The sequence below is a fragment of the Salmo salar genome, chromosome 16, assembly GCF_965601325.2.
Source record: "Salmo salar chromosome 16, fSalSal1, whole genome shotgun sequence".
NCBI lineage: Eukaryota > Metazoa > Chordata > Actinopteri > Salmoniformes > Salmonidae > Salmo > Salmo salar.
The window spans coordinates 58,724,686-58,868,864 of NC_138306.1; the positions used below are offsets into that span (position 1 = coordinate 58,724,686).

The window sequence follows — 144,179 nt, forward strand, 5'->3', positions numbered from 1 at the left end:
AAAGGTGGGCATAAAGTTATTGTTTTCAAATATATATTATTGTCACTTGGCAGCTACACTTAAACACTAAATAGACACTTTTTAACTATACATGTCACAATTCCAGATGTAAACATGCACAAAGGCTATTGGCAAGGGGAAAGGGGCTACAGTGGATGGCGAAAGACAGATTGCTGTCCCGGCTCCATGTGTCAGTGGGACCGGAGGGAGGACCGACGTGCTGACTTCGGCCCCTGGCTGAAAACCTGTGAAGACACCGGGGGGGGGGGGGGGGGGTAGAGAGCCTGAGAGATGGAGGCACTCAGAGGGAACAAAAGGTACGTCCTCCCTTATTTTCTCATGTAAACACGGTCACAAAGACAGCTGCTGCACAGAGAATAAGGTTTTATCTTAACGCAGCCCTGCCTTCCCTCACTGTTCCGAAACTCAGAGAGGGGGGGGGGGAAGGAGCGGCAAACGTTAAACCCGAAGAAGAGAGGATAGGGCAGAGAGCTCAGCTGCCAGGGCTGCGCCCTAGGTTGGCCGACTCTTCTTACATCCTTTAGGAGGGTTAGAAGTGCAGATCCCTGCTGCAGCTGCAGCGTAGGACTGCTTACCTACAGGTTTGGCCTGGTTCACGGTTCAGCTGGTTCAGGGGCTACAATGGAGCCAAGTCTGCCAGACAGGCAGAAGTTGAAGGCTTTACCTTCTTCCTTGTGCATGTCACACTTCGGAGGCGGCAGTGGGCTCGAACAACTCCTTGGGTGCCACTGGGGCATCCAGGAGTTGTCACCGGGGCATTGAGGATGTCCACCTTTTCTTTGTCCTTGTTATTAAGCTGGATAAGTTCAGCCAAAGCACCCTTTCTCCCACCATCGTTAGGCTCATGGTACGACTACAGCCTTGGGCGGCACTACGGGAGGAACGGAGGTTTAGGTGTGTAATCACACAGATCTCCTGCCAAGCATCTGGGTCAAGAGTCCAAGTCCTGTTGCTCCTCCTCCAGTAGCTCAGCCTGATAAGCCAACAATTTTTGTATTTATTTTGTTTAACCTTTATTTAACCAGGAAGGACTCATTGAGATTTGAAATCTCTTTTTCAAGAGCGTCCTGGCCATGATAAGCAGCACAGAGTCATTACACAATTACAGACAGACAACATGAAAAACTACAAGTAATCTAGTTAAAACCATAGAATTCACAAGAGTATAACAAAATCATAAAACAGCAAATTAAAAACATTGACAGGTCAGGGAATCAGCCTCAAAATCCTCCATCAGTGATTTAAAAGCACCAATCGGGACCAAGTTCTTCCAGTTTAAAGTATTTTGTAAGGCGTTTCCAGGCGATGGTGCAGAGTACATAAAAGCCCTTTTACCAAATTCAGTTCGGACATTTGGAAGTTAGCCGGATAAAGTCCTGAGAACGAAGAGATGACCCACCACATTTCTGAACAATAAAAATGCCAAAATAAAAAGGTAGTAAACCGAAAATGGCTTTGTAAATAAAAGTATACCAGTGACTGAGCCTACGAGTGACTACAGAAGGCCAGCCAACCCTGGTATACAAAGTGCAGTGGTGCGTAAGTGTTTTGCAGTTTAAAATAAACCTCAATGCTCCATGGTAAAGGATGTCAATTGATCTCAAACACTGAGCGGAAGCATTCATATATAAAATATCCCCATAGTCTAGTCAAGGCATAAATGTAGCTGATACTAGCCTCCTCCTGGCTTCAAAAGAAAAACAGGCCTTATTCCTAAAATAAAATCCCAACTTCAGCTTCAATTCTTTTGTAAGTTGTTGAATATGCAATTTAAAAGAGAGGCCGTCATCAATTAACATTCCAAGATATTTATATGCGGTTACAGTGTCAATCTCCTTGCCCTGACAGGTAGTAATAGGTGAAAGGTTCAGATGTCTATTTCTTGCTTTAGAAAACACCATTAGTTTAGTTTTGTCGGTATTGAGGATAAGCTTCAATTGACACAAGGTATGTTGAACAGTATTAAAAGCAGTTTGCAAGTTCTGGAAAGCTTTTGTGAGAGACGAGGCACAACAATAAATAACAGTATCATCAGCATGAAAGTGAAGTTGAGCATTTTGCACATTTTTGTCTAAATTATATATATAAATAGTGAATAAGAGGGGACCAAGTACAGAACCCTGGGGCACACCATTAAAGACAGACAATTTAACAGACATGAGCCAATCAGATTGAGTGCACTGAGTTCTATCAGACAGATAGTTAACAAACCATGCAACTGCATGCTCTGAAAGACCTACACTCGACAATCTCTGCCTCAGTATAACATGATCAACTGTATCAAAAGCCTTAGAGAGATCAATACAAAGTGTGACACAGTGGTGTTTTTTTGTCAAGGGCTTCAGTGATATCATTTAAAACCTTCATGGCTGCTGTAATTGTGCTATGCCTGTTCCTGAAGCCCGATTGGTACATTGATAAAACAGAGTTAATATATAAAAACTCTTTTAGCTATTCACTAACAAGGGTTTCAAGTATTTTCACCAGGGGTGACTGGCCTGTAATTATTAAAAGATTAAGAACAAACAATAAAGAGGTCACATTGAGAGCGCTGATTGAACGGACATGGATGGCTTTGGACGTTTTCTGAAAAAATGGATGCAGTAAAGCACTCCGTGTCGTGTCGTTAGTTAGTAACATGGCGCGAGGTGTTGAGGTGGTTAGCCAATGGCAGCTCCACTACGTGAGGGTTTCCAATACCCGGATTACTCCATATTGTTCATGTCCAGACTTGGGAGGCCACTAGTAAGAATCCTGCTAGTGAGAGGTTTCTACACTAAGCAATTTCTACACAAAGCAAACAGTTTTCGGTCATATACTCAAGCTCTCGACAGGTTCTGAAGACTTACGCTTAGCAGTGATATCCTTCATGGTCACACCTGTTGTCACAATCTTCTTCATCAGATGATAAAGAAAAATCATTGTCGGACCAAAACGCAGCTGTGCGCTCATCTTCTTTTATTAAATTGGCAAAGAAGGAAAAACCAAAATAAACACATACACAAAACACAATGACGATTAACAGGCCGGTAAGGCAATAAAAGCTATACCTAGCACAATCTCCCACAAACTACCAACACATACCTATATATAGGACTCTCAATCAGAGGCAACTAGAAGCACCTGCCTCCAATTGAGAGTCCAACACCCAATGACCTAAACAAAGAAATACTACTAATGAACATAGAAATACAAAACATATAACATAGCCCAAAGCCTGGAAATAATAAATCAAACACCCTTCTAAACAACCAACCACCCCGAACCACATAAAACAAATACCCCCCTGCCACGTCCTGACCAAACTACAATACAAATAACCCCTATTACTGGTCAGGACGTGACACCTGTGAGCAGTTAAGCAGGAAAACAGGGATCCATTTGTACTGAGGATGTCACGGTTGTCGTCGGTGAAGGAGGACCAAAACGCAGCAGGTAAGTACAGGCTCATCTTGACGTTTATTTATTTTCAAAATGAATACCAAAATAACAAACACTAGAACGAACAACAACAACAACAACAACAACAACAACAACAACAACAACAACAACAAACAGCCTGGCAAAGCATAAGGCTCAACACAGAACAATCACCCACAAATCCCAAACACAAACACACCCTAATATATGGGACTCTCAATCAAAGGCAGATAGACAACACCTGCCTTCAACTGAGAGTCCCAACCCCAATTAACCAAACATAGAAACAGACATACTAGACTAAACATAGAATACCTGAAAACCAAACAGTGCCCAAAAACCCCGGAATACTTAAACCAAATGCCCCTTCAACAAAACACACCACCCCGAACCACATAAAACGAATACCCTCTGCCACGTCCTGACCAAACTACTATACTAATTAATCTTTATACTGGCCAGGACGTGACAGAGGAGATCTTATTAAGTAATGCTCTTGCTAAGGAAGAGAAGCATGAATGACCAGAGAGTGGGAGAGTGGCTCCTTATAAGAAGATGAGGGGCTCACCTTATTTCGCCACTCTACCTGTCTGTCTCCAACAGACGCTTTGATTGGTTACTCTGAGAGTATTGGTGATTCTGGCGAATCCCCATATGTGATACATCAAAACGAGTATTTGAAAGAGAACCATAGTCCTTCATATTAGAATTTGGGCTACCTGATTTGACATTTCCTTTGTGTGTTCTTTAGTGCAAATTCAATGGCAAATAGACAAATTCATTTGTTTCTGATACCCCCAGGTGTCCTAAAATATAAAATCCAATAGCTTGATTCTCCATGTTATTTCTAGCTTAAAGATATTCTCCGGTACTTTTGTATATTTTTTAGCCAGTAGTTCTGAAAGTAGCGCTCACGAGCCAAAAGCGGTCATCGAAAATTGCCTACTTGTCACGTGTGACTAGGGTGGGCATTCTATGTACTTTTTTCTATGTTTTGTATTTCTTTGTTTTGGCCTGGTATGGCTCTCAATCAGGGACAGCTGTACATCGTTGTCGCTGATTGGGAGCCATACTTAGGTTAGCCTGTTTTTCCTTTGGGGTTTTTGGTGGTTAATTTCTGTTTTGTATTGCTTACCTTAAACTGTTTGGCTGTCGGTTTCTGTGTTCTCGGTAAAATAAATACATGATGAGCACTAACCACGCTGCGCCTTGGTCTACTCCATTTGACAGCCGTTACACTACTAGGTAACATACCTGCAGACATGTGCGCCACGTCATTGCTCTCTCATTCGCTCTTAATAGCTGTCACTCAAATAATGAGGGGCTGAAGCTCATTGGCTGAAACTCGAATTGCTAGGGGGCTGGCCCACGTGTGGGTAATTGTAGAGAAAACAGTGCCACACAGCTTCCAAAAAACATTCTCTTTCAAACTAGGGATTTCGTGACTAATTGAAGTAAGACATTTACACATTGACACATCCAGCACAAAGTGGGAGGTTTTAAAAAAATACTTACTAGTCGCCAAAGTACCAGAGCATGTCTTTAAAACAATTACATGTGTTAGGGTAGTAGATACACAAAAAGAAAACGCATAGAGAAATCTGTGAATAAAAATGCAATGAGCTATTATTTTTTTTTACCCTAAATGGTCCTGAGGAAGAAGGGCCATGCCTTGCTGGTACCCTGGCACATAGACGTTGGAGAAATGCTGAAAGAATCCACATTTCCTTACCTTAAAAGCAGTTTAAGCAGACAGAAGCTAGTTTTCGACCTAAACTCAAACACTAATAAACAATACATTAAAAAAAAAGTTATTGTCTATATAAAAGAATGTCCTTTTGGCTATAAAAATGCTTTCTTATAACATGTAGAAATGGATAGAAATATTTTAAAGAATTTGATATTTTGAAGAGATTTTTGACACATAAAACACACCTGGAACCAACTCAGTGGCTATGTGGTTAAAATGTCCGCCCAGGCTGGAAGATTGGGAGTTCGATTGTGGGACCTCTGCTTGACATTCTGCATTAGAAGATGGATCTGGGGGGAGGGAGATAGAAACAGGAGATAGGCTCATGCCCTATGGGCCGTTCTCATCAAGCTGCCTCTCACTACAGAATCAGGAGGTAGACTCCTGTCCTATGGGCCGTTCTCATCAAGCTGCCTCTCACTACAGAAACAGGAGATAGACTCCTGCCCTATGGGCCGTTCTCATCACGCTGCCTCTCGCTACAGAAACAGGAGATAGACTCCTGCCCTATGGGCCGTTCTCATCAAGCTGCCTCTCACTACAGAAACAGGAGGTAGACTCCTGCCCTATGGGCCGTTCTCATCACGCTGCCTCTCTGATAAGAGAATTATCTAATAAAGGTAAATGAATCAATAAACCATGATGAATTATTAGTCATACAGCAGGTTTAATGAATAATCAATGTAATGATCAATGTAGGGATCGATTAGTCTGATTAGTTCCGGAAAGTCCAGGAACCACTGGAGAGGGAAATAAATATGTGTATGCCATTAGGAGGGACACCAGGAGACAGATGGTCAAGGGAGTGAAAGCTTCAGAGAGTTCCTAACCTTGAAGGAAAAGAACAGGCTGAGCTCTGGATAGTGATAAACAGTGTGAGAAGTTTATGGGGGATGCAGGTCACCAACAGTTTGTGTGTAAATGCATGTGCTTAAGTAAGCAAGAACTATATAATGACTGTTTTGTTATCCTGACCTCAGAACGTTCTCATGAATAAAGCTACAGAAACCTTTTGCAGAAAGCTGAGTCCTTGCCTAATTATTATAACCCATTGTCTTACAAACCTTGGGCATTAGTCAAGGCGAATTGATTATTGATTATTATCATCAAGATATAAAATTCCTTTAACACTCTCACTACAGAAACAGGAGCTAGACTCCTGCCCTATGGGCCGTTCTCATCACGCTGCCTCTCACTACAGAAACAGGAGGTAGACTCCTGCCCTATGGGCCGTTCTCATCACGCTGCCTCTCACTACAGAAACAGGAGCTAGACTCCTGCCCTATGGGCCGTTCTCATCAAGCTGCCTCTCACTACAGAAACAGGAGATAGACTCCTGTCCTATGGGCCGTTCTCATCACGCTGCCTCTCACTACAGAAACAGGAGGTAGACTCCTGCCCTATGGGCCGTTCTCATCAAGCTGCCTCTCACTACAGAAACAGGAGATAGACTCCTGCCCTATAGGCCGTTCTCATCAAGCTGCCTCTCACTACAGAAACAGGAGGTAGACTCCTGCCCTATGGGCCGTTCTCATCAAGCTCAAAGCATCTTTGAATAGTCCTCTTCGCGTTCCCCTCAACAACAAAACAACAGATGGGATGATAAGATATGTTTTAATCTTCTGTGTTGAATATAAAGTGTAATATTGAATTTTTTCAAGACTTGAGACGTTCATGCTGCCTTCTATTATCAGCATGTTAATTACCATACCATACATACCATACATACCATACATACCATACATACCACACATACCATACATACCATTCATACCATTCATACCATACATACCATACATACCATTCATACCATACATACCATACATACCATACATACCATACATACCATTCATACCATACATACCATACATACCATACATACCATACATACCATTCATACCATACATACCATACATACCATACATACCATTCATACCATACATAGCATACATACCATACATACCATTCATACCATACATACCATACATACCATACATACCATTCATACCATACATACCATACATACCATACATACCATACATACCATTCATACCATACATAGCATACATACCATACATACCATTCATACCATACATACCATACATACCATACATACCATTCATACCATACATAACATACATACCATACATACCATACATACCATTCATACCATACATACCATACATACCATACATACCATACATACCATTCATACCATACACACCATACATACCATTCATACCATACATACCATCGTGCCTTATTTACCAGGACAGTCAACTCAACACAACACTCTATAACACTACTATAGACATGGTGGGGGGGGGGACTCATACAACACTCTATAACACTACTATAGACATGGTTTTGGGGGGGACTCATACAACACTCTATAACACTACTATAGTCATGGTGGTGGGGGGGGGACTCATACAACACTCTATAACGCTACTATAGACATGGTGGGGGGGGGGACTCATACAACACTCTATAACACTACTATAGACATGGTAGAGGACTCATACAACACTCTATAACACTACTATAGACATGGTGGGGGGGGACTCATACAACACTCTATAACACTACTATAGACATGGTGGAGGACTCATACAACACTCTATAACACTACTATAGACATGGTGGGGGGGACTCATACAACACTCTATAACACTACGATAGACATGGTGGGGGGGGGACTCATACAACACTCTATAACACTACTATAGACATGGTGGGGGGGGGGGACTCATACAACACTCTATAACACTACTATAGACATGGTGGGGGGGGGACTCATACAACACTCTATAACACTACTATAGACATGGTGGGGGGGGGGACTCATACAACACTCTATAACACTACTATAGACATGGTGGGGGGGGACACATACAACACTCTATAACACTACTATAGACATGGTGGTGTGTTATAGAGTGTTGTATGAGTCCCCCCCCACCATGTCTATAGTAGTGTTATAGAGTGTTGTATGAGTCCCCCCCCCCACCATGTCTATAGTAGTGTTGTATAGAGTGTTGTATGAGTCCCCCCCCACCATGTCTATAGTAGTGTTATAGAGTGTTGTATGAGTCCCCCCCCACCATGTCTATAGTAGTGTTATAGAGTGTTGTATGAGTCCCCCCCACCATGTCTATAGTAGTGTTATAGAGTGTTGTATGAGTCCCCCCACCACCATGTCTATAGTAGTGTTATAGAGTGTTGTATGAGTCCCCCCCCACACCATGTCTATAGTAGTGTTATAGAGTGTTGTATGAGTCCCCCCCCCACCATGTCTATAGTAGTGTTATAGTGTGTTGTATGAGTCCCCCCCCACCATGTCTATAGTAGTGTTATAGAGTGTTGTATGAGTCCCCCCCCACCATGTCATTAGTAGTGTTATAGAGTGTTGTATGAGTCCCCCCCATCATGTCTATAGTAGTGTTATAGAGTGTTGTATGAGTCCCCCCCCCACCATGTCTATAGTAGTGTTATTGAGTGTTGTATGAGTCCCCCCCCACCATGTCTATAGTAGTGTTATAGAGTGTTGTATGAGTCCCCCCCCCCCACCATGTCTATAGTAGTGTTATAGAGTGTTGTATGAGTCCCCCACCACCATGTCTATAGTAGTGTTATAGAGTGTTGTATGAGTCCTCCACCATGTCTATAGTAGTGTTATAGAGTGTTGTATGAGTCCCCCCCACCATGTCTATAGTAGTGTTATAGAGTGTTGTATGAGTCCCCCCCACCATGTCTATAGTAGTGTTATAGAGTGTTGTATGAGTCCCCCCCACCATGTCTATAGTAGTGTTATAGAGTGTTGTATGAGTCCCCCCCCACCATGTCTATAGTAGTGTTATAGAGTGTTGTATGAGTCCCCCCCCCACCATGTCTATAGTAGTGTTATAGTGTTGTATGAGTCCCCCCCCACCATGTCTATAGTAGTGAAATAGAGTGTTGTATGAGTCCCCCCCCCACCATGTCTATAGTAGTGTTATAGAGTGTTGTATGAGTCCCCCCCACCATGTCTATAGTAGTGTTATAGAGTGTTGTATGAGTCCCCCCCCACCATGTCTATAGTAGTGTTATAGAGTGTTGTATGAGTCCCCCCCCCACCATGTCTATAGTAGTGTTATAGAGTGTTGTATGAGCCCCCCCCCACCATGTCTATAGTAGTGTTATAGAGTGTTGTATGAGTCCCCCCCACCATGTCTATAGTAGTGTTATAGAGTGTTGTATGAGTCCCCCCCCACCATGTCTATAGTAGTGTTATAGAGTGTTGTATGAGTCCCCCCCACCATGTCTATAGTAGTGTTATACAACACTCTATAACACTACTATAGACATGGTGGTGTGTTATAGAGTGTTGTATGAGTCCCCCCCCACCATGTCTATAGTAGTGTTATAGAGTGTTGTATGAGTCCCCCCCCCCACCATGTCTATAGTAGTGTTGTATAGAGTGTTGTATGAGTCCCCCCCCACCATGTCTATAGTAGTGTTATAGAGTGTTGTATGAGTCCCCCCCCACCATGTCTATAGTAGTGTTATAGAGTGTTGTATGAGTCCCCCCCACCATGTCTATAGTAGTGTTATAGAGTGTTGTATGAGTCCCCCCACCACCATGTCTATAGTAGTGTTATAGAGTGTTGTATGAGTCCCCCCCCACACCATGTCTATAGTAGTGTTATAGAGTGTTGTATGAGTCCCCCCCCCCACCATGTCTATAGTAGTGTTATAGTGTGTTGTATGAGTCCCCCCCCACCATGTCTATAGTAGTGTTATAGAGTGTTGTATGAGTCCCCCCCACCATGTCATTAGTAGTGTTATAGAGTGTTGTATGAGTCCCCCCCATCATGTCTATAGTAGTGTTATAGAGTGTTGTATGAGTCCCCCCCCCACCATGTCTATAGTAGTGTTATTGAGTGTTGTATGAGTCCCCCCCCACCATGTCTATAGTAGTGTTATAGAGTGTTGTATGAGTCCCCCCCCCCACCATGTCTATAGTAGTGTTATAGAGTGTTGTATGAGTCCCCCACCACCATGTCTATAGTAGTGTTATAGAGTGTTGTATGAGTCCCCCACCATGTCTATAGTAGTGTTATAGAGTGTTGTATGAGTCCCCCCCCCACCATGTCTATAGTAGTGTTATAGTGTTGTATGAGTCCCCCCCCACCATGTCTATAGTAGTGTTATAGAGTGTTGTATGAGTCCCCCCCCCACCATGTCTATAGTAGTGTTATAGAGTGTTGTATGAGTCCCCCCCACCATGTCTATAGTAGTGTTATAGAGTGTTGTATGAGTCCCCCCCACCATGTCTATAGTAGTGTTATACAACACTCTATAACACTACTATAGACATGGTGGGGGGGGGACTCATACAACACTCTATAACACTACTATAGACATGGTGGTGGGGGGGACTCATACAACAGTCTATAACACTACTATAGACATGGTGGGGGGACTCATACAACACTCTATAACACTACTATAGACATGGTGGGGGGGGGGACTCATACAACACTCTATAACACTACTATAGACATGGTGGAGGACTCATACAACACTCTATAACACTACTATAGACATGGTGGGGGGGGACTCATACATCACTCTATAACACTACTATAGACATGGTGGGGGGGGGGCTCATACAACACTCTATAACACTACTAATGACATGGTGGGGGGGGACTCATACAACACTCTATAACACTACTATAGACATGGTGAGGGGGACTCATACAACACTCTATAACACTACTATAGACTTGGTGGGGGGGGACTCATACAACACTCTATAACACTACTATAGACATGGTGGAGGACTCATACAACACTCTATAACACTACTATAGACATGGTGGGGGGGGACTAATACAACACTCTATAACACTACTATAGACATGGTGGGGGGGGACTCATACAACACTCTATAACACTACTATAGACATGGTGGGGGACTCATACAACACCCTATAACACTACTATAGACATGGTGGGGGACTCATACAACACTCTATAACACTACTATAGACATGGTGGGGGGGACTCATACAACACTCTATAACACTACTATAGACATGGTGGTGGGGGGGGACTCATACAACACTCTATAACACTACTATAGACATGGTGGGGGGGGACTCATACAACACTATAACACTACTATAGACATCGTGGGGGGGGGACTCATACAACACTCTATAACACTACTATAGACATGGTGGGGGGGGACTCATACTACACTCTATAACACTACTATAGACATGGTGGGGGACTCATACAACACTCTATAACACTACTATAGACATGGTGGGGGGGGGACTCATACAACACTCTATAACACTACTATAGACATGGTGGGGGGGACTCATACAACACTCTATAACACTACTATAGACATGGTGGGGGGGGGACTCATACAACACTCTATAACACTACTATAGACATGGTGGGGGGGGACTCATACAACACTCTATAACACTACTATAGACATGGTGGGGGGGGGGACTCATACAACACTCTATAACACTACTATAGACATGGTGGGGGGGGACTCATACAACACTCTATAACACTACTATAGACATGGTGGGGGACTCATACAACACTCTATAACACTACTATAGACATGGTGGGGGGGGGGACTCATACAACACTCTATAACACTACTATAGACATGGTGGGGGGGGACTCATACAACACTCTATAACACTACTATAGACATGGTGGGGGGGGGACTCATACAACACTCTATAACACTACTATAGACATGGTGGGGGGGGACTCATACAACACTCTATAACACTACTATAGACATGGTGGGGGGGACTCATACAACACTCTATAACACTACTATAGACATGGTGGGGGGGGACTCATACAACACTCTATAACACTACTATAGACATGGTGGGGGGGGACTCATACAACACTCTATAACACTACTATAGACATGGTGGGGGGGGACTCATACAACACTCTATAACACTACTATAGACATGGTGGGGGGGGGACTCATACAACACTCTATAACACTACTATAGACATGGTGGGGGGGACTCATACAACACTCTATAACACTACTATAGACATGGTGGGGGGGACTCATACAACACTCTATAACACTACTATAGACATTGTGTGGGGGGGGACTCATACAACACTCTATAACACTACTATAGACATGGTGGGGGGGGACTCATACAACACTCTATAACACTACTATAGACATGGTGGGGGGGACTCATACAACACTCTATAACACTACTATAGACATGGTGGTGGGAGGGGGACTCATACAACACTCTATAACACTACTATAGACATGGTGGGGGGGGACTCATACAACACTCTATAACACTACTATAGACATGGTGGTGGGGGGGACTCATACAACACTCTATAACACTACTATAGACATGGTGGGGGGGGGACTCATACAACACTCTATAACACTACTATAGACATGGTGGGGGGGGGACTCATACAACACTCTATAACACTACTATAGACATGGTGGGGAGGGACTCATACAACACTCTATAACACTACTATAGACATGGTGGGGGGGGACTCATACAACACTCTATAACACTACTATAGACATGGTGGGGGGGACTCATACAACACTCTATAACACTACTATAGACATGGTGGGGGGGACTCATACAACACTCTATAACACTACTATAGACATGGTGGGGGGGGACTCATACAACACTCTATAACACTACTATAGACATGGTGGGGGGGGGGGGACTCATACAACACTCTATAACACTACTATAGACATGGTGGGGGGGACTCATACAACACTCTATAACACTACTATAGACATGGTGGGGGGGGACTCATACAACACTCTATAACACTACTATAGACATGGTGGGGGGGGACTCATACAACACTCTATAACACTACTATAGACATGGTGGGGGGGACTCATACAACACTCTATAACACTACTATAGACATGGTGGGGGGGGGACTCATACAACACTCTATAACACTACTATAGACATGGTGGGGGGGACTCATACAACACTCTATAACACTACTATAGACATGGTGGGGGGGGGCTCATACAACACTCTATAACACTACTATTCTATAACACTACTATAGACATGGTGGGGGGACTCATACAACACTCTATAACACTACTATAGACATGGTGGGGGGGGGGGACTCATACAACACTCTATAACACTACTATAGACATGGTGGGGGGGGACTCATACAACACTCTATAACACTACTATAGACATGGTGGGGGGGGACTCATACAACACTCTATAACACTACTATAGACATGGTGGGGGGGACTCATACAACACTCTATAACACTACTATAGACATGGTGGGGGGGACTCATACAACACTCTATAACACTACTATAGACATGGTGGGGGGGACTCATACAACACTCTATAACACTACTATAGACATGGTGGGGGGGACTCATACAACACTCTATAACACTACTATAGACATGGTGGGGGGGGGACTCATACAACACTCTATAACACTACTATAGACATGGTGGGGGGGGACTCATACAACACTCTATAACACTACTATAGACATGGTGGGGGGGACTCATACAACACTCTATAACACTACTATAGACATGGTGGGGGGGGGCTCATACAACACTCTATAACACTACTATAGACATGGTGGGGGGGGACTCATACAACACTCTATAACACTACTATAGACATGGTGGGGGGGACTCATACAACACTCTATAACACTACTATAGACATGGTGGGGGGGGACTCATACAACACTCTATAACACTACTATAGACATGGTGGAGGGACTCATACAACACTCTATAACACTACTATAGACATGGTGGGGGGGGACTCATACAACACTCTATAACACTACTATAGACATGGTGGGGGGGGGACTCATACAACACTCTATAACACTACTATAGACATGGTGGGGGACTCATACAACACCCTATAACACTACTATAGACATGGTGGGGGACTCATACAACACTCTATAACACTACTATAGACATGGTGGGGGGGGACTCATACAACACTCTATAACACTACTATAGACATGGTGGTGGGGGGGGACTCATACAACACTCTATAACACTACTATAGACATGGTGGGGGGGGACTCATACAACACTCTATAACACTACTATAGACATCGTGGGGGGGGGGACTCATACAACACTCTATAACACTACTATAGACATGGTGGGGGGGGACTCATACAACACTCTATAACACTACTATAGACATGGTGGGGGGACTCATACAACACTCTATAACACTACTATAGACATGGTGGGGGGGGGGGACTCATACAACACTCTATAACACTACTATAGACATGGTGGGGGGGGACTCATACAACACTCTATAACACTACTATAGACATGGTGGTGGGGGGGACTCATACAACACTCTATAACACTACTATAGACATGGTGGGGGGGGGACTCATACAACACTCTATAACACTACTATAGACATGGTGGGGGGGGGACTCATACAACACTCTATAACACTACTATAGACATGGTGGAGGACTCATACAACACTCTATAACACTACTATAGACATGGTGGGGGGGGACTCATACAACACTCTATAACACTACTATAGACATGGTGGGGGGGGACTCATACAACACTCTATAACACTACTATAGACATGGTGGGGGGGACTCATACAACACTCTATAACACTACTATAGACATGGTGGGGGGGGACTCATACAACACTCTATAACACTACTATAGACATGGTGGGGGGGGGGACTCATACAACACTCTATAACACTACTATAGACATGGTGGGGGGGACTCATACAACACTCTATAACACTACTATAGACATGGTGGGGGGGGACTCATACAACACTCTATAACACTACTATAGACATGGTGGGGGGGGACTCATACAACACTCTATAACACTACTATAGACATGGTGGGGGGGACTCATACAACACTCTATAACACTACTATAGACATGGTGGGGGGGGGACTCATACAACACTCTATAACACTACTATAGACATGGTGGGGGGGACTCATACAACACTCTATAACACTACTATAGACATGGTGGGGGGGGCTCATACAACACTCTATAACACTACTATTCTATAACACTACTATAGACATGGTGGGGGGACTCATACAACACTCTATAACACTACTATAGACATGGTGGGGGGGGGGGACTCATACAACACTCTATAACACTACTATAGACATGGTGGGGGGGGACTCATACAACACTCTATAACACTACTATAGACATGGTGGGGGGGGACTCATACAACACTCTATAACACTACTATAGACATGGTGGGGGGGGACTCATACAACACTCTATAACACTACTATAGACATGGTGGGGGGGGACTCATACAACACTCTATAACACTACTATAGACATGGTGGGGGGGACTCATACAACACTCTATAACACTACTATAGACATGGTGGGGGGGGACTCATACAACACTCTATAACACTACTATAGACATGGTGGTGGGGGGGACTCATACAACACTCTATAACACTACTATAGACATGGTGGGGGGGGACTCATACAACACTCTATAACACTACTATAGACATGGTGGGGGGGACTCATACAACACTCTATAACACTACTATAGACATGGTGGGGGGGGGACTCATACAACACTCTATAACACTACTATAGACATGGTGGGGGGGGACTCATACAACACTCTATAACACTACTATAGACATGGTGGGGGGGACTCATACAACACTCTATAACACTACTATAGACATGGTGGGGGGGGACTCATACAACACTCTATAACACTACTATAGACATGGTGGAGGACTCATACAACACTCTATAACACTACTATAGACATGGTGGGGGGGGACTCATACAACACTCTATAACACTACTATAGACATGGTGGGGGGGGGACTCATACAACACTCTATAACACTACTATAGACATGGTGGGGGGGACTCATACAACACTCTATAACACTACTATAGACATGGTGGGGGGACTCATACAACACTCTATAACACTACTATAGACATGGTGGGGGGGACTCATACAACACTCTATAACACTACTATAGACATGGTGGTGGGGGGGGACTCATACAACACTCTATAACACTACTATAGACATGGTGGGGGGGGACTCATACAACACTATAACACTACTATAGACATCGTGGGGGGGGGACTCATACAACACTCTATAACACTACTATAGACATGGTGGGGGGGGACTCATACAACACTCTATAACACTACTATAGACATGGTGGGGGGACTCATACAACACTCTATAACACTACTATAGACATGGTGGGGGGGGGGACTCATACAACACTCTATAACACTACTATAGACATGGTGGTGGGGGGACTCATACAACACTCTATAACACTACTATAGACATGGTGGGGGGGGACTCATACAACACTCTATAACACTACTATAGACATGGTGGGGGGGGGACTCATACAACACTCTATAACACTACTATAGACATGGTGGGGGGGACTCATACAACACTCTATAACACTACTATAGACATGGTGGGGGGGGGACTCATACAACACTCTATAACACTACTATAGACATGGTGGGGGGGGACTCATACAACACTCTATAACACTACTATAGACATGGTGGGGGGACTCATACAACACTCTATAACACTACTATAGACATGGTGGGGGGGGGACTCATACAACACTCTATAACACTACTATAGACATGGTGGGGGGGGACTCATACAACACTCTATAACACTACTATAGACATGGTGGGGGGGGACTCATACAACACTCTATAACACTACTATAGACATGGTGGGGGGGGGACTCATACAACACTCTATAACACTACTATAGACATGGTGGGGGGGGACTCATACAACACTCTATAACACTACTATAGACATGGTGGGGGGGACTCATACAACACTCTATAACACTACTATAGACATGGTGGGGGGGGACTCATACAACACTCTATAACACTACTATAGACATGGTGGGGGGGACTCATACAACACTCTATAACACTACTATAGACATGGTGGGGGGGACTCATACAACACTCTATAACACTACTATAGACATGGTGGGGGGGGACTCATACAACACTCTATAACACTACTATAGACATGGTGGGGGGGACTCATTCAACACTCTATAACACTACTATAGACATGGTGGGGGGGACTCATACAACACTCTATAACACTACTATAGACATGGTGGGGGGGACTCATACAACACTCTATAACACTACTATAGACATGGTGTGGGGGGGGACTCATACAACACTCTATAACACTACTATAGACATGGTGGGGGGGGACTCATACAACACTCTATAACACTACTATAGACATGGTGGGGGGGACTCATACAACACTCTATAACACTACTATAGACATGGTGGGGGGGGGACTCATACAACACTCTATAACACTACTATAGACATGGTGGGGGGGGACTCATACAACACTCTATAACACTACTATAGACATGGTGGTGGGGGGGACTCATACAACACTCTATAACACTACTATAGACATGGTGGGGGGGGGGACTCATACAACACTCTATAACACTACTATAGACATGGTGGGGGGGGGACTCATACAACACTCTATAACACTACTATAGACATGGTGGGGGGACTCATACAACACTCTATAACACTACTATAGACATGGTGGGGGGGGACTCATACAACACTCTATAACACTACTATAGACATGGTGGGGGGGGGACTCATACAACACTCTATAACACTACTATAGACATGGTGGGGGGGACTCATACAACACTCTATAACACTACTATAGACATGGTGGGGGGGACTCATACAACACTCTATAACACTACTATAGACATGGTGGGGGGGGGGACTCATACAACACTCTATAACACTACTATAGACATGGTGGGGGGGGACTCATACAACACTCTATAACACTACTATAGACATGGTGGGGGGGGACTCATACAACACTCTATAACACTACTATAGACATGGTGGGGGGGGACTCATACAACACTCTATAACACTACTATAGACATGGTGGGGGGGGACTCATACAACACTCTATAACACTACTATAGACATGGTGGGGGGGGGACTCATACAACACTCTATAACACTACTATAGACATGGTGGGGGGGACTCATACAACACTCTATAACACTACTATAGACATGGTGGGGGGGGGACTCATACAACACTCTATAACACTACTATAGACATGGTGGGGGGGACTCATACAACACTCTATAACACTACTATAGACATGGTGGGGGGGGGGACTCATACAACACTCTATAACACTACTATAGACATGGTGGGGGGGGACTCATACAACACTCTATAACACTACTATAGACATGGTGGGGGGGGACTCATACAACACTCTATAACACTACTATAGACATGGTGGGGGGGACTCATACAACACTCTATAACACTACTATAGACATGGTGGGGGGGGACTCATACAACACTCTATAACACTACTATAGACATGGTGGGGGGGGACTCATACAACACTCTATAACACTACTATAGACATGGTGGGGGGGACTCATACAACACTCTATAACACTACTATAGACATGGTGGGGGGGGGACTCATACAACACTCTATAACACTACTATAGACATGGTGGGGGGGGACTCATACAACACTCTATAACACTACTATAGACATGGTGGGGGGGGACTCATACAACACTCTATAACACTACTATAGACATGGTGGGGGGGACTCATACAACACTCTATAACACTACTATAGACATGGTGGGGGGGGGACTCATACAACACTCTATAACACTACTATAGACATGGTGGGGGGGGACTCATACAACACTCTATAACACTACTATAGACATGGTGGGGGGGGACTCATACAACACTCTATAACACTACTATAGACATGGTGGGGGGGGACTCATACAACACTCTATAACACTACTATAGACATGGTGGGGGGGACTCATACAACACTCTATAACACTACTATAGACATGGTGGGGGGGGACTCATACAACACTCTATAACACTACTATAGACATGGTGGGGGGGGACTCATACAACACTCTATAACACTACTATAGACATGGTGGGGGGGGACTCATACAACACTCTATAACACTACTATAGACATGGTGGGGGGGGGACTCATACAACACTCTATAACACTACTATAGACATGGTGGGGGGGGGACTCATACAACACTCTATAACACTACTATAGACATGGTGGGGGGGGACTCATACAACACTCTATAACACTACTATAGACATGGTGGGGGGGGGACTCATACAACACTCTATAACACTACTATAGACATGGTGGGGGGGGGACTCATACAACACTCTATAACACTACTATAGACATGGTGGGGGGGGACTCATACAACACTCTATAACACTACTATAGACATGGTGGGGGGGACTCATACAACACTCTATAACACTACTATAGACATGGTGGGGGGGACTCATACAACACTCTATAACACTACTATAGACATGGTGGGGGGGGGACTCATACAACACTCTATAACACTACTATAGACATGGTGGGGGGGACTCATACAACACTCTATAACACTACTATAGACATGGTGGGGGGGGACTCATACAACACTCTATAACACTACTATAGACATGGTGGGGGGGGACTCATACAACACTCTATAACACTACTATAGACATGGTGGGGGGGACTCATACAACACTCTATAACACTACTATAGACATGGTGGGGGGGGACTCATACAACACTCTATAACACTACTATAGACATGGTGGGGGGGACTCATACAACACTCTATAACACTACTATAGACATGGTGGGGGGGGACTCATACAACACTCTATAACACTACTATAGACATGGTGGGGGGGGACTCATACAACACTCTATAACACTACTATAGACATGGTGGGGGGGGGACTCATACAACACTCTATAACACTACTATAGACATGGTGGGGGGGGACTCATACAACACTCTATAACACTACTATAGACATGGTGGGGGGGGACTCATACAACACTCTATAACACTACTATAGACATGGTGGGGGGGGACTCATACAACACTCTATAACACTACTATAGACATGGTGGGGGGGGACTCATACAACACTCTATAACACTACTATAGACATGGTGGGGGGGGACTCATACAACACTCTATAACACTACTATAGACATGGTGGGGGGGACTCATACAACACTCTATAACACTACTATAGACATGGTGGGGGGGGACTCATACAACACTCTATAACACTACTATAGACATGGTGGGGGGGACTCATACAACACTCTATAACACTACTATAGACATGGTGGGGGGGGGACTCATACAACACTCTATAACACTACTATAGACATGGTGGGGGGGGGACTCATACAACACTCTATAACACTACTATAGACATGGTGGGGGGGGACTCATACAACACTCTATAACACTACTATAGACATGGTGGGGGGGACTCATACAACACTCTATAACACTACTATAGACATGGTGGGGGGGGACTCATACAACACTCTATAACACTACTATAGACATGGTGGGGGGGACTCATACAACACTCTATAACACTACTATAGACATGGTGGGGGGGGGACTCATACAACACTCTATAACACTACTATAGACATGGTGGGGGGGGACTCATACAACACTCTATAACACTACTATAGACATGGTGGGGGGGACTCATACAACACTCTATAACACTACTATAGACATGGTGGGGGGGGACTCATACAACACTCTATAACACTACTATAGACATGGTGGGGGGGGACTCATACAACACTCTATAACACTACTATAGACATGGTGGGGGGGACTCATACAACACTCTATAACACTACTATAGACATGGTGGGGGGGGACTCATACAACACTCTATAACACTACTATAGACATGGTGGGGGGGACTCATACAACACTCTATAACACTACTATAGACATGGTGGGGGGGGGACTCATACAACACTCTATAACACTACTATAGACATGGTGGGGGGGGACTCATACAACACTCTATAACACTACTATAGACATGGTGGGGGGGGACTCATACAACACTCTATAACACTACTATAGACATGGTGGGGGGGGACTCATACAACACTCTATAACACTACTATAGACATGGTGGGGGGGGACTCATACAACACTCTATAACACTACTATAGACATGGTGGGGGGGACTCATACAACACTCTATAACACTACTATAGACATGGTGGGGGGGGACTCATACAACACTCTATAACACTACTATAGACATGGTGGGGGGGGACTCATACAACACTCTATAACACTACTATAGACATGGTGGGGGGGGACTCATACAACACTCTATAACACTACTATAGACATGGTGGGGGGGGACTCATACAACACTCTATAACACTACTATAGACATGGTGGGGGGGGGACTCATACAACACTCTATAACACTACTATAGACATGGTGGGGGGGGACTCATACAACACTCTATAACACTACTATAGACATGGTGGGGGGGGACTCATACAACACTCTATAACACTACTATAGACATGGTGGGGGGGGGACTCATACAACACTCTATAACACTACTATAGACATGGTGGGGGGGGACTCATACAACACTCTATAACACTACTATAGACATGGTGGGGGGGACTCATACAACACTCTATAACACTACTATAGACATGGTGGGGGGGGACTCATACAACACTCTATAACACTACTATAGACATGGTGGGGGGGGACTCATACAACACTCTATAACACTACTATAGACATGGTGGGGGGGGACTCATACAACACTCTATAACACTACTATAGACATGGTGGGGGGGACTCATACAACACTCTATAACACTACTATAGACATGGTGGGGGGGGACTCATACAACACTCTATAACACTACTATAGACATGGTGGGGGGGGACTCATACAACACTCTATAACACTACTATAGACATGGTGGGGGGGGACTCATACAACACTCTATAACACTACTATAGACATGGTGGGGGGGGGACTCATACAACACTCTATAACACTACTATAGACATGGTGGGGGGGACTCATACAACACTCTATAACACTACTATAGACATGGTGGGGGGGGACTCATACAACACTCTATAACACTACTATAGACATGGTGGGGGGGGACTCATACAACACTCTATAACACTACTATAGACATGGTGGGGGGGGACTCATACAACACTCTATAACACTACTATAGACATGGTGGGGGGGGACTCATACAACACTCTATAACACTACTATAGACATGGTGGGGGGGGACTCATACAACACTCTATAACACTACTATAGACATGGTGGGGGGGGACTCATACAACACTCTATAACACTACTATAGACATGGTGGGGGGGACTCATACAACACTCTATAACACTACTATAGACATGGTGGGGGGGGGACTCATACAACACTCTATAACACTACTATAGACATGGTGGGGGGGGGACTCATACAACACTCTATAACACTACTATAGACATGGTGGGGGGGGACTCATACAACACTCTATAACACTACTATAGACATGGTGGGGGGGACTCATACAACACTCTATAACACTACTATAGACATGGTGGGGGGGGGACTCATACAACACTCTATAACACTACTATAGACATGGTGGGGGGGGACTCATACAACACTCTATAACACTACTATAGACATGGTGGGGGGGACTCATACAACACTCTATAACACTACTATAGACATGGTGGGGGGGGGGACTCATACAACACTCTATAACACTACTATAGACATGGTGGGGGGGACTCATACAACACTCTATAACACTACTATAGACATGGTGGGGGGGGACTCATACAACACTCTATAACACTACTATAGACATGGTGGGGGGGGACTCATACAACACTCTATAACACTACTATAGACATGGTGGGGGGGGACTCATACAACACTCTATAACACTACTATAGACATGGTGGGGGGGGGACTCATACAACACTCTATAACACTACTATAGACATGGTGGGGGGGGGACTCATACAACACTCTATAACACTACTATAGACATGGTGGGGGGGGACTCATACAACACTCTATAACACTACTATAGACATGGTGGGGGGGGGACTCATACAACACTCTATAACACTACTATAGACATGGTGGGGGGGGGACTCATACAACACTCTATAACACTACTATAGACATGGTGGGGGGGGACTCATACAACACTCTATAACACTACTATAGACATGGTGGGGGGGACTCATACAACACTCTATAACACTACTATAGACATGGTGGGGGGGACTCATACAACACTCTATAACACTACTATAGACATGGTGGGGGGGGGGACTCATACAACACTCTATAACACTACTATAGACATGGTGGGGGGGACTCATACAACACTCTATAACACTACTATAGACATGGTGGGGGGGGGACTCATACAACACTCTATAACACTACTATAGACATGGTGGGGGGGGGACTCATACAACACTCTATAACACTACTATAGACATGGTGGGGGGGACTCATACAACACTCTATAACACTACTATAGACATGGTGGGGGGGGACTCATACAACACTCTATAACACTACTATAGACATGGTGGGGGGGACTCATACAACACTCTATAACACTACTATAGACATGGTGGGGGGGGACTCATACAACACTCTATAACACTACTATAGACATGGTGGGGGGGGACTCATACAACACTCTGTAACACTACTATAGACATGGTGGGGGGGGGACTCATACAACACTCTATAACACTACTATAGACATGGTGGGGGGGGACTCATACAACACTCTATAACACTACTATAGACATGGTGGGGGGGACTCATACAACACTCTATAACACAACTATAGACATGGTGGGGGGGACTCATACAACACTCTATAACACTACTATAGACATGGTGGGGGGGGACTCATACAACACTCTATAACACTACTATAGACATGGTGGGGGGGGACTCATACAACACTCTATAACACTACTATAGACATGGTGGGGGGGACTCATACAACACTCTATAACACTACTATAGACATGGTGGGGGGGGACTCATACAACACTCTATAACACTACTATAGACATGGTGGGGGGGGACTCATACAACACTCTATAACACTACTATAGACATGGTGGGGGGGGACTCATACAACACTCTATAACACTACTATAGACATGGTGGGGGGGGACTCATACAACACTCTATAACACTACTATAGACATGGTGGGGGGGGGACTCATACAACACTCTATAACACTACTATAGACATGGTGGGGGGGGGACTCATACAACACTCTATAACACTACTATAGACATGGTGGGGGGGACTCATACAACACTCTATAACACTACTATAGACATGGTGGGGGGGACTCATACAACACTCTATAACACTACTATAGACATGGTGGGGGGGGACTCATACAACACTCTATAACACTACTATAGACATGGTGGGGGGGACTCATACAACACTCTATAACACTACTATAGACATGGTGGGGGGGGGACTCATACAACACTCTATAACACTACTATAGACATGGTGGGGGGGGACTCATACAACACTCTATAACACTACTATAGACATGGTGGGGGGGGACTCATACAACACTCTATAACACTACTATAGACATGGTGGGGGGGGGACTCATACAACACTCTATAACACTACTATAGACATGGTGGGGGGGGACTCATACAACACTCTATAACACTACTATAGACATGGTGGGGGGGGGACTCATACAACACTCTATAACACTACTATAGACATGGTGGGGGGGACTCATACAACACTCTATAACACTACTATAGACATGGTGGGGGGGGGGGCTCATACAACACTCTATAACACTACTATAGACATGGTGGGGGGGACTCATACAACACTCTATAACACTACTATAGACATGGTGGGGGGGGGACTCATACAACACTCTATAACACTACTATAGACATGGTGGGGGGGACTCATACAACACTCTATAACACTACTATAGACATGGTGGGGGGGACTCATACAACACTCTATAACACTACTATAGACATGGTGGGGGGGGGGACTCATACAACACTCTATAACACTACTATAGACATGGTGGGGGGGGACTCATACAACACTCTATAACACTACTATAGACATGGTGGGGGGGGACTCATACAACACTCTATAACACTACTATAGACATGGTGGGGGGGGGACTCATACAACACTCTATAACACTACTATAGACATGGTGGGGGGGGACTCATACAACACTCTATAACACTACTATAGACATGGTGGGGGGGGGACTCATACAACACTCTATAACACTACTATAGACATGGTGGGGGGGGACTCATACAACACTCTATAACACTACTATAGACATGGTGGGGGGGGACTCATACAACACTCTATAACACTACTATAGACATGGTGGGGGGGGACTCATACAACACTCTATAACACTACTATAGACATGGTGGGGGGGGGACTCATACAACACTCTATAACACTACTATAGACATGGTGGGGGGGGACTCATACAACACTCTATAACACTACTATAGACATGGTGGGGGGGGACTCATACAACACTCTATAACACTACTATAGACATGGTGGGGGGGGACTCATACAACACTCTATAACACTACTATAGACATGGTGGGGGGGGACTCATACAACACTCTATAACACTACTATAGACATGGTGGGGGGGGACTCATACAACACTCTATAACACTACTATAGACATGGTGGGGGGGGACTCATACAACACTCTATAACACTACTATAGACATGGTGGGGGGGGACTCATACAACACTCTATAACACTACTATAGACATGGTGGGGGGGGACTCATACAACACTCTATAACACTACTATAGACATGGTGGGGGGGGACTCATACAACACTCTATAACACTACTATAGACATGGTGGGGGGGGACTCATACAACACTCTATAACACTACTATAGACATGGTGGGGGGGGACTCATACAACACTCTATAACACTACTATAGACATGGTGGGGGGGGGACTCATACAACACTCTATAACACTACTATAGACATGGTGGGGGGGGACTCATACAACACTCTATAACACTACTATAGACATGGTGGGGGGGGACTCATACAACACTCTATAACACTACTATAGACATGGTGGGGGGGGACTCATACAACACTCTATAACACTACTATAGACATGGTGGGGGGGGACTCATACAACACTCTATAACACTACTATAGACATGGTGGGGGGGGACTCATACAACACTCTATAACACTACTATAGACATGGTGGGGGGGGACTCATACAACACTCTATAACACTACTATAGACATGGTGGGGGGGGGACTCATACAACACTCTATAACACTACTATAGACATGGTGGGGGGGGACTCATACAACACTCTATAACACTACTATAGACATGGTGGGGGGGGACTCATACAACACTCTATAACACTACTATAGACATGGTGGGGGGGGACTCATACAACACTCTATAACACTACTATAGACATGGTGGGGGGGGGACTCATACAACACTCTATAACACTACTATAGACATGGTGGGGGGGACTCATACAACACTCTATAACACTACTATAGACATGGTGGGGGGGGACTCATACAACACTCTATAACACTACTATAGACATGGTGGGGGGGGACTCATACAACACTCTATAACACTACTATAGACATGGTGGGGGGGGACTCATACAACACTCTATAACACTACTATAGACATGGTGGGGGGGGACTCATACAACACTCTATAACACTACTATAGACATGGTGGGGGGGGACTCATACAACACTCTATAACACTACTATAGACATGGTGGGGGGGGACTCATACAACACTCTATAACACTACTATAGACATGGTGGGGGGGGACTCATACAACACTCTATAACACTACTATAGACATGGTGGGGGGGGGACTCATACAACACTCTATAACACTACTATAGACATGGTGGGGGGGACTCATACAACACTCTATAACACTACTATAGACATGGTGGGGGGGGACTCATACAACACTCTATAACACTACTATAGACATGGTGGGGGGGGACTCATACAACACTCTATAACACTACTATAGACATGGTGGGGGGGGACTCATACAACACTCTATAACACTACTATAGACATGGTGGGGGGGGACTCATACAACACTCTATAACACTACTATAGACATGGTGGGGGGGGACTCATACAACACTCTATAACACTACTATAGACATGGTGGGGGGGGGACTCATACAACACTCTATAACACTACTATAGACATGGTGGGGGGGACTCATACAACACTCTATAACACTACTATAGACATGGTGGGGGGGGGGGGACTCATACAACACTCTATAACACTACTATAGACATGGTGGGGGGGACTCATACAACACTCTATAACACTACTATAGACATGGTGGGGGGGGACTCATACAACACTCTATAACACTACTATAGACATGGTGGGGGGGACTCATACAACACTCTATAACACTACTATAGACATGGTGGGGGGGGACTCATACAACACTCTATAACACTACTATAGACATGGTGGGGGGGGACTCATACAACACTCTATAACACTACTATAGACATGGTGGGGGGGACTCATACAACACTCTATAACACTACTATAGACATGGTGGGGGGGGACTCATACAACACTCTATAACACTACTATAGACATGGTGGGGGGGGACTCATACAACACTCTATAACACTACTATAGACATGGTGGGGGGGGACTCATACAACACTCTATAACACTACTATAGACATGGTGGGGGGGGACTCATACAACACTCTATAACACTACTATAGACATGGTGGGGGGGGACTCATACAACACTCTATAACACTACTATAGACATGGTGGGGGGGGACTCATACAACACTCTATAACACTACTATAGACATGGTGGGGGGGGACTCATACAACACTCTATAACACTACTATAGACATGGTGGGGGGGGACTCATACAACACTCTATAACACTACTATAGACATGGTGGGGGGGGACTCATACAACACTCTATAACACTACTATAGACATGGTGGGGGGGGACTCATACAACACTCTATAACACTACTATAGACATGGTGGGGGGGGACTCATACAACACTCTATAACACTACTATAGACATGGTGGGGGGGGACTCATACAACACTCTATAACACTACTATAGACATGGTGGGGGGGGACTCATACAACACTCTATAACACTACTATAGACATGGTGGGGGGGACTCATACAACACTCTATAACACTACTATAGACATGGTGGGGGGGGACTCATACAACACTCTATAACACTACTATAGACATGGTGGGGGGGGACTCATACAACACTCTATAACACTACTATAGACATGGTGGGGGGGGACTCATACAACACTCTATAACACTACTATAGACATGGTGGGGGGGGGGACTCATACAACACTCTATAACACTACTATAGACATGGTGGGGGGGGGACTCATACAACACTCTATAACACTACTATAGACATGGTGGGGGGGGACTCATACAACACTCTATAACACTACTATAGACATGGTGGGGGGGGACTCATACAACACTCTATAACACTACTATAGACATGGTGGGGGGGGGACTCATACAACACTCTATAACACTACTATAGACATGGTGGGGGGGGACTCATACAACACTCTATAACACTACTATAGACATGGTGGGGGGGGGACTCATACAACACTCTATAACACTACTATAGACATGGTGGGGGGGGGACTCATACAACACTCTATAACACTACTATAGACATGGTGGGGGGGGACTCATACAACACTCTATAACACTACTATAGACATGGTGGGGGGGACTCATACAACACTCTATAACACTACTATAGACATGGTGGGGGGGACTCATACAACACTCTATAACACTACTATAGACATGGTGGGGGGGGGACTCATACAACACTCTATAACACTACTATAGACATGGTGGGGGGGACTCATACAACACTCTATAACACTACTATAGACATGGTGGGGGGGGGACTCATACAACACTCTATAACACTACTATAGACATGGTGGGGGGGGACTCATACAACACTCTATAACACTACTATAGACATGGTGGGGGGGGGACTCATACAACACTCTATAACACTACTATAGACATGGTGGGGGGGGACTCATACAACACTCTATAACACTACTATAGACATGGTGGGGGGGGACTCATACAACACTCTATAACACTACTATAGACATGGTGGGGGGGGACTCATACAACACTCTATAACACTACTATAGACATGGTGGGGGGGGACTCATACAACACTCTATAACACTACTATAGACATGGTGGGGGGGGGACTCATACAACACTCTATAACACTACTATAGACATGGTGGGGGGGGACTCATACAACACTCTATAACACTACTATAGACATGGTGGGGGGGGGACTCATACAACACTCTATAACACTACTATAGACATGGTGGGGGGGGACTCATACAACACTCTATAACACTACTATAGACATGGTGGGGGGGACTCATACAACACTCTATAACACTACTATAGACATGGTGGGGGGGGGACTCATACAACACTCTATAACACTACTATAGACATGGTGGGGGGGGGACTCATACAACACTCTATAACACTACTATAGACATGGTGGGGGGGGGACTCATACAACACTCTATAACACTACTATAGACATGGTGGGGGGGACTCATACAACACTCTATAACACTACTATAGACATGGTGGGGGGGGACTCATACAACACTCTATAACACTACTATAGACATGGTGGGGGGGGGACTCATACAACACTCTATAACACTACTATAGACATGGTGGGGGGGGACTCATACAACACTCTATAACACTACTATAGACATGGTGGGGGGGGGACTCATACAACACTCTATAACACTACTATAGACATGGTGGGGGGGGGACTCATACAACACTCTATAACACTACTATAGACATGGTGGGGGGGGACTCATACAACACTCTATAACACTACTATAGACATGGTGGGGGGGGACTCATACAACACTCTATAACACTACTATAGACATGGTGGGGGGGGACTCATACAACACTCTATAACACTACTATAGACATGGTGGGGGGGGACTCATACAACACTCTATAACACTACTATAGACATGGTGGGGGGGGGACTCATACAACACTCTATAACACTACTATAGACATGGTGGGGGGGACTCATACAACACTCTATAACACTACTATAGACATGGTGGGGGGGACTCATACAACACTCTATAACACTACTATAGACATGGTGGGGGGGGGACTCATACAACACTCTATAACACTACTATAGACATGGTGGGGGGGGACTCATACAACACTCTATAACACTACTATAGACATGGTGGGGGGGGACTCATACAACACTCTATAACACTACTATAGACATGGTGGGGGGGGACTCATACAACACTCTATAACACTACTATAGACATGGTGGGGGGGGGACTCATACAACACTCTATAACACTACTATAGACATGGTGGGGGGGGACTCATACAACACTCTATAACACTACTATAGACATGGTGGGGGGGGGACTCATACAACACTCTATAACACTACTATAGACATGGTGGGGGGGGGCTCATACAACACTCTATAACACTACTATAGACATGGTGGGGGGGACTCATACAACACTCTATAACACTACTATAGACATGGTGGGGGGGGGACTCATACAACACTCTATAACACTACTATAGACATGGTGGGGGGGGACTCATACAACACTCTATAACACTACTATAGACATGGTGGGGGGGGACTCATACAACACTCTATAACACTACTATAGACATGGTGGGGGGGGACTCATACAACACTCTATAACACTACTATAGACATGGTGGGGGGGGGACTCATACAACACTCTATAACACTACTATAGACATGGTGGGGGGGACTCATACAACACTCTATAACACTACTATAGACATGGTGGGGGGGGGACTCATACAACACTCTATAACACTACTATAGACATGGTGGGGGGGGACTCATACAACACTCTATAACACTACTATAGACATGGTGGGGGGGGGACTCATACAACACTCTATAACACTACTATAGACATGGTGGGGGGGGACTCATACAACACTCTATAACACTACTATAGACATGGTGGGGGGGGACTCATACAACACTCTATAACACTACTATAGACATGGTGGGGGGGGACTCATACAACACTCTATAACACTACTATAGACATGGTGGGGGGGGACTCATACAACACTCTATAACACTACTATAGACATGGTGGGGGGGGACTCATACAACACTCTATAACACTACTATAGACATGGTGGGGGGGGGACTCATACAACACTCTATAACACTACTATAGACATGGTGGGGGGGGACTCATACAACACTCTATAACACTACTATAGACATGGTGGGGGGGGACTCATACAACACTCTATAACACTACTATAGACATGGTGGGGGGGGACTCATACAACACTCTATAACACTACTATAGACATGGTGGGGGGGGGACTCATACAACACTCTATAACACTACTATAGACATGGTGGGGGGGGACTCATACAACACTCTATAACACTACTATAGACATGGTGGGGGGGGACTCATACAACACTCTATAACACTACTATAGACATGGTGGGGGGGGACTCATACAACACTCTATAACACTACTATAGACATGGTGGGGGGGGACTCATACAACACTCTATAACACTACTATAGACATGGTGGGGGGGGACTCATACAACACTCTATAACACTACTATAGACATGGTGGGGGGGGGACTCATACAACACTCTATAACACTACTATAGACATGGTGGGGGGGGGACTCATACAACACTCTATAACACTACTATAGACATGGTGGGGGGGGACTCATACAACACTCTATAACACTACTATAGACATGGTGGGGGGGGGACTCATACAACACTCTATAACACTACTATAGACATGGTGGGGGGGGACTCATACAACACTCTATAACACTACTATAGACATGGTGGGGGGGGACTCATACAACACTCTATAACACTACTATAGACATGGTGGGGGGGGACTCATACAACACTCTATAACACTACTATAGACATGGTGGGGGGGGACTCATACAACACTCTATAACACTACTATAGACATGGTGGGGGGGGGACTCATACAACACTCTATAACACTACTATAGACATGGTGGGGGGGGACTCATACAACACTCTATAACACTACTATAGACATGGTGGGGGGGGGACTCATACAACACTCTATAACACTACTATAGACATGGTGGGGGGGGGACTCATACAACACTCTATAACACTACTATAGACATGGTGGGGGGGACTCATACAACACTCTATAACACTACTATAGACATGGTGGGGGGGGGACTCATACAACACTCTATAACACTACTATAGACATGGTGGGGGGGGGACTCATACAACACTCTATAACACTACTATAGACATGGTGGGGGGGGGACTCATACAACACTCTATAACACTACTATAGACATGGTGGGGGGGGGACTCATACAACACTCTATAACACTACTATAGACATGGTGGGGGGGGACTCATACAACACTCTATAACACTACTATAGACATGGTGGGGGGGGACTCATACAACACTCTATAACACTACTATAGACATGGTGGGGGGGGACTCATACAACACTCTATAACACTACTATAGACATGGTGGGGGGGGGACTCATACAACACTCTATAACACTACTATAGACATGGTGGGGGGGGGGACTCATACAACACTCTATAACACTACTATAGACATGGTGGGGGGGGGACTCATACAACACTCTATAACACTACTATAGACATGGTGGGGGGGGACTCATACAACACTCTATAACACTACTATAGACATGGTGGGGGGGGGACTCATACAACACTCTATAACACTACTATAGACATGGTGGGGGGGACTCATACAACACTCTATAACACTACTATAGACATGGTGGGGGGGGACTCATACAACACTCTATAACACTACTATAGACATGGTGGGGGGGGGGACTCATACAACACTCTATAACACTACTATAGACATGGTGGGGGGGGGACTCATACAACACTCTATAACACTACTATAGACATGGTGGGGGGGGACTCATACAACACTCTATAACACTACTATAGACATGGTGGGGGGGGGACTCATACAACACTCTATAACACTACTATAGACATGGTGGGGGGGGGACTCATACAACACTCTATAACACTACTATAGACATGGTGGGGGGGGGGGGACTCATACAACACTCTATAACACTACTATAGACATGGTGGGGGGGGGGACTCATACAACACTCTATAACACTACTATAGACATGGTGGGGGGGGACTCATACAACACTCTATAACACTACTATAGACATGGTGGGGGGGGGACTCATACAACACTCTATAACACTACTATAGACATGGTGGGGGGGGACTCATACAACACTCTATAACACTACTATAGACATGGTGGGGGGGGGGACTCATACAACACTCTATAACACTACTATAGACATGGTGGGGGGGGGACTCATACAACACTCTATAACACTACTATAGACATGGTGGGGGGGGACTCATACAACACTCTATAACACTACTATAGACATGGTGGGGGGGGGACTCATACAACACTCTATAACACTACTATAGACATGGTGGGGGGGACTCATACAACACTCTATAACACTACTATAGACATGGTGGGGGGGGGACTCATACAACACTCTATAACACTACTATAGACATGGTGGGGGGGACTCATACAACACTCTATAACACTACTATAGACATGGTGGGGGGGGGACTCATACAACACTCTATAACACTACTATAGACATGGTGGGGGGGGGACTCATACAACACTCTATAACACTACTATAGACATGGTGGGGGGGGACTCATACAACACTCTATAACACTACTATAGACATGGTGGGGGGGGACTCATACAACACTCTGTAACACTACTATAGACATGGTGGGGGGGGGACTCATACAACACTCTATAACACTACTATAGACATGGTGGGGGGGGGACTCATACAACACTCTATAACACTACTATAGACATGGTGGGGGGGACTCATACAACACTCTATAACACTACTATAGACATGGTGGGGGGGGACTCATACAACACTCTATAACACTACTATAGACATGGTGGGGGGGACTCATACAACACTCTATAACACTACTATAGACATGGTGGGGGGGGACTCATACAACACTCTATAACACTACTATAGACATGGTGGGGGGGACTCATACAACACTCTATAACACTACTATAGACATGGTGGGGGGGGGGACTCATACAACACTCTATAACACTACTATAGACATGGTGGGGGGGGACTCATACAACACTCTATAACACTACTATAGACATGGTGGGGGGGACTCATACAACACTCTATAACACTACTATAGACATGGTGGGGGGGACTCATACAACACTCTATAACACTACTATAGACATGGTGGGGGGGGACTCATACAACACTCTATAACACTACTATAGACATGGTGGGGGGGACTCATACAACACTCTATAACACTACTATAGACATGGTGGGGGGGGACTCATACAACACTCTATAACACTACTATAGACATGGTGGGGGGGGGACTCATACAACACTCTATAACACTACTATAGACATGGTGGGGGGGGGGACTCATACAACACTCTATAACACTACTATAGACATGGTGGGGGGGGACTCATACAACACTCTATAACACTACTATAGACATGGTGGGGGGGGGACTCATACAACACTCTATAACACTACTATAGACATGGTGGGGGGGGGACTCATACAACACTCTATAACACTACTATAGACATGGTGGGGGGGGGACTCATACAACACTCTATAACACTACTATAGACATGGTGGGGGGGGACTCATACAACACTCTATAACACTACTATAGACATGGTGGGGGGGGACTCATACAACACTCTATAACACTACTATAGACATGGTGGGGGGGGACTCATACAACACTCTATAACACTACTATAGACATGGTGGGGGGGGGACTCATACAACACTCTATAACACTACTATAGACATGGTGGGGGGGGGGACTCATACAACACTCTATAACACTACTATAGACATGGTGGGGGGGGACTCATACAACACTCTATAACACTACTATAGACATGGTGGGGGGGACTCATACAACACTCTATAACACTACTATAGACATGGTGGGGGGGGACTCATACAACACTCTATAACACTACTATAGACATGGTGGGGGGGGACTCATACAACACTCTATAACACTACTATAGACATGGTGGGGGGGGACTCATACAACACTCTATAACACTACTATAGACATGGTGGGGGGGGACTCATACAACACTCTATAACACTACTATAGACATGGTGGGGGGGACTCATACAACACTCTATAACACTACTATAGACATGGTGGGGGGGGGGGACTCATACAACACTCTATAACACTACTATAGACATGGTGGGGGGGGGGACTCATACAACACTCTATAACACTACTATAGACATGGTGGGGGGGGGACTCATACAACACTCTATAACACTACTATAGACATGGTGGGGGGGACTCATACAACACTCTATAACACTACTATAGACATGGTGGGGGGGGACTCATACAACACTCTATAACACTACTATAGACATGGTGGGGGGGACTCATACAACACTCTATAACACTACTATAGACATGGTGGGGGGGACTCATACAACACTCTATAACACTACTATAGACATGGTGGGGGGGGGACTCATACAACACTCTATAACACTACTATAGACATGGTGGGGGGGGGACTCATACAACACTCTATAACACTACTATAGACATGGTGGGGGGGGGGACTCATACAACACACTATAACACTACTATAGACATGGTGGGGGGGGACTCATACAACACTCTATAACACTACTATAGACATGGTGGGGGGGGGACTCATACAACACTCTATAACACTACTATAGACATGGTGGGGGGGGACTCATACAACACTCTATAACACTACTATAGACATGGTGGGGGGGGGGACTCATACAACACTCTATAACACTACTATAGACATGGTGGGGGGGGACTCATACAACACTCTATAACACTACTATAGACATGGTGGGGGGGGACTCATACAACACTCTATAACACTACTATAGACATGGTGGGGGGGGACTCATACAACACTCTATAACACTACTATAGACATGGTGGGGGGGGGGACTCATACAACACTCTATAACACTACTATAGACATGGTGGGGGGGGGGGACTCATACAACACTCTATAACACTACTATAGACATGGTGGGGGGGGACTCATACAACACTCTGTAACACTACTATAGACATGGTGGGGGGGACTCATACAACACTCTATAACACTACTATAGACATGGTGGGGGGGGACTCATACAACACTCTATAACACTACTATAGACATGGTGGGGGGGGACTCATACAACACTCTATAACACTACTATAGACATGGTGGGGGGGACTCATACAACACTCTATAACACTACTATAGACATGGTGGGGGGGACTCATACAACACTCTATAACACTACTATAGACATGGTGGGGGGGACTCATACAACACTCTATAACACTACTATAGACATGGTGGGGGGGGGGGACTCATACAACACTCTGTAACACTACTATAGACATGGTGGGGGGGGGGACTCATACAACACTCTATAACACTACTATAGACATGGTGGGGAGGGGGACTCATACAACACTCTATAACACTACTATAGACATGGTGGGGGGGGACTCATACAACACTCTATAACACTACTATAGACATGGTGGGGGGGACTCATACAACACTCTATAACACTACTATAGACATGGTGGGGGGGACTCATACAACACTCTATAACACTACTATAGACATGGTGGGGGGGACTCATACAACACTCTATAACACTACTATAGACATGGTGGGGGGGGGGACTCATACAACACTCTATAACACTACTATAGACATGGTGGGGGGGGACTCATACAACACTCTATAACACTACTATAGACATGGTGGGGGGGGGGACTCATACAACACACTATAACACTACTATAGACATGGTGGGGGGGGGACTCATACAACACTCTATAACACTACTATAGACATGGTGGGGGGGGACTCATACAACACTCTATAACACTACTATAGACATGGTGGGGGGGGGGACTCATACAACACACTATAACACTACTATAGACATGGTGGGGGGGGACTCATACAACACTCTATAACACTACTATAGACATGGTGGGGGGGGACTCATACAACACTCTATAACACTACTATAGACATGGTGGGGGGGGGGACTATATCTTTCTGTTTCTAATAGTGTTTATTGTCATTGTTTTAAAAGCTGAATTTATAATTATTAAGAAACTTTCCTCGTTGGTTGTTTACCGTTGTGATCTTACAACTCTGCTTGTGACGTAAACACAAACTTAAATACATTTCAGCTTTAGTATTTCACATTGTATTGGTTTCTTCAATTTCAGCCTATAACCAGTTGTGTAAAGCAGTTAATAAGTAAAAATACTTTAAAGTACTTCTTTAAAGAACTACTTAAGTAGTTTTTGGTATTGACTACTTTTACTTTTACTTCACTACATTCCTAAAGAAAGTAATGTACTTTATATTCCATGCATTTTCCCCTGACACCCAAAAGAACTCGTTACATTTCGAATGCTTAGCAGGACAGAAAAATGGTCCAATTCACACACTTATCAAGAGAACATCCCTGGTCATCCCTACTGCCTCTGATCTGGAGGACTCACTAAACAGAGAACATCCCTGGTCGTCCCTACTGCCTCTGATCTGGAGGACTCACTAAACAGAGAACATCCCTGGTCATCCCTACTGCCTCTGATCTGGAGGACTCACTAAACAGACAACATCCCTGGTCATCCCTACTGCCTCTGATCTGGAGGACTCACTAAACAGAGAACATCCCTGGTCATCCCTACTGCCTCTGATCTGGAGGACTCACTAAACAGAGAACATCCCTGGTCGTCCCTACTGCCTCTGATCTGGAGGACTCACTAAACAGAGAACATCCCTGGTCATCCCTACTGCCTCTGATAAGGAGGACTCACTAAAAAGAGAACATCCCTGGTCATCCCTACTGCCTCTGATCTGGAGGCCTCACTAAACAGAGAACATCCCTGGTCATCCCTACTGCCTCTGATCTGGAGGACTCACTAAACAGAGAACATCCCTGGTCCTCCCTACTGCCTCTGATCTGGAGGACTCACTAAACAGAGAACATCCCTGGTCATCCCTACTGCCTCTGATCTGGAGGACTCACTAAACAGAGAACATCCCTGGTCATCCCTACTGCATCTGATCTGGAGGACTCACTAAACAGAGAACATCCCTGGTCATCTCTACTGCCTCTGATCTGGAGGACTCACTAAACAGAGAACATCCATGGTCATCCCTGATCTGGAGGACAAATGCTTCAAATACTTTTAGACTTTTACTCAAGTAGTATTTTACTGGAGTAATTTTTTTTATTATTAAGGTATCTTTACTTTTACTCAAGGACGACAGTTGGGTTATTATTCCACCATTTTCCCACCATTTTTCCACCACTGCCTAGAACCATATGAGGTATACACTTTTATTCCCATGAAGATTTGTAAGACTTGTTTAGCCCATTGCTGGGCAGTGTGTGATTACTATTTGGCAGTGGATTGTATAATTGGCTTGACCGGTACCTACCCCATTTTCCAAATCTGTGGGTGGCAAACCAACCCAAATAAAGTATATATATTTTTTAAAGGCTTTCTGAAATGTAAGGGGTAAAACATTATCACACCCATTGTCTTTTCTATATTGTCCTTAAAAAAATATATATATATTTTTTTTACAAAACTTCCAGAGTGCACAGTGCAGTCAAAATTCTGTTTTTCTCCTGTGTTTTGTATCATATTATACAATAGCTGAAGAACTGAACACTGTGACTGTGGAAATGTAATGGCTGCTGTTTGTAAATCCAGTCGAGGACTTTTTAATACGCAGGTTTTGCATGGGTGGAGTTTTGGATTGCCTGGTGACATTACCGGGTGGTATGAGTTAATAGACCAATAACATAGAGTTCTAAACCTCTCTGCCAATAGCAGCTCATTTTCAGGTTACATATCCCACCCATTCTGCTATACCGTACCGTACTGTAGTTAACGCTAAATACTTTATTTTATCTGTAAATAAAATGATATTATTAACACGTAACAAACAAACAAAAAACAGTACAGAGATGAATGCGAGGCAATGACATCAAATCCAATGGTTAGTTCCTGGTCTTACGGCTGCGAAGGGATTCTGCTGTAGTTGAAACACTGAAGACTTTATTCTAACAGGAAACGTAGTGTGTGGGAGTAGCTAAACGAGATACTCCGCAGGACAGACAGCCTTTTATAGAACGGCTGCTTGTCAACACGGCTTTTGGTGGTTCTTCAGGATTAGAACTACATTTGTGTTTTTAAACTTCAAGCCTTTTTTTTTTTTTTTTTTACAGAATGAATAGAGTCTTCAGAGAATTAGAGAAAGCGGAATTAGTGGCCTTAGTCTCACGGCATGTCAGTAACGATTAGCCCGACTGGATGAATGATGCTTCAACACTTGACGATGCTAGGCCTATTCAATACTTTGTAGAGAGGTTCAAAATCACTCTGCGACAATCCTGTAGATCCCTACAGCCCACCCACTCATCAAATTGTTTGATAGATTACTGTCTATCTCTCAATGTCAAATACGGTGAAATAAAATGAGTGGTATTTTAGGCACAAACACATCAGAGTGGGAACATAAGTCGGAGAAGGGAGAGGGGGAATAGCCAAAGCAAAAACCAATTTCTTCTTTTCATTAACATCCCTGGTATCTATCCTAAAACCTAATCTCCATCCATTTGTAATACCATACAGTACACAACGCCTAACAGGGTTACATTTGGAAAATCAAATAGAGCCTAGGAAATTATATTGTATGGCATTCACTATGGACATATTTCATAGACTGTAGGACTATTTGTAGCCTGGCTTGATCTATTTAGATAAACATTCTGACATGTTTATTGTGGTGTGAGGAGCTATAGGCTAGGCCCCTGCAACCACAATGTATGGGGTTGGAATACGTACTAAATGTGACATATTTTAAAATAGAAATGTAATTGAATTACATTGAATTGATATCAAATATAGCTAGCTGACTGTGGCCAAGTTGGCCTGCATAGCCTAAGCTACAGCATCCTCCTTAAACAAATCAGACAAGGCATTTTGCATAAAGAGGTAAAACTAGTTAATGTATTATTTTATACTACTACCGCTCCTGGTCCAGTGAACAGACCGACCAGGATCAGAGCTACCTGTCAAAGTGAACAAACACTTGTTTCCGTGTGCGTTTCCGCGGTCCGCCCATTATAATAACATAAGGAACAAGGAAACGACAACACCTGCTGCCTTTACGCATCTTACACTCACGTCCTCGAACTACTAGTAAGTATAGCATCCTACTGCTAATTATACTATCCGAATATGTTTGTAAGTAAGGAGTTTTATCTCGATATTATTTCAATAAACAGCGTAACGTCAGATTGCTTGGTACGTAATGTAGATTGAATAGCTCTGTTCTTTGTGAAAATACTTTGTTTTTTTTCTCTTCTCTGAAATACTTCCTGCCCAAAAGTGCAAATAGCCTACTTTTGATGAATCAAGACCCGAATCGTATGTGTAGTCTACTTGACGGATGCACAATAAATGTGGATTGAATCCAGGAAGACAACACAAGTTGTTTAATCAGTGATTTAAAACTGTCAAACATGACAACCAATGTAGCTTACATTTGTGTAAGATAAATAGCATGTCCTAAGTCATACCCTATTCCTAACAGTGCACTACTTTTGGCCAGAACTCTATGGGGGCTGTTCAAAACTAGTGCACTATAACGGGAAAAGGGTGCCGTTTGTTTGTCCGTTGTGGGTAAAACTGTAAAATAAGATGTACGGTCAGGTCCAGAATTATTGGCACCCTTGATAAAGATGAGCAACAAAAAATAATAATAACGTATCAAATAAATAATACAGATATGGAGCCAGTGTCAGATATAGCTAGCGTCAGATATAGCTAGCGTCAGATATAGCTAGTGTCAGATATACGGAGCTAGTGTCAGATATAGCTAGTGTCAGATAAAGCTAGTGTCAGATACAGCTAGTGTCAGATAAAGCTAGCGTCAGATAAAGCTAGCGTCAGATAAAGCTAGCGTCAGATAAAGCTAGTGTCAGATATAGCTAGTGTCAGATATAGCTAGTGTCGGATATACGGAGCTAGTGTCAGATATACGGAGCTAGTGTCAGATATACGGAGCTAGTGTCAGATATACGGAGCTAGTGTCAGATATAGCTACTGTCAGATATACGGAGCTAGTGTCAGATATAGCTAGTGTCATATATACAGAGCTAGTGTCAGATATAGCTAGTGTCAGATTTAGCCAGTGTCAGATATAGCTAGTGTCAGATATAGCTAGTGTCAGATATAGCTAGTGTCAGATATAGCTAGTGTCAGATTACGGAGCTAGTGTCAGATTACGGAGCTAGTGTCAGATATAGCTAGTGTCAGATATAGCTAGTGTCAGATAATGCTAGTGTCAGATATACGGAGCTAGTGTCAGATATAGCTAGTGTCAGATATAGCTAGTGTCAGATATACGGAGCAAGTGTCATATATACGGAGCTAGTGTCAGATGAAGCTAGTGTCAGATATAGCTGGTGTCAGATAAGCTAGTGTCAGATATAGCCAGTGTCAGATATAGCCAGTGTCAGATATAGCTAGTGTCAGATATACGGAGCTAGTGTCAGAAATACGGAGCTAGTGTCAGAAATACGGAGCTAGTGTCAGATATACGGAGCTAGTGTCAGATATACGGAGCTAGTGTCAGATATACGGAGCTAGTGTCAGATATACGGAGCTAGTGTCAGATATACGGAGCTAGTGTCAGATATAGCTAGTGTCAGATATAGCTAGTGTCAGATATGGCCAGTGTCAGATATAGCTAGTGTCAGATATAGCTAGTGTCAAATATAGCTGGTTTCAGATAAAGCTAGTGTCAGATAAAGCTAGTGTCAGATATAGCTAGTGTCAGATATACGGAGCTAGTATCAGATAAAGCTAGTGTCAGATATAGCTGGTGTCAGATATAGCTAGTGTCAGATAAAGCTAGTGTCAGATATAGCTGGTGTCAGATAAAGCTAGTGTCAGATAAAGCTAGTGTCAGATATAGCTAGTGTCAGATATACGGAGCTAGTGTCAGATGTAGCTAGTGTCAGATATAGCTAGTGTCAGATATAGCTACTGTCAGATATACGGAGCTAGTGTCAGATATAGCTATTGTCAGATATACGGAGCTAGTGTCAGATTTAGCTAGTGTCAGATATAGCTAGTGTCAGATAAACGGAGCTAGTGTCAGATATAGCTACTGTCAGATATAGCCAGTGTCAGATATAGCCAGTGTCAGATATAGCCAGTGTCAGATATAGCCAGTGTCAGATATAGCCAGTGTCAGATATAGCCAGTGTCAGATATAGCCAGTGTCAGATATAGCCAGTGTCAGATATAGCTAGCGTCAGATATAGCCAGCGTCAGATATAGCCAGCGTCAGATATAGCCAGCGTCAGATATAGCCAGCGTCAGATATAGCCAGCGTCAGATATACAGAGCTAGTGTCAGATATACAGAGCTAGTGTCAGATATAGCCAGCGTCAGATATAGCCAGCGTCAGATATAGCTAGCGTCAGATATAGCTAGCGTCAGATATAGCTAGCGTCAGATATAGCTAGCGTCAGATATAGCTAGTGTCAGATATAGCTAGTGTCGGATATAGCCAGCGTCGGATATAGCCAGCGTCGGATATAGCCAGCGTCAGATATAGCTAGCGTCAGATATAGCTAGCGTCAGATATAGCTAGCGTCAGATATAGCCAGCGTCAGATATAGCCAGTGTCAGATAAAGCTAGTGTCCGATCCCTACCGACATGTTCTCCAATCTCTTAAAACATTATTATCCTTGCAAGGTGAGGTATTGAAAACAGGGCTGCCAATACATTTAACCCCTATCTTTTTCAGATATATTTAAAAATATATTTTTATAACCCCCCCTCCCAAAAAAAAAAATGTCCATACAATATAGTTCAGTATTTTTTATTTATTTTATACAGTATATTTTATTTATTTTATACAGTATTTTTTTCTTTATATTATACTGTATTTTTTTGCTCATCTTTATCAAAGGTGCTAATAATTGTGGACTGTTATGTTATTTTGTTCAGGTCATACACAGAACATCACCATGTCTGAGGATAAAACAGTCACATTGAAGCCTGTGGATCTGGTAGAACCAGAATCATGCTTCTCATCCTCTCACCTGGACCCCACTCATACCTCCTATCACCCCCAAGCCCTGGACAGTGGACACCCAGGGACAGAGGAGAAAGGCCCTGTTGGCTTTACACCTGATGCTGAGGCTCAAGGGAATCGATGGACCTCAACACTGGACCAGTTTAAACTGAAGCGGTTCTTCGTCTTGAGGGTAGGCGTTTATAATGACTTGAACACGGGCAGCATTATAGAACAAACCGGGAAGCCTATCTGTACACAGTGCCGTGTTGTTACATGCAAATCATCCTTACAGTAATTATATCTAGAGTAGATACTGAATCAGAACGGTTCCAAATTAGTATTGTCCTTTAAAAATAATTTTAGTTAAAACAATATTATGTTTTAGTAAATTCAATTAATCCAATTTATGTGGAACATGTCCATGGTTCCACTGCACAGATTCATGAAATGTAACTTGTCTCGAGACAATGTGAACAGATTTAGCGTTCCCCTTCAACCCGGCTACGTGTGTCCACACCTACAGTAAATATACCAGTGTTTCATTAGCTGCCAGGCCAGCCAGACACTCCTAAACTAATCACATTCATCTGAGCTGTTATAAAACGTACGTGTCCCAAATAGCATCACTATTAGTGCACTACTTTAGACCAGTGCTCTATAGGTCCTGGTCAAAAGTAGAGCACTATATTTATTTTATTTTTAATTTATTTCACCTTTATTTAAACCAGGTAGGCAAGTTTAGAACAAGTTCTCATTTACAATTGAAACCTGGCCAAGATAAAGCAAAGCAGTTCGACAACATACAACAACGCAGAGTTACACATGGAGTAAAACAAACATACAGTCAATAATACAGTAGAAAAATAAGTCTATATACAATGTGAGCAAATTATGTGAGATAAGGGAGGTAAAGGCAAAAAAGGCCATGGTGGCAAAGTAAATAAAGTATAGCAAGTAAAACACTGGAATGGTAGATTTGTAGTGGAAGAAAGTGCAAAATGAAGCGAGGGCCAGCCAACGAGAGCATACAGGTCGCAGTGGTGGGTAGTATAAGGGGCTTTGGTGACAAAACAGATGGCACTGTGATAGACTACATCCAGTTTGCTGAGTAGAGTGTTGGAAGCTATTTTATAGATGACATCGCCGAAGTCGAGAATCGGTAGGATAGTCAGTTTTACGAGGATATGTTTGGCAGCATGAGTGAAGGATGCTTTGTTGCGAAATAGGAAGCCGATTCTAGATTTAATTTTGGATTGGAGATGCTTAATGTGAGTCTGGAAGGAGAGTTTACAGTCTAACCAGACACCTAGGTATTTGTAGTTGTCCACATATTCTAAGTCAGAACTATATATAGGGAATAGGGTGCTATTGGGGATTTTGGCATGAACACTAATAATCTCAGATCTTTATTTATTTATTTATTTGACCTTTTATTTAACTGGGCAAATCAGTTGAGAACAAATTCTTATTTACAATGACAGCCTACCCCGGCCAAACCCTAACCCGGACGACGCTGGGCCAATTGTGCGCCGCCCTATGGGACTCCCAATCACGGCCGGTTGTGATACAGCTTGGAATCGAACCAGAGTTTGTAGTGACGCCTCTAGCACTGAGATGTAGTGCCTTGGACCGCTGTGCCATTCTGGAGCCCACGTGGAAACATTGTGTGTGTGTCTGTGGGGGCCAAGTGTTATCACCTGCTGAGGCCAGGTCTGGACAGGACTAAATCAAATAAAATAAAATGCTATTTGTCACATGCGCTGAATACAACAGATGTAGTAGACATTACAGTGAAATGCTGAATACAACAGGTGTAGTAGACCTCACAGTGAAATGCAGAATACAACAGGTGTAGACCTCACAGTGAAATGCTGAATACAACAGGTGTAGTAGACCTCACAGTGAAATGCTGAATACATCAGGTGTAGTAGACCTCACAGTGAAATGCTGAATACAACAGGTGTAGTAGACCTCACAGTGAAATGCTGAATACAACAGCCGTAGTAGACCTCACAGTGAAATGCTGAATACAACAGGTGTAGTAGACCTCACAGTGAAATGCTGAATACAACAGGTGTAGTAGACCTCACAGTGAAATGCTGAATACAACAGGTGTAGTAGACCTTACAGTGAAATGCTGAATACAACAGGTGTAGTAGACCTCACAGTGAAATGCTGAATACAACAGGTGTAGTAGACCTCACAGTGAAATGCTGAATACAACAGGTGTAGTAGACCTCTCAGTGAAACGCTGAATACAACAGGTGTAGTAGACCTTACAGTGAAATGCTGAATACAACAGGTGTAGTAGACCTTACAGTGAAATGCTGAATACAACAGGTGTAGTAGACCTTACAGTGAAATGCTGAATACAACAGGTGTAGTAGACCTCACAGTGAAATGCTGAATACAACAGGTGTAGTAGACCTCACAGTGAAACGCTGAATACAACAGGTGTAGTAGACCTCACAGTGAAATGCTGAATACAACAGGTGTAGTAGACCTCACAGTGAAATGCTGAATACAACAGCTGTAGACTTTACAGTAAAATGCTGACTTACAAGCCCCTTAACCAGCAATGCAGTTTTAAGAAAAAATAAGTGATGAGTAAAAAATAACAGTAACAAATAATTAAAAAGCAGCAGTAAAATAACAAGGTGGAGGCTATATACAGGGTATTACGGTACAGAGTCAATGTAGAGGCTATATACAGGGTGTTACGGTACAGAGTCAATGTGGAGGCTATATACAGGGGGTACCGGTACACAGTCAATGTGGAGGCTATATACAGGGGGTACCGGTACACAGTCAATGTGGAGGCTATATACAGGGGGTACCGGTACACAGTCAATGTGGAGGCTATATACAGGGGGGTACCGGTACAGAGTCAATGTGGAGGCTATATACAGGGGGTACCAGTACAGAGTCAATGTGGAGGCTATATACAGGGTGTTACGGTACAGAGTCAATGTGGAGGCTATATACAGGGTGTTACGGTACAGAGTCAATGTAGAGGCTATATACAGGGTGTTACGGTACAGAGTCAATGTGGAGGCTATATACAGGGGGTACCGGTACAGAGTCAATATGGAGGCTGTATACAGGGTGTTACGGTACAGAGTCAATGTGGAGGCTATATACAGGGGGTACCGGTACAGAGTCAATGTAGAGGCTATATACAGGGTATTACGGTACAGAGTCAATGTAGAGGCTATATACAGGGGGTACCGGTACAGAGTCAATGTGGAGGCTATATACAGGGGGTACCGGTACAGAGTCAATGTGGAGGCTATATACAGGGTGTTACGGTACAGAGTCAATGTGGAGACTATATACAGGGGGTACCGGTACAGAGTCAATGTGGAGGCTATATACAGGATATTACGGTACAGAGTCAATTTGGAGGCTATATACAGGGTGTTACGGTACAGAGTCAATTTGGAGGCTATATACAGGGTGTTACGGTACAGAGTCAATGTGCAGGGGCATTAATACTGCTGGACTGCTGAGAAAACAGCAAAACCTTTTGTTTTTATTACGAGACATTGAAACCGTTTGTACTTCTACATCTAATAATTGTCCCATTTACGGTGAAATAATCTTTAACCATGCGTTTTTTTGTTTGTTTTCTGTTTAGCCAGGGACCATGGACCAAGCCCTAGAAGATATCAAGGCTCTGGTCAATCAGGATGAGGATGGCGATGTCCATGGTGTCTGGCTGATGACTGAGTGAGTATCTATCCGTATCATATCATATCTCTCTCACCTACTACGTCCGGGTCTTCCATAGCCATTCTAGACCTGCTGGATGAGCAGAAGAAATCATGTGACAGGAAGTTGCAAAACAACATGTATTTTTTTTGTTAGAACCAGTTGTAATGATGTCCAGAAATATTGCCTGTTGCGTTCCCATATAGTACCTGGTCGTTCTCAGCTGATATATAGTACCTGGTCGTTCTCAGCTGATATATAGTACCTGGTCGTTCTCAGCTGATATATAGTACCTGGTCGTTCTCAGCTGATATATAGTACCTGGTCGTTATCAGCTGGTATATAGTACCTGGTTGTTATCAGCTGGTATATAGTACCTGGTCGTTCTCAGCTGGTATATAGTACCTGGTCGTTCTCAGCTGATATATAGTACCTGGTCGTTCTCAGCTGATATATAGTACCTGATCGTTCTCAGCTGGTATATAGTACCTGGTCGTTCTCAGCTGATATATAGTACCTGGTCGTTCTCAGCTGATATATAGTACCTGGTCGTTCTCAGCTGATATATAGTACCTGGTCGTTCTCAGCTGGTATATAGTACCTGGTCGTTCTCAGCTGGTATATAGTACCTGGTCGTTCTCAGCTGGTATATAGTACCTGGTCGTTCTCAGCTGATATATAGTACCTGGTTGTTCTCAGCATTATAGTACCTGGTCGTTCTCAGCTGATATATAGTACCTACCCGTTCTCAGCTGATATATATAGTACCTGGTCGTTCTCAGCTGATATATAGTACCTGGTCGTTCTCAGCTGATATATAGTACCTGGTCGTTCTCAGCTGATATATAGTACCTGGTCGTTCTCAGCATTATAGTACCTGGTCGTTATCAGCTGATATATAGTACCTGGCCGTTCTCAGCTGATATATAGTACCTGGTCGTTCTCAGCATTATAGTACCTGGTCGTTATCAGCTGATATATAGTATCTGGTCGTTCTCAGCATTATAGTACCTGGTTGTTCTCAGCTGATATATAGTACCTGGTTGTTCTCAGCTGATATATAGTACCTGGTTGTTCTCAGCTGATATATAGTACCTGGTTGTTCTCAGCTGATATATAGTACCTGGTTGTTCTCAGCTGATATATAGTACCTGGTCGTTATCAGCTGATATATAGTACCTGGTTGTTATCAGCATTATAGTACCTGGTCGTTCTCAGCATTATAGTACCTGGCCGTTCTCAGCTGATATATAGTACCTGGTCGTTCTCAGCATTATAGTACCTGGTCGTTCTCAGCTGATATATAGTACCTGGTTGTTCTCAGCTGATATATAGTACCTACCCGTTCTCAGCTGATATATATAGTACCTGGTCGTTCTCAGCTGATATATAGTACCTGGTCGTTCTCAGCTGATATATAGTACCTGGTCGTTCTCAGCTGATATATAGTACCTGGTCGTTCTCAGCATTATAGTACCTGGTCGTTATCAGCTGATATATAGTACCTGGCCGTTCTCAGCTGATATATAGTACCTGGTCATTCTCAGCATTATAGTACCTGGTCGTTATCAGCTGATATATAGTATCTGGTCGTTCTCAGCATTATAGTACCTGGTTGTTCTCAGCTGATATATAGTACCTGGTTGTTCTCAGCTGATATATAGTACCTGGTTGTTCTCAGCTGATATATAGTACCTGGTTGTTCTCAGCTGATATATAGTACCTGGTCGTTATCAGCTGATATATAGTACCTGGTCGTTCTCAGCTGATATATAGTACCTGTTTGTTCTCAGCTGATATATAGTACCTGGTCGTTCTCAGCTTATATATAGTACCTGGTGGTTCTCAGCTGATATATAGTACCTGGTCGTTCTCAGCTGATGTATAGTACCTGGTTGTTCTCAGCTGATATATAGTACCTGGTCGTTATCAGCTGATATATAGTACCTGGCCGTTCTCAGCTGATATATAGTACCTGGTCATTCTCAGCATTATAGTACCTGGTCGTTATCAGCTGATATATAGTATCTGGTCGTTCTCAGCATTATAGTACCTGGTTGTTCTCAGCTGATATATAGTACCTGGTTGTTCTCAGCTGATATATAGTACCTGGTTGTTCTCAGCTGATATATAGTACCTGGTCGTTATCAGCTGGTATATAGTACCTGGTCGTTCTCAGCTGGTATATAGTACCTGGTTGTTCTCAGCTGATATATAGTACCTGGTTGTTCTCAGCTGATATATAGTACCTGGTTGTTCTCAGCTGATATATAGTACCTGGTTGTTCTCAGCTGATATATAGTACCTGGTCGTTCTCAGCTGGTATATAGTACCTGGTCGTTCTCAGCTGATATATAGTACCTGGTTGTTCTCAGCATTATAGTACCTGGTCGTTCTCAGCTGATATATAGTACCTGGTTGTTCTCAGCTGATATATAGTACCTACCCGTTCTCAGCTGATATATATAGTACCTGGTCGTTCTCAGCTGATATATAGTACCTGGTCGTTCTCAGCTGATATATAGTACCTGGTCGTTCTCAGCTGATATATAGTACCTGGTCGTTCTCAGCATTATAGTACCTGGTCGTTATCAGCTGATATATAGTACCTGGCCGTTCTCAGCTGATATATAGTACCTGGTCATTCTCAGCATTATAGTACCTGGTCGTTATCAGCTGATATATAGTATCTGGTCGTTCTCAGCATTATAGTACCTGGTTGTTCTCAGCTGATATATAGTACCTGGTTGTTCTCAGCTGATATATATAGTACCTGGTTGTTCTCAGCTGATATATATAGTACCTGGTTGTTCTCAGCTGATATATAGTACCTGGTTGTTCTCAGCTGATATATAGTACCTGGTCGTTATCAGCTGATATATAGTACCTGGTCGTTCTCAGCTGATATATAGTACCTGTTTGTTCTCAGCTGATATATAGTACCTGGTCGTTCTCAGCTGATATATAGTACCTGGTGGTTCTCAGCTGATATATAGTACCTGGTCGTTCTCAGCTGATGTATAGTACCTGGTTGTTCTCAGCTGATATATAGTACCTGGTCGTTATCAGCTGATATATAGTACCTGGCCGTTCTCAGCTGATATATAGTACCTGGTCATTCTCAGCATTATAGTACCTGGTCGTTATCAGCTGATATATAGTATCTGGTCGTTCTCAGCATTATAGTACCTGGTTGTTCTCAGCTGATATATAGTACCTGGTTGTTCTCAGCTGATATATAGTACCTGGTTGTTCTCAGCTGATATATAGTACCTGGTCGTTCTCAGCTGATATATAGTACCTGGTCGTTATCAGCTGATATATAGTACCTGGTCGTTCTCAGCTGATATATAGTACCTGGTTGTTCTCAGCTGATATATAGTACCTGGTCGTTCTCAGCTGATATATAGTACCTGGTGGTTCTCAGCTGATATATAGTACCTGGTCGTTCTCAGCTGATGTATAGTACCTGGTTGTTCTCAGCTGATATATAGTACCTGGTCGTTATCAGCTGATATATAGTACCTGGTCGTTCTCAGCTGATATATAGTACCTAGTTGTTCTCAGGGGATATATATAGTACCTGGTTTTTCTCAGCTGATATATTGTACCTGGTCGTTCTCAGCTGATATATAGTACCTGGTTGTTCTCAGCTGGTATATAGTACCTGGTTGTTCTCAGCTGGTATATAGTACCTGGTTGATATCAGCTGATATATATAGTACCTGGTCGTTCTCAGCTGATATATATAGTACCTGGTTGTTCTCAGCTGATATATATAGTACCTGGTTGTTCTCAGCTGATATATATAGTACCTGGTTGTTCTCAGCTGGTGTATATAGTACCTGGTCGTTTTCAGCTGATGTATATAGTACCTGGTCGTTCTCAGCTGATATATAGTACCTGGTCGTTATCAGCTGATATATAGTACCTGGTTGTTCTCAGCTGGTATATAGTACCTGGTTGTTCTCAGCTGGTATATAGTACCTGGTTGTTCTCAGCTGATATATAGTACCTGGTTGTTCTCAGCTGATATATAGTACCTGGTCGTTCTCAGCTGATATATAGTACCTTGTTGTTCTCAGGTGATATATAGTACCTGGTTGTTCTTAGCTGATATATAGTACCTGGTCGTTCTCAGCTGATATATAGTACCTGGTCGTTCTCAGCTGATATATAGTACCTGGTCGTTCTCAGCTGATATATAGTACCTGGTCGTTCTCAGCTGATATATAGTACCTGGTCGTTCTCAGCTGATATATAGTACCTGGTCGTTCTCAGCTGATATATAGTACCTGGTCGTTCTCAGCTGATATATTGTACCTGGTCGTTCTCAGCTGATATATAGTGCCTGGTCGTTCTCAGCTGATATATAGTACCTGGTCGTTCTCAGCTGATATATAGTACCTGGTTGTTCTCAGCTGATATATAGTACCTGGTTGTTCTCAGCTGATATATAGTACCTGGTTGTTCTCAGCTGATATATAAAACTGGTTGTTCTCAGCTGATATATAGTACCTGGTCGTTCTCACCTGGTTTAACCTCTTACATCTAGACGTTCCGCTAGCGGAACACCTGCTCCAATATCCAATGATAGGCATGGCGCGAATTACAAATTCCTCAAAAATACAAAAACTTCAATTTTTCAAACATATGACTATTTCACAGCATTTTAAAGACAAGACTCTCCTTTAACTAACCACACTGTCCGATTTCAAAAAGGCTTTACAACGAAAGCAAAACATTAGATTATGTCAGCAGAGTACCAAGCCAGAAATAATCAGACACCCATTTTTCAAGCTAGCATATAATGTCACAAAAACCAAAACCACAGCTAAATGCAGCACTAACCTTTGATGATCTTCATCAGATGACACTCCTAGGACATTATGTTATACAATACATGCATGTTTTGTTCAATCAAGTACATATTTATATCAAAAACCAGCTTTTCACATTAGCATGTGACGTTCAGAACTAGCATTCCCACCGAACACTTCCGGTGAATTTACTAAATTACTCACGATAAACGTTCACAAAAAACATAACAATTATTTAAAGAATAGGTACAGAACTCCTTTATGCAATCGCGGTGTCCGATTTTAAAATAGCTTTTCGGTGAAAGCACATTTTGCAATATTCTGAGTAGATAGCTCGCCATCACGGGCTAGCTAATTTGACACCCACCAAGTTTGGTACTCACCAAACTCAGATTTACTATAAGAAAAATTGGATTACCTTTGCTGTTCTTCGTCAGAATGCACTCCCAGGACTTCTACTTCAATAACAAATGTTGGTTTGGTTCCAAATAATCTGTAGTTATATCCAAATAGCGGCGTTTTGTTTGTGCGTTCAAGACACTATCCGAAGGGTAACGAAGGGTGACGCGCGGACGCGTATCGTGACAAAAAAATTCAAAATATTCCATTACCGTACTTCGAAGCATGTCAAACGCTGTTTAAAATCAATTTTTATGCGATTTTTCTCATAAAATAGCGATAATATTCCGACCGGGAAACCCTGTTTTCGTTCAAAGACTCAAAGTTGAAAATGGAGTCGTCTCGTGCACGCGTGCGCCCGTCTCATTGTTCTCAGATCGACCACTTACCAAATGCGCTACTGTTTTTCAGCCAGAGACTGCAAAGTCATCATTCAACGTTCTGGCGCCTTCTGAGAGCCTATGGGAACCTTAGAAAATGTCACGTTACAGCAGAGATCCTTTGTTTTGTATAGAGATGACAAAGAAGGCCAAGAAATGGTCAGACAGGGTACTTCCTGTACAGAATCTTCTCAGGTTTTGGCCTGCCATTTGAGTTCTGTTATACTCACAGACACCATTCAAACAGTTTTAGAAACTTTGGAGTGTTTTCTATCCAAAGCTACTAATTATATGCATATTCTAGTTTCTGGGCAGGAGTAATAACCAGATTAAATCGGTACGTTTTTTATCCGGCCGTGAAAATACTGGCCCCTATCCATAACAAGCTAAAGTGTACCATTATCTAGCTAGCTAAAGTTAGCTGTCTGGCTCGCTAGCTAACGTGACGTGTAATGTCGTAATATTATTTGTGTGTCAGAAAACCATTTGCATTGCTAGTTATATCCTAATGTTAGCTAGATAACATTGAACCTAGTTGGTTAGCTTTAGCTAACTGAAGATTCCTGCATGTTAGTATGAATTGGGATTCATTTATGGTTCCTTGTTTAGCTAGCTAGCTAAATGTCTAGACAAAAGACTCCACTATGCAAGTAACCATTTCACTGTACTGTTTACACCTTCTGTATCCGAACTGACTTGTTGGAAAGGTGGCATCCTATGACGGTGCCACGTTGAAAGTCACCGAGCTCCTCGGACACCGTCGGCCGCAACCGGGAGACCCATGGGGCGGCGCACAATTGGCCCAGCGTTGTCTGGGGTAGGGGACGGTTTGGCCGGCAGGGATGTCCTTGTCCCATCGCGCACTAGCAACTCCTGTGGCGGGCCGGGAGCAGTGCACGCTGACACGGTCGCCATGTGTACGGTGTTTCCTCTGACACATTGGTACGGCTGGCTTCCGGGTTAAGAGGTCATTGTGTCAAGAAGCATGTGTGCTTGGTTTGGGTTGTGTTTCGGAGGACGCACGGCTCTCGACCTTCGCCTCTCCCGAGTCCGTACGGGAGTTGCAGCGACGAGACAAGACTGTAACTACCAATTGGATACCACAAAAAAAAGAAAGTCACTGAGCTCTTCATTAGACCATTCTCCTGCCAATGTTTGTCTATGGAAATTGCATGGCTGTGTGCTTGATTTTATTGACCTGTCTGCAACGGATGTGGCTGAAATAACCAAATGCACTCATTTGAAGGGTTGTCCACATACTTATGTATGTATGTATGTATACGTGTGTGTGTGTGTGTATATATATATATATACACACACACTCAAGCTAGCTAACTAGCAGTGTGTTGGAAGTGGTTGCAGCAGTATTATCTTCATGAGGGTTTATGTGCAGCAGCAGTAGAAGACCCACTGCGCACACACACACACACACACACACACACACACACACACACACACACACACACACACACACACAAACAAACGGAGTGCTCCCAGCTCACCAGGCTGTGAGAGAGTGAGCGAGGGAGGGAGAATAAGAGAGACCGAGAATCCATGCCATCGTGAATAACTTGTGTGCATGTAGCGAGGGACGTGTGTGTGTGTGTGTGTGTGTGTGTGTGTGTGTGTGTGTGTGTGTGTGTGTGTGTGTGTGTGTGTGTGTGTGTGTGTGTGTGTGTGTGTGTGTGTGTGTAGCGAGGGACGTGTGTGTGTGTGTGTGTGTGTGTGTGTGTGTGTGTGTGTGTGTGTGTGTGTGTGTGTGTGCAAACAAACCGAGGTCCTCCTGTCATAAATGACTAAGAAAACATTTCTCCTTGTTAGAGGCAGAGGCCTTCAGGAGGAAGAAGGGATGAGGATTCACTCTCTCCTCATATTATTTATTCGTTTTCTATCTCTTTATCTCTCTCTCTCTTTTTATGTCTCTCTCTTTGTCTTGCTCCCGAGTGGCGCAGCGGTCTAAGGCACTGCATATCAGTGCTAGAGGCGTCACTACAATCCCTGGTTCGAATCCAGGCTGTATCACATCCGGCTGTGATTGGGAGTCCCATAGGGCGGAGCACAATTGGTCCGTCGTTGTCCGTGTTTGGCCCGGGTTAGGCCGTCATTGTAAATAAGAATTTGTTCTTAATCGACTTGCCTAGTTAAATAAAGGTTAAATAAAACAAAGATTGAACTCTTTGGCCTGAATGCCAAGCGTCACGTCTGGAGGAAACCTGGCACCATCCCTACGGTGAAGCATGGTGGTGGCAGCATCATGCTGTGGGGATGTTTTTCAGCGGCAGGGACTGGGAGGCTAGTCAGGATTAAGGGAAAGATGAACGGAGCTAAGTACAGAGAGATCCTTGATGAAAACCTGCTCCAGAGTGTGATATTTCAGTTTGAAAAAATGTATAAATTTGCTACATTTAAAAAAAAAAATAACTGTTTGCTTTGTCATTATGGGGTATTGTGATATCATTATGGGGTATTGTGATGTCATTATGTGGTATTGTGATGTCATTATGTGGTATTGTGATGTCATTATGGGGTATTGTGATGTCATTATGGGGTATTGTGATGTCATTATGGGGTATTGTGATGTCATAATGGGGTATTGTGTGCAGTTTGATGAGGGGGAACAACTATTTAATTACTTTTAGAATAAGGCTGTAAACGTAACAAAATGTGGGAAAGTCAAGTGGTCAGAAAACTTTCCAGCAAGATGCAATGCACTTCTCTCTCTCTAGTCAATTTGTGCAAATTCATTGTTTCATAACTTTATTGTGTGAATTGTTACATTATCAGTAGAACATTTACCATTAATTCCTATAATTTCTAATCTATAATGTTTGTTTGGTTACGGTAATTTCTGTTTATACATTAAATCTATAATTATTCCAGTCTTTTACCGTTCTCATTGTGGGACTGGACACATTGTTTGCAGAGCGCACAACCGATGCTTGTGAGAAACAAGTTTTGGTTTATTTCATTCCGTTTACGAGTTTTATCAATCAATTTATTCATAATTTTTTGTTTGCTCCTATCAATGTTGAGTAAGGACTAGAGGTCGACCGATTATGATATTTCAACGCCGGTACCGATTATTGGAGGACCCAAAAAAAACGATACCGATTAATTAAGTGTATTGAGGGGAAATACATAGTTGGGTTGTTTATACAGTGTGAATGTTGTGTTATTGTTTTGCTGTGAGATTGTGAAATATTGTAAATGGCTGAGTGCTCACAGGTCTCCACCTCTCTGTCAGGTCCCCACCTCTCTGTCAGGTCTCCACCTCTCTGTCAGGTCCACACCTCTCTGTCAGGTCCCCACCTCTCTGTCAGGTCTCCACCTCTCTGTCAGGTCTCCACCTCTCTGTCAGGTCCCCACCTCTCTGTCAGGTCTCCACCTCTCTGTCAGGTCTCCACCTCTCTGTCAGGTCCCCACCTCTCTGTCAGGTCCCCACCTCTCTGTCAGGTCCCCACCTCTCTGTCAGGTCCCCACCTCTCTGTCAGGTCCCCACCTCTCTGTCAGGTCTCCACCTCTGTCAGGTCCCCACCTCTCTGTCAGGTCTCCACCTCTCTGTCAGGTCTCCACCTCTCTGTCAGGTCTCCACCTCTCTGTCAGGTGTTTTGTTGTAAAAGAGAATGTGTTCTCATCGTAACTTCTGTCCCGTCTTCAGGGTTGACCATTGGAACAACGAGAGAGAGCGTGTGGTGCTGATCACAGACAACTCTCTGCTGATCTGTAAATACGACTTCGTCATGCTCAACTGTGAACAGATTCAGAGGATCCCTCTCAACTTTGTGGACCGCATCACCCACGGCAACTTCAGCTTCCCCGAGCGGTCTCTTCTCACGTGAGTAACCCCTTCATCTCCATCACTGCCTCTCCTCTTCCTCCTCCTCCTCCTCCTTCAACAGTCGTCTACAGGCATTTTCCCAACTAATTGCAGCAATGCACTGTCCTACAAGCGTCAGATATTAAAAGCTGATCGTGTCTGCGATTTTATATTCCCATTGCAATGCTACAACAGCCTGTATTAGTAACTGTTATCTCTGTATATGTTCAGTAAATGGCTGTTAGACACAACATCACCTTCCATTTGTACTAGAGTCGCAAATTCACTATCAATGTCCTGCCAATCAATCAATCTACGATTTGACGACTTGTTCTTTAACGGTAACTCAGGGAGAAGGACATTACAGACAGACTGAGAGAAGAGCAGTACAGTAACTCAGGGAGAAGAACATTACAGAGAGAAGAGCAGTACAGTAACTCAGGGAGAAGGACATTACAGACAGACTGAGAGAAGAGCAGTTCTTTAACAGTAACTCAGGGAGAAGGACGTTACAAACAGACTGAGAGAAGAGCAGTTGAAAAGAGAGTAAAGTTGTTTAATAATCCTTTGGGTCTCATTCAGTTCTGACAGCTGTGATTATAAGGAGGAGAGTTCCAAATGGCGCCCTATGTATTTCACTACTGTTGACCAGGGCCCTATTTAGTGCACTACTGTTGACCAGGGCCCTATGTAGTGCACTACTGTAGTTCACTACTGTTGACCAGGGCCCTATTTAGTTCACTACTGTTGACCAGGGCCCTATTTAGTTCACTACTGTTGACCAGGGCCCTATTTAGTTCACTACTGTTGACCAGGGCCCTATTTAGTGCACTACTGTTGACCAGGGCCCTATTTAGTGCACTACTGTTGACCAGGGCCCTATTTAGTGCACTACTGTTGACCAGGGCCCTATGTAGTTCACTACTGTTGACCAGGGCCCTATGGATACTATAAATTGAATAGGGTGTCATTTGGGACTCTATAACCTCATTTATTTATTTATTTATTTATTTATTTATGTCCTCCCACTTCAAAGTTAGGATGATGTGGCTGTAGGGAAAACTAATGTAAAGTTAGTTTCCCTACAGCCACATCATTGTAATGTAAAGTTAGTTTCCCTACAGCCACATCACCCTAATGTAAAGTTAGTTTCCCTACAGCCACATCACCCTAATGTAAAGTTAGTTTCCCTACAGCCACATCACCCTAATGTAAAGTTAGTTTCCCCTACAGCCACATCATTGTAATGTAAAGTTAGTTTTCCCTACAGCCACATCATCCTAATGTATTCAGAAGATTGCTATGAATAATTTAACGTGGAATATAAAAGCGTTGGTTCAAGCTGGCAGTTATCACAATGAAATTAGACTTGTTACCAGACCCCAAGAATGAGGAGGGAGGGAGGAAGGGAGAGATTTTGCAGTGCAGGTCAGGGAGGGCAGAGAGTGTGTGCATTGTAGAGCAGCGATGTCACTGTGTTTGCCGGGCCACTCTGTGTTTGCCGGGGCCCTCTGTGTAACTGATTAATGTAGTTGACCTTTCACCCAAACCTTTTAATGCTGTCTCAGGGGACACCAAACCAAGGAAAACTAATGTGATGATTAAATGTTGTGCAGTGTGAAGCTCCTCACAGTGAAATGCTGAATACAACAGGTGTAGTAGACCTTACAGTGAAATGCTGAATACAACAGGTGTAGTAGACCTCACAGTGAAATGCTGAATACAACAGGTGTAGTAGACCTCACAGTGAAATGCTGAATACAACAGGTGTAGTAGACCTCACAGTGAAATGCTGAATACAACAGGTGTAGTAGACCTTACAGTGAAATGCTGAATACAACAGGTGTAGTAGACCTTACAGTGAAATGCTGAATAAAACAGGTGTAGTAGACCTTACAGTGAAATGCTGAATACAACAGGTGTAGTAGACCTTACAGTGAAATGCTGAATAAAACAGGTGTAGTAGACCTTACAGTGAAATGCTGAATACAACAGGTGTAGTAGACCTCACAGTGAAATGCTGAATACAACAGGTGTAGTAGACCTTACAGTGAAATGCTGAATACAACAGGTGTAGTAGACCTCACAGTGAAATGCTGAATACAACAGGTGTAGTAGACCTCACAGTGAAATGCTGAATACAACAGGTGTAGTAGACCTCACAGTGAAATGCTGAATACATCAGGTGTAGACCTCACAGTGAAATGCTGAATACAACAGGTGTAGTAGACCTTACAGTGAAATGCTGAATACAACAGGTGTAGTAGACCTTACAGTGAAATGCTGAATACAACAGGTGTAGTAGACCTTACAGTGAAATGCTGAATACAACAGGTGTAGTAGACCTTACAGTGAAATGCTGAATACAACAGGTGTAGTAGACCTTACAGTGAAATGCTGAATACAACAGGTGTAGTAGACCTTACAGTGAAATGCTGAATACAACAGGTGTAGTAGACCTTACAGTGAAATGCTGAATACAACAGGTGTAGTAGACCTCACAGTGAAATGCTGAATACAACAGGTGTAGTAGACCTCACAGTGAAATGCTGAATACAACAGGTGTAGTAGACCTTACAGTCAAATGCCGAATACAACAGGTGTAGTAGACCTCACAGTGAAATGCTGAATACAACAGGTGTAGTAGACCTTACAGTGAAATGCTGAATACAACAGGTGTAGTAGACCTCACAGTGAAATGCTGAATACAACAGGTGTAGTAGACCTCACAGTGAAATGCTGAATACAACAGGTGTAGTAGACCTCACAGTGAAATGCTGAATACAACAGGTGTAGTAGACCTTACAGTCAAATGCCGAATACAACAGGTGTAGTAGACCTCACAGTGAAATGCTGAATACAACAGGTGTAGTAGACCTTACAGTGAAATGCTGAATACAACAGGTGTAGTAGACCTCACAGTGAAATGCTGAATACAACAGGTGTAGTAGACCTCACAGTGAAATGCTGAATACAACAGGTGTAGTAGACCTCACAGTGAAATGCTGAATACAACAGGTGTAGTAGACCTTACAGTCAAATGCCGAATACAACAGGTGTAGTAGACCTCACAGTGAAATGCTGAATACAACAGGTGTAGTAGACCTTACAGTGAAATGCTGAATACAACAGGTGTAGTAGACCTCACAGTGAAATGCTGAATACAACAGGTGTAGTAGACCTCACAGTGAAATGCTGAATACAACAGGTGTAGTAGACCTCACAGTGAAATGCTGAATACAACAGGTGTAGTAGACCTCACAGTGAAATGTTTACTAACAAGCCCCTTAACCAGCAGTCCAGTTCAAGAAGAGTTAAGAAAATATTTACCAAATAAAGTAAAGTAAAAAATGAAATAAAAAGTAACACAATAAAATTACAATATCGAGGCTATATACAGAGGGTACTGGTATCGAGTCAATGTGCTGGGATAATTTGTACATTTAGTTAGGGGTGAAGTGAGTGACTATGCATAGATAATAAACAGGGGGAGGGGGGTCAATGTAAATAGTCTGGGTGGACATTTGATTAATTGTTCAGCAGTCTTATGGCTTGGGGGTAGAATCTGTTAAGGATCTTTTGGACCTAGACTTGGTGCTCCGGTACTGCGTGCCGTGCGGTAGCAAAGAAAACAGTCTATGACTTGAGTCTCTGACAATTTTTTGGGCCTTCCTCTGATACCGCCTGGTATAGAGGTCCTGGATGGCAGGAAGCTTGGCCCCAGGGATGTACTGGGCCGTACGCACTACCCTCTGAAGCACCTTTTGGTTGGATGCCGAGCAGTTGCCATACCAGGCGGTGATGCAACCGGTCAGGATGCTCTCGATGGTGCAGCTGTAGAACCTTTTGAGGATCTGAGGACCCATGCCAAATCTTTACAGTCTCCTGACGGGGAAAAGGTGTTGTCGTGCCCTCTTCACGAATGTCTTGGTGTGTTTGAACCATGATAGTTTGTTGGTGATGTGGACACCAAGAAACTTGAAACTCTCTCGTCCCGCTCCACTACAGCCCCGTTGATGTTAATGGGGGCATGTTCGGCCCGCCTTTCCTGTGGTCCACGACGTTCTCCTTTGTCTTGCTCACATTGAGGGAGAGGTTGTTGTCCTGGCACCACACTGCCAGGTCTCTGACCTCCTCCCTATAGGCTGTCTTATCGTTGTCTGTGTTCAGGCCTACCATTGTTGTTTCGTCAGCAAACTTAATGATGGTGTTGGAGTCGTGCTTGGCCACGAAGTCGTGGGTGAACAGGGAGCACAGGAGGGGACTAAGCACGCACCCCTGAGGGGCCCCAGTGTTGTGGATCAGCGTGGCAGATGTGTTGTTACCTACCCTTACCACCTGGGGGTGTCATGTCAGGAAGTCCAGGATCCAGTTGCAGAGGGAGGTGTTTAGTCCCAGGGTCCTTAGCTTAGTGATGAGCTTTGTGGACACTATGGTGTTGAACGCTGAGCTGTAGTCAATGAAGAGCGTTCTCACATAGGTGTTCCTTTTGTCCAGGTGGGACAGGGCAGTGTGGAGTGCAATTGAGATTGCATCATCTGTGGATCTGTTGGGGCGGTACGCAAATTGGAGTGGGTCTAGCGTTTCTGGCATGATGCTGTTTATGTGAGCCATGACCAGCCTTTCAAAGCACTTCATGGCTACCGACGTGAGTGCTATGGGGCGGTAGTCATTTAGGAAGGCTACCTTCGCTTCCTTGGGCACAAGGACTATGGTGGTATGTTTGAAACACGTAGGTATTACAGACTCGGTTAGGGAGAGGTTGAAAATATCAGTGAAGACACTTGCCAGTTGGTCAGCGCATGCTCTGAGTACAAATCCTGGTAATCCGTCTGAGCCCACGGCCTTGTGAATGTTGACCTGTTTAAAGGTCTTGGCTACGGAGAGCGTGATCACACAGTCATCCGGAACAGCTGGTGCTCTCATGCATGCTTCAGTGTTGCTTGCCTCGAAGCGAGCATAAATGGTATTTAGCTCGTCTGGTAGACTCGCGTCACTGGGCAGCTCGCGGCTGGGTTTCCCTTAATAGTTTTTAAGCCCTGCCAGAATCTTAGTCCTGTATTGACGCTTTGCCTGTTTGATGGTTCGTCGCAGAGCATAGAGGGATTTCTTATAAGCGTACGGATTAGTGTACCGCTCCTTGAAAGCGTCAGCTCTAGCCTTTAGCTCAGTGTGGATGTTGCCTGTAATCCATGGCTTCTGGTTGGAATATGTACGTACAGTCACTGTGGGGACGACGTCGTCGATGCACTTATTGATGAAGACGGTGACTGATGTGGTGTAGTCCTCAAAGCCATCAGAAGAATCCCGGAACATATTCTAGTCTGTGCTAGCAAAACAGTTCTGTAGCGTAACATCCGCGTCATCTGACCACTTCCGTATTGAGCGAGTCACTGGTAATTCCTGCTTTAGTTTTTGCTTGTAAGCAGGAATCAGGAAGATAGAGTTATGGTCAGATTTGCCAAATGGAGGGTAAGGGAGAGCCTTACCTTATGTATACATCTCTGTGTGCTGAGTAAAGGGCATATAGAGTTTTTTTCCTCTGGTTGCACATGTAACCTGCCCAGGGACTGCGGTTGAAAATTAGCCGGCTGGCTAAAACCGGCACTTTTACTGAAACGTTGATTAATGTGCCTGTAAAAATAAAATAAACTCAAACTCAAACATGCTGGTAGAAATTAAGTAAAACGCATTCAAGTTTCCCTGCATTAAAATCCCCGGCCACTAGGAGAGCCGCTTCTGGATGAGCATTTTATTGTTTGCTTATTGCCTTTATACAGCTGGTTGAGTGCGGTCTTAGTGCCAGCATCAGTTTGTGGTGGTAAATAGACGGCTAGGAATAATATAGATGAGAACTCTCTTGGTAGATAGTGTTGTCTACAGCTTATCATGAGGTACTCTACTTTAATATTAGACATCGCGCACCAGCAGTTATTGACAAATAGACACACACCCCCACCCCTCATCTTACCAGACGTAGCTGCTCTGTCCTGCCGCTGCATGGAAAACCCGTCCAGCTGTATGTTATCTGTGACGTCGTTCAGCCACGACTTGGTGAAACATAAGATATTACAGTTTTTAATGTCCCGTTGGTAGGATAGTCTCGAACGGAGATCATCCAGTTTATTCTCCAGTGATCGCACGTTGGTCAATAGAACGGATGGTAGAGGAGGGTTACCCACTCGCCAGCGAATTTTAACAAGGCACCTGAATCTCCGCCCCCTGTATTTCCATTTTCTCTTCACGTGAATGATGGGGATTTGGGCCTTGTCCGGGGTCTAAAGTAAATCCTTCACGTCGGACTCATTAAAGAAAATATCTTTGTCCAGTTCGAGGTGAGTAATCGCTGTTCTGATATCCAGAAGCTCTTTTCGGTCATAAGAGATGGTAGCAGCAACATTATGTACAAAATAAGTTACAAACAATGCGAAAAAAACAATCAAAAATAGCAGTTGGTTAGGAGCCAGTAAAATGGCAGCCATCCCCTCCGGCGCCATTATATCTGTCTGGATCTAGTTCCCCTAAGTGGTAAACATACTGTCACCTCTTTTATCTGGATCCCCGTTAGCTCACCCGCTCCTCCATATCCTCAGCTTCATCATCATATCTCATGCAATTATTACCCAGAGTACATTGCCAGGGTACGTGCTCCTGTGTAGCTCAGTTGGTATAGCATGGTGCTTGCAATTTTTAATTTTTATTTAACCTTTATTTATTTAACTAGGCAAGTCAGTTAAAGAACAAATTCTTATTTTCAATGACGGCCTACAGGGGACCAGTGGGTTAACTGGCTTGTTCAGGGGCAGAACGACAGATTTTCTAGCTTGTCAACTCAGGGATTCGATCTTGCAACCTTTCGGTTACAAGTCTAACGCTCTAACCACTAGGCTACCTGCCGCCCCGATGCCAGGGTTGTGGGTTCGATTCCCACTGGGGACCAGTATGGGAAAAAAATGATATATGAAAATGTATACAGTAGTGAGTGTATGTCGCTCTGGATAAGAGCGTCTGCTAAATTACTCAAATTTAAAATGTACCAAATGTCATCATCTTCCGTAAATAGTCCACTACTTTTGACAAGAGCCCTGTGTAGTGCACTAAATAAGGGATAGGGTGTAATTTGGGACACAGTTCATAAAATGGTCTTTGTTACGATTGAACTGATTCCAAGGCTTGGTTGGTTATCCTGTTGTGTGTGTAACTGCCTCAGGCTGAAAACTTAATTTGCTTACTGGAAAAGAAGACAATGTTTTGATGCTGCAAGGGAGAGAGAATTAAATATTTTGATGCTGCAGGGGAGGGAGAATTAAATATTTTGATGCTGCAAGGGAGGGAGAATTAAATATTTTGATGCTGCAGGGGAGGGAGAATTAAATATTTTTGATGCTGCAAGGGAGGGAGAATTAAATATTTTGATGCTGCAGGGGAGGGAGAATTAAATATTTTGATGCTGCAAGGGAGGGAGAATTAAATATTTTGATGCTGCAAGGGAGGGAGAATTAAATATTTTGATGCTGCAGGGGAGGGAGAGTTAAATGTTTTGATGCTGCAGGGGAGGGAGAGTTAAATGTTTTGATGCTGCAGGGGAGGGAGAGTTAAATGTTTTGATGCTGCAAGGGAAGGGAAAATTGAATGTTTTGATGCTGCAGGGGAGGGAGAATTAAATGTTTTGATGCTGCAGGGGAGGGAGAATTAAATGTTTTGATGCTGCAGGGGAGGGAGAATTAAATGTTTTGATGCTGCAGGGGAGGGAGAATGAAATGTTTTGATGCTGCAGGGGAGGGAGAATTAAATGTGTCATGGTGGTTACGGTTTCATCCCAGGTTTTCTCTAGACAAACTTTTGTTAATGTGGATGAGGAGAGAAAGAAAGAGAGGGAGAGAGAGAACGTGAGAGGGAGAGAGAGAGAGAGAGAGAGAGAGTGTGTGAGAGTTTAATGTTTTTGAAACTGTCTAGATGTGGTAATTAGGGTGGTATCCAGGACATAAATCACATGCCTTCTTTTTTATTCCCTCTAAAGGAGATGTGAAGTAATTCAAAATAAGAAAACCTACCAAGAGTTGTGTCAGCAAAGTGATGTGAGAGAAAGATGTTTATGAATTCTGCCTCCACTGTTTTCTGTTCCTCATTAGTTTAAAGGAAGAGAAGAGTGTGGTAAAGAGAGAGAGAGGACAGGTAGGGGTAAAGCAGAGGTGGCTGTAAACAGATGAGGGGAGGGAGAGAGAGAGAGAGAGAGAGAGAGAGAGAGAGAGAGAGAGAGAGAGACGTAGGGAAGAGCGAGCGAGAGAAAGGAACTAATGGTTTGATGAAGAATGCAAAAAAAACGAAGAAAGGAATTGACAAACCTGTCCAACCAGAAACACAGAGACCCAGAAAACCTGAGTTTACACTTCACTATGGTGAAACGCTAAAACAGTACAGAAATTCACTACGGAAAAAAATAAAGAACAAATTATAGACTCTAACCACTTCTGGGAAAATTGGAAAACACTAAACAAACAACAACACGAAGAGTTATCTATCCAAAACGGAGATGAATGGATAAACCACTTCTCCAATCGTTTTGACAAAGCTGCCATCAAGGCAAAGGGTGGCTACTTTGACGAGCTCTCAAATATAAAATATATTTTTATTTGTTTTCGCACTTTTTTTGTGGTTACTACATGATTCCATATGTGTTATTTCATAGTTTTGATGTCTTCACTGTTATTCTACAATGTAGAAAATAGTAAAAATAAAGAAAAACCCTTGAATGTGTAGTGTGTGTTAACTTTTGACTAGTACTGTACAAAACTTAGAATCAACTATTAAAGACTACCAGAACCCACTGGATTCTCCAATTACATTGAATGAACTACAGGACAAAATACAAACCCTCCAACACCAAAAAGGCCTGTGGTGTTGATGGTATCCTCAATGAAATGATCAAATATACAGACCACAAATTCCATTTGGCTAAACTTAAACTCTTTAACATCATCCTCAGCTCTGGCATCTTCCCCACTATGTTGGAACCAAGGACTGATCATCCCAATCCACAAAAGTGGAGACAAATTTGACCCCAATAACTACCGTGGGATATGCGTCAACAGCAACCTTGGGGAAATCCTCTGCATTATCATTAACAGCAGACTCGTACATTTCCTCAGTAAAAACAATGTCCTGAGCAAATTTCAAATTGGCTTTTTACCAAATTACCATACAACAGACCACGTATTCACCCTGCACACCCTAATTGACAAACAAACAAACATGCTTTGTTGACAAGAGTGCGGTTAAAATTGACAAAAAACACACACATTTCTTTCCACAGGGCCGTGGGGTGAGACAGGGAAGCAGCTTGAGCCCTACTCTCTTCAACATATATATCAGTGAATTGGCGAGGGCACTAGAACAATCTGCAGCACCTGGCCTCACCCCACTAGTCAAATGTTTACTGTTTGCTGATGATCTGGTGCTTCTGTCCCCAACCAAGGAGGGCCTATAGCATCACCTAGATCTTCTGCACAGATTCTGTCAGACCTGGGCCCTGATAGACAGGGCCCTGTCAGACCTGGGCCCTGTCAGACCTGGGCCCTGCCAGGAAATCTCAGTAAGACAAAAATAATGGCGTTCCAAAAAAGGGTAGTTGCCAGGACAACAAATACAAATTCCATCTAGACACCGTTTCCCTAGAGCACACAACAAACTATACATACCTCGGCATAAACATCAGCGCCACAGGTAACTTCCACAAAGCTGTGAACGATCTGAGAGACAAGGCAAGAAGGGCCTTCTATGCCATCAAAAGGAACATAAAATTTGACATACCAATTAGGATCTGGCTAAAAAAATACTTCAATCAGTTATAGAACCCATTGCCCTTTATGTTTGTGAGGTCTGGGGTCCGCTCACCAACCAAGAATTCACAAAATGGGACAAACACCAAATTGAGACTTTGCATACAGAATTCTGCATAAATATCCTCATTGTACAACGTAAAACACCAAATAATGCATGCAGAGCAGAATTAGTCCGATACCCGCTAATTATCAAAATCCAGAAAAGAGACGTTAAATTCTACAACCACCTAAAAGGAAGTGATTTCCAAACCTTCCATAACAAATCCATCACCTACAGAGAGATGAACCTGGAGAAGAGCAAGTTAAGCAAGTTGGTCCTGGGGCTCTGTTCACAAACAGAAACACACCCCACAGAGCCTCAGGACAGCAACACAATTATACCCAACCAAAACACATTGACTCTGTACCGTAACACCCTGTATATAGCCTCCACATTGACTCTGCACCGTAACACTCTGTATATAGCCTCCACATTGACTCTGTACCGTAACACACTGTATATAGCCTCCACATTGACTCTGTACCAGTACCTCCTGTATATAGCCTCCACATTGACTCTGTACCGGTACCCCCTGTATATAGCCTCCACATTGACTCTGTACCGTAACACCCTGTATATAGCCTCCACATTGACTCTGTACCGTAACACCCTGTATATAGCCTCCACATTGACTCTGTACCGTAACACCCTGTATATAGCCTCCACATTGACTCTGTACCGTAACACCCTGTATATAGCCTCCACATTGACTCTGTACCGTAACACCCTGTATATAGCCTCCACATTGACTCTGTACCGTAACACCCTGTATATATCCCTGCTATTGTTATTTACTGCTGCTCTTTAATTATTTGTTCATCTTATCTCTTACAAAAAAATAAGTATTTTCTTAAAGCTGCATTGTTTGTTAAGGGCTTGTAAGTAAGCATTTCACTGTAAGGTCTACACCTGTTGTATTCAGCATTTCACTGTAAGGTCTACTACACCTGTTGTATTCAGCATTTCACTGTGAGGTCTACTACACCTGTTGTATTCAGCATTTCACTGTAAGGTCTACTACACCTGTTGTATTCAGCATTTCACTGTAAGGTCTACTACACCTGTTGTATTCAGCATTTCACTGTAAGGTCTACCTACACCTGTTGTATTCAGCATTTCACTGTAAGGTCTACCTACACCTGTTGTATTCAGCATTTCACTGTGAGGTCTACTACACCTGTTGTATTCAGCATTTCACTGTAAGGTCTACTACACCTGTTGTATTCAGCATTTCACTGTGAGGTCTACTACACCTGTTGTATTCAGCATTTCACTGTAAGGTCTACTACACCTGTTGTATTCAGCATTTCACTGTGAGGTCTACTACACCTGTTGTATTCAGCATTTCACTGTAAGGTCTACCTACACCTGTTGTATTCAGCATTTCACTGTGAGGTCTACTACACCTGTTGTATTCAGCATTTCACTGTAAGGTCTACCTACACCTGTTGTATTCAGCATTTCACTGTGAGGTCTACTACACCTGTTGTATTCAGCATTTCACTGTAAGGTCTACTACACCTGTTGTATCCAGCATTTCACTGTAAGGTCTACCTACACCTGTTGTATTCAGCATTTCACTGTAAGGTCTACTACACCTGATGTATTCAGCATTTCACTGTGAGGTCTACTACACCTGTTGTATTCAGCATTTCACTGTAAGGTCTACTACACCTGTTGTATTCAGCATTTCACTGTGAGGTCTACTACACCTGTTGTATTCAGCATTTCACTGTAAGGTCTACTACACCTGTTGTATTCAGCATTTCACTGTAAGGTCTACTACACCTGTTGTATTCAGCATTTCACTGTAAGGTCTACTACACCTGTTGTATTCAGCATTTCACTGTAAGGTTGTGACAAATACAATTTGATTTGATCTGATGAGAAAACAAAGAGAGAATTACTTGACACATTGGAAAGAGTCAACAACAAAAAACCTGAGCAAACGAATATGCTTCTTTGGCCCTAAACAGAGAGAACACAGTGGCCACTGTGACTGACCCAACATGAAGGAAAGCTTTGACTGTGTACAGACTCAGTGAGCATTGCCTTGCTATTGAGAAAGGCCTCGGTAGGCAGAACTGGCTCTCAAGAGAAGACAGGCTATGTGCACACTGCCCACAAAATGAGGTGGAAACTTGAGGTGCACTTCCTAACCTCCTGCCCAAATGTATGACCATATAAGAGAGACATATTTCCCTCAGATTACACAGATCCTCAAAGAGTTCGAAAACAAATCCAATTTTGATAAACTCCCATATCTACTGGGTGAAATACCACAGTCTGCCATCACAGCAGCAAGATGTGTGACCTGTTGCCACAAGAAAAGGTCAACCAGTGAAGAACAAACACCATTGTAAATACAACCCATATTTATGTTTATTTATTTTCCCTTTTGTACTTTAACCATTTGCACATCGTCACAACACCGTATATAGACATAATATGACATTTGAAATGTTTCTATTCATTCGGGACAGACAGACACAGACAGACAGACAGACACAGACAGACAGACAGACAGACAGACAGACAGACAGACAGACAGACAGACAGACAGACAGACAGACAGACAGACAGACAGACAGACAGACAGAGAGCGTCCGTGCGTGTGTATGCCTGTGCGTGCGCTCGTGCGAGACACCGCCCTGCTGAGATCCCATCTGCAAATAGACACACCCTGAACTCTAGCTCAGAGGGATTTGCCTATTTGCTCATGCAATTTACACTACAATTAGCTTTTTCTTAGAGAGAAAATCAAAACCATGCATTTAAAGATTTCTATTTGGTTGCACTTGATTGGTTGATTTCTATTTCTACATTTGAAAGCAGGTTTAACTGTGCCGGCTGTAACCACTAGCAATTAACGAGAGAAACAGCAGAGGGCGCTCTAGGACATTACTTCAGTTACCTCAACATCCACTTCAGCTTTATTTGTTAACCTACTTTCCTTTACTGTGCTGTCTTTGCACAATGTTGTATTAAATGAATGAATTGAAATGACAACACATTGGTGTGCTGTAGTACAGGTGGGCACCTTATAACACACCTGAAGGATATGCTAGAAGCCATGTAATAGAGTCAATGGAATCCTCTGCTGGGTCCATACACGACGTAATAGATGCTGGGTCTGGGTCACTCAAATTCAGAGGGGTGTGGGGAAGAGGGAGGCCACAAGGAGCATATCTGTTCTCTTCTCTCCCTCCATTCAAACTCTGATTCTGCTCTGACTCCATCTCTAGCTCTGACTCCATCTCTGACTCCATCCCAAACTCTGACTCCATCCCTAGCTCTGACTCCATCCCAAGCTCTGACTCCATCCCTAGCTCTGACTCCATCTCTGACTCCATCCCTAGCCCTGACTCCAGCTCTGACTCCAGCTCTGACTCCAGCTCTGACTCCATCTCCAACTCTGACTCCATCTCCAACTCTGACTCCATCTCCAGCTCTGACTCCATCTCCAGCTCTAGCTCTGACTCCATCCCTAGCTCTGACTCCATCCCTAGCTCTGACTCCATCCCTAGCTCTGACTCCATCCCTGACTCCATCTCCAGCTCTGACTCCATCTCCATCTCTGACTACATCCCTAGCTCTGACTCCATCTCCATCTCTGACTCCATCTCCAGCTCTGACTCCATCTCTAGCTCTGACTCCATCTCTAGCTCTGACTCCATCCCTAGCTCTGACTCCATCTCTAGCTCTGACTCCATCCCTAGCTCTGACTCCATCCCTAGCTCTGACTCCTTCTCCATCTCTGACTCCATCTCTAGCTCTGACTCCATCCCCATCTCTGACTCCATCTCCTGCTCTGACTCCATCCCTAGCTCTGACTCCATCCCTAGCTCTGACTCCATCCCTAGCTCTGACTCCATCCCTAGCTCTGACTCCATCTCTGACTCCATCTCTGCCCACTCCATCTCTGACTCCATCTCCATCTCTGACTCCATCCCTAGCTCTGACTCCATCCCTAGCTCTGACTCCATCCCTAGCTCTGATTCCATCTCTAGCTCTGACTCCATCTCCATCTCTGACTCCATCTCCATCTCTGACTCCATCTCCTGCTCTGACTCCATCTCCTGCTCTGACTCCATCTCCTGCTCTGACTCCATCCCTAGCTCTGACTCCATCTCCTGCTCTGACTCCATCTCCTGCTCTGACTCCATCTCCTGCTCTGACTCCATCTCTAGCTCTGACTCCATCCCTAGCTCTGACTCCATCTCCTAGCTCTGACTCCATCTCCAGCTCTGACTCCATCCCTAGCTCTGACTCCATCCCTAGCTCTGACTCCATCCCTAGCTCTGACTCCATCTCCAGCTCTGACTCCATCTCCAGCTCTGACTCCATCCCTAGCTCTGACTCCATCCCTAGCTCTGACTCCATCCCTGACTCCATCTCCATCTCTGACTCCATCCCTAGCTCTGACTCCATCCCTAGCTCTGACTCCATCCCTAGCTCTGACTCCATCCCTAGCTCTGACTCCATCTCTAGCTCTGACTCCATCCCTAGCTCTGACTCCATCCCTAGCTCTGACTCCATCCCTAGCTCTGACTCCATCCCTAGCTCTGACTCCATCTCTAGCTCTGACTCCATCCCTAGCTCTGACTCCATCTCTGACTCCATCCCTAGCTCTGACTCCATCCCTAGCTCTGACTCCATCCCTAGCTCTGACTCCATCTCTAGCTCTGACTCCATCCCTAGCTCTGACTCCATCCCTAGCTCTGACTCCATCCCTAGCCCTTATAGAGCTGCTGTTTACACTTTTCCACTCCTTTCTTTTCCTTTTTTCTCTTGTCTTTCTCCCACTCTCTTTTTCTCCTCTCTTTCTTTAGGTGAAAGCATGTAGGGAGGGAGGGAGGTTGGCTGGCTGGCTGGCTGGCTGGATACATGGTTGGATAGCTGGCTGAGAAGGAGACTATGAGGCTGTATTGAGCAATCGGGGGATTTGTGTGTTGGCCGAGAGACAATATGGGACACTGCCATGACAGCTGAACTGTTTCTGATATTTATCTAGTGTTGTTGCAGGGAGGCCCAGGAATTTATAGTCGCTTGCCCATCAGCTTAACTAAGAATACAGTCAGTGTGTGTTTGTGTCTAGGGGGTGGGGATTGGGGTGGGTGGGTGTAAGTGATGGGCAGGTCAGCTATTTGTTCACCCGCCCACAATTGCTGATAACCCATCCGCAACCGCCCATTTATATGTAATAAAGTGAAAATCTGAGGCCCGCACTCGACCCTAACCCGCTTAATATAGAAAATGCGCTATACAGTCGGAGATGGCGGATGGTATACCTGGGATAGGATATAGTAATCCTTCTAACCCCCCCCCCCCCCCCCCCCCCAAAAAAAAATGATTTAGATGCACTATTGTAAAGTGGTTGTTCCACTGGATATCATAAGGTGAATGCACCAATTTGTAAGTCGCTCTGGATAAGAGCGTCTGCTAAATGACGTAAATGTAAATGGTATCATTACATACAGTACATGCAGCTTCTCTTCTGTCATTATTGTTGCCCCCTAGAAGAAATAAAGGGATAGAATGAATGATGTCATAAAGGGATAGAATGAAGGATGTCATAAAGGGATAGAATGAAGGACGTCATAAAGGGATAGAATGAAGGATGTCATAAAGGGATAGAATGAAGGATGTCATAAAGGGATAGAATGAAGGATGTCATAAAGGGATAGAATGAATGCTTCAATCTGGTTGACATAAAAAAAAAACGTTCACCTCTGCTTCTCTCACGCAGCAAAGACGTTTAGGGACCGGGGAGAAAATGAAATAACGAAAAAAATAATACCTGTAAATATTTTCTGGGCCACATTTCCAAATGATGTCAGTTTGGCCGTTTTTTTTTAATAATCCAACATGTTTTTGATAAGTTTTCAGTTTGGCTCGGATGCATATTTTATGTGGTTGAAATACTATACGCTTTTATGATGCTGATAAAGATAGCACCTCTACAGACGGTCCCTAACCACTCATTTATTCTCTCAAGATGCTGAAAGAAATTAATCATATGAGGCTATATGAGAGGTTATAAACCTACAGTTAATATTATATTAGACTATGTGAGGTTATAAACCTACAGTTAATATTATATTAGACTATGTGAGGTTATAAACCTGCAGTTAATATTATATTAGACTATGTGAGGTTATAAACCTACAGTTAATATTATATTAGACTATGAGAGGTTATAAACCTACAGTTAATATTATATTAGACTATGTGAGGTTATAAACCTACAGTTAATATTATATTAGACTATGTGAGGTTATAAACCTGCAGTTAATATTATATTAGACTATGAGAGGTTATAAACCTGCAGTTAATATTATATTAGACTATGTGAGAGGTCATGGACCTACAGTCAGTGTCCAGATTTCAGTTAGGCTACAATCCCATGTAATCCATCTGAACAGTACAGTTCCCTTCACGTGTCGTCTTTTGACTGTGGAATTTGTATCGCGCCTCACAATCATCACACATAACATAGGGGAGCCACTCCATAACATAGGGGAGCCACTCCATAACATAGGGGAGCACTCCATAACATAGGGGACCACTCCATAACATAGGGGGCCACTCCATAACATAGGGGAGCACTCCATAACATAGGGGAGCACTCCATAACATAGGGGACCACTCCATAACATAGGGGAGCACTCCATAACATAGGGGACCACTCCATAACATAGGGGAGCACTCCACAACACAGGGGACCACTCCATAACATAGGGGAGCACTCCATAACATAGGGGAGCACGCCATAACATAGGGGGGCAAGCCATAACAGAGGGGACCACTCCATAACATAGGGGACCACTCCATAACATAGGGGAGCACTCCATGACATAGGGGAGCACTCCATGACATAGGGGAGCACGCCATGACATAGGGGGGCACGCCATAACATAGGGGGGCACTCCATAACATAGGGGAGCACTCCATAACATAGGGGAGCACTCCATAACATAGGGGAGCACTCCATAACATAGGGGAGCACGCCATAACATAGGGGAGCACTCCATGACATAGGGGAGCACTCCATAACATAGGGGAGCACTCCATAACATAGGGGGGCACGCCATAACATAGGGGAGCACTCCATAACATAGGGGAGCACTCCATAACATAGGGGAGCACTCCATAACATAGGGGAGCACGCCATAACATAGGGGGGCACGCCATAACATAGGGGAGCACGCCATAACATAGGGGAGCACGCATAACATAGGGGAGCACTTCATAACATAGGGGAGCACGCCATAACATAGGGGAGCACGCCATAACATAGGGGGGCACTCCATAACATAGGGGGGCACGCCATAACATAGGGGGGCACGCCATAACATAGGGGGGCACGCCATAACATAGGGGGGCACGCCATAACATAGGGGAGCACGCCATAACACAGGGGAGCACGCCATAACATAGGGGAGCACGCCATAACACAGGGGAGCACTCCATAACATAGCCAACACTGCTATCATTCTCTTTTACCACTTCACCTAATCTTTCCTAAACATTAGACTACTGTTCTGGCCCTCCGTTATTTTTTAACTGTCCATTTCGCAGCTTTTTCTCTTATTGAATTAAAGTCTTGTCCTTTTTTTTTTGCCTCAAGTGGACCAACGTTAACTTTATCGCAGCCAAGTTTTCACAAAGTATTTTTTTTCTTCTTCAGTTTCTGTGTATTTGGAGTGAGACAGTTAGGCCCTAAAGCTGAGGCTTAGTCTACACGCTAACACCAGATACACATAATGAAAGAGAAACCTCAATATACACTTAGAGATTTTTGTTTGTTTGTTTGTTGATGCATTGTTTTCTCTTCATTCAACCTGCCTGCCACCCACCAGCCCTTTATCCACACAATATTTAATGCCCCTAAACCTGCCCTCTCTGCGGATTGAACCACAGGGACTGTGTGTGCGTGTGCGTGTGCGTGTGCGTGTGTGTGTGTGTGTGTGTGTTTTTTTCTTTCTACAGTGTAAAGTCGTCTCTGTAAGACGTGTGATTGACAGAGGTTCAGCTCCTTCTCGTCTCCATGTACAGCGACGTGAAAAAAAGTATTTATATATAGTATTTATATATAGTATTTATATATAGTATTTATATATAGTATTTTGATACTGAAATATGCAACAACAACAAAAATGGAGAAAATCAGAAATGAGGTAAATCCTTTTTTTCCCCCCCGGCACTGTATGTGTCTATGTGTCAAGTGATTGTGTGCTGTTAAGGATCTACCTACGTACAGCTCTCAGGGCGATCAGTGAAAGTCCAATCCCGTGCGTTGTGGTGTATTATCTACACAGTAAAGACTTCCAAGGCCTCTGGCAGGTTAGAGAGCCCAGCCCTGTTGTGCCTGTCTGGGCTAGTCCCTCCACCCTGGTGCTTACCTGAGGAATTCTGCCTCTTCAGACCCTTTTATATCTCCATTGATACCAGGGCAATAGGCTCCACGCTCATACAAAGGGAAGTGTATACACACACCTTATCCCCTCTCCTCCACCCTCGCCTTCTTTTGGTGAAACATAATCAGTAGTCTTTGAGCCAAGGCTTTGGGCTTATGGCTTTCGGGACTTTGTGTCTTTCTACCCTCCTGGAGTCTCCTTCCCTCCCCTTTAAGTCTTTCTACCCTCCTGGAGTCTCCTTTCCTCCCCTTTAGGTCTTTCTACCCTCCTGGAGTCTCCTTTCCTCCCCTTTAGGTCTTTCTACCCTCCTGGAGTCTCCTTCCCTCCCCTTTAAGTCTTTCTACCCTCCTGGAGTCTCCTTCCCTCCCCTTTAAGTCTTTCTACCCTCCTGGAGTCTCCTTCCCTCCCCTTTAGGTCTTTCTACCCTCCTGGAGTCTCCTTTCCTCCCCTTTAAGTCTTTCTACCCTCCTGGAGTCTCCTTTCCTCCCCTTTAGGTCTTTCTACCCTCCTGGAGTCTCCTTTCCTCCCCTTTAGGTCTTTCTACCCTCCTGGAGTCTCCTTCCCTCCCCTTTAAGTCTTTCTACCCTCCTGGAGTCTCCTTCCCTCCCCTTTAAGTCTTTCTACCCTCCTGGAGTCTCCTTTCCTCCCCTTTAAGTCTTTCTACCCTCCTGGAGTCTCCTTTCCTCCCCTTTAGGTCTTTCTACCCTCCTGGAGTCTCCTTCCCTCCCCTTTAAGTCTTTCTACCCTCCTGGAGTCTCCTTTCCTCCCCTTTAGGTCTTTCTACCCTCCTGGAGTCTCCTTTCCTCCCCTTTAAGTCTTTCTACCCTCCTGGAGTCTCCTTTCCTCCCCTTTAAGTCTTTCTACCCTCCTGGAGTCTCCTTTCCTCCCCTTTAGGTCTTTCTACCCTCCTGGAGTCTCCTTTCCTCCCCTTTAAGTCTTTCTACCCTCCTGGAGTCTCCTTCCCTCCCCTTTCCTTCCAGCAGAACGTTTGGTCTGCATCCTTAATGGCACCCTATTCCATATGTAGTGCAGTATTGACTAGAGGCCTATGTCAAAAGTAGCGGGCCCTGGGCAAAAGTAGTGCACTACAGATGCAGGATTTTAATTTGATCACTCCTTTGTTTCTGCGAATTTTCCTGCAAAGCAGAAAATCAAATGCAACACTTGTAGTGTATTTGAGTTTTAAAAAGGCTTCTAAAGTTATTAATTTCCACCTTGACATTTCGGACTTGATTAACCCCTCCAAAAATCTCCATTCATTATAATCCACATAATAATTCACATTTCCTGTTGCTGCAGGATTCTTTTCCTGCTGTAGCAAACTGGCTCAAATTCAGATCCTACATCTGTACATAGGGAATAGGTAGCCCGTTCAGTACGTAGAATTAGTTTGTATGGTGGCAGCTAGGCTGGGATGGCTGGCAGCACGCAGAGTTCAGGAGCCGGTGTGTGTGTGTGTGTGTGTGTGTGTGTGTGTGTGTGTGTAGAGTGGTTTTGTGGACAGGGATAGTAGATTATTGCGTTATTAACACAGCCCCACCCTGAACTACTGGGTGTGTAATATATTGACAAGGAGGAGACGGCTATTTTCTATAGCCTCGAGTGGTGAAGTGGGCTTGGCAGGCAGGAAGTACCATTGCTCACCTGGCTGATGATTAGGGTGGGACCATATCAAGAGGAATTAACTTCTTTATGAAAACAGCCCAAATGTTGGAAACAAATTTGATTATGTTGTCATCCAGAGTCACATTGATTTATTTTCCAAGCTATCTCACACAATATTTTACATACAGTATGTTTTTTAAAGGACCAAAGACTGGCAACTGGTAATGCCCCAGTGCTCTGAATACCCCCTGTATGACAGCTTGGGCAGAGGGACAGATGCGGAGGAGGAGAGGAGAGGAAATGCTGTTGTGCTTGGCAGGAAGTACTATTGCTCAAGATGTGTTCCTGAGGGCTCACCTGGCTGACGATAGAACATTACAACTGCAACGGTCGTCGTATATACTGGACCAAGGCGCAGCGGGTTGAGTTTTATCATTTTATCTGTTATTTAGAACACTTAAATAACAAAACAAGAAAACGTACGAAACAGACAGTATTATTATATATATATTATAGCTAAACACAGCAGTGCAACAACAACTTCCCACAAAGGGACAGGTGAAAAACAGGGCGACTTAAGTATGACTCTCAATCAGCAACAACGATGTACAGCTGTTCCTGATTGAGAGCCATACCAGGCCAACAAAGAAATACACAACATAGACAGAGCATAGAAATACGAAATATAGCACATAACCCAAAACCCCGGAATACTCAAACCAAACACCCCTCTACATAAACACATATACTAACAAACCCCGAACCACATAAAACAAATACCCCCCTACCCCTGAACCACATAAAACAAATACCCCCCTACCACGTCCTGACCAAACTACAATAACAAATAACCCCTTTACTGGTCAGGACGTGACACCTACAAATAAAATCATTGCATATACACTACCGTTCAAAAGGTTGGGGTCACTTAGAAATGTCCTTGTTTTTGAAAGAAAAGCTAAAAAAAAATGTTCCATTAAAATAACATCAAATTGATCAGAAATACAGTGTAGACATTGTTAATGTTGTAAATGACTATTGTAGCTGGAAACGGCAGATTTTTTTTTTTAATGGAATATCTACATCGGCGTACAGAGGCCCATTATCAGCAACCATCACTCCTGTGTTCCAATGGCACGTTGTGTTAGCTAATCCAAGTTTATCCAAGTTTATCATTTTAAAAGGCTAACTGATCATTAGAAAACCCTTTTGCAATTATGTTAGCACAGCTGAAAACTGTTGTCCTGATTAAAGAAGCAATAAAACTGGCCTTCTTTAGACTAGTTGAGTATCTGGAGCATCAGCATTTGTGGGTTTGATTACAGGCTCAAAATGGCAAGAAACAGAGCTTTCTTCTGAAACTCGTCAGTCTCTTCTTGTTCTGAGAAATGATGGCTATTCCATGCGAGAAATTGCCAAGAAACTGAAGATCTCGTACAACGATGCGTACTACTCCCTTCACAGAACAGCACAAACTGGCTCTAACCAGAATAGAAAGAGGAGTGGGAGGCCCCGGTGCACAACTGAGCAAGAGGACAAGTACATTAGAGTGTCTAGTTTGAGAAACAGACTCCTCACAAGTCCTCAACTGGCAGCTTCATTAAATAGTACCCGCAAAACACCAGTCTCAACGTCAACAGTGAAGAGGTGACTCCGGGATGCTGGGCTTCTAAGCAGAGTTGCAAAGAAAAAGCCATATCTCAGACTGGCCAATAAAAAGAAATGATTAAGATGGGCAAAAGAACACAGACACTGGACAGAGGAAGATTGGAAAAAAGTGTTATGGACAGAGGTGTGAGAAGTTTAAGGTATTCGGATCACAAAGAAGAACATTCATGAGACGCAGAAAAAATGAAAAGATGCTGGAGGAGTGTTTGACGCCATCTGTCATCATGGTGGAGGCAATGTGATGGTCTGGGGGTGCTTTGGTGGTGGTAAAGTGGGAGATTTGTACAGGGTGAAAGGGATCTGGAAGAAGGAAGGCTATCACTCCATTTTGCAACGCCATGCCATACCCTGTGGACGGCGCTTAATTGGAGCCAATTTCCTCCTACAACAGGACAATGACCCAAAGCACAGCTCCAAACTATGCAAGAGCTATTTAGGGAAGAAGCAGTCAGCTGTTTTTTTTGTCTATAATGGAGTGGCCAGTACAGCCACCGGATCTCAACCCTATTGAGCTGTTGTGGGAGCAGCTTGACCGTATGGTACGTCAGAAGTGCCCATCAAGCCAATCCAACTTGTGGGAGGTGCTTCAGGAAGCATTGGGGTGAAATCTCTTCAGATTACCTCAACAAATTGACAACTAGAATGCCAAAGGTTTGCAAGGCTGTAATTGCTGCAAATTGAGGATTCTTTGACAAAAGCTAAGTTTTTAAGGACACAATTATTATTTAAATTAAAAATAATTCATTTATAACCTTGTCAACGGCTTGACTGTATTTTCTATTCATTTTTTCAACTGATTTCATGGAAAATAAGGACATTTCTAAGTGACCCCAAACTTTTGAACGGTAGTGTACAGTATTTAGTATGGCAAAATTTCCCGGATGTCGTACTACATTCACCAAAATACGAAGTATACAAGCAGTGGACATATTTCGTTGCTTAACAAGGGTCCAATTCACACATCCCTGGTCATCCCTACTGCCTCTGATCTGGAGGACTCACTAAAACACAAATGCTTCATTTGTAAATGATGTCCAAGTGTTGGAGTGTGCCCCTAGCTATCTGTAATTTTTTTTTTAAACTAGAAAATTGTACCGTCTGCTTTGTAAGGAATTTGAAATTATTTATACTTTTACTTTTGATACTTAAGTATATTTTAAGAATTACAAGTATATTTAAAACTCAATACTTTTAGACTTTTACTCAAGTAGTATTTTATTGGGTGACTTTCACTTTTACTGGAGTAATTTTCTATTAAGGTATCTTTACTTTTACTCAAGTATGACAATTGGGTACTTTTTCCACCACTGTTAAAATGTTATGGGATACGTTTTCTCCATTATTTTTGATGGTAGGCCACTCTGGTAGGCCTACGTTATGATCAAATAGCCACAGAAGCCTACTTGGACACTTTTAAAACTGGATTTGTCCCAGCAAGCTCCAGTGGTTATCATATCTTCATATAATAACCCAATGATAATTTATTGAGACCTTTATTCATAAGAGGAGGGAAAATGTAAGGACATTACAGCATAGGACAAAGGCCTCAATGGGGTACCTGCTGTGTTTCATACATTTCCATATGTCTGTGTTAGCTGCGTGTGTGACAACTCCACCAGTCCTATTTATGATATAATTTACAAAGATTACACCTTTTTTTTTTTACATTTTATCGATATTTTTATTTATTTTATTTATTTAAATCAATTAGTATATTTGAGTTAAGCACAATATTTGTTGTATTATTTGTTCCGTCTTTTCGGGTGGTATAAACTGAAATTGCAAACAACTTTCTATGGCTTGTTTAAAAGATAACAATATTTTTGGGATTATTTCATTTTCGAATAACTGAAAGTAAGCGGTTGAAATCTGAATAAAGGGAAAGAGGCCATTCTTACTAATTTACTAGAGAACCATTTAAGTACTGTATAACCTTTGTATGACTGATGCCTTTAGTGAGAGGTCAAATGACTTAATATTTAATCATTTCCGCCTTCCGAATTCATATTCATTATATAAATAGGCCCTTTTAATTTTTGTCTGGCTTGCCATTCCAAATAAAATTGAATTTTTGTTGCTCATATAATTTAAAAAGCAAGTTTGCTAAGAAAAAGCAAATAGGTAAACTGTGATATGACTAAAGAGTTAATCAGGGGGATTTTTCCACAAATAGTCAGGTATTTATTTTTCCATGGTAGCAAGATCTTATATATTTTTACAATTTATATTAAGATAATTTCTTTCTCTCGGGATATGTATACCGAGTATGTCCACATCACCATCAGACCATTTTATTGGTAAACTACACGGTAATGTAAAAGTTGCATTTCTTAGTGATCCAATATGTAATATCATAATTTGGTTGTAATCCAGAGAGGTTAGAAAAAGTATATTTTGCTATGAAGGGATCCAAGTTGTGGATTTAAAAGAAAACAACATGAGTCATCAGCGTACAATGACACCTTTTTTTGTTTTTAAGTCATGGATTTCTAACCCCTTAATATTTTGTTGTTGGATTAATTTTAATGAATTAATTAATTTGAATAGCTAACATTTCAATGGCAATAATAAATAGATATGCTGATAGTGGACAACCTTGTTTTAATCCTCTTGACAGTTTAATACTTTCTGAGAAGTAGCCATTATTTACTATTTTACACCTAGGGTTACTATACATAACTTCAACCCGTTTTATAAGAGATTCTCCAAAATTGAAATATTCCAGGCATTTATATATAAATTCCAGTCGTATTTTATCAAAACCCTTTTCAAAGTCAGCTATGAAAACCAGGCCTGGTTTCCTCGATATTTCAAAGTGTTTTATTGTTTCCGGCACTTGTCCTATATTATCTCCAATGTATCGTCCATGTAAAAAACCTGTCTGATTAGGATGAATAATATCCAACAAAAACTATGCGTCAAGGATTTTGCTAGAAATTTTTCATCCCAACACTGAAGTGTAAGAGGCCGGCAATTTTAAAATGGATCTTTATATTTTACCACTTGTATCCTGTTTCAGTAATAATGAAATCAGACCTTCTTGTTGCACGTTCGATAATCTACCATTTATATAGGAGTGGTTAAGACATGCTAATAATGGTCCTCTGAGTATATCAAAAAAAGTTTTGTATACCTCCACTGGTATGTCATCCAGCCCTGGAGTTTTCCCGGACTTAAAGGCTTTAATTGAATCAAGAAGTTCCTCCTCTGTAATTTGGCCTTCACGTGAGTCTTTCTGTACAGATATTAATTTTACATTACATTATTAATAAGGAAAAGATCCATACAATTAGCTTCGGTTAGTGGAGATGGAGGAGACTGAAATGAAAACATATGCTTAAAATACTTAGCTTCCTCTTTCAAAATATCATTCGGTGAATCATGCATGACTCCATCATTTGTAACAAGTTTCATAAAAACATTTTTGGTGGCATTTCTATGTTGAAGATTGAAAAATAGTTTGACGCATTTTTTCCCATATTCCATCCATTTCGCTTTATTTTTATAATATATTGCACTTGATCTTTGTTGAATAAGTTGCTCCATTTCTTTTTGATTTTTCTCTAACTTACTCTGAGCCTCTATGGTACAGTGTTTATTGTTATCTATTTGTTCTGTTAGTCCTTCAATTTCCTTTGTTAATATGAACTCTTTTGACCTGAATTGCTTTTATTTTAGAGCTGAGTACTGAATTGCATGGCTTCTAAGGGTACATTTAAAAGTGTCCCATACAATAAGGGGATCTGCTGTACCTATGTTATGTCTGGAAAAAGTCATTTATAAATTCTTCTGTCCTAGTTCTAAACAATTTTGATCCAATATCCTCGCCCATGTGGAAATTCTGTAAGAGTAATATATATGCCAGTTATGTGATGATCCGACCGCATTCTGTCCCCATCAACACTTTTTAAATGTTTGGTGCCAGAGAGAATGACATAAGAAAGTAGTCAAGACGACTAGCTGGATTAAGCCTCCGCCATGTATATCTCACTAGGTCAGGATATTAAACCTCCTCCATGTATATCTCACTAGGTCAGGATATTAAACCTCCTCCATGTATATCTCACTAGGTCAGGATATTAAACCTCCTCCATGTATATCTCACTAGGTCAGGATATTAAACCTCCTCCATGTATATCTCACTAGGTCAGGGTATTAAACCTCCTCCATGTATATCTCACTAGGTCAGGATATTAAACCTCCTCCATGTATATCTCACTAGGTCAGGATATTAAACCTCCTCCATGTATATCTCACTAGGTCAGGATATTAAACCTAGGTCAGGATATTAAATTGATCAGACTTGATTTAGCAGTGATGAAGTAATCGATCGTAGCACAACCCTTGTATTGACAGGGCTTAACGGACAAAACGGTTTCTTCCCTTTTCTGACAGTTCTTTGAGGCTTGTCTCATTGGTGTTTCATGATTGTGGGGTAATCTGTAAACATATCTTTTTTATTCTCTTCCCTGTTGTCTTTCCTGCCTTGTTAGAGCAGCCAAATACTCAACAGAAACTGACCAGGGTGATGAATCAACAAGTTTGAATCATTTTTATCATGCGGTTTGTTGTAGCCACTCGGCTGTTGTTGTCAGAGTAATTCATGTGGTGGTCTTCCAATATGGCCGCCATGGGGGCATTCTACGTCAACTGCAAGCCCTCTACACTGCAGGCCTATGATATGAAGGCAGTGGGCACTGGTGCTCCAGCTGACTCCGACAGCTGAACTTGAGGTGAGGAAGACTGTTTCAGCCCAACCAGAGTTACTCCTATAATCGGACAATATAATGCTTATCTTTTGTAGAAAATATTCAAATCGAATACAAATGATGAATTCTCCACCTTCTGTATGCCGAGATCTGTACAGCAGAGACAAGGATAAACAAATTCATGTTGGTGCCGTAGCATGCCACCGGGATCTCTCTCTCTCTCCCCCACTCTCTCTCCCCCACTCTCTCCCCCACTCTCTCTCTCTCTCTCTCTCTCTCTCTCTCTCTCTCTCTCTATCTCTCCCCCCTCTCTCTCTCCCCCCTCTCTCTCTCCCCCCTCTCTCTCTCCCCCCTCTCTCTCTCTCTCCTCTCTCTCTCTCTCTCTCCTCCCTCTCTCTCTCTCTCCTCCCTCTCTCTCTCTCTCCTCCCTCTCTCTCTCTCTCTTCCCCCTCTCTCTCTCTCTCTCCTCCCTCTCTCTCTCTCCTCCCCCCTCTCTCTCCCCTATATCTCTCCCCCCTCTCTCTCTCCCCCCTCTCTCTCTCTCTCTCCCCCCTCTCTCTCTCTCTCCCTCTCTCTCTCCCCCTCTCTCTCCCTCTCTCTCTCTCCCTCTCTCTCTCCCCCCTTCCTCCCTCTCTCTCTCTCTGTCTCCCTCTCCCTCTCTCTCTCTCTGTCTCCCTCTCTCTATCTCTCTCTCTGTCTCCCTCTCTCTATCTCTCTCTCTCCCCCTTCCTTCTCCCTCTCTCTATCTCTCTCTCCCTCTCTCTCTCTCTCTCCCTCCCTCTTCCCCTCCCTTTCTCTATCTCTCTCTCTCTCTCTCTCTCCCCCTTCCCTCTCTCTCTATCTATCTCTCTCTCTCGTGGAGATAGGCCTAAGCTTCTCTTCCTTCATATGTACTTTTTTTGAAGCTGAAATATGGACTTTTTTTGAAATGTGAGTTTATAGATCTGTCATTCTCATTGAAAGCCAGTCTAAGAAGTGGTATCTCTATTCTAGGTGTGAATTTGTGAAAGGTAGTTTTTTTTATGGACAACATCCCTCGTTTGTTGATGGAGGTGACTGTGTGGGTGGACACCCCTAGTGGCTTACGTATGGATGAATGTCCGATAAATTTAAAAACGTCCCAGATTTTCCTGACTAGAGTATAGGCTACAGTTGGTTTAAAAAAAAATACAGTTTCCAGTGACACTGATTCACCCAATGATGAAGATGAACCATTTGGCTGCTGACCGGTAACTGCCGATACACTCAAGCCTCAATCTCAAGATAAGATACTTTGGAAAACAGTTTGCTCAGAATCGCTCAAAAGTTGTTGAGAATTATTTTTGCTTCTACAAACAGATTAGTCTTCTCTTTTTTTAGTTTTTCCTCTCAATTGTATTTAGATATTTGTGCAAAGTAAACTGACAGCCACAAAAACGTTGTTTTTTTGGAAAATAATTGAATCCTCCAGGTTAGACGGACGTCATATTTTTTTAGAGTTTGTTTTTCCCTTAGATTAGATGGTTGCAGGTTGTTTTTATTGATCTGTTTGTCAGTGTATAAGCCTACAAGCTACTGCACGTCGTGGCGTAGAGTCTATATCAGATGATGTAGCTTCTTTCTTTTTATGTTTAGAAAACACATTTCATACAATTTGTTTTTAATATGACAAATTAAAAAAATATGTTTACAGATTATATATATATACTCTGTGATTTGTCATATTTAAAAAAAAAAAATACATAGTATATATATATATATATATATATATATATATATATATATATATATATATATATATATATATATATATATATATATATATATATATAAGATCACTGCCCAATGCCAAGAGTCGGCTGGAGTGGTATAAATCTTGCCGCCATTAGACTCTGGGGCAGTGGAAACGTGTTCTCTGCAGTGATGAATCACGCTTCACCATCTGGTAGTTCAACAGACTAATCTGGGTTTGGCAGATGCCAGGAGAACACTACCTGCCCCAATGCATAGGGCCAACTGTAAAGTTTGGTGGAGGAGGAATAATGGGGCTGTTTTTTCATGGTTCTGGCTAGGCCCCTTTTTTTCAACCTTTATTTAACTAGGCAAGTCAGTTAAGAACAAATTCTTATTTTACAATGACGGCCTACCAGGGAACAGTGGGTTAACTGCCTTGTTCAGGGGCAGAACGACAGATTTGTACCTTGTCAGCTCAGGGATTCGAACTTGCAACCTTTCAGTTACTAGTCCAACGCTCTAAACACTAGGCTACCCTGCCGCCCCTTAGTTCCAGTGAAGGGAAATCTTAACTTACACAGACTGTGGCATAACCAATCACAGCTGCAGTAGTCCAATTTGCAAATAGACCATTGCCATATATGGCTCTGTGCCATTCATTGTGAACTGGACTGTGTTTACAGCATGAGTGGTCATGAGTAGATGTGCTTGTTTTGAGATCAAAGTGAGAGCTACATGTAGCCATGTGTGTACGTTTGTTCATATCCGTTGCTAGTTAGTGAGTTATTAGCTCAGTTATGGATCATTTGTAGTCAGCAATGGGGAAGTGGTTGCTTCCACAAGAGCACATTTCTAGCCATCTTTGAAAAGCCAGTCAGGTAAAGAGCTTTTTGTTGTTGTCTTAAAGGGGCAGTGTTGTATTTTGAGACAGGCTTGAATAAGCTAAGTAGCCAATAGGCAGAGGGTAGCATGATTTGTCTGATTCTCTGTAATAATGTTATGAAATAATGAAGCAGTTTCTTGCATCAAACATTCAGTCACTTCCTTGTCTGAAGGACAAGTGGATAAACAGGTTAATGTCAAACCCTGCATGTTGTTTTCAAAAGTCTCATGGAATGTAGCCCTACATTGAACACCACCCATTGGCTGCTACTGTAGTCTGAATGATAGAACAGCTATTTCCATGTTAAAATATTATGGGATGCATTTTTCCCCCATTTGTTTCTGATGGTAGGCCACTCTGGTAGGCCTACATTATTATCAAATAGCCACAGTAGCCTACTTGGTCACTGTGTAAAACTAACTTAAAGCAGGTACAGCCTCAGTTTTCACAGTAAACGCACACTGGAAGTTGCACAGACCTCACTGATGCTTGTGGCTGAATTGGAAGCAAGTCCCCGCTGCAATGTTCCCACATCTAGTGGAAAGCCTTCCCAGAAGAGTGGAGGCTGTTATAGCAGCAATGTTCCAACATCTAGTAGAAAACCTTCCCAGAAGAGTGGAGGCTGTTATAGCAGCAATGTTCCAACATCTAGTAGAAAACCTTCCCAGAAGAGAGGAGGCTGTTATAGCAGCAATGTTCCCACATCTAGTGGAAAGCCTTCCCAGAAGAGTGGAGGTTGTTGTAGCAGCAAAAGGGGGGGGACCAACTCCATATTAATGTCCATGATTTTGGAATGAGATGTTGGACGAGCAGGTGTCCACATACTTTTGGTCATGTGGTATATATACTGCTCAAAAAAATAAAGGGAACACTTAAACAACACAATGTAACTCCAAGTCAATCCCACTTCTGTGAAATCAAACTGTCCACTTAGGAAGCAACACTGATTGACAATACATTTCACATGCTGTTGTGCAAATGGAATAGACAACAGGTGGAAATTATAGGCAATTAGCAAGACACCCCCAATAAAGGAGTGGTTCTGCAGGTGGGGACCACAGACCACTTCTCAGTTCCTATGCTTCCTGGCTGATGTTTTGGTCACTTTTGAATGCTGGCGGTGCTTTCACTCTAGTGGTAGCATGAGACGGAGTCTACAACCCACACAAGTGGCTCAGGTAGTGCAGCTCATCCAGGATGGCACATCAATGCGAGCTGTAGCAAGAAGGTTTGCTGTGTCTGTCAGCATAGTGTCCAGAGCATGGAGGCGCTACCAGGAGACAGGCCAGTACATCAGGAGATGTGGAGGAGGTCGTAGGAGGGCAACAACCCAGCAGCAGGACCGCTACCTCCGCCTTTGTGCAAGGAGGAGCACTGCCAGAGGCCTGCAAAATGACCTCCAGCAGGCCACAAATGTGCATGTGTCTGCTCAAACGGTCAGAAACAGACTCCATGAGGGTGGTATGAGGGCCCAACGTCCACAGGTGGGGGTTGTGCTTACAGCCCAACACCGTGCAGGACGTTTGGCATTTGCCAGAGAACACCAAGATTGGCAAATTCGCCACTGGCGCCCTGTCTTCACAGATGAAAGCAGGTTCACACTGAGCACGTGACAGACGTGACAGAGTCTGGAGACGCCGTGGAGAACGTTCTGCTGCCTGCAACATCCTCCAGCATGACCGGTTTGGCGGTGGGTCAGTCATGGTGTGGGGGTGGCATTTCTTTGGAGGGCCGCACAGCCCTCCACGTGCTCGCCAGAGGTAGCCTGACTGCCATTAGGTACCGAGATGAGATCCTCAGACCCCTTGTGAGACCATATGCTGGTGCGGTTGGCCCTGGGTTCCTCCTAATGCAAGACAATGCTAGACCTCATGTGGCTGGAGTGTGTCAGCAGTTCCTGCAAGAGGAAGGCATTGATGCTATGGGACTGTCCCGCCCGTTCCCCAGACCTGAATCCAATTGAGCACATCTGGGACATCATGTCTCACTCCATCCACCAACGCCACGTTGCACCACAGACTGTCCAGGAGTTGGCGGATGCTTTAGTCCAGGTCTGGGAGGAGATCCCTCAGGAGACCATCTGCCACCTCATCAGGAGCATGCCCAGGCGTTTGTAGGGGAGGGTCATACCGGCACGTGGAGGCCACACACACTACTGAGCCTCATTTTGACTTGTTTTAAGAACATTACATCAAAGTTGGAATCAGCCTGTAGTGTGATTTTCCACTTTCATTTTGAGTGTGACTCCAAATCCAGACCTCCATGGGTTGATAAATTGGATTTCCATTGATTATTTTTGTGTGATTTTGTTGTCAGCACATTCAACTATGTAAAGAAAAAAGTATTTAATAAGATTATTTCTTTCATTCAGATCTAGGATGTGTTATTTAAGTGTTCCCTTTATTTTTTTTGAGCAGTATATATTTTACTGTAAAGACACACATTCTCGCAGTTTTACCAATTTCAACACCAGGGGGTGCTTCAACATTTCCAGCACCCCTACTTCCCGCGGCTATGGAAAGGGAGTTAGATTTGAACGTGTGTGTGTGTGTGTGTGTGTGTGTGTGTGTGGTGTGTGTGTGTGTGTGTGTGTGTGTGTGTGTGTGTGTGTGTGTGTGTGTGTGTGTGTGTGTGAGTGTGTGTGTGTGTGTGTGTGTGTGGTGTGTGTGAGAGAGAGACACCGCGCCTGCTGAGATCCCATCTGCAAATAGACACACCCTGAACTCTAGCTCAGAGGGATTTGTCTATTTGCTCATGCAATTTACACTACAATATACACTACAACATACACTATCATTTACACTATCATTTACACGAGAGAATCCTATATGTACCTTGTTATATATTTGACTATGTAACCAGCTGCCATCAGGTCTCCCTCGTAAAAAAATAAATTTAAAAAAATAAATGTATTTATGCCAAGGGACTTCCCTGGGCAAATAAAGATGAAATATGTTTTCACCAGGTAGAATGAATCTTTGAATTCACTGGAAAACAAAGCACCACTGTTTGCGAACACCCAGTCATCCCTGAGCTACAACGATTAATGAGTAACAGGGAAACCAATCGTTTACTGTTACCTGAGCGAGCAGTTCATCGCTAAATTACGTAATATATTCATTTCTGAGAAAATCAGAAGAAAAAATACACAGGGCTGTCCAAGAGAGTAAGTGAGGGAATGTTAGTGAGTTAATTTATGGGGGAGAGGGGGACCAGAGGGGAGAGGGGGACCAGAGGGGGACCAGAGGGGGACCAGAGGGGAGAGGGGGACCAGAGGGGAGAGGGGGACCAGAGGGGAGAGGGGGACCAGAGGGGAGACGGGGGACCAGAGGGGGGACCAGAGGGGAGAGGGGGACCAGAGGGGAGAGGGGGACCAGAGGGGGACCAGAGGGGAGAGGGGGACCAGAGGGGAGACGGGGGACCAGAGGGGGACCAGAGGGGAGAGGGGGACCAGAGGGGAGACGGGGGGACCAGAGGGGGACCAGAGGGGAGAGGGGGACCAGAGGGGAGAGGGGGACCAGAGGGGAGACGGGGGACCAGAGGGGGACCAGAGGGGAGACGGGGGACCAGAGGGGGACCAGAGGGGAGAGGGGGACCAGAGGGGAGACGAGGGATGATGGGGGAGAGGAGGCGCATCGGGGGGCGAGCGGGAGCAGAGAGGAGAGAGCGGGGAAGAGGAGAGAGTGAAGGGGGAGCAGATGGGAAGGAGGGAGGGGTGAGAGAGGGAGCTGAGGGAGAGAGGAGAGGGAGCAGAGGGGTAGGAGGGGCGGAAGAGAGGAGAGAGGGAAGGAGCAGAGGGGTAGGAGGGGAGAAGAGGGGAGAGAGAGAGAGAGAGAGGAAGCAGAGGGGAGGGAGAGAGTGAGGGAGCAGAGGAGAGAGAGGAAGCAGAGGGGAGGGAGAGAGTGAGGGAGCAGAGAGAAAGGAGGGGAGAGGGAGCAGAGGGGAAAGAGGAGAGGGAGCAGAGGGGAGGGTGAGAGTGAGGGAGCAGAGAGAAAGGAGGGGAGAGGGAGCAGAGGGGAAAGAGGAGAGGGAGCAGAGGGGAAAGAGGGAGCAGGGTGGAGAGGGGAGGGAGAGAGGAGAGAGAGAGAGGGAGGGAGCAGAGGGAAAGAAGGGAGGGAGGGAGCAGAACAGAGGGGGAGAAGAGGGGAAGGAGGGGAGAGATTGGGGAGAGGGAGCAGAGGGATAAGAGGGTTGGAGAGCGGAGGAATATATAGTGCACTGCTTTTGACACCCTATGGGTCATGATCAAAAGTAGTGCACTGTGAAGGTAATAGGCTACCATTTGGCACAAAGACCAAGTATCACAATGGCAGTTACTGGCAGACGTTGATACCTTGAAGAGCTGTTGTTTAATATGTGTGCACTAGAATCCAGATAGTGATTGATAGAGGAACTGTAAAGGCTACTGTGAACGCTAGATCTCCACTGCATACAGGGAAGTGCCAACATCATGTCATTTTAAACAATGAGGATCTTGTCAAAAGTAGTGCTCTATGTAGGGAATGCAGACTCTACAGGGTTAGTAGGGGCTCTGTTTACCTCTCAGACTCTACAGGGTTAGTAGGGGCTCTGTTTACCTCTCAGACTCTACAGGGTTAGTAGGGGCTCTGTTTACCTCTCAAACTCTACAGGGTTAGTAGGGGCTCTGTTTACCTCTCAGACTCTACAGGGTTAGTAGGGGCTCTGTTTACCTCTCAGACTCTACAGGGTTAGTAGGGGCTCTGTTTACCTCTCAGACTCTACAGGGTTAGTAGGGGCTCTGTTTACTGAGCCTAGCTGTGTAAAGATATGCCTTCAAGGCCTTTTCATATATACATACATATATATATATATGAGAGAGAGAGAGAGAGAGAGAGAGAGAGAGAGAGAGAGAGAGAGAGAGAGAGAGAGAGAGAGAGAGAGAGAGAGAGAGAGAGAGAGAGAGAGAGAGAGAGAGAGAGAGAGAGAGAGAGAGAGAGAGAGAGAGAGAGAGAGAGAGAGAGAGAGAGAGAGAGAGAGAGAGAGAGAGAGAGAGAGAGAGAGAGAGAGAGAGAGAGAGAGAGAGAGAGAGAGAGATTTTCTTAAAATGTCAAGAGAAAGAAACTGGCAAAGAAAAAAAGTTGGAGGGAGAAATATGCTGTAGCTAGTTTGCCTGTAAGCCTCGTAAACACATGCAGTAAAGTATGAGCCCTGGAGGTAGTAGCTAGGTTAGTGACAGACTGGGAGGCTGTTGTACTGTTATAGGTTAGTCACTGACAGGCTGTGTTAGTTACACTGCTACTGCTGCAGGGCCGGAGGTATCTAAGGTCAAGTAGACCTATTTGCAATCAAGGCTCCCAGCTAGTCAGCAGCAGCTACCTTTTCCTGGGGTTTATTATGGATCCCACATTTAGTTCCTGCCAAGGCAGCGGCTACTCTTCCTGGGGTTTATTATGGATCCCCATTAGTTCCTGTCAAGGCAGCAGCTACTCTTCCTGGGGTTTATTATGGATCCCCATTTAGTTCCTGCCAAGGCAGCGGCTACTCTTCCTGGGGTTTATTATGGATCCCCATTAGTTCCTGCCAAGGCAGCAGCTACTCTTCCTGGGGTTTATTATGGATCCCCATTAGTTCCTGCCAAGGCAGCAGCTACTCTTCCTGGGGTTTATTATGGATCCCCATTAGTTCCTGTCAAGGCAGCAGCTACTCTTCCTGGGGTTTATTATGGATCCCCATTAGTTCCTGCCAAAGCAGCGGCTACTCTTCCTGGGGAATATTATGTATCCCCATTACTTCCTGCCAAGGCAGCGGCTACTCTCCCTGGGGTTTATTATGGATCCCCATTAGTTCCTGCCAAGGCAGCGGCTACTCTTCCTGGGGTTTATTATGGATCCCCATTAGTTCCTGCCAAGACAGCAGCTACTCTTCCTGGGGTTTATTATGGATCCCCGTTAGTTCCTGCCAAGGCAGCAGCTACTCTTCCTGGGGTTTATTATGGATCCCCATTAGTTCCTGTCAAGGCAGCAGCTACTCTTCCTGGGGTTTATTATGGATCCCCATTAGTTCCTGCCAAGGCAGCAGCTACTCTTCCTGGGGTTTATTATGGATCCCCATTAGTTCCTGCCAAGGCAGCAGCTACTCTTCCTGGGGTTTATTATGGATCCCCATTAGTTCCTGCCCAGGCAGCAGCTACTCTTCCTGGGGTTTATTATGGATCCCCATTAGTTCCTGCCAAGGCAGCAGCTACTCTTCCTGGGGTTTATTATGGATCCCCATTAGTTCCTGTCAAGGCAGCAGCTACTCTTCCTGGGGTTTATTATGGATCCCCATTAGTTCCTGCCAAGGCAGCAGCTACTCTTCCTGGGGTTTATTATGGATCCCCATTAGTTTATAATACAATTTTTTTACTTTAAAATACATTATCCAACAGATTTCACAATACATGAAGTGTGTGTATAGTGTGTATGTTAAGTGTGTGTATAGTGTGTATGTTAAGTGTGTGTATAGTGTGTGTGTGTATAGTGTGTATGTTGTGTGTGTGTGTATAGAGTGTATGTTACGTGTGTGTGTATAGTGTGTATAGTGTGTGTGTGTATAGTGTGTGTGTATGTTACGTGTGTGTGTGTGTGTGTGTGTGTGTGTGTGTGTGTGTGTGTGTGTGTGTGTGTGTGTGTGTGTGTGTGTGTGTGTGTGTGTGTGTGTGTATAGTGGTGTGTATAGTGTGTGTGTGTATAGAGGTGTGTATGTTACGTGTGTGTAGAGGGTGTGTATAGTGTGTGTGTGGTGCGTGTGTATAGTGTGTGTAGTGTGTGTGTGTAGTGTGTATAGTGTGTGTAGTGTGTGTGTGGTGCGTGTGTATACTGTGTGTAGTGTGTGTGTGTGTGTTGTGTGTGTAGTGTGTGTATAGTGTGTGTGTGGTGCGTGTGTATACTGTGTGTAGTGTGTTTGAACCCGTGTGTGTATAGTGTGTGTATAGTGTGTGTGTGGTGCGTGTGTATACTGTGTGTAGTGTGTTTGAACCCGTGTGTGTGACTCTTCACAGTTCACGCTGTTCAATAAGGTTTATATTTATACGTTAAAAAAAAAATGGTTTTACTGCTTTATCTGATTCCCCTGCTGCATCAGTGATGTGGAATAGAGTTCCATGTAGTCATGGCTCTATGTAGTACTGTGCTCCTCCCATAGTCTGTTCTGGACTTGGGGACTGTGAAGAGACCTCTGGTGGCATGTCTTGTGGGGTATGGATGGGTGTCCGTAGTTTAAACAGACAGCTCGGTGCTTTCAACATGTCAGTACTTCTCATAAATACAAGTAGTGATGAAGTCAATCTCTCCTCCACTTTGAGCCAGGAGAGATTGACATGCATATTATTAATGTTAGCTCTCTGTGTCCATCCAAGGGCCAGATGTGCTGCCCTGTTCTTTGTGGCACCTGACCACACGACTGAACAGTAGTCCAGGTGCGACAAAACTAGGGCCTGTAGGACCTGCCTTGTTGATAGTGTTGTTAAGAAGGTAGAAACTAGGGCCTGTAGGACCTGCCTTGTTGATAGTGTTGTTAAGAAGGTAGAAACTAGGGCCTGTAGGACCTGCCTTGTTGATAGTGTTGTTAAGAAGGTAGAAACTAGGGCCTGTAGGACCTGCCTTGTTGATAGTGTTGTTAAGAAGGTAGAAACTAGGGCCTGTAGGACCTGCCTTGTTGATAGTGTTGTTAAGAAGGTAGAAACTAGGGCCTGTAGGACCTGCCTTGTTGATGGTGTTGTTAAGAAGGTAGAAACTAGGGCCTGTAGGACCTGCCTTGTTGATGGTGTTGTTAAGAAGGTAGAAACTAGGGCCTGTAGGACCTGCCTTGTTGATGGTGTTGTTAAGAAGGTAGAAACTAGGGCCTGTAGGACCTGCCTTGTTGATGGTGTTGTTAAGAAGGTAGAAACTAGGGCCTGTAGGACCTGCCTTGTTGATAGTGTTGTTAAGAAGGTAGAAACTAGGGCCTGTAGGACCTGCCTTGTTGATAGTGTTGTTAAGAAGGTAGAAACTAGGGCCTGTAGGACCTGCCTTGTTGATAGTGTTGTTAAGAAGGCAGAGCAGAGCTTTAGTATGGACAGACTTCTCCCCATCTTAGCTACTGTTGTATCAATATGTTTTGACCATGACAGTTTACAATCCAGGGTTACTCCAAGCAGTTTAGTCTCCTCAACTTGCTCAATTACCACATTATTTATTAAACGACGTAGTTGAGGTTTAGTGTTTAGTGAATGATTTGTCCTAAATACAATGCTTTTAGTTTTAGAAATATTTAGGACTAACTTATTTCTTGCCACCCACTCTGAAACTAACTGCAGCTCTTTAAGTATTTCAGTGATTTTACTTGCTGTGGTAGCTGATGGGTATAGTACTGAGTCATCAGCATACACAGACACACTGCTTTTACTCAGAGCCAGTCTCAAGTCATTAGTAAAAGATTGAAAAATCTGCTGCCCTGGAAAATGCCTGTTGAAAAATCTGCTTCCCTGGGCAATGCCTGTTGAAAAATCTGCTGCCCTGGGATATGTCTGTTGAAAAATCTGCTGCCCTGGGCAATGCCTGTTTAGAAATCTTCTGCCCTGGGGAATGCCTGTTTAAAAATCTGCTGCCCTGGGGAATGCCTGTTTTAAAAGCTGCGGCCTTGGGGAATGCCTGTTTTAAAATCTGCTGCCCTGGGAAATGCCTGTTTAAAAATCTGCTGCCCTGGGAAATGCCTGTTGAAAAATCTGCTGCCTTGATGAATGCCTGTTTTAAAATCTGCTGCCTTGGGGAATGCCTGTTTTAAAATCTGCTGCCTTGGGGAATGCCTGTTTTAAAATCTGCTGCCCTGAGGAATGCCTGTTGAAAAACATGCTGCCCTGGGAATTGCCTGTTTTAAAATCTGCTGCCTTGGGAAATGCCTGATTCTACCTGGATTATGTTGGAGAGGATTCCATTACAGAACACCCTCTGTGTTCGGTTAGACAGGTACCTCTCAACCTGTGGTTACCTCGGTTAGTCCATTGGCTCACAGCAACAACAACAACAACAACAATATTTTTCAAGCACAATTTTCTCTGCTTGTTTTAGTCAATTACAAAACTAAATGTAAGAAAATGATATATCGAAAGATTACTTTTCAACATGCAGGAAGACTGTCCATTCATACGGGCCAGACAGGAAGACTGTCCATTCATATAGTATCTTAGTCTATCACATCCATACAGGCCAGGCAGGAAGACTGTCCAGGCAGGAAGACTGTCCAGGCAGGAAGACTGTCCAGGCAGGAAGACTGTCCAGGCAGGAAGACTGTCCAGGCAGATAGTATCCTAGTCTATCACATCCATATGGGCCAGGCAGGAAGACTGTCCAAGGCAGGCAGGAAGACTGTCCTGGCAGGAAGACTGTCCTGGCAGGAAGACTGTCCAGACAGGAAGACTGTCCAGGCAGGAAGACTGTCCAGGCAGGAAGACTGTCCAGGCAGGAAGACTGTCCAGGCAGGAAGACTGTCCAGGCAGATAGTATCCTAGTCTATCACATCCATATGGGCCAGGCAGGAAGACTGTCCAGGCAGGAAGACTGACCGTTGAGATAGATTTCCGGTTATGGCCAGAGAGAAACTGCTGTAATGTTTCAACATGATAGTAATGTTTAGTAATAGACCAATGATAAGACTGAGCTTCCTGTTTACTTCTGAAAAAGAGGGGAACATATTTAGAATGTGGAAACATCAAGTTTTGATTTTGATGTTTTGTGACAGAATAAATATGATTGAAATCAGATGATAAATATACATGTGTAGTTGACTGGTTGTTGTTTGTTTATTGTTGTTGTCTGTGTTGACTGGTTGTTTATTGTTTATTGTTGTTGTCTGTGTTGACTGGTTGTTGTTGTTTATTGTTGTTGTCTGTGTTGACTGGTTGTTGTTGTTTATTGTTGTTGTTTGTGTTGACTGGTTGTTGTTGTTTATTGTTGTTGTTTGTGTTGACTGGTTGTTGTTTGTTTGTTTGTTTTTGTTTATGGTTTCATAATGTTGTTGTTGTTTATTGTTGTTGTTTGTGTTGACTGGTTGTTGTTGTTGTTTATTGTTGTTGTTTGTTTGTTTTTGTTTATGGTTTCATAATGTTATAAAAAAAATACTGTATATAATATATGACATTTTAACTTGACTCTTTTATCCAAAGCGTATTATAGTAATGTGTTCATACATTTTATGTTTGGGTGGTCCCGGAAAATCGAACCCACTATCCTGGCGGTGCAAGTATCATTCTCTACCAGCTGGACTGATTGTGTTGCTTTCGTCTATGCTTTCCTTCAGGACTGGAGGAGAGGAGAGGGTGTCTGTCTGTATCCTTTAACCGGCTGGTTTTCTGTTTCTGTGTTTTCAGGAGAGAATGAGAGGGTGTGTTGTGATAATGTTGTTTTCAGGAGAGAATGAGAGGGTGTGTTGTGATAATGTTGTTTCTGTGTTTCCAGGAGAGAATGAGAGGGTGTGATAATGTTGTTTCTGTGTTTCCAGGAGAGAATGAGAGGGTGTGTTGTGATAATGTTGTTTCTGTGTTTCCAGGAGAGAAGGAGAGGGTGTGTTGTGATCATGTTGTTTTCAGGAGAGAATGAGAGGGTGTGTTGTGATAATGTTGTTTCCAGGAGAGAAGGAGAGGGTGTGTTGTGATAATGTTGTTCCTGTGTTTCCAGGAGAGAAGGAGAGGGTGTGATAATGTTGTTCCTGTGTTTCCAGGAGAGAAGGAGAGGGTGTGATAATGTTGTTCCTGTGTTTCCAGGAGAGAAGGAGAGGGTGTGATAATGTTGTTCCTGTGTTTCCAGGAGAGAAGGAGAGGGTGTGTTGTGATAATGTTGTTCCTGTGTTTCCAGGAGAGAAGGAGAGGGTGTGATAATGTTGTTCCTGTGTTTCCAGGAGAGAAGGAGAGGGTGTGATAATGTTGTTTCTGTGTTTCCAGGAGAGAAGGAGAGGGTGTGTTGTGATAATGTTGTTCCTGTGTTTCCAGGAGAGAAGGAGAGGGTGTGATAATGTTGTTCCTGTGTTTCCAGGAGAGAAGGAGAGGGTGTGATAATGTTGTTCCTGTGTTTCCAGGAGAGAAGGAGAGGGTGTGATAATGTTGTTTCTGTGTTTCCAGGAGAGAAGGAGAGGGTGTGCGTGTGTTCTGGGACCGGCTAAGGGAACCCTCGTTCTTGTCTAAATGGAACCCGTTCACTACAGACTATCCATTCAGCACCTTTACCTATCACCCTGTCAGGAACATAGACCACAGGTTCACTGCTCTCTGTGAGGTGAGTATCCTACCACCCTACCATCCTACTGACCTACCACTTTACCGTCCTACCACACTACCACCCTACCATCCTACCATCCTACCACCCTATCCTACTACAAGCCTACCATCCTACCATCCTACCACCCTACCATCCTACCACCCTATCCTACTACAAGCCTACCATCCTACCACCCTACCATCCTACCATCCTACCACCCTATCCTACTACAAGCCTACCGCCCTACCATTTTACTGTCCTACCACACTACCACCCTACCACCTTACCATCCTACCACCTTACCATTCTACCATCCTACTGCCCTACCACTTTACCATCCTACCACACTACCATCCTACCATTCTACCATCCTACCACCCTATCCTACTACAAGCCTACCATCCTACCATCCTACCACCCTATCCTACTACAAGCCTACCATCCTACCGCCCTACCACTTTACTGTCCTACCACACTACCACCCTACCACCTTACCATCCTACCATCCTACCACCTTATCATCCTACCATCCTACTGCCCTACCACTTTACCGTCCTACCACACTACCACTCTACCATCCTACCATCCTACCACCCTACCACACTACCATCCTACCACACTACCATCCTACCACCTTACCACCCTACCATCCTACCTCCCTACCACACTACCACCTTACCACCCTACCACCTTACCACACTACCACCCTACCATCCTACCACCCTATCCTACTACAAGATCTACCATCCTACCACACTACCATCCTACCACACTACCATCCTACCACCTTACCATCCTACCACCTTACCACACTACCACCCTACCATCCTACCACCCTATCCTACTACAAGCCTACCATCCTACCACCTTACCATCCTACCACCCTACCACACTACCATCCTACCACCTTACCAACCTACCACCCTATCCTACTACAAGCCTACCACCTTACCTTACCACCCTACCATCCTACCACCCTACCATCCTACCATCCTACCACACTACCATCCTACCACCCTACCATCCCACCACCTTACCATCCTACCATCCTACCACACTACCATCCTACCACACTACCATCCTACCACCTTACCACCCTACCATCCTACCACCTTACCATCCTACCACCCTACTATCCTACCATCCTACCACACTACCACCCTACCATCCTACCACCCTACTATCCTACCATCCTACCACCCTATCCTACTACAAGCCTACCAATCTACCACCTTACCACCCTACCATCCTACCACCTTACCATCCTACAACCCTACCACCCTACCACCTTACCACCCTACTATCCTACCATCCTACCACACTACCACTCTACCACCCTACCACCTTACCACCCTACCATCCTACCATCCTACCACCTTACCACCCTACTATCCTACCATCCTACCACCCTACCACTTTACCACCCTACCATCCTACCACCCTACCACCTTACCATCCTACCACCCTACCATCCTACCACCTTACCACCCTACTATCCTACCATCCTACCACCTTACCACCCTACTATCCTACCATCCTACCACCCTACCACTTTACCACCCTACCATCCTACCACCTTACCACCCTACCATCCTACCACCCTATCACCCTTTCCTACTACCCTGCACCCTGTCAGGACATAAACCACAAGTTCAATGCCCTCTGTGAAGTAGATTTCAGCTCCGGTATCCATCTGTTGTAGGGTAGAAGTTTATGGGCTCTATCTCCAACATACATGACAACAGCAGTAGATCTGTCTGTCCTGTAGCCTGAGGACAACAGCAGTAGTTCTGTCTGTCCTGTAGCCTGAGGACAACAACAGTAGTTCTGTCTGTCCTGTAGCCTGAGGACAACAGCAGTAGATCTGTCTGTCCTGTAGCCTGAGGACAACAGCAGTAGTTCTGTCTGTCCTGTAGCCTGAGGACAACAACAGTAGATCTGTCTGTCCTGTAGCCTGAGGACAGCAGCAGTAGTTCTGTCTGTCCTGTAGCCTGAGGACAACAGCAGTAGTTATCTCTGTCCTGTAGCCTGAGGACAACAGTCCTGTAGCCTGAGGACAACAGCAGTAGATCTCTCTGTCCTGTAGCCTGAGGACAACAGCAGTAGATCTCTCTGTCCTGTAGCCTGAGGACAACAGCAGTAGTTATCTCTGTCCTGTAGCCTGAGGACAACAGCAGTAGATCTGTCTGTCCTGTAGCCTGAGGACAACAGTCCTGTAGCCTGAAGAAAACAGTCCTGTAGCCTGAGGACAACAGCAGTAGTTCTCTCTGTCCTGTAGCCTGAGGACAACAGCAGTAGTTATCTCTGTCCTGTAGCCTGAGGACAACAGCAGTAGATCTCTCTGTCCTGTAGCCTGGGGACAACAGCAGTAGATCTCTCTGTCCTGTAGCCTGAGGACAACAGCAGTAGATCTCTCTGTCCTGTAGCCTGAGGACAACAGCAGTAGATCTCTCTGTCCTGTAGCCTGAGGACAACAGCAGTAGTTATCTCTGTCCTGTAGCCTGAGGACAACAGCAGTAGATCTCTCTGTCCTGTAGCCTGGGAACAACAGCAGTAGATCTCTCTGTCCTGTAGCCTGAGGACAACAGCAGTAGATCTCTCTGTCCTGTAGCCTGAGGACAACAGCAGTAGATCTCTGTCCTGTAGCCTGAGGACAACAGCAGTTGTTATCGCTGTCCTGTAGCCTGAGGACAACAGCAGTAGATCTGTCTGTCCTGTAGCCTGAGGACAACAGCAGTAGTTCTGTCTGTCCTGTAGCCTGAGGACAACAGCAGTAGATCTGTCTGTCCTGTAGCCTGAGGACAACAGCAGTAGATCTCTCTGTCCTGTAGCCTGAGGACAACAGCAGTAGTTATCTCTGTCCTGTAGCCTGAGGACAACAGTCCTGTAGCCTGAAGACAACAGCAGTAGATTTGTCTGTCCTGTAGCCTGAGGACAACAGCAGTAGTTCTCCCTGTCCTGTAGCCTGAGGACAACAGCAGTAGTTCTCCCTGTCCTGTAGCCTGAGGACAACAGCAGTAGATCTGTCTGTCCTGTAGCCTGAGGACAACAGCAGTAGATCTGTCTATCCTGTAGCCTGAGGACAACAGCAGTAGTTATCTCTGTCCTGTAGCCTGAGGACAACAGCAGTAGATCTCTCTGTCCTGTAGCCTGAGGACAACAGCAGTAGTTATCTCTGTCCTGTAGCCTGAGGACAACAGCAGTAGATCTCTCTGTCCTGTAGCCTGAGGACAACAGCAGTAGTTCTGTCTGTCCTGTAGCCTGAGGACAACAGCAGTAGATCTGTCTGTCCTGTAGCCTGAGGACAACAGCAGTAGTTATGTCTGTCCTGTAGCCTGAGGACAACAGCAGTAGATCTGTCTGTCCTGTAGCCTGAGGACAACAGCAGTAGATCTCTCTGTCCTGTAGCCTGAGGACAACAGCAGTAGTTATCTCTGTCCTGTAGCCTGAGGACAACAGTCCTGTAGCCTGAGGACAACAGTCCTGTAGCCTGAAGACAACAGCAGTAGATCTGTCTGTCCTGTAGCCTGAGGACAACAGCAGTAGATCTGTCTGTCCTGTAGCCTGAGGACAACAGCAGTAGTTATCTCTGTCCTGTAACCTGAGGACAACAGCAGTAGGTCAGGCAGCTAGCCCCAAATCCTCCTGGGATAGCTTACCATACTATACTATGCAAAACATCAGCGGAGCAGTGATGTAGCTAGCATGTAGCCTGCTCTTTCATACCAAGGTTTATATGTAGGTGTATTTGTAGATGTAGATGTATTTGTAGATGTATTTGTAGATGTATGTGTAGGTGTACTGCATCGTCACATTTTCAAAAGGTAGATTTATAGAGTTCAAGGTATCATTTAATATGATTTTGATAGGGTCAGCATTATGAATTGCACCAGAAAATGCAACCATTGTGCTTTTATATGAATAAACACGTATATCATACTGTACATTGTGTAATCACCTTCCCTCAAAATACTCTTTCTTTTCATATGGTTAATCAGCAAGGTATGCTAATGGGCCCGGCACCTCTCCTTTCCACTGAAATGTTGAAATGCGACATCACATCCTGGTACACATTTCTTAGTCAGTGATTCCCAGATATACAGTTGAAGTGGGAAGTTTACATACACTTAGGTTGGAGTCATTAAAACTCGTTTTTTCAACCACTCCACAAAATGTCTTATTAACAAACGTTTGGCAAATCGGTTAGGACATCTACTTCGTGCATGACACAAGTCAATTTTTCCAACAATTGTTGACAGACAGATTATTTCACTTATAATTCACTGTATCACAATTCCAGTGGGTCAGAAGTTTACATACACTAAGTTGACTGTGCCTTTAAACAGCTTGGAAAATTCCAGACAATGATGTCATGGCTTTAGAAGCTTCTGATAGGCTAATTGATGTCATTTGAATAAACTGTATTGGGACCCAATCAACTGAAATACAAGATGTCCTACACAGCTCAGCAAACCTTAATATAAATATTCAGGAAAAGCTCACAGGAAGTTGCAACAGAGGGTTACATTACAGAGTGGGTTGGGTTACATTACAGAGTGGGTTGGGTTACATTACAGAGTGGGTTGGGTTATATTACAGAGTGGGTTGGGTTACATTACAGAGTGGGTTGGGTAACATTACAGAGTGGGTTACATTACAGAGTGGGTTGGGTTACATTACAGAGTGGGTTGGGTTACATTACAGAGTGGGTTGGGCTACATTACAGAGTGGGTTGGGCTACATTACAGAGTGGGTTGGGTTACATTACAGAGTGGGTTGGGTTACATTACAGAGTGGGTTGGGTTACATTACAGAGTGGGTTGGGTTATATTACAGAGTGGGTTGGGTTACATTACAGAGTGGGTTGGGTTACATTACAGAGTGGGTTGGGTTACATTACAGAGTGGGTTACATTACAGAGTGGGTTGGGTTACATTACAGAGTGGGTTACATTACAGAGTGGGTTGGGTTATATTACAGAGTGGGTTGGGTTACATTACAGAGTGGGTTGGGTTACATTACAGAGTGGGTTGGGTTACATTACAGAGTGGGTTGGGTTACATTACAGAGTGGGTTGGGCTACATTACAGAGTGGGTTGGGCTACATTACAGAGTGGGTTGGGTTACATTACAGAGTGGGTTGGGTTACATTACAGAGTGGGTTGGGTTACATTACAGAGTGGGTTGGGTTACATTACAGAATGGGTTGGGTTACATTACAGAGTGGGTTGGGTTACATTACAGAGTGGGTTGGGTTACATTACAGAGTGGGTTGGGCTACATTACAGAGTGGGTTGGGTTACATTACAGAGTGGGTTGGGCTACATTACAGAGTGGGTTGGGCTACATTACAGAGTGGGTTGGGTTACATTACAGAGTGGGTTGGGTTACATTACAGAGTGGGTTGGGTTATATTACAGAGTGGGTTGGGTTACATTACAGAGTGGGTTGGGTTATATTACAGAGTTGTTTGGGTTACATTACAGAGTGGGTTGGGTTACATTACAGAGTGGGTTGGGTTACATTACAGAGTGGGTTGGGTTACGTTACAGAGTGGGTTGGGTTACGTTACAGAGTGGGTTGGGTTACATTACAGAGTGGGTTGGGCTACATTACAGAGTGGGTTGGGCTACATTACAGAGTGGGTTGGGTTACATTACAGAGTGGGTTGGGTTACATTACAGCGTGGGTTGGGTTACATTACAGAGTGGGTAGTGTTACATTACAGAGTGGGTTGGGTTACATTACAGAGTGGGTTGGGCTACATTACAGAGTGGGTTGGGCTACATTACAGAGTGGGTTGGGCTACATTACAGAGTGGGTTGGGCTACATTACAGAGTGGGTTACATTACAGAGTGGGTTGGGTTACATTACAGAGTGGGTTGGGTTACATTACAGAGTGGGTTGGGTTACATTACAGAGTGGGTTGGGTTACATTACAGAGTGGGTTGGGCTACATTACAGAGTGGGTTGGGCTACATTACAGAGTGGGTTGGGCTACATTACAGAGTGGGTTGGGTTACATTACAGAGTGGGTTGGGTTATATTACAGAGTGGGTTGGGTTACATTACAGCGTGGGTTGGGTTACATTACAGCGTGGGTTGGGTTACATTACAGAGTGGGTTGGGTTACATTACAGAGTGGGTTGGGTTACATTACAGAGTGGGTTGGGTTATATTACAGAGTGGGTTGGGTTACATTACAGAGTGGGTTGGGTTACATTACAGAGTGGGTTGGGTTACATTACAGAGTGGGTTGGGTTACATTACAGAGTAGGTTGGGTTATATTACAGAGTGGGTTGGGTTATATTACAGAGTGGGTTGGGTTACATTACAGAGTGGGTTGGGTTACATTACAGAGTGGGTTGGGTTACATTACAGAGTGGGTTGGGTTACATTACAGAGTGGGTTGGGTTACATTACAGAGTGGGTTACATTACAGAGTGGGTTGGGTTATATTACAGAGTGGGTTGGGTTACATTACAGAGTGGGTTGGGTTACATTACAGAGTGGGTAGGGTTACATTACAGAGTGGGTTGGGTTACATTACAGAGTGGGTTGGGTTACATTACAGAGTAGGTTGGGTTATATTACAGAGTGGGTTGGGTTACATTACAGAGTGGGTTGGGTTACATTACAGAGTGGGTTGGGTTACATTACAGAGTGGGTTGGGTTACATTACAGAGTGGGTTACATTACAGAGTGGGTTGGGTTATATTACAGAGTGGGTTGGGTTACATTACAGAGTGGGTTGGGTTACATTACAGAGTGGGTAGGGTTACATTACAGAGTGGGTTGGGTTACATTACAGAGTGGGTTGGGTTACATTACAGAGTAGGTTGGGTTATATTACAGAGTGGGTTGGGTTACATTACAGAGTGGGTTGGGTTACATTACAGAGTGGGTTGGGTTACATTACAGAGTGGGTTGGGCTACATTACAGAGTAGGTTGGGTTATATTACAGAGTGGGTTGGGTTACGTTACAGAGTGGGTTGGGTTACATTACAGAGTGGGTTGGGGGTTTCTACCACTGGGATGTTTTTCATGTTTTGATGGGATGGAGCCACCCTGCCTTCCCTCTCTCCTTCCCTCTCTCCTTCCCTCTCTCCTTCCCTCTCTTATATAGAAAACACTCCAGACTGTTCAACAGTAAAAAGCAGCGGGTGTCCACTGTGTTAGTAACCTCCTGCTGGGTGTTGACGAGAAGCTGCAATTCCAATGAGTTGTCTGGAAATTAACAGAAAAAATGACGGATAATGTTCTTTGGTCAGAGGCAGTTGGTCGACAAACTACTGTTTTTAACAGTTTGTCAATGCGGTCTGTTTACTCCTCTCTCTCCCTCCCTTCCTCTCTCTCCCTCCCTCTTACCTCCCTTCCTCTCTCTCCCTCCCTCTTCCCTCCCTCTCTCCTCCCTCCCTTCCTCTCTCTCCCTCCCTCTTTTCTCCCTCCCTTCCTCTCTCTCCCTCCCTCTTTCCTACCTCTCTTCCTCTCTCTTCCTCCCTCTTTCCTACCTCCCTTCCTCTCTCTCCCTCCCTCTTTCCTCCCTCCCTTCCTCTCTCTCCCTCCCTCTTTCCTACCTCTCTCTTCCTCCCTCTTTCCTCCCTCCGTTCCTCTCCCTCCCTCCCTCTTTCCTCCCTCCCTTCCTCTCCCTCCCTCCCTTTTCCCTCCCTCCCTTCCTCTCTCTCCCTTCCTCTCTCTTCCTCCCTTCCTCAATCTCCCTCCCTCTTTCCTCCCTCCCTTCCTCTCCCTCCCTCCCTTTTTCCTCCCTCCCTCTCTCAGATCCAGAGCTTCCGTGAGCAGCTGACGGAGGCAGCCCAGAAGGCCCACCTTAAGAAGCCCATCCCGGGGAAGGCCAACGGGGTCCTGGTGCTGAACCAGCCCCTGCTCATCGAGTCCTACGTGGGTCTGATGTCCTTCATCGGGAACCAGAACAAGCTGGGATACTGCCTGGCACGGGGAAACATTGGCTTTTAAACAATGCTTTAGCTAGAATCTTTGAATGCACATTACTACTTGATTACTTAATCATAGTTTGCAGTTGTGCCTTAGTTATAGATATGAAGTCACATTATAAATAATTTTTCATCTGGTGTCTAATCTTCCCTTGGGCATTCCTTATAGTCCACGCTCTGGTTTTAACTAGACTAGAATTTCTACTTCATTTCTTTTATGTTTCTTTGTTTACATTCATTTCAACCTATTTACAAATTTGAAGTAGTTTTATATAATAATTTAATAGTCAGAAGGATATGTTTTGATGCTAATTTAAAATGTATTTTCAGAGGTCAATTTTGAAAATGTTGGGGTTTTGTTAGTTTAGTTTTCTGTACGTTTCAGTAGAAAAGTGTTCATGTGTAAATGGTAGTTCTGTCATTCCAATCAGCTTAGGGTTGATTTCCTACCTAGTTAGCGTGCCAAATTTGTTCCTGCCGTTCCAGTGTTGATAAAGTTTATACAACACCGTGACTCTCTTCTACAGCTCATCTGATTTACTGTTCTCTAACTTAATTACTTAGCTTAATGTACAAACAGCCAGTAAAATCCACATTTCACCAGATTCTTTGGCTATGGATGATTGATTCCCTTGGGCATTCCAGGAGCTTTACATTGACCTCTTCACTGATGTTATAATAATTCACCACTGTTTGCAATGGGAGTTTCTCCCTCCATGGTCCTTGGTTGTGTCCCAAAAAAATGGCACCCTAATCCCCATGTAGCGCACTACTTAGGGAATAGGATGACATTTTGGACGCGAACGAGATATTATCCCTGTGTCATTCTCTTACAGACTCACTGGAGCAAAGAGGGTGTGTTTGTCAGGTCTGTTTAAAGGTGTATAGTGTGTTATTACAGTGAGCAAGGTACTGGTCATTTCCTCTGATTTGTGAGTATATTCCACATGTCCTGTTGCCATGCTTGTATCAATAGCACTGGGCCCATGTCAGACAATAACCAGCCTGCCGATCCTGTCCTGTCCTGGTAAATCCTATCCATCCTGTCCTGTCCTGGTAAATCCTATCCATCCTGTCCTGTCCTGGTAAATCCTATCCATCCTATCCTGTCCTGGTAAATCCTATCCATCCTGTCCTGTCCTGGTAAATCCTATCCATCCTGTCCTGTCCTGGTAAATCCTATCCATCCTATCCTGTCCTGGTAAATCCTATCCATCCTATCCTGTCCTGGTAAATCCTATCCATCCTGTCCTGTCCTGGTAAATCCTATCCATCCTGTCCTGTCCTGGTAAATCCTATCCATCCTGTCCTGTCCTGGTAAATCCTATCCATCCTGTCCTGTCCTGGTAAATCCTATCCATCCTGTCCTGTCCTGGTAAATCCTATCAATCCTATCCTGATTCTGTCCCAGTTAACGAGGCCCATCCTATCCTGAGCCTGTCCCAGTAAATGAGGGGATTGTGTTTTGTTGTGTGTTTCACTACCTGCTGAATCTCAATACCAAAAGGGTCTGGGTATCTGTTAAAGTAACTTTCCAGTGAAAATCTCGCTTTTAATGCGGCAATATGTACGTTTTTGGGTGACCCAACCAAATACACATAGAAATGTGAGTTATAGATCTGTCATTCTCATTGAAAGCAAATCTAAGAAGCAGTAGATTTGTTCTATATTTGCTTTTTCTGTGCTTACCGTTCCTAAGTAAAAAAAAATTGCGTCTTTTACTTTCAGTTTTGTACACCAGCTTCAAACTGCTGAAATACAATATTTTTGTTATGGAAAAGATATTACACAGTACAATGATTCTCTAAACTATACTTCCTTATTTTGTCACAAACTGAAATGAGGAGAAATCTTTACTAGCAGGGATGTAAACAAATGTGTGCACAAAATTGGAGAGAAATACGCTTTTTGTGAGTATGAAAAATTACTGGCATCATTTTATTTCAGCTCATGAAACATGGGACTAACACTTTACATGTTGCGTTTATAATTTTGTTCAGGATATAATTGCCAGGGGGAGAATCTCAATTGTATACTTTTCACGTCCTCTCTCCTCACCTCCTTCTCAAAATCAATTGGAGGAAAAGGTCAGAGGGGCGGGACCTCTGGCTTTCTCATCCAATGGGTTTTTGAGAAGGAGGCGAGGAGAGAGGACGCAAGGAGTATACAATTGAGATTCTCCCCCTGGATTAATTTTTTCAGTAGACAATACAAAATGTTTTCTTGCTTTGTTCACCAGACTATAGGTTATTGTCAGGTCATTCTTGTCTCATCTGACCTGCTGGGTTTCACTCCTACTCTATCTACAGTACATATCCTAACAAAAAATACAAATGGAAAGTGTTGGTCCCATGTTTTATAGTTTATTTTATTTCACCTTTATTTAAACAGGTAGGCTAGTTGAGAACAAGTTCTCATTTACAACTGCGACCTGGACAAGATAATGCAAAGCAGTGCGACAGAAACAACAACACAGAGTTACACATGGAGTAAACAAACATACAGTCAATAACACAATAGAAAAAAAGGAAGTCTATATACAGTGTGTGCAAATGGCGTGAGGAGGTAAGGCAATAAATAGGCCATAGTAGCGAAGTAATTACAATATAGCAGATTAACACTGGAGTGATAGATGAGCAGATGATGATGTGCAAGTAGAGATACTGGTGTGCAAAAGAGCAGAAAAGTAAATAAAAACAATATGGGGATGAGGTATTTCATGAGCTGAAATAAAAAGATCCCACACATTTGTTTACATCCCTGTTAGTGAGCATTTCTCCTTTGCCAAGATTATCCATCCACCTGACAGGTGTGGCACATCAAGAAGCTGATTAAACAGCATGATCATTACACAGGTGCACCTTGTGCTGGAGACAATAAAAGGCCACTTTAAAATGTTCCATTTTGTCACACAACACAATGCCACAGATGTCTCAACTTTTGAGAGAGTGGGCAATTGGCATGCTTACTGCAGGAATGTCCACCTGAGTTATTGCCAGAGAATTGAATGTTAATTTCTCAACCATAAGCCACCATGCATGTCATCCTCACCAGACCCTTTCCCTGACTGCAGTTACGACGTCAGTGGCACGTCAGTGGCACGCTGAAGAAGTGTGCCCTTCACGGATGAATCCCGGATTCAACTGTACCAGGCAGATGGCAGACAGCGTGTATGGCGTCGCGTGGTCGAGCAGTTTGCTGATGTCAACGTTGTGAACAGAGTGCCCCATGGTGGCGGTGGGGTTATGGTATGGAAAGGCATAAACTGGACCATACCATAACACAATTACATTTTAGCAATGGTAATTTGAATTCACAGAGATACCGTGATGAGATCTTCACGACCCATTGTCGTGCCATTCATCCACCGCCATGAACTGTAACTCAGTCAAATCTTAGAAATTGTTGATTATTTTTTTTTGCGTTTCTCTTTTTGTTAATTTTGTAGGAGTTCTACAACCTAGTTAGTTCATCTACTTGTTGTGTTCTTCGGTCATGTGATACTGTACCTTATGTCTGCGGAGGAACAGGCACCCCCCCACTCCACATTCACAGAAATAACACAATGTCTGACTGAATTTACACCAACACCGTACGAGAGGAGAAACGTACTGTATGTAACAGTGTGGGTTCCGTCCCTCTCTTCGCCCCAACCCGGGCTCGAACCAGGGACCTTCTGCACACGTCTACAACTGACACCCCACGAAGCATCGTTACCCATCGAGCCACAAAAGCCGCGGCCCTTGCAACGCAAAGGGAAACCCTACTTCAAGTCTCAGAGCGAGTGACGTCACTGATTGAACCGCTATTAGCGCGCACCACCGCTAACTAACTAGCCATTTCACATCGGTTACATGTACACTCTCCACTGAACTACACAGCACAGAAAATATTACAACGCCTCCTCCTTCACTATACTACACAGGACAGAAAACAATACAACACCTCCTTCACTAAACTACACAGGACAGAAAACAATACAACACCTCCTTCACTAAACTACACAGGACAGAAAACACTACAACCCCTCCTCCTTCACTAAACTACACAGGACATAAAACAATACAACCCTTTCTCCTTCACTATACTACACAGGACATAAAACACTACAACCCTTTCTCCTTCACTAAACTACACAGGACATAAAACACTACAACCCCTTCTCCTTCACTATACTACACAGGACAGAAAACAATACAACACCTCCTTCACTAAACTACACAGGACATAAAACAATACAACCCTTTCTCCTTCACTAAACTACACAGGACATAAAACAATACAACCCCTCCTCCTTCACTAAACTACACAGGACATAAAACACTACAACCCCTTCTCCTTCACTAAACTACACAGGACAGAAAACGTTACAAACCCTTTCTCCAGTGAGAATAATCTAATGAATAAATGAGAGGCCTATATACAGTAATATGTTAATTGATTTCATGTTTACACTTTCCTTTCTGTCACCAACATGAGGTTTATAAACAGAAACATTTATACAGCTGCTATTGTTTATCAAAGGGACATCCACTCGTCAAGTCTGTATCAAAATGCTGGACATCGCCTGCAGCCTGTCCCGTTAGATTCATGTGGAGTTATAATTCAAGTCTGGGTAGAACGTTTATCTTGTTTGTAAAAATAGATAAATAAATAAGCAAATAGCACCAGTGGCTAGTTCACACAGGAACCACATCCATAATAAACAAGTTGAACATGTCTGACATATTCTACATAGCTAATGTTTTCCAATGGGAAGAATCTAGGGTGTGTTCTGTCAGCTCTCTAACTCTCCTACATATCTGGAGGACAGGAGAGGTTCGGAGAGGTTTGGAGGTTCTCCAAGCATGTGTCCCAAATGGTACCTTATTCTCTCTATAGTGCACTACTTTTGACCAGAAACCCATTGGGAATCCCTAAAGGTCTAAAGTAGTGCACTATGTAGGAAATAGGGTGCCATTTGGGATGCAAAACTCCCCCCCCCCCCCCCCAAGTGTCCTCTTTCCCTCAGAGTTCAGATCACTTGTGTTGCTTCAGACACAGCGCTGAATGCCGGACGGAGGAGGAGGGATAAATAACAACATCTCTATCATCGCCTGAGAGAGATCTTGTTATATCGTCTGGCCCAGACAGACACATTCTCACACTCACACGACATGCAAATACACAAGTTGCACGTTTTTATTGTAACGTGAAATGCCTTTTCTTGTTGTCGTGAACAGGCAGTGGCTCGAGGTGATTGTTTTCCTTGATGATCTTTTTTCGGCCTTCCTGTGACATCGGGTGGTGTAGGTCTTCCCTGGAGGGCAGGTAGTTTGCCCCCTGGCGATGCGTTGTGCAGACCGCACCACCCTCTGGGTAGCCCTGCCGTTGTGGGCGGAGCAGTTGCCGTACCAGGCGGTGATACAGCCCGACAGGATGCTCTCGATTGTGCATCTGTAAAAAGTTTGAGTGTTTTCGATGACAAGCCACATTTTTTCAACCTCCTGAGGTTGAAGAGGCGCTGTTGCGCCTTATTCACAGCGCTGTCTGTGTGCATGGACCATTTCAGTTTGTCTGTGATGTGTACACCGAGGAATTTAAATCTTTCCACCTTCTCCACTGCTGTCCCGTCGATGTGGATAGGGAGGGGTGCTCCCTCTGCTGTTTCCTGAAGTCCACGATCATCTCCTTTGATTTGTTGACGTTGAGTGAGAGGTTGTTTTCCTGACACCACACTCCCAGAGCCCTCACCTCCTCCCTGTAGGCCGTCTCGTCGTTGTTGGTAATCAAGCCTACCACTGTTGTGTTGTCTGCAAACTTGATGATTGAGTTGGAGGCGTGCATGGCCACGCAGTCGTAGATGAACAGGGAGTACAGGAGGGGGCTGAGAATTCCCGCTTGTGGGGCCCCAGTGTTGAGGATCAGTGGAGGTGTTGTTTCCTACCTTCACCACCTGGGGGCGGCCCGTCAGGAAGTCCAGGACCCAATTGCACAGGGCGGGGTTGAGACCCAGGGCCTCCAGCTTAATGATGAGCTTGGAGGGTACTATGGTGTTGAATGCTGAGCTGTAGTCAATGAACAGCATTCTAACATAGGTATTCCTCTTGTCCAGATGGGATAGGGGCAGTGTGCAGTGTGATGGCGATTGCATCGTCTGTGGACCTGTTGGGGGCGGTAAGCAAATTGAAGTGGGTCTAGGGTGACAGGTAAGGTGGAGGTGATATGATCCTTGACTAGTCTCTCAAAGCACTTCCTGATGACAGAAGTGAGTGCTATGGGGTGATAGTCATTTAGTTCAGTTATCTTTGCTTTCTTGCGAACAGGAACAATGGTGGCCATCTTGAAGCATGTGGGGACAACAGACTGGGATAGGGATTGATTGAATATGTTCGTAAACACACCAGCCAGATGGTCTGCGCATGCTCTGAGGACGCAGCTAGAGATGCCGTCTGGGCCGGCAGCCTAGCGAGGAGGGTTAAAACGTTTAAATGTTTTACTCACGTCGGCCACGGTGAAAGAGCGTCCAGGGTCCTTGGTAGCGGGCTGCGTTGGTGGCACTGTATTATCCTCAAAGCAGGTAAAGAAAGTGTTTAGTTTGTCTGGAAGCAAGACATCGATGTCCGCGACTCAGGGGCTGGTTTTCTGTTTGTAGTCCGTGATTGACTGTAGACCCTTCCACATACGTCTCGTGTCTGAGCCGATGAATTGCGACTCTACTTTGTCTCTTTACTGACACTTTGCTTGTTTGATTGGCTTACGGAGGGAATAACTACACTGTTAGTGTTCGGCCATATTCCCATTCTCCTTGCCATGGTTAAATGCGGTGGAAAGTGCTTTCAGTTTAACGCGAATGCCGCCATCCATGCACGGTTTCCGGTTAGGGAAGGTGTTAATAGTCACAGTGGGTACAGTGTATCTCCTATACACACTTCCTTATAAACTCGCTCACCGAGTCAGTGTATACATCATTATTCTCTGAGGCTACCCGGGAACATATCCCAGGCCACGTGATCGAAACAATCTTGAAGCGTGGAATCCGATTGGTCAGACCAGCGTTGGATAGACCTAAGCACGGGCGCTTCCTGTTTTAGTTTCTGCCTATAGGAGGGGTGCAGCAAGATGGATTCGTGGTCAGATTTGCCAAAAGGGGGCGAGGGAGGGCCTTGTACGCGTCGCGGAAGAATCACAAAATAGCAAAGTTGGGTCAGAGCTCGCAAGATAGCTGCCACGCAGTACGGCGCCATCTTCAAATTTTAACCAAACTTACACACAGCTTTATAGGGGCGACAGATGGAATAAGGAGAGAGGGGTAGACAGGCCAGGGAGAGAGTCACAGACAGACAGGCCAGGGAGAGGGTCACAGACAGACAGGCCAGGGAGAGGGTCACAGACAGACAGGCCAGGGAGAGGATCACAGACAGACAGGCCAGGGAGAGAGTCATAGACAGACAGGCCAGGGAGAGAGTCACAGACAGACAGGCCAGGGAGAGAGTCACAGACAGACAGGCCAGGGAGAGGGTCACAGACAGACAGGCCAGGGAGAGGGTCACAGACAGACAGACAGGCCAGGGAGAGGGTCACAGACAGACAGACAGGCCAGGGAGAGGGTCACAGACAGACAGGCCAGGGAGAGAGTCACAGACAGACAGGCCAGGGAGAGAGTCACAGACAGACAGGCCAGGGAGAGGGTCACAGACAGACAGGCCAGGGAGAGAGTCACAGACAGACAGGCCAGGGAGAGAGTCACAGACAGACAGGCCAGGGAGAGAGTCACAGACAGACAGGCCAGGGAGAGAGTCATAGAATATAATAACCAGCAAGTCTTGTTGGTTGGCAACCAGCATTCCATGGACAGGTGCAGCATGTTTACCGAACAAACAGGCCAGGCATGCAGATGGACTGGAGAAAAATGTACATGGAGGCTGGAGATAACATGACCCGTGAAAAACAGCTCAACATCCTAACCGACATACTATCTATCTTTGTGTGGATGCATACTGTATGTGTGTTTGTACGTGTGTGTGTGTGTGTGTGTGTGTGTGTGTGTGTGTGTGTGTGTGTGTGTGTGTGTGTGTGTGTGTGTGTGTGTGTGTGTGTGTGTGTGTGTGTGTGTGTGTGTGTGTGTGTGTGTGTGCGTGCGTGCGTGTGTGTGTGCGTGTGTGAAGGTGTTCCTGGGAGGGATATGCAGAGCTGCGTGCCAAACCAGGATCGCTAGTGTCTCCAAAAATGTGTCTTAAGTTACTCTGACGCCCCCGACCATCCCACTGATCCCAGGCAGCTCTGCTAAGGGTGTTAGCATCCTAAATGGCAGCTCCACTAAGGGTGTTAGCATCCTAAATGGCAGTTCTGCTAAGGGTGTTAGCATCCTAAATGGCAGTTCTGCTAAGGGTGTTAGCATCCTAAATGGCAGCTCCGCTAAGGGTGTTAGCATCCTAAATGGCAGCTCTGCTAAGGGTGTTAGCATCCTAAATGGCAGCTCCGCTAAGGGTGTTAGCATCCTAAATGGCAGCTCTGCTAAGGGTGTTAGCATCCTAAATGGCAGCTCCGCTCAGGGTGTTAGCATCCTAAATGGCAGCTCTGCTCAGGGTGTTAGCATCCTAAATGGCAGCTCCGCTAAGGGTGTTAGCATCCTAAATGGCAGCTCTGCTAAGGGTGTTAGCATCCTAAATGGCAGCTCTGCTCAGGGTGTTAGCATCCTAAATGGCAGCTCCGCTAAGGGTGTTAGCATCCTAAATGGCAGCTCCGCTAAGGGTGTTAGCATCCTAAATGGCAGCTCTGCTCAGGGTGTTAGCATCCTAAATGGCAGCTCCGCTAAGGGTGTTAGCATCCTAAATGGCAGCTCCGCTAAGGGTGTTAGCATCCTAAATGGCAGCTCTGATCAGGGTGTTAGCATCCTAAATGGCAGCTCTGATCAGGGTGTTAGCATCCTAAATAGCAGCTCTGCTAAGGGTGTTAGCATCCTAAATGGCAGCTCCGCTAAGGGTGTTAGCATCCTAAATGGCAGCTCTGCTAAGGGTGTTAGCATCCTAAATGGCAGCTCTGATCAGGGTGTTAGCATCCTAAATGGCAGCTCTGATCAGGGTGTTAGCATCCTAAATAGCAGCTCTGCTCAGGGTGTTAGCATCCTAAATGGCAGCTCCGCTAAGGGTGTTAGCATCCTAAATGGCAGCTCCGCTAAGGGTGTTAGCATCCTAAATGGCAGCTCTGATTAGGGTGTTAGCATCCTAAATGGCAGCTCTGATCAGGGTGTTAGCATCCTAAATGGCAGCTCCGCTAAGGGTGTTAGCATCCTAAATAGCAGCTCCGCTAAGGGTGTTAGCATCCTAAATGGCAGCTCCGCTCAGGGTGTTAGCATCCTAAATGGCAGCTCCGCTAAGGGTGTTAGCATCCTAAATGGCAGCTCCGCTAAGGGTGTTAGCATCCTAAATGGCAGCTCCGCTAAGGGTGTTAGCATCCTAAATGGCAGCTCTGCTAAGGGTGTTAGCATCCTAAATGGCAGCTCCGCTAAGGGTGTTAGCATCCTAAATGGCAGCTCCGCTCAGGGTGTTAGCATCCCACTGATCCCAGGCAGCTATAGTAGTGCACTATAAAAGGCATAGGGGCTCTGGTCTAAAGTAGTGCACTATATAGGAATAGGGTGCCATTTGGGAAGCACACTACAGCAATAAGACTGGCGGTTGACCTCTTAGAAGGGAGAAGAATCCTCACCTTTAAAGAAGTGTCACCTTTAACTCAACGTTCCTCCTCCCAGATTTGTGGCTTCTCATTTATAACCGAAGATGTACAGTGAGGGAAAAAAGTATTAGGGGATCAAATACTTTTTTCCCTCACTGTATGAGTGTGACTATTACCCAGTACCCCCAGTGTTCTGAATGGGTGTTTGTTCTACGTTCAACTGTACAGCAGAGAACGAGGTTGATTCATCTCAAATCCCTTTCTTAACACTGTGAGACCAAAGCATAGATCCAAATTAGGGGGGAGGAAAAAATACTTCTGATAGGACTCTGATTATTGGTAAGAAATTTGTGGTAAGAAAACAATTAATTGACGTGTGTGTTGTCTTATGGTATATACAGTATGTGAAATTAAGTCATATTTTGTCTGAAATAGCAAAACTTATCATCTTCATCTATCCGAATTGTATTAGTTTCCTATCAAAAACATATATTTTTTGAAAGGATTAATTATTTTGTGGTTTTTGGTAATATTTTACTTGTCTTTTCTGGTTTAACTTGGAGAGAATCTCCTTTCTTACTTTTTACTAGCAAGTTAATGTTCTTAGCTTGCTAGTACATCAAAGTTACTCTTGAAATTTTTGGTTATATATATATACACTGCTCAAAAAAATAAAGGGAACACTTAAACAACACAATGTAACTCCAAGTCAATCACACTTCTGTGAAATCAAACTGTCCAGTTAGGAAGCAACACTGATTGACAATAAATTTCACATGCTGTTGTGCAAATGGAATAGACAACAGGTGGAAATTATAGGCAATTAGCAAGGCACCCCCAATAAAGGAGTGGTTCTGCAGGTGGGGACCACAGACCACTTCTCAGTTCCTATGCTTCCTGGCTGATGTTTTGGTCACTTTTGAATGCTGGCGGTGCTTTCACTCTAGTGGTAGCATGAGACGGAGTCTACAACCCACACAAGTGGCTCAGGTAGTGCAGCTCATCCAGGATGGCACATCAATGCGAGCTGTGGCAAGAAAGTTTGCTGTGTCTGTCAGCGTAGTGTCCAGAGCATGGAGGCGCTACCAGGAGACAGGCCAGTACATCAGGAGACATGGAGGAGGCCGTAGGAGGGCAACAACCCAGCAGCAGGACCGCTACCTCCGCCTTTGTGCAAGGAGGAGCAGGAGAAGCACTGCCAGAGCCCTGCAAAATGACCTCCGGCAGGCCACAAATGTGCATGTGTCTGCTCAAACGGTCAGAAACAGACTCCATGAGGGTGGTATGAGGGCCCGACGTCCACAGGTGGGGGTTGTGCTTACAGCCCAACACCGTGCAGGACGTTTGGCATTTGCCAGAGAACACCAAGATTGGCAAATTCGCCAATGGCGCCCTGTGCTCTTCACAGATGAAAGCAGGTTCACACTGAGCACGTGACAGATGTGACAGAGTCTGGAGACGCCATGGAGAACGTTCTGCTGCCTGCAACATCCTCCAGCATGACCGGTTTGGCGGTGGGTCAGTCATGGTGTGGGGTGGCATTTCTTTGGGGGGCTGCACAGCCCTCCATGTGCTCGCCAGAGGTAGCCTGACTGCCATTAGGTACCGAGATGAGATCCTCAGACCCCTTGTGAGACCATATGCTGGTGCGGTTGGCCCTGGATTCCTCCTAATGCAAGACGATGCTAGACCTCATGTGGCTGGAGTGTGTCAGCAGTTCCTGCAAGAGGAAGGCATTGATGCTATGGACTGGCCCGCCCGTTCCCCAGACCTGAATCCAATTGAACACATCTGGGACATCATGTCTCGCTCCATCCACCAACGCCACATTGCACCACAGACTGTCCAGGAGTTGGCGGATGCTTTAGTCCAGGTCTGGGAGGAGATCCCTCAGGAGACCATCCGCCACCTCATCAGGAGCATGCCCAGGCATTGTAGGGAGGTCATACAGGCACGTGGAGGCCACACACACTACTGAGCCTCATTTTGACTTGTTTTAAGGACATTACATCAAAGTTGGATCAGCCTGTAGTGTGGTTTTCCACTTTAATTCTGAGTGTGACTCCAAATCCAGACCTCCATGGGTTGATAAATTGGATTTCCATTGATTATTTTTGTGTGATTTTGTTGTCAGCACATTCAACTATGTAAAGAAAAAAGTATTTCATAAAATTATTTCTTTCATTCAGATCTAGGATGTGTTGTTTAAGTGTTCCCTTTATTTTTTTGAGCAGTATATATATATACATTTTCCATATTTGCAGAATTTGGAAGGGAAACTATGTCTATCAATATATGAGTGTGGCCCTATGTGTCACGGGTTTCGTCGGAAGGAGTGGAACCAAAGCGCAGCGTGGAACGTGTTTATGATGTTTATTATATCAAATCAAAATCAAATCAAATGTATTTATGTAGCCCTTCGTACATCAGCTGATATCTCAAAGTGCTGTACAGAAACCCAACCTAAAACCCCAAACAGCAAGCAATGCATGTGAAAGAAGCACAGTGGCTAGGAAAAACTCCCTAGGAAAAACTCCCTAGAAAGGCCAAAAACCTAGGAAGAAACCTAGAGAGGAACCAGGCTATTAGGGGTGGCCAGTCCTCTTCTGTCTGTGCCGGGTGGAGAGGAACCAGGCTATGAGGGGGGGCCAGTCCTCTTCTGGCTGTGCCGGGTGGAGAGGAACCAGGCTATGAGGGGTGGCCAGTCCTCTTCTGGCTGTGCAGGGTGGAGAGGAACCAGGCTATGAGGGGTGGCCAGTCCTCTTCTGGCTGTGCCGGGTGGAGAGGAACCAGGCTATGAGGGGTGGCCAGTCCTCTTCTGGCTGTGCCGGGTGGAGAGGAACCAGGCTATGAGGGGTGGCCAGTCCTCTTCTGGCTGTGCCGGGTGGAGAGGAACCAGGCTATGAGGGGTGGCCAGTCCTCTTCTGGCTGTGCCGGGTGGAGAGGAACCAGGCTATGAGGGGTGGCCAGTCCTCTTCTGGCTGTGCCGGGTGGAGAGGAACCAGGCTATGAGGGGGGGCCAGTCCTCTTCTGGCTGTGCCGGGTGGAGAGGAACCAGGCTATGAGGGGTGGCCAGTCCTCTTCTGGCTGTGCCGGGTGGAGAGGAACCAGGCTATGAGGGGGGGCCAGTCCTCTTCTGGCTGTGCCGGGTGGAGAGGAACCAGGCTATGAGGGGTGGCCAGTCCTCTTCTGGCTGTGCCGGGTGGAGAGGAACCAGGCTATGAGGGGGGGCCAGTCCTCTTCTGGCTGTGCCGGGTGGAGAGGAACCAGGCTATGAGGGGTGGCCAGTCCTCTTCTGGCTGTGCCGGGTGGAGAGGAACCAGGCTATGAGGGGGGGCCAGTCCTCTTCTGGCTGTGCCGGGTGGAGAGGAACCAGGCTATGAGGGGTGGCCAGTCCTCTTCTGGCTGTGCAGGGTGGAGATTATAACAGAACACTCAACCAAAAACACTCAAACAAAATAACGTATGGGAAAAACGAAAGCGCACAGTTCTGTCAGGTACAGAATAACAAAACAGAATACAACTACCCACAAAACACAGGTGGGAAAAGGCTGCCTAAGTATGATTCCCAATCAGAGACAACGATAGACAGCTGCCATTGATTGGGAACCATACTCGGCCAACACAAAGAAATAGATAACATAGAATGCCCACCCCCCACACCCTGACCTAACCACATAGAGAAATAAAACGTCTCTCTAAGGTCAGGGCGTGACACTATGTCTGTTTGGCAACCCGTAAATCCCAATGTAGCGTTTTTACAACACTTATAAAAACTACCTCTAGCTCTGGCTCAGAATGTTTGTTTCTCAATATCTATTTTTTCTACATAATCACCTTTCTATTCTATAGGGCTATCTTCTGAATACCACCTCTACCTTGTCACAACACAACTGATTGGCCAAAAACGCATTAAGAAGGAAAGAAATTCCATAAATTAACTTTTAACGTGGCACACCTGTTAATTGAAATGCATTCCAGGTGACTACCTCATGAAGCTGGTTGAGAGAATGCCAAGAGTGTGCACAGCTGTCATCAAGGCATAGGGTGGCTACTTTGTAGAATCTCAAATATAAAATATATTTAGATTTATGAAACACTTTTTTGGGTTACTACATGATTCCATATGTGTTATTATCAAATCAAATTCAAATCCAATTTAATTATATAGCCCTTCTTACATCAGCTGATATCTCAAAGTGCTGTACAGAAACCCAGCCTAAAAACCCAAACAGCAAGTAATGCAGGTTTAGAAGCACAGTGGCTAGGAAAAACTCCTTAGAAAGGCCAAAACCTAGGAAGAAACCTAGAGAGGAACCAGGCTCTGAGGGGTGGCCACTCCTCTTCTGGCTGTGCCGGGTGGAGATTATAACAGAACATGGCCAACATTTTCAAAGATGACCATCATGGTCAAATAATGATCACAGTGGTTGTCGAGGGTGCAACAGGTCAGCACCTCAGGAGTAAATGTCAGTTGGCTTTTCATAGCCGATCATTCAGAGTATCTCTACTGCTCCTGCTGTCTCTAGAGAGGTCTGGGACAGGTAGCACGTCCGGTGAACATTGTTTTGATGTCTTCACTATTATTCTACAATGTAGAAAATAGTCAAAATAAAGAAAAACCCATGAATGAGTTGATGTGTCCAAACTTTTGACTGGTACTGTATGTAGCTTGTCTTTCTGCTACATGTGTGTAGAAAATGTAAAATCTCTGATTTATTGTCAGACGGAAGGGAGACTCAAGCTGCCAGTTCGTCAGTTAGATGCTATTTTAGTAAGTATAATTGGATTGAAGTTCAGCCCATATTCTCTTCCTCGGGCGTTGGCTTACCTTCCCCAAAAATGAAACGCTAACTAGAACACCTCTCAGGCGATTCATCATCCCCGCTCTGCACCTCGCCCATGCAGACATTCTAACACACCTGAATTACACACACCTGAATGATAAACACCTGAATTATACACAGTTGAATTATACACACCTGAATGCACAGGTAAGGATCACTGGAACTTTTTAAAGCAGTTTGTAAAATGTACCTTTATACACCTTTCCACTAGAAGACTTCTAACAACGCCTTCCTTCACCCAGAAACGCATCACTTGACTTTTGGTATTTTCATGATTCATTTACAAATCTTTTGTTTGACATATTCATAATTCTGCCATGAGGAGACACAAAAGTGTCATTTTCCACCGAGATTACTGTTTAATTACACGTAAAACCTGAGATTACTGTTTAATTTAAAATAAAACCGGAAATTAATGTTTAAATAGACATAAAACCCTGTTGTTTTGTTTCCATGACGATACGACGTAATCAGTAAACATCGTGTTCTAAAGCTCCAAACATGAAGTCTTCTAATGGAATCAGAAGAACATCTAAGGACGCTACTGTCGTTTGGACATGTTTTGGCTTCGAGTGAATCGCATATTGTCAAGAACACTCTTAAGACCCTTATAAAAACACAAATTGTTGCTGCTGTCTATTATGAAAACAGAAGAGATAGGGGAGAGGGGGATGTCTGATCTGGAATGGTGAAAAACACCACCTAATTACAGTCAATTACCCATGAATTTCATCATCATAAAAACACAGCTTCATGATGAATGAAACACATAATTATGATATCAAGGGGTACTGATACAGGAAAGCACATCAGGAATTATTATATATAACTTTATTCTAACTAAAGATGATTATGACAGAGCGATTACAATAACTCATCAGCGGAGACAGTCATTCGGGTGTGTAAAACCAACTATAGCCTTCTAAACTTTAGCTAGGCCTACACTGTATGTACAGTAAAACAAACAATATTTTTTGGGGGGGATGGACACTTCAAGACATTACCAAACTCAGTTTAATATGAACTTTAACTGTAAAGGGAAATTAATGCGGGAACTCAATCTGATGGTAGTTTGTCAACAATACATCTTTTAAAGATTTTTGTCCAAAAATGATGCAGAAAAGATAATCCATGCTTTTGTCACTTCTAGGTTAGACTAATGCAATGCTCTACTTTCCGGCTACCCGGATAAAGCACTAAATAAACTTCAGTTAGTGCTAAATACGGCTGCTAGAATCCTGACTAGAACCCAAAAATGTGATCATATTACTCCAGTGCTAGCCTCCCTACACTGGCTTCCTGTTAAGGCAAGGGCTGATTTCAAGGTTTTATTACTAACCTACAAAGCATTACATGGGCTTGCTCCTACCTACAGTTGAAGTTGGAAGTTTACATACACTTAGGTTGGAGTCATTAAAACTCGTTTTTCAACTACTCCACAAATTTCTTGTTAACAAACTATAGTTTTGGCAAGTCGGTTAGGACATCTACTTTGTGCATGACACAAGTAATTTTTCCAACAATTGTTTACAGACAGATTATTTCACTTATAATTCACTGTATCACAATTCCAGTGGGTCAGAAGTTTACATACACTAAGTTGACTGTGCCTTTAAACAGCTTGGAAAATTCCAGAAAATTATGTCATGGCTTTAGACGCTTCTGACAGGCTAATTGACGTTATTTTAGTCAATTGGAGGTGTACCTGTGGATGTATTTCAAGGCCTACCTTCAAACTCAGTGCCTCTGCTTGACATCATGGGGAAAAAAAATATATATATATTGTAGATCTCCACAAGTCTGGTTCATTGTTGGGAGCAATTTCCACACGCCTGAAGGTACCACGTTCATCTGTACAAACAATAGTACGCAAGTATAAACACCATGGGACCACACAGCCATCATACCGCTCAGGAAGGAGATGCATTATGTCTCCTAGAGATGAACGTACTTTGGTGCGAAAAGTGCAAATCAATCGCAGAACAATAGCAAAGGACCTTTTGAAGATGCTGGAGGAAACAGGTACAAAAGTATCTATATCCACAGTAAAATGAGTCCTATATCGACATAACCTGAAAGGCCGCTCAGCAAGGAAGAAGCCACTGCTCCAAAACCGCCATAAAAAAGCCTGACTACGGTTTGCAACTGCACATGGGGACAAAGATTGTACATTTTGGAGAATTGTCCTCTGGTCTGATGAAACACAAATAGAACTGTTTGGCCATAATGACCATCGTTATGTTTGGAGGAAAAAGGGGGAGGCTTGCAAGCCGAAGAACCCCATCCCAACCTTGAAGCACGGGGGTGGCAGCATCATGTTGTGGGGGTGCTTTGCTGCAGGAGGGACTGGTGCACTTCACAAAATAGATGGCATCATGAGGGAGGAAATGTATGTGGATATATTGAAGCAACATCTCAAGACATCAGTCAGGAAGTTAAAGCTTGGTCGCAAATGGGTCTTCCAAATGGACAATGACCCCAAGCATACTTCCAAAGTTGTGGCAAAATGTCTTAAGGACAACAAAGTCAAGGTATTGGAGTGGCCATCACAAAGCCCTGACGTCAATCCTATAGAAAATTTGTGGGCAGAATTGAAAAAGCGTGTGCGAGCAAGGAGGCCTACAAACCTGACTCAGTTACACCAGTTCTGTCAGGAGAAATGGGCCAAAATTCATCCAACTTATTGTGGGAAGCATGTGGAAGGCTACACGAAACGTTTGACCCAAGTTAAACAATTTGAGGGCAATGCTACCAAATACTAATTGAGTGTATGTAAACTTCTGACCCACTGGGAATGTGATGAAAGAAATAAAAGCTGAAATAAATAATTCTCTCTACTATTATTCTGACATTTCACATTCTTAAAATAAAGTGGTGACCCTAACTGACCTAAGACAGGGAATTTTTACTAGGATTAAATGTCAGGAATTGTGAAAAACCGAGTTTAAAAGTATTTGGAGTATGTAAACTTCCGACTTCAACTGTATCTCTCCGATTTGGTCCTGCCATACATACCTACACGTACGCTACGGTCACAAGACGCAGGCCTCCTTACTGTCCCTAGAATTTCTAAGCAAACAGCTGGAGGCAGGGCTTTCCTCCTATAGAGCTCCATTTTTATGGAATGGTCTGCCTAACCATGAGAGAGACGCAGACTCGGTCTCAACCTTTAAGTCTTTATTAAAGACGCATCTCTTCAGTAGGTCCTATGATTGAGTATAGTCTGGCCCAGGAGTGTGGAGGTGAACGGAAAGGCTCTGGAGCAAAGAACCGCCCTTGCTGTCTCAGCCTGGCCAGCTCCCCTCTCTCCACTGGGATTCTCTGCCTCTGACCCTATTACAGGGGCTGAGTCACTGGCTTGCTAGTGCTCTTCCATGCCGTCCCTAGGAGGGGTGCATCACTTGAGTGTGTTGAGTCACTGACGTGATCTTCCTTTCTGGTTTTGCTCCACCCTCGGGTTTGTGCGGTGGAGGAGATCTTCGTGGGCCAGACTCAGCCTTGTCTCCGGGTAGTAAGTTGGTGGTCTGTTGAGATCCCTCTAGTGGTGTGGGGTCTATACTCAGCCTGGTCTGTTGATATCCCTCTAGTGGTGTGGGGTCTATACTCAGCCTGGTCTGTTGATATCCCTCTAGTGGTGTGGGGTCTATACTCAGCCTGGTCTGTTGATATCCCTCTAGTGGTGTGGGGTCTATACTCAGCCTGGTCTGTTGATATCCCTCTAGTGGTGTGGGGTCTATACTCAGCCTGGTCTGTTGATATCCCTCTAGTGGTGTGGGGTCTATACTCAGCCTGGTCTGTTGATATCCCTCTAGTGGTGTGGGGTCTATACTCAGCCTGGTCTGTTGATATCCCTCTAGTGGTGTGGGGTCTATACTCAGCCTGGTCTGTTGATATCCCTCTAGCGGTGTTGGGGCTGTGCTTTAGCAAAGTGGGTGGAGTAATATCCTGCCTGGTTGGTCCTGTACGGGGGTATCGTCCGACGGGGCCACAGTGCCACCTGACACCTCCCTGTCTTGTCTATTAATATTCTGTTTTATGTGATGGCTCATGTTTTGTGTGGAACCCCAGGAAGAGTAGCTGCTGCTATTGCAACAGCTAATGGGGATCCTAATGAAATACCAAAATACCATACCCTTCTGTTTTCGACTCTCTCTCTCTCTCTCTCTCTCTATTGCACCTGTTGTCTCGATCTCTGAATGCTTGGCTATGGAAAGCCAACTGACATTTACTCCTGAGGTGCTGACCTGTTGCACCCTCGACAACCACTGTGATCATTATTTGACCATGCTGGTCATCTTTGAACATCTTGGCCATGTTTTGTTATAATCTCCACCCGGCACAGCCAGAAGAGGACTGGCCACCCCTCATAGCCTGGTTCCTCTCTAGGTTTCTAATCTCCACCCGGCACAGCCAGAAGAGGACTGGCCACCCCTCATAGCCTGGTTCCTCTCTAGGTTTCTAATCTCCACCCGGCACAGCCAGAAGAGGACTGGCCACCCCTCAGAGCCTGGTTCCTCTCTAGGTTTCTTCCTAGGTTTTGGCCTTTCTAGGAAGTTTTTCCTTAGCCACCGTGCTTCTACACCTGCATTGCTTGCTGTTTGGGGTTTTAGGCTGGGTTTCTGTACAGCACTTTGAGATATCAGCTGATGTAAGAAGGGCTTAATAAATACATTTTATTTATTTATTGATTGATTGATTGATTGATTAAAGGCAATGTTCGCGGATACCGCATTTATTCATATGTCAGCTGAATGACAAGTTGCCTTTTTTAAAGGCCGCGATCGTAATTAAGTCTCGGACAGTATTTGAAATCTTGACTTGGCTGATTGCTACATTTGTTATACCGGAATGCAAAGTGTCTTACAGTACATACTATAAATTGGGATGACATCTTAATTTAATGTTCCTCTTGTGAAACAGCAGTAAGAGGTTGTGAAACCTTACCTAGTGAATTCATCTGCTCTAGCTACCCTTTTTATTTGCTCTGCTCTCATTTATATGGCAGCTGATCCAGAGTTTGGCTTTATACATCTTTTACAACCCGTCTGCTTCCCAAATGGTACTCTATTCTCTATATAGTACACGACCCCTATGGGCCCTGGTCAAAAGTAGTGCACTATATAGGGAATAGGGAGCCATTTTTGGGACTCACTCCTGAAGGTGAAGCACAGAGCGGTGGATGGATGGATGGATGGATGGATGGATGGAGGGTTGGTGCCTTGCCCCGTGGGCAGAACGCTGCTTGATCCTGGATTAGAGACATGTCCTCAACTCAGAGAGGAAAATGTGTTTACCCTTCCAGCCCTACGGTTATGATACATGATCCTATAGGGTGACAACTAAAACATATCCTTTACCTGTTAGGATAACAGATGCCCTTGCTGCAGGGATACTGGCTGCTTAATAGGAGAGATAAGGTTCTTTAACTGATGATTATTCAATAGGAGAGGAAGGGGACATGTCGGGCTTTAACTGATGCCTATTTGACCTTCTTGCCCATTGTAGGCCCATAGGCTATGGCTTACGTTGTGCAGGATATCTTTTTCGCTGTTGTAGGACATCCGGTTTATTTTGTGAACTTGTCAGACTGAAAAGGACGCCACATTACAAGGAAAAAACAGAAAACCCCAAAATCAAATATGGAGAAAACTCTGTTTATAAATGATTCTGATCATATGTACTTTCACTCTCGTAATGCATGTAGATTCTGGAACGTCGGGACAATCCTTGTCCTTCAGGAACCTTAATTTAATTTTTTATTTTTTTATTTTGTTGCATTATTTGAGCATAAAAATTACATTTAGGCACATTTTATAAAGGGAACGATTTGTTTTAGGAATGTTCCAAAAAAATATATATATTTGTCATTTCCATGTCGGCTCTACTGTATGCCCAGAAATCACCTTTTCTGGAGCGAAGGATTCCAATTTCTAACTCTCTAAAAAAAAAGTGTTTAAAATAAAATAAAAACGGTCAATAATGAAAATGAACTGAAAAAGGATATTATGTAAACTGTGTGGTGAACCCGTGGAGGTGTTGGGTTGAGCATGCAGAGATTAACACAGAGACTGGGAAGTTTCAGTCAGCAAACACGACTTTACTAGGACATAAAATAAACATAACAAAGAAAAACCCCGTAGGTTTGATTCAGTCCTTCTTCTCAGCTTTGGCTCTGTGTCAGTCTCTCCCGGTTCTGTCCCGCGGTGTGCCACAGTGCTCCTTTTATGTGGCCTCCACGGCTGGTTGGGCACTTTCCCCTAATTACCTCCACTTGGAGCCATCCGCGTCGGGGTGCCCAGCTCATGTACTCCCAGCAGAGGGAGCCAACGCTGCAGAACGGATCTCCCCTCTATTACAACCCCCCCCCCCCCCCCCCCCCCCCCCCCCTCCGGGGTAGTTTTCCGGGATACCACAACTCAGTAATGAATAATTAACTGAAAAAGGATCTTACGTAGTTTCTTGCAATAGCTCTCTCTGACTTTAAAGAATATCTCTCCCAAAACTGTGATTCCAAAACAATTGATCCGCAGATTTGGTCAACTCTGTCAGATTTGTTTAAAATCCAAAATGGATCAGGGTGAGTTACACCGTAAAGACCCCTTCTTCATGTCCTCATTACATCTAGTGCAACAAGACCTCATTGTCTGGAAAGTTCTCTGCTTTTGATAGATTTAACCTCTCTGGTATCATTGGGACGCCTCGACAACAGCCAGTGAAATTGCAGGGCGCCAAAAACAGAAATCCCATAATTAAAATTCCTCAAACATACAAGTGTTATACACCATTTTAAAGATACACTTCTTGTTAATCCAACCACAGTGTCCGATTTCAAAAAAGGCTTTACGGCGAAAGCACACCATGTGATTATGTTAGGACAGTGCCTAGCCACAAAACACCATACAGACATTTTCCAGCCAAGGAGAGGACTCACAAAAGTCAGAAATAGCGATTAAATTAATAACTTACCTTTGATGATCTTCATCTGGTGGCACTCCCAGTACTCCATGTTACACAATAAATGTTTGTTTTGTTCGATAATGTCCCTCTTTATGTCCAAAAACCTCAGTTTGTTGGTGCGTTTAGTTCAGTAATCCAAAGGCACAAAGCGTGCTCTCAACATCCAGACGAAAAGTAAAAAAAGTACAATAAAAGTTCGTAGAAATATGTCAAACGATGTTTAAAATCAATCCTCGGGTTGTTTTTGTCATAAATAATCAATAATATTTCAACCGGACAAAAGCTTCATCAATAGAAAAGGAGAAACAAGAAAGGCGCACTCCCGATCACGCGCTGGACTCATGTCTGGAAATGTCCACTGTCCACTCATTGAAAGTGCTGTATCTCCCTCATTTTTCAGAGTAAAAGCCTGAAACAATGCCTAAAGACTGGCCACATGTAGAAGAAGCCATAGAGATCATGAACCGGGTCCTAAGTCTTTATAGGCTTTCAATGGAAAAACAGCCTTTCAAAATAATAGTACTTCCTGGATGGATTTTCCTCAGGTTTTCACCGGCCATATCAGTTCTGTTATACTCACAGATATTATTTTAACAGTTTTGGAAACTTTAGAGTGTTTTCTATCCAAATCTACCAATTATATGCATATCCTAGCTTCTGGGCCTGAGTAGCAGGCAGTTTAATTAATTTGGGCACGCTTTTCATCCAAAATTCCGAATGCTGCCCCCTACCCTGGTGAAGTTAAACAAACAATATTAAAATCACCATGGTCACAACCATAAACTGTCAACTCCATTTCCCTGATAGATTTAGATTTTGTTTCCAATATGTTTATTTTAATTAGGGGTTAGAGTCATAAAAACAACTGAGGAAAAACTAGATTGTTATTTTGTAAACCACTTGAATGAAGAAAAATGTATTAAAATGATAAAATGTTAATCTCTGTAAAACATAAACTCAATCAAGTTTTTAATCTGTCAGTAAGATCAACTGTAGAAATGTTATTTCTTGTGAAGGTTTTTTTGCTACTGTAGAAAAACGTTCCTCCATTGACCCAGAAGGTTGTTTAGACCTCCTGAGCTGGGTTGATCAGCTCTATCAAAACTTCAACCTGAACCGAAGCAGATGCAGGGAGAGGGCTGAGTAAACAGGGAAATAGAATAGCCCTCAACACACACTACACACACACACCATCACACACACACACACACACACACACACACACACACACACATACACACACACACACACACATCACACACACACACACACACACACACACACACACACACACACACACACACACACACACACACACTCTTCATCAAGCACACACTCTTCATCAAGCTCGGGGCCCTGGGTCTGAACCCCTCCCTGTGCAACTGAGTCCTGGACTTCCTGATGGGCCTCCCCCCAGGTGGTGAAGGTAGGAAACAACACCTCCACTTCACTGATCCTCAACACTGGGGCCCCACAAGGGTGCGTGCTCAGCCCCCTCCTGTACTCCCTGTTCACCCATGACTGCGTGGCCACGCACACCTCCAACTCAGTCATTAAGTTTGCAGACGACACAACAGTAGTGGGCTTGATTACCAACAATGACGAGACGGCCTACAGGGAGGAGGTGAGGGAACTCGGAGTGTAGTGTCAGGAAAACAACCTCACAAAACAAATGAGTACCTCTTCAACCTCAGGAGGCAGGAAGAAATTTGTCTTGGCCCCTAAAACCCTCACAAACTTTTACAGGTGCACAATTGAGAGCATCCAGTCGGGCTGTATCACCGCCAGGTACGGAAAATGCATTGCCCACAACCGCAGGGATTTAACATTTTTGACATGCGTTTTTCTGGATTTTTTTGTTGTTATTCTGTCTCTCACTGTTCAAATAAATCTACCATTAAAATTATAGACTGATCATTTCTTTGTCAGTGGGCAAACGTACAAAATCAGCAGGGGATCAAATACTTTTTTTCCCTCACTGTACTGTCACGCCCGGAACCCTATAGTGTTTTAGGTGAGGGCGTGACTAGGGGGATTTCTAGTGAGTTTATTTCTATGTTGGTGTATGTGTATGGTTCCCAATTAGAGGCAGCTGATAATCATTACCTCTAATTGGGGATCATACTTAGTGTGTTCCTTTTCCCACCTGCGATGTGGGATATTGTTTTGTGTGAGTGTCTTTGTGCGCTTCGTTTTGCATGATCGTTATATCGTTGTTGTTTTTTTTGAAGTTTCACGAGCAATAAAATGTGGAACTCTACTCACGCTGCGCCTTGGTCCAGTTATTTAAACGACGGTCGTGCCAATTTTAAAAGGCTAATTGATCATTAGAAAACCCTTTTGCAATTGTGTTAGCACAGTTGAAAACTGTTGTCCTGATTAAAGAAGCAATAAAACAGGACTTCTTTAGACTAGTTGAGTATCTGGAGCATCAGCATTTGTGGGTTTGATTACAGGCTCAAAATGGCCAGAAACAAAGAACTTTCTTCTGAAACTCTCGTCTCTTCTTGTTCTATTCCATGCGAGAAAGGCTATTCCATGCGAGAAATTGCCAAGAAACTGACGATCTCGTACAACGCTGTGTACTACTCTCTTCACAGAACAGCGCAAACTGGCTCTAACCAGAATAGAAAGAGTGGGAGGCCCCGGTGCACAACTGAGCAAGAGGACAAGTACATTAGAGTGTCTAGTTTCAGATACAGACGCCTCACAAGTCCTCAACTGGCACCTTCAATAAATAGTACCCACAAAACACCAGTCTCAACGTCAACAGTGAAGAGGCGACTCTGGGATGCTGGCCATCTAGGCAGAGTTGCAAAGAAAAAGCCGTATCTCAGACTGGCCAATAAAAAGAAAAAAGAAAAATTAAGATGGGCAAAAGAACACAGACACTCCACAGAGGAAGACAGACAAATCTAAGCTTGAGATGTTCGGATCACAAAGAAGAACATTCATGAGAAAAAATGAAAAGATGCTGGAGGAGTGCTTGACGCCATCTGTCATCATGGTGGAGGCAATGTGATGGTCTGGGGGTGCTTTGGTGCTGGTAAAGTGGGAGATTTGAACAGGGTCAAAGGGATCTTGAAGAAGGAAGGCTGTCATTCCATTTTGCAACGCCATGCCATACCCTTTGGACGGCGCTAAATTGGAGCCGATTTCCTCCTACAACAAGAAGCTGAAGCTGTTAAGAAGCTGTTAAGGAGCTGTTTTTGGTCCTAGACTGGTGCTCCGGTACCGCTTGCTGTGTGGTAGCAGAGAAAACAGTCTATGACTTGAGTCTCTGACAATCTTTTGGGCCTTCCTCTGACACGGCCTATTATATAGGTCCTGGATGGCAAGAAGCTTGGCCCCAGTGATGTACTGGGCCGTACGCACTACGCTTTGTAGTGCCGAGCAGTTGCCATACCAGGCGGTGATGCAACTGGTCAGGATGCTCTCGATGGTGCAGCTGTAGAACTGTTTGAGGATCTGAGGACCCATGCCAAATATTTTCAGTCTCCTGAGGGGGAAAAGGTTTTGTCGTGCCCTCTTCACAACTGTCTTGGTGTGTTTGGACCATGTTAGTTTGTTGGTGATGTGGACACCAAGGAAACTTGAAACTCTCGTCCCGCTCCACTACAGCCCCATTGATGTTAATGGGGGCCTGTTCGGCCCACCTTTTCCTGTAGTCCACAATCAGCTCCTTTGTCTTGCTCACACTGAAGGAGAGGTTGTTGTCCTGGCAACACACTGCCAGGTCTCTGACCTCCTCCCTATAGGCTGTCTCATCATTGGCGGTGATCAGGCCTACCACTATTGTGTCGACAGCAAACTTAATGATGGTGTTGGAGTCGTCGTTGGCCACGCAGTCGTGGGTGAACTGGGAGAACAGGAGGGGACTAAGCAGTGCTGAGGATCAGCGTGGCAGACGTGTTGTTGCCTACTAAACCACCTGGGGCCGGCCCGTCCACATTTTGTTGTGTTACAGCTTGAATTTAATTATGAATATTTTTATTTACCCCCTTTTTTTTCTCCCCAATTTTCATGGCATCCAATTGGTAGTTACAGTCTTGTCTCGTCGCTGCAACTCCCGTACGGACTCGAGAGAGAGGTGAAGGTCGAGAGCCATGCGTCCTCTGAAACACAACCCAACCAAGCCGCCCTGCTTCTTGACACAACGCACATCCAACCCGGAAACCAGCCGCACCAATGTGTCGGAGGAAACACCGTACACCTGGCTACCTGGTCAGCGTGCACTGCGCCCGGCCCGCCACAGGAGTCGCTAGTGCACAATGAGACAAGGATATCCCTGTCGGCCAAACCCTCCCTAACACTGGGCTAATTGTGCACCGCCCCATGGGCCGCCGAGACAGAGCCTGGGCGACAGAGCCCCGGGGCGACAGAGCCCCGGGCTCGGACCCAGAATCTCTGGTGGCAAAGCTAGAACTGCGATGCAGTGCCTTAGACCACTGCACCACCCGGGAGGCCTTGAATTTAAAATTGATGAATTTTTTTTTTTTTTTTAAACTGGCCTAAACACAAAACCCCATAATGTCAAAGTGGAATTATGTTTTTATGAATTAACACAACATGAAAAGCTGAAATGTCTTGAGTCAATAAGTATCAACCTCTTTGTTATAGCAAGACTAAATAAGTAATAATTTGCTTAACAAGACACTTAATAAGTTGCATGGACTCACTCTGTGTTCAATAATAGTGTTTAACATGATTTTTGAATGACTACTTCATCTCTGTACCCTCCCACTCTGTCTGCTGTATTCTGTCTCTTTGCTCTTGTTTTCCTTATTAGGATGTCTGCGGGCGGAGCCGGGAGGGTCGTCAAGGATAAATACACCTCTTCCACATTCATTGAGGAGACTCTCTCCATGCAGACAGACCTGGGCCCAGGTGTGTCCCAGGATAAATACACCTCTTCCACATTCATTGAGGAGACTCTCTCCATGCAGACACACCTGGGCCCAGGTGTGTCCCAGGATAAATACACCTCTTCCACATTCATTGAGGAGACTCTCTCCATGCAGACACACATGGGCCCAGGTGTGTCCCAGGATAAATACACCTCTTCCACATTCATTGAGGAGACTCTCTCCATGCAGACACACCTGGGCCCAGGTGTGTCCCAGGATAAATACACCTCTTCCACATTCATTGAGGAGACTCTCTCCATGCAGACAGACCTGGGCCCAGGTGTGTCCCAGGATAAATACACCTCTTCCACATTCATTGAGGAGACTCTCTCCATGCAGACACACCTGGGCCCAGGTGTGTCCCAGGATAAATACACCTCTTCCACATTCATTGAGGAGACTCTCTCCATGCAGACACACCTGGGCCCAGGTGTGTCCCAGGATAAATACACCTCTTCCCCATTCATTGAGGAGACTCTCTCCATGCAGACACACCTGGGCCCAGGTGTGTCCCGGGATAAATACACCTCCATTCATTGAGGAGACTCTCTCCATGCAGACACACTGTTGGATTTTGGTTGTGGCGTTTTTGTTTGTTTGTTTGTTTGTTTTGCTTTGGCACCTTTCAACACCCCTCATTATCACATTTATGCACGCAACCACTCACTCACACTACTGATTACTGACTACACACACCATTGTTAACTGTATTTACATTACCTCAGGTAATAGATATATTTATGTTATTCCTAATCTCCACGTTGACTCCCCTTTTAAGTTACGAACTTCGAGCCGGTTCGTGACGCATACAATTAACTTTAATGTCCCTCAGTCGAGCAGTGAATTTCAAACACAGATTTATGTTTGGGGCAAATCCAATAAAACACATTACTGAGTACCACTCTCCATATTTTCAAGCATGGTGGTGGCTGCATCATGTTATGGGTATGCTTGTCATCGGGACGGACTAGGGGGTTTTTCAGAATCAAAGAGTAACCGAATGGAGCTAAGCTCAGGGTAAATCCTAGAGGAAAATCTGGTTCCGTCTGCTTTCCACCAGACGCTGGGAGATTAATTCACCTTTCAGCAGGACAATAATCTAAAACACAAGGCCAAATCTACACTGGAGTTGCTTACCAAGAAGACAGTGAAGGTTCCTGAGTGGCCGAGTTACAATATTTGACTTAAATCTACTTGAAAATCTATGGTAAGACCTGAAAATGGTTGTCTAGCAATGATCAACAACCAATTTGACAGAGCTTGAAGAATTTAGAGAAGAATAATGGGCAAATATTGCACAATCCATGTGCGGAAAGCTCTTAGAGACTTACCCAGAAAGACTCACAGCTGTAATCACTGCCAATCGCTGGTGTTTCAAGTATTGACTCAGAGGTGTGAATATAGATATTTCTGTATTTCATTTTCAATACATTTGCTAAAATATCTAAAAGCATGTTTTCACTTTGTCATTATTATGTATTGTGTGTAGAAGGGTGAAGGGGGAGGGGAAAAAAAATAATATTTTATCCATTTTGAATTCAGGCCCGTAACAACAAAATGTAGAAGTCAATTCAAGAGGTGAGAACATTTACTTTACTACTGAAAGGCCCATATGTTGTTCAGTGCTGAGAGCTTGGGATTCCTCGCTCAGCTATGGGAAAGGCAATGCAAATACATTCCAGAATGATCCCTGATGCATTTTGCAGATGTTCTGGGTGATATATTTAGCATCCTGAAGGGTTGCGGTTATTCATTTATGTTCCTGCATAGAGTACATTACTCTTTACTAAAGCTTCTTCACAACGTTCAACGTTTTAAAGGCCCAATTCAACCGTTTTCTATCAATATCAAAAAAAAATCTGGGTAATTATTTTATTTTTTTCATTTAAAATGGTCAAAAAGAAACAAAATATATATATATATCTTTTTTTTTGGTTGAAAAATACTATTAAATACTAAGCAAGAATTAAGCTAGGACTGTCTGGGAGTGGTCTGAGTGGGGAGGGGAAAAACTGAAAACTAGCTCTTATTGGCAGAGAGTATTGGAACTCTCTTTCTTATTGGTCTATTAACTAATGTACCGGCTTCGTGATGTCACCAGGCAGGACAAAACGACATCCCACCAAAACAGGTTGAAATTAGAGGTGTTTTTTTCAAACAGCTCTTACCACTAAAAGTATCGTGTTGATCGGAAATAACGCTGATCAAATGTTTACACACTGTTAGTTTTATCAGATGTTGTACTTTTAAACTCTTAATCAAAACACATTTCATTCCACTGTTCTCCAATAAGGGGCAGTACTTCCCTTCATCGACGGACACTGACTGCAATACTGAGGCCAAGAGACACAGAGATACAACCCCAACCTTGATCTGATCAAGTTTCATTGAGAAAAAAACACCCCCCCAAAAAATAAAATCTAGCGTGCTTGGTAAAGTGTACATTTTTTGGGCAGCAAAAAAATCTGTTGATTATGAGTTTAGCCCGCCTTATTTCGGACAATTCTAGTCCCGTGTGGCTTAGTTGGTAGAGCATGGTGTTTGTGGGTTCGATTCCCACGGGGGACCAGTACGGGGAAGAAAAAAAAAATGTATGAAATGTATGCATTCACTACTGTAAGTCGCTCTGGATAAGAGCGTCTGCTAAAATGACTAAAATGTAAATGTAAATGCCATCCTTCTCAACATGACTTTGTTGTATGAGAACATAGTCTGAGATATCACTATCACCAAATAGGGCCTTAGTTAAAGATTCACCAGTACAACCTACAGACCAGTCCTCTGGTATCCACTGGTATTACAGCCCAGTCCCCTGGTATCCACTGGTATTACAGACCAGTCCTCTGGTATCTACTGGTATTACAGACCAGTCCTCTGGTATCTACTGGTATTACAGCCCAGTCCTCTGGTATCCACTGGTATTACAGCCCAGTCCTCTGGTATCCACTGGTATTACAGACCAGTCCTCTGGTATCTACTGGTATTACACCCTAGTCCTCTGGTATCTACTGGTATTACAGACCAGTTCTCTGGTATCCACTGGTATTACAGACCAGTCCTCTGGTATCTACTTGTATTACAGACCAGTCTTCTGGTATCTACTGGTATTACAGACAGCCCAGTCCTCTGGTATCCACTGGTATTACAGACCAGTCCTCTGGTATCCACTGGTATTACAGCCCAGTCCTCTGCTATCCACTGGTATTACAGCCCAGTCCTCTGGTATCTACTGGTATTACAACCCAGTCCTCTGGTATCTACTGGTATTACAGACCAGTCCTCTGGTATCCACTGGTATTACAGCCAGGTCCTCTGGTATCTACTGGTATTACAGACAGCCCAGTCCTCTGGTATCTACTGGTATTACAGCCCAGTCCTCTGGTATCTACTATCCACTGGTATTACAGCCCAGTCCCCTGGTATCCACTGGTATTACAGACCAGTCCTCTGGTATCTACTGGTATTACAGACCAGTCCTCTGGTATCTACTGGTATTACAGCCCAGTCCTCTGGTATCTACTGGTATTACAGACCAGTCCTCTGATATCCACTGGTATTACAGACCAGTCCTCTGGTATCTACTGGTATTACAGCCCAGTCCTCTGGTATCCACTGGTATTACAGACAGCCCAGTCCTCTGGTATCCACTGGTATTACAGACCAGTCCTCTGGTATCTACTGGTATTACAGACCAGTCCTCTGGTATCTACTGGTATTACAGCCCAGTCCTCTGGTATCCACTGGTATTACAGCCCAGTCCTCTGGTATCTACTGGTATTACAGCCCAGTCCTCTGGTATCTACTGGTATTACAGCCCAGTCCTCTGGTATCTACTGGTAATACAGCCCAGTCCTCTGGTATCCACTGGTATTACAGCCCAGTCCTCTGGTATCTACTGGTATTACAGACCAGTCCTCTGGTATCTACTGGTATTACAGCCCAGTCCTCTGGTATCCACTGGTATTACAGCCCAGTCCTCTGGTATCTACTGGTATTACAGACCAGTCCTCTGGTATCTACTGATATTACAGACCAGTCCTCTGGTATCCACTGGTATTACAGACAGCCCAGTCCTCTGGTATCTACTGGTATTACAGACCAGTCCTCTGGTATCCACTGGTATTACAGCCCAGTCCTCTGGTATCTACTGGTATTACAGACCAGTCCACTGGTATCCACTGGTATTACAGACCAGTCCTCTGGTATCTACTGGTATTACAGCCCAGTCCTCTGGTATCTACTGGTATTACAGACCAGTTCTCTGGTATCCACTGGTATTACAGACCAGTCCTCTGGTATCTACTGGTATTACAGACAGCCCAGTCCTCTGGTATCCACTGGTATTACAGACCAGTCCTCTGGTATCTGCTGGTATTACAGCCCAGTCCTCTGGTATCTACTGGTATTACAGACCAGTCCTCTGGTATCCACTGGTATTACAGACCAGTCCTCTGGTATCCACTGGTATTACAGACCAGTCCTCTGGTATCTACTGGTATTACAGACCAGTTCTCTGGTATCCACTGGTATTACAGACAGCCCAGTCCTCTGGTATCTACTGGTATTACAGCCCAGTCCTCTGGTATCTACTGGTATTACAGACAGCCCAGTCCTCTGGTATCTACTGGTATTACAGCCCAGTCCTCTGGTATCTACTGGTATTACAGCCCAGTCCTCTGGTATCCACTGGTATTACAGACCAGTCCTCTGGTATCTACTGGTATTACAGACCAGTTCTCTGGTATCCACTGGTATTACAGACAGCCCAGTCCTCTGGTATCCACTGGTATTACAGCCCAGTCCTCTGGTATCCACTGGTATTACAGACCAGTCCTCTGGTATCTACTGGTATTACAGCCCAGTCCTCTGGTATCTACTGGTATTACAGACCAGTTCGCTGGTATCCACTGGTATTACAGACAGCCCAGTCCTCTGGTATCTACTGGTATTACAGACCAGTTCTCTGGTATCCACTGGTATTACAGACCAGTCATCTGGTATCTACTGGTATTACAGACAGCCCAGTCCTCTGGTATCCACTGGTATTACAGACCAGTCCTCTGGTATCTGCTGGTATTACAGACCAGTCCTCTGGTATCTACTGGTATTACAGACAGCCCAGTCCTCTGGTATCCACTGGTATTACAGGCCAGTCCTCTGGTATCTACTGGTATTACAGACCAGTTCTCTGGTATCCACTGGTATTACAGACAGCCCTGTCCTCTGGTATCTACTGGTATTACAGCCCAGTCCTCTGGTATCCACTGGTATTACAGACCAGTCCTCTGGTATCCACTGGTATTACAGACAGCCCAGTCCTCTGGTATCTACTGGTATTACAGCCCAGTCCTCTGGTATATACTGGTATTACAGCCCAGTCCTCTGGTATCTACTGGTATTACAGACAGCCCAGTCCTCTGGTATCTACTGGTATTACAGCCCAGTCCTCTGGTATCTACTGGTATTACAGCCCAGTCCTCTGGTATCCACTGGTATTACAGACCAGTCCTCTGGTATCCACTGGTATTACAGACCAGTCCTCTGGTATCTACTGGTATTACAGCCCAGTCCTCTGGTATCCACTGGTATTACAGCCCAGTCCTCTGGTATCCACTGGTATTACAGCCCAGTCCTCTGGTATCTGCTGGTATTAAAGACAGCCCAGTCCTCTGGTATCTACTGGTATTACAGACCAGTCCTCTGGTATCCACTGGTATTACAGACCAGTCCTCTGGTATCCACTGGTATTACAGCCCAGTCCTCTGGTATCTACTGGTATTACAGCCCAGTCCTCTGGTATCCACTGGTATTACAGCCCAGTCCTCTGGTATCCACTGGTATTACAGACAAGTCCGCTGGTATCCACTGGTATTACAGACCAGTCCTCTGGTATCTACTGGTATTACAGACAGCCCAGTCCTCTGGTATCCACTGGTATTACAGCCCAGTCCTCTGGTATCTACTAGTATTACAGACAGCCCAGTCCTCTGGTATCCACTGGTATTACAGACCAGTCCTCTGGTATCTACTGGTATTACAGCCCAGTCCTCTGGTATCCACTGGTATTACAGCCCAGTCCTCTGGTATCCACTGGTATTACAGACCAGTCCTCTGGTGTCTACTGGTATTACAGCCCAGTCCTCTGGTATCCACTGGTATTACAGACCAGTCCTCTGGTATCTATTGGTATTACAGACAGCCCAGTCCTCTGGTATCCACTGGTATTACAGCCCAGTCCTCTGGTATCCACTGGTATTACAGACCAGTCCTCTGGTATCCACTGGTATTACAGACCAGTCCTCTGGTATCCACTGGTATTACAGCCCAGTCCTCTGGTATCTACTTGTATTACAGACCAGTCTTCTGGTATCTACTGGTATTACAGACAGCCCAGTCCTCTGGTATCCACTGGTATTACAGACCAGTCCTCTGGTATCCACTGGTATTACAGCCCAGTCCTCTGCTATCCACTGGTATTACAGCCCAGTCCTCTGGTATCTACTGGTATTACAACCCAGTCCTCTGGTATCTACTGGTATTACAGACCAGTCCTCTGGTATCCACTGGTATTACAGCCAGGTCCTCTGGTATCTACTGGTATTACAGACAGCCCAGTCCTCTGGTATCTACTGGTATTACAGCCCAGTCCTCTGGTATCTACTGGTATTACAGCACAGTCCTCTGGTATCTACTGGTATTACAGCCCAGTCCTCTGGTATCCACTGGTATTACAGACCAGTCCTCTGGTATCCACTGGTATTACAGACCAGTCCTCTGGTATCTACTGGTATTACAGCCCAGTCCTCTGGTATCCACTGGTATTACAGCCCAGTCCTCTGGTATCCACTGGTATTACAGACCAGTCCTCTTGTATCTACTGGTATTACAGCCCAGTCCTCTGGTATCCACTGGTATTACAGCCCAGTCCTCTGGTATCCACTGGTATTACAGACCAGTCCTCTGGTATCTACTGGTATTACAGCCCAGTCCTCTGGTATCCACTGGTATTACAGACCAGTCCTCTGGTATCTACTGGTATTACTGCCCAGTCCTCTGGTATCCACTGGTATTACAGACCAGTCCTCTGGTGTCTACTGGTATTACAGCCCAGTCCTCTGGTATCTACTGGTATTACAGACATCCCAGTCCTCTGGTATCCACTGGTATTACAGACCAGTCCTCTTGTATCTACTGGTATTACAGACCAGTCCTCTGGTATCTACTGGTATTACAGACAGCCCAGTCCTCTGGTATCCACTGGTATTACAGACAGCCCAGTCCTCTGGTATCTAATGGTATTACAGACCAGTCCTCTGGTATCTACTGGTATTACAGACAGCCCAGTCCTCTGGTATCTACTGGTATTACAGCCCAGTTTTCTGGTATCTACTGGTATTACAGCCCAGTCCTCTGGTATCCACCAGTACAACCTGGGACCACCCAGTCCTCTGGTATCTACTGGTATTACAGCCCAGTCCTCTGGTATCCACCAGTACAACCTGGGACCACCCAGTCCTCTGGTATCTACTGGTATTACAGCCCAGTCCTCTGGTATCCACCAGTACAACCAGGGACCACCCATTCCTCTGGTATCTACTGGTATTACAGCCCAGTCCTCTGGTATCCACCAGTACAACCAGGGACCACCCATTCCTCTGGTATCTACTGGTATTACAGCCCAGTCCTCTGGTATCCACCAGTACAACCAGGGACCACCCATTCCTCTGGTATCCACTGGTATTTAAGGACTATAGATGCTGGCAGGGCTGCTGTATTTATGCTGCAGTAGTTTATGTGTCTGGTGGCTAGGATCAGTCTGTTATATCTGTAGTGTTTATCCTGTCTTATCCAGTATCCTGTGTGAATTTAACTATGCTCCCTCTAACTCTATCTCTCTCTGTTTCTCTCTCTCTCTCTCTCTCTCTCTCTCTCTGAGGAGCTGTGCCCTAGGACCATGACTCAGGACTATCTGGCCTGAGGACTCCCTGCTGTCCCCAGTCCACCTGCTGTCCCCAGTCCACCTGCTGTCCCCAGTCCACCTGCTGTCTCCAGTCCACCTGCTGTCCCCAGTCCACCTGCTGTCTCCAGTCCACCTGCTGTCTCCAGTCCACCTGCTGTCTCCAGTCCACCTGCTGTCCCCAGTCCACCCCAGTCCACCTGCTGTCCCCAGTCCACCTGCTGTCTCCAGTCCACCTGCTGTCCCCAGTCCACCCCAGTCCACCTGCTGTCCCCAGTCCACCTGCTGTCCCCAGTCCACCTGCTGTCCCCAGTCCACCTGCTGTCTCCAGTCCACCTGCTGTCCCCAGTCCACCTGCTGTCCCCAGTCCACCTGCTGTCCCCATGCTGTCCCCAGTCCACCTGCTGTCCCCAGTCCACCTGCTGTCCCCAGTCCACCTGCTGTCTCCAGTCCACCTGCTGCTGCTCCAGTTTCAACTGTTCTGCCTGCGGCTATGGAACCCTGACCTGTTCACAGGACGTGCTACCTGTCCCAGAACTGCTGTCCCAGACCTGCTGGAACCCTGACCTGTTTACCGGACGTGCTACCTGTCCCAGACCTGCTGTCCCAGACCTGCTGGAACCCTGACCTATTCACCGGACGTGCTACCTGTCCCAGACCTGCTGTCCCAGACCTGCTGGAACCCTGACCTGTTCACTGGACGTGCTACCTTGTCCCAGACCTGCTGTTTTCAACTCTCCCTCTCTCTACCGCACCTGCTGTCTCTAACTCTGAATGATCGTCTATGAAAAGCCAACTGACATTTACTCCTGAGGTGCTGACCTGTTGCACCCTCTACAACCACTGTGATCATTATTTGACCATGCTGGTCATCTATGAACATTTGAACATATTGGCCATGTTCTGTTATAATCTCCACCCGGCACAGCCAGAAGAGGACTGGCCACCCCTCATAGCCTGGTTCCTCTCTAGGTTTCTTCCTAGGTTCTGGCCTTTCTAGGGAGTTTTTTCCTAGCCACCGTGCTTCTACACCTGCATTGCTTGCTGTTTGAGGGGGTTTTAGGCTGGGTTTCTGTACAGCACTTTGAGATATCAGCTGATGTAAGAAGGCCTTTCTAAATAAATTAACTGACTGATTGATTGATATATTTGACCAGAGGTGGTCAGAAGTAGCATACTGTATAGGGACCTGTTTGGAACGCTCCCCATCTCTGCCTGAGAGCCTCCTGACAAGTGGAGTTTATGAGCGGGGTTAAGATGTCAGACTGAGCCAGCCGCCAGAGCTGAAGGAACCCCACCCCTAACGAGGCCTCTGTCTCTTTTCCTTCTCTCTGCTCCCACTCTCCCTTCCTCTTCTCTTCTTCTCCATCCCTCCTTCTGAATCTGGCCACCTTTCCCTATCTTTCCTCTCCCTCCTCCTCTCCCTTCTCCTCCTCTCCCTCCTACTCCTCTCCTTTCTCCTCTCCTCTACAACCTCCTCTCCCTCCTCCTCCTCTCCCTCCTCCTCCTCTCCCTCCTACTCCTCTCCTTTCTCCTCTCCTCTACATCCTCCTCTCCCTCCTCCTCCTCTCCCTTCTCCTCTACCTCCTCTCCCTCCTCCTCTTCTCCCTCCTCCTCTTCTCCCTTCTCCTCTACCTCCTCCTCTCCCTCCTCCTCCTCTCCCTTCTCCTCTCCCTCCTCCTCCTCCTCTCCCTTCTCCTCCTCTCCCTTCTCCTCTACCTCCTCCTCTCCCTCCTCCTCCTCTCCCTTCTCCTCTAACTCCTCTCCCTCCTCCTCCTCTCCCTTCTCCTCTACCTCCTCCTCTCCCTCCTCCTCCTCTCCCTTCTACTCTCCTCTACCCCTCCTCTCCCTCCTCCTCCTCTCCCTTCTACTCTCCCTCCTCCTCTCCCTTCTACTCTCCTCTACCCCTCCTCTCCCTCCTCCTCCTCTCCCTCCTCCTCTCCCTCCTCCTTCTCTCCCTTCTACTCTCCCTCCTCCTCCTCTCCCTTGTACTCTCCCTCCTCCTCTCCCTTCTCCTCTCCCTCCTCCTCCTCTCCCTACTCCTCCCCTCCTCTCCTATCCCTCCCCCTGTCCAATGTCCCCAAGCCTAACCTCCAGGAAGAGAGGGGGGAGGAATGTAATGGCTTGATGCTAAGTGGGTACCCTGACCATCCCGCCCCCCTGACCACTCCTCTTCCCTCAATCACCCTCTGTCCCACCCCAACCCTCCCCTCTCCTCTGCCCCACCCAACCCAACACCCCCCCTGACCACTCCTCTTCCCTCAATCACCCTCTGTCCCACCCCAACCCTCCCCTCTCCTCTGCCCCACCCAACCCAACACCCCCCCTGACCACTCCTCTTCCCTCAATCACCCTCTGTCCCACCCCAACCCTCCCCTCTCCTCTGCCCCACCCAACCCAACACCCCCCCTGACCACTCCTCTTCCCTCAATCACCCTCTGTTCCACTCCACCCCTCCCCTCTCCTCTGCCCCACCCAACCCAACACCCCCCCTGACCACTCCTCTTCCCTCAATCACCCTCTGTCCCACTCCACCCCTCCCCTCTCCTCTGCCCCACCCAACCCAACAACCCCCAACACCCCCCCTGACCACTCCTCTTCCCTCAATCATCCTCTGTCCCACTCCACCCCTCCCCTCTCCTCTGCCCCACCCAACCCAACAACCCCCAACACCCCCCCTGACCACTCGTCTTCCCTCAATCATCCTCTGTCCCACCCCACCCCTCCCCTCTCCTCTGTCCCACCCCACCCCACCCCACCCCTCCCCTCTCCTCTGTCCCACCCCACCCCTCCCCTCTCCTCTGTCCCACCCCACCCCTCCCCTCTCCTCTGCCCCACCCAACCCAACACCCCCCCAATACCTCCCCGAAGCCCCTCCAACCCCACCCCAACACCCCCCCTGACCCCCCCCCCTGACCCCCTAAGCTACTGTTTCAGCCACTCTGTCCCCCGGCCACCTCCTGGCTGGCAGCTCTCGCTTTCTCTCTCTCTGCAATGTCCTTGATATGGCAGGCAGATGTCCCTCTTTCCTTCCCGCCCTCCTTCTCGTCTCCCGGGGGGCCTCCCGGTGGCGGGAGATAAATTTGAGAGCGAGGAGATGTCAGGTTGGCGACAGCTGAGTCTCTACGGTTTCACCAGATGTCTGTCCGTCGCTAGAACTTCGGCGGGCTGTACACGAGATGAGCCGGGCCATTCTCCCTTTGGATGTACGGATGCGCATCCCAAAAATGACACCTTATTCCCTATAAAGTGCACTTATTTTGACCAGAGCCCTTTCACTCTACAAGGTGCCAATATTTTCTCAGCGCGGAAACTCACACGAGGTGTAAACCAGAATCTAAATGGGGCGTCAAAGCCTGTGCACGGCTTAGGCATTCTGCAGAGTTATTTACATGAATGTAAGTAGCTCTGCATTGATGAACTGAGTCACACTAAAGAGAATCCCAGCTGGGAGCTGTGCTGATGGAGTCTTTCTGCGTGGTGGAAGAACGAGTATAACTCCTACATGTACTACAGTGTTACGTTCAATCAAAAATCAAATCAAAATATGGCGTTCAATGTTTTCTCCGTAGCCAAGTAACCAGTAGATAACAGGTCATTTACAGGAGTCCGATAGCCCCGCATTGATGAACTGGCTACTGTGTCACACAAAGCTACTTGGCCTAAGCAGAATCAAAGCTACTTGGCCTAAGCAGAATCAAAGCTACTTGGCCTAAGCAGATTCAAAGCTACTTGGCCTAAGCAGAATCAAAGCTACTTGGCCTAAGCAGAATCAAAGCTACTTGGCCTAAGCAGAATCAAAGCTACTTGGCCTAAACAGAATCAAAGCTACTTGACCTAAGCAGAATCAAAGCTACTTGGCCTAAGCAGAATCAAAGCTACTTGGCCTAAGCAGAATCAAATCTACTTGGCCTAAGCAGAATCAAAGCTACTCGTTGGGCACGCACTGGTTGAACCAACGTGGAATAGACATTGAATTGACGTCTGTGCCGGGTCGGTAGACTGTACTGGAGAGTGGCTGAGTCCAAAATGGCACCCTTACAGGGTCACATGACCCTGCTCACCTGAGCAGAATCACACCTGGACCTGCTGTGATTAGTATGACTAGAGGGTTCAAATACCTCCTGTATACAGTAGAGGGTTCAAATACCTCCTGTATACAGTAGAGGGTTCAAATAACTCCTGTATACAGTAGAGGGTTCAAATACCTCCTGTATACAGTAGAGGGTTCAAATACCTCCTGTATACAGTAGAGGGTTCAAATACCTCCTGTATACAGTAGAGGTTTCAAATACCTCCTGTATACAGTAGAGGGTTCAAATACCTCCTGTATACAGTAGAGGGTTCAAATACCTCCTGTATACAGTAGAGGTTTCAAATACCTCCTGTATACAGTAGAGGGTTCAAATAACTCCTGTATACAGTAGAGGGTTCAAATACCTCCTGTATACAGTAGAGGGTTCAAAGAACTCCTGTATACAGTAGAGGGTTCAAATACCTCCTGTATACAGTAGAGGGTTCAAATACCTCCTGTATACAGTAGAGGGTTCAAATACCTCCTGTATACAGTAGAGGGTTCAAATACCTCCTGTATACAGTAGAGGGTTCAAACAACTCCTGTATACAGTAGAGGGTTCAAATACCTCCTGTATATAGTAGAGGGTTCAAATACCTCCTGTATACAGTAGAGGGTTCAAATACCTCCTGTATACAGTAGAGGGTTCAAATACC

General features: G+C 44.7%; 1 protein-coding gene across 1 annotated transcript; it reads left to right on the top strand.

Moving 5' to 3' along the window:
- Positions 1–40,893: 40,893 nt before the first annotated feature.
- Positions 40,894–105,637, top strand: tprg1 (tumor protein p63 regulated 1). Its single transcript, XM_045697478.2, has 6 exons — positions 40,894–41,039; positions 43,864–44,123; positions 47,571–47,662; positions 56,902–57,078; positions 97,033–97,186; positions 104,951–105,637. Exons 2-6 carry the CDS (start codon positions 43,884–43,886, stop codon positions 105,143–105,145), a joined length of 858 nt encoding a protein of 285 aa, XP_045553434.2. The 5' UTR covers positions 40,894–41,039; positions 43,864–43,883; the 3' UTR covers positions 105,146–105,637.
- The last annotated feature ends 38,542 nt before the right edge of the window (positions 105,638–144,179 follow it).

Coding starts and splice junctions, on each gene's coding strand:
- tprg1 (XM_045697478.2), top strand. CDS start 43,884: ATGTCTGAGGATAAAACAGTCACATTGAAGCCTGTGGATCTGGTAGAA. Junction 47,663..56,901: donor GGTGTCTGGCTGATGACTGA/GTGAGTATCTAT, acceptor TCCCGTCTTCAG/GGTTGACCATTGGAACAACG. Junction 57,079..97,032: donor CCCGAGCGGTCTCTTCTCAC/GTGAGTAACCCC, acceptor CTGTGTTTCCAG/GAGAGAAGGAGAGGGTGTGC.